The 135,688-nt window shown below is 44.5% G+C and overlaps 2 protein-coding genes across 2 annotated transcripts; both read left to right on the top strand.

The window, feature by feature from the left end:
• Positions 1-24,442: 24,442 nt before the first annotated feature.
• Positions 24,443-100,262, top strand: FLT3 (fms related receptor tyrosine kinase 3). The gene is made up of 24 exons (XM_079902862.1): positions 24,443-24,817; positions 49,457-49,578; positions 55,851-56,053; positions 58,692-58,807; positions 62,582-62,711; positions 64,800-64,927; positions 65,255-65,394; positions 65,491-65,644; positions 66,647-66,815; positions 76,601-76,704; positions 77,383-77,491; positions 77,799-77,977; positions 78,975-79,081; positions 79,168-79,300; positions 79,390-79,494; positions 83,015-83,125; positions 84,134-84,287; positions 86,088-86,170; positions 87,873-88,000; positions 91,238-91,360; positions 93,200-93,311; positions 93,629-93,728; positions 94,197-94,302; positions 99,903-100,262. Exons 1-24 carry the CDS (start codon positions 24,775-24,777, stop codon positions 100,023-100,025), a joined length of 2,982 nt encoding a protein of 993 aa, XP_079758988.1. The 5' UTR covers positions 24,443-24,774; the 3' UTR covers positions 100,026-100,262.
• A 23,535-nt stretch (positions 100,263-123,797) lies between these two features.
• CDX2 (caudal type homeobox 2) lies at positions 123,798-129,637 on the top strand. The gene is made up of 3 exons (XM_079903149.1): positions 123,798-124,485; positions 127,966-128,111; positions 129,030-129,637. Exons 1-3 carry the CDS (start codon positions 123,951-123,953, stop codon positions 129,258-129,260), a joined length of 912 nt encoding a protein of 303 aa, XP_079759275.1. The 5' UTR covers positions 123,798-123,950; the 3' UTR covers positions 129,261-129,637.
• The last annotated feature ends 6,051 nt before the right edge of the window (positions 129,638-135,688 follow it).

Below are 135,688 nucleotides of genomic sequence, written 5' to 3'. Positions count from 1 at the left end.
GAATGACACAATGAGAACCTCATGGTGAAAATAATCTCTCTGCCACTGAGTAAACAAAATTTTTATTTGCAAAGTAATTTTAACCACCTTTCTGCATAGAAGGGATTCTACTTCTGACAACTTTTATTACTTTTAATATTCCTTCTTTAGCACTCTCTCATGCATCCCTTTACTTACATGATGATGATATTGGCAAGTACTATAATGATGCCTCAAATTCCACAGTGTTTCACAGCCTACAAAAGCAACCAGGCATGTTTTTCACTTCTCCCAAAAATCCTGTGAAACAGTTAAAATGAGGATGTTATGTTAATACTGGGATTCTGAGAATTTGAAAAGATCTATAAAGTTCTATGACTTGCCCCAAAATAAGTCAGCTTAGGCTCTTTGAGCTCCTCTGTTCTATGATGTTTCTCCCGAACTGCTACCATCTCATTCGAGTTTGTATCCTCTCATTCTGGATGTTCTTACTGTTATCTATATCCCACCTCAGGATTAAATATATTTCCTCCTCATCCTTCACTGAAATGCATCAAATCCATATTTCATTTCCTTAGATTCTCTGTTCAAGTATCCCTCAAGCAAGTCCAGGATTTTGAAACCCATAATTGCATACTAATAGGGAGGGAGGGAGAGTAACCTCCAAGATTCTGTGTGCTCTAGCACTAATGTTCACAAATTCAGCAATTTTCCTGGTTTTAGATGGAAGAAGTGGGAAGTACGATGAAACAATGAGATTTTTTTTTTCTCTTTCACCTGATAATCTAAATGAGTATTACTTTCCAGGTAGTCATCTTGGCAAAAACTAGGCTTACTCTACATTATAATGTGTTTTTGAGATTTACTTAAGCACTCTAATCGAATTTCTAAAAATATCCTCGTAGTAGCAATTCTTCATTTTTAAGGGAAGATTTGATTTTTGGAAATGACCCAAAGTTATCAGAGCCAGTAATGGGAAATAATAAAAATTACTGAGCCAAGCCATGTCATTTGTGATTAAAGATAATGATGTCAATATAAATAAAGCCAGTGTTCTTGTGTGGTTAAAAAGCTGATGCTGAAAATAATTTCATAAAAACAATGGCAGCGGGGCTTCCCTGGTGGTGCAGTGGTTGAGAGTCCGCCTGCCGATGCAGGGGACGCGGGTTCGTGCCCCAGTCCAGGAGGATCCCACATGCCGTGGGGGCGGCTGGGCCGGTGAGCCATGGCCACTGAGCCTGTGCGACCGGAGCCTGTGCTCCTCAACGGGAGAGGCCACAACAGTGAGAGGCCTCCTGCATACCACAAAATAAATAAATTAATAAATAACAATGGCAGCATTATTAGAATGTAAATGTATAATCTTCCCACATAACTATAATAAGTGTTCTAAAAGGAAAGTACTGATTTGATTATATGGTCATCTTTGCTTTTTAAAAATTGCCTAAGAGTCTTATTATTCACACATTTCATATCCCCTAAAAACACATTTTGTAGGCAACTGCCTACCCGTATTAAGGCTAAAGAACCCTTCATTCTTGAGCACCCTTTACTAATAGTAAATCTTCGGTCAATTCTAAGTCATTTTCATGCCGATAAAGATTACGTTCAACACTACAAATAATCCATCAATTATATTTGCTCTGGGATATACTGTGAGAATTATATTTTGTCCGGGTGGCCTCCAGCGACACTACCCCAGCAGCAGATTTGCTAGAAGCTAATTTTAATTTGTATTAAGTACCAATAATTGGGGGGGGTGGAATGTCGTATTTTGTGAGTAGTTAGTGATTCTATTAGTGATGGCCTCCAGCGACACTACCCCAGCAGCAGATTTGCTAGAAGCTAATTTTAGTTTGTATTAAGTACCAATAATTGGGGGGGGTGGAATGTCGTATTTTGTGAGTAGTTAGTGATTCTATTACTGATAGCAGCCCGAGTTTAAAAAAATTCTCCCTCAAGACAATCTAGAGTGGGAACTACACATGGATAAGTTAGAACTATTTCTGAATCCCAGAAATGAAATTTACTGCCTTTATAAATATCTGTAAAGTCGTATGTCATCTTATGCTCCAAGTTCTGCTCTATAATTCTATACAACGTTATTAGCAACTGCCTAGTGATAATCTTGTTTTGACAGATTTTTGGTGCACTAAAAACAAAAGCCTTGGGGACATCCCTGGTGGTCCAGTGGTTCCAATGCAGGGGGTGCGGATTCAATCCCTGGTTGGGGAGCTAAGATCCCGCATGCCTCGCGGCCAAAAAAACAAAACATAAAGCAGAAGCAATATTGTAACAAATACAGTAAAGGCTTTGAAAAAAAAAAGCCTTCCCATTTGTGCTAGCTACAGATAACTGGTACGTTGCAAGATTTTTTAGTGTGTCTGTGACACTCTACTAGAAGAGAGAGTCTTTCATCACTGTCTTATACATATATACTTGTATGCATCGTATAGACTTTCGGGTCTTTGTGGTAGTGAAAGCAATTTGCTACTTTTCTTTACAAGTTTTGAAGGGACTTAAAGACACGCATTCTTATTGCATTCCTGTGCAATACATTAAAATCAAATACAATTTTAATATTAATTGTACCTTGGAAATAACCCCAATAATCAAGTATACCATTGTTATCATCCCATACAGCTACCACCAGCCTTACAGAAGTTCCTTCAACTTAGCTAAGCCCACTGCCACCATTTCTGTTGGTTAAGCAAGCACCCCTACTCTGGAAAACCCCTTTTTTCTACGATGCATAATATGTCCATTATTATAATTTTAAAGCTGATAGTTCTATATTAATAATTGATTTTACCATATCAAAGATTAGATACCTGTTTCAGTGCACCTTTTTAGTTTATACTCTTCGATGAAAAGCTTTAAATTAGGAGATGTGCTGAAAAATATATGTATTAAACCAAGACTCTTAATGAGATATGCCATTAGTAAAATTAAAATGAGGCTCCTGGACGCAAGAAACTGTCTTTGGCACATACTGTTAACCCCCTCACATTACCTAGTACATAGCAAGGATCTGGGTACAACAGTTTATTTAGTTTTGATGTTTGCCTAAATGCAAGCAAAAAGAAAACGAGATTGAGACTATTAATATCAAGTATAGAAAAATTAAGGCCAAAGCATTAAGTGTGAAAAAGAGGAATATTATGTAAAGGTAAGAGGAGGTAAACTCCACATAATAATAATAATCTTAAACTTCTAGGCACCAAATAAATATTGAATACAAAAATCCAAAAGCACCTAACAATACAAGAACTCGGTTAAAATCACATACACGCACACAGACAATTATAATAGTAAAGTTTAATAAACCTCTTTCAGAATTTAACAGATAGGGCTTCCCTGGTGGTGCGGTGGTTAAGAATCCGCCTCCCAATGCAGGGGACATGGGTTTGAGCCCTGGTCCTGGAAGATCCCATGTGCCGCGGAGCAGCTAAGCCTGTGCACCACAACTGCTGAGACTGTGCTCTAGAGCCAATGAGCCACAACTACTGAGCCTGCGTGCCACAACTACTGAGCCTGCGTGCCACAACTACCGAAGCCCGCGTGCCTAGAGCCCATGCTCTGCAACAAGAGAAGCCACTGCGGTGAGAAGCCCGTGCACCACAACAAAGAGTAGCCCCCACTCGCCGCAACTAGAGAAAGCCCACACGCAGCAACAAAGACCCAACGCAGCCAAAAAATAAATAAAAATAAATAAATTAAGTAAAAAAATAATTTAACAGATAAGTGGACAAAAAAACAAGGATATTAATATATTAATAATATAATCAACTGGCTTGGTTTTTAGCCAAATATAGAACTTTGTACCCTATTACCAAAGTATGTGTTCTTTCATGTTACTTTCATGTAACCGTGGAAGATTTCAAAAATCAATCATATACTTGGCCATAATCAGGAATCAAAAAAATTGAAAGTAATAAAAGGATGGTAAAATGTATATAACACAAACACAATCAAGAAAAACTTCTAGAGATAAAGAAGAATATTTCATATTGATAAGTTAAAGTCACCAATAAGATATAACAACTCCAGGGAATTCCCTGGTGGTTGGTCCAGTGGTTAGGACTCTGCGTTTTCACTGATGAGGGCCCAGGTTCAATCCCTGGTTGGGGAACTAAGATTCCCGCAAGCCATGTGGCGTGGCAAAAAAAAAAAAAAATTAACAACTTAATCTTTAAAGTGAAAAGGGTGGGACTTCCCTGGTGGCGCAGTGGTTAGGGATCCACCTGCCAATGCAGGGGACATGGGTTCGACCCCTGGTCTAGGAAGATCCCGCATGCCGTGGAGCATCTAAACCTGTGCACCACAACTACTGAGCCTGAGCTCTAGAGCCCATGAGGCACAACTACTGAGCCCATGTGCCACAACTACTGAAGCCTGCTCACCTAGAGCCCATGCTCTGCAACAAGAGAAGCCACCGCAATGAGAAGCCCACTCACTGCAACGAAGAGTAGCCCCCATTCGCCGCAACTGGAGAAAGCGCACGGGCAGCAATGAAGACCCAATGCAGCCAAAAATAAATAAATAAATTTATTAAAAAAACAAAAGAACAAAAATGTTTCTCAGTATGCATATGCTAGAAAGAGAAGAGAAGGGAAACGAAAAGAAAAGAAAACTGGACACCAAGGTCTTCAGAGCAGCAACTCAAACCATCACCTTGAGATTTCCCGAAGACTAACTCACAGGAGGGACATAAATGTTCCACCCACAAGGAGAGGATAAAGAGGTACCTACTGTGAGCAGTTAACACCTCTGTAGTTGAAGATTTCAGGCTCTGACCAGAGGTAGTTTTACTATGAAACTAATGAAGGGGGCTTGCACAGGGCCCTGCTAAGGCCTTGGGAGGGACCCAGTCATGTGTTCTCATGGTCACAGGTATGTGTACAATTACATGGTTTAATCACAACTGGTTAGAACTATTGTCTCTTTCCACTCAGGCTTCCCCTTGTGTTGAGTCATGTTGGGGATGTTGATTTGGGGAGATATTTATGCGGTTTGGGTTTAGTGGAATATACTTATGGGATTCATAGTCACTTCCATGTATAGTTAAGTTGTCCATAGTCATCCAGGTTATAGGAATGGCTTCTAAGAGGACTCCTACCTCCCCATGACCACTTACCGTGAACCATGACACAAGGATGCAGGACCAGAGGTCGGACTGCAGTACAAAGCATGCAGTATCTGGGGAGTGGAGGAGAAACAAGACTGAAAATGTGTAAAGCTACAGCCTAGTCTGTAGAAAATTCTTCCAGCCATCAAACATGTGAAATTGTAAGCTGGGGGCTTTGCTTCTCATCAACACCTAGTCGAAATGGAAGTCCTCTCCTGTCAGGAATGTGTTCAGTAATGCAACAGGTACAAGCACAAGCAAACCATTTTTTAAAAAGTGGGAGTGGCACAAAATAGAATTTGTCAGAATTCCTGTGTTTGTAGGACAAAGCCTAGAGCAGTATTACAAACAGCAACATGTCTTGTGTGAAGTTATATGCTCTCTGCTTCTATATCTAACACGTCTTTTCCTGACGAAGTCTGAGGGCTCTAAACAAGATGGCATGCAACACTGGCGCCAAAGCAGTGAAATAGCGCTGAAATCTTACTGCTCGTATGTGAAAGAAATTTCCTGAGATTTTCCCAGATTTGACAACGGTTCTAAAAATTCATGTGGCACAGTCAATCACGAGTTGTGATGCAGAAATTTTAAACTATTAATAATAAAAAAAGTTGATAGACCATGTTTTATAAGACTCAATATCTTTCTCTTCTCTCTATAGAATATGATTTTCTAAAAGTAAAGAGGCAGTCAAAAATTATGTAGCCAGAAAAGGTAGGAAGAAGTAATATATGCATGTGTCAGGCAGTTAATTATTAATTAATTAAAATAATTTTAAAGTAGAAATAAGATTGTCTTGATTTTGTGACATCTCTGGTATTTGTCAACTTTTTTAAATCTGCAATTTGTTGTGATATCGTTTCCAGTTCTAAATAAATATTTACTTTTGTGCCTAATTGTATGTTTATAAACTTGTACTTTTTAAAAGAATGTTCCCCAAATTATATATGGGGAACAGATTCCCCCCCCCTCAAACCCGGATCCTCCCTTTGGCTCTGTCGGCAAGGGAAAAAAATACCCCAGGACCTTTAGTTCAGGATTCACTTAGGAAGTTCTTGATATACATACCAGAAAAAACAAATGGATAAAGTAATGAGCCAATGGAAAAGGAAATGGAAAGGGAAACCTTCTCACTGCTGTACAGTTTCTTGCAGAGTCATGAACGCATTGGGACAGCATATGTTCTGGACTCTCTTTGCTCCCCGCTCTGTACTGTCTTCCTAGGTGATCTCACCCAGCAGTCTCATGGCTTAAATACCATCCATAGACTAGTGACTCCCAAATTTCTCTCTCCCATCCAGACTTCTCTTCTGACCTCCAGACTTGTACGTCAAGATGCTTACCTGACATTATCACTTGAATTTTCATTAACCTTTCAACCATACGATGTCTAAAACTGCACTCTCACTATTTCCCCAAACTTCTGCCAGCTTTTCTCATCTTAGTAAAGGGCATCTCCAACGCCAGTTTCTTAAGGCAGAAACCTGAGGGTCATCCTGAGCACCCTTTTCCCTAACTCCCTTCACCCTACCTTCAAAATACATCCCATCTTTCCTCTTCCCCCTCCCTGCCACACTACTTGTTCATATCACCATCATATCTCTCCTAGAAGATTGTGTTAGCTTCCTACTTTATCTTGTGCAATCCATTCTCCAAAGAGCAGCCAGTCAACGTTTAAAAAATATAAACTGCCAAAGGGTACAAACTTCTAGTTATAAGATCAGTATGTTCTGGGGATCCAAGAGTCAATGTGGTGACTATAGCTTACAACACTGCATACTTGCAAATTGCTAAGAAAGTAGATCTCAAATTTTCTCACTACACAAAGAAAAAAGTTGTAATTATATGTGAGGTGATGGATGTGTTAACTAACCTTATTGTGGTGATCATTTTGCAATATATGCATGTATCAAATCATTGTGTTGGGTGCCTTAAACTACCTATAGAAATATACAACAACTTCATTCATTTATTTTATTTTATTTTATTTTGCGGTACGCGGGCCTCTCTTGTGGCCTCTCCCATTGCAGAGCACAGGCTCCGGACGCGCAGGCTCAGTGGCCATGGCTCACGGGCCTAGCCGCTCCTCGGCACGTGGGATCTTCCCAGACCGGGGCACGAACCCGTGTCCCCTGCATCGGCAGGTGGACTCTCAACCACTGCGCCACCGGGGAAGCCCCATTCCTATATTTTAGAACATCTCTATATTCTATATTCAAAAATTATTTTGTGAATTGGATTATTACATTCCATCAAATATACGGTAAGATACACTGTTATTTGACATAATACTAATGAAAACTGTCTTCTTATCAATTAGAATTTTTATTTTATATTCATAGAAAGAGCTCTTTTAGACTTATTTAGACCTAGGGGTTTATTATATGCACTCTTGGCATACATAAAAAGGTAAATATAAGCAAAATTATTTGGCTAATTTTTCCTAAAATTTCTTCACTTTTATAGCCCAGCTCTTCTGAACCACTTTCTGACTCAGAACTGTCAATGTCTGTGGTTTTTCCACATACCACTTCTTTAAAAACAACAAAAAACCCAAAAAACATTGGGAATTTAGATTTAGATTTTTAAAAGAAAAATATTCTGTCTGCCTATTTAATTTGAACCCCTAACCCATAAATCAACAAACATTTTTCTCGGAAAATAAATTACCTGCTGAAAGCTGAGAAATTTTATCTGTCTGGCTAAACATAATTAAAATGTCAAAGATGAAAAATGCACAAGTATCAGGTAAGTAACTAGCGGAGTGGATGGGATTTTCTATCATAGGGGGAAAATGTTTGGAGCTAGTAATGATACTATGACATATATATATGTCCTCAACTTTCATGGCCAGCTCAGCTCTAGATGGTTGGTTTTTAATTTCAGAAAGGAAAAAAAAATAGAAAAGAAAGAAAAGAAAATAGAAGAAGAAGAAAGGGGGAAAAAGAGGGGGGAGCGGAAAGAGCGAAGACCCACTACATTTTCTAAGCCTTAACCCTCTGCTTTTATTTGGAAACTCAGCCTAAGCTTGTTAAGGTTCTATTAATACTTGTGCAGAACCCTTTCCCTATTTACCAGAAGGACAGAAATAACTTTAGCTTTAGGAAAGAAATAGCTTTAGCTTTAGGAAAGTAACTTAACTGATAAGATGACCATTCAGTACTTCCTTGCTGTTAAATATCCAGAAATAGCATATGTGTACTATAAGTCTTTTGCAGTCTATCAGGTGTACACTGCACCCCAATCTAAAATGTAAACTTCTGACTTACGTCACTGGAACCACGAAAGATGGAATATATGGGGGAGGGGAGAGGGGGTGAGATCTGTGTGGTTTAGAAATATGCAAAATCAATGTAGTAATTTTTTGATAGGAAGGTAATATTCCTATCAAAGTGTTTTTTAAAGTTATTGCCATTTTAACTCTTAAAATGACTTCATAATTCATTAGTCGCTTTGGTTTTCATCCCCGGTGGAGAATTTTAAATCCCCAAATTATCACGAATCAAAAATACAAATAAATGAGTGTCATCAAAGAATTTAAACATTTCAGAGGGACTCTGATGACTCAGAGTTCAAATTCCACTGTGCAGAGAATGCTGTCAGTTTTCAGGTTATTAATATAAGTAAAACCACATGAAACTGAAAATACTCTGGTTGTTAACAAACTGATAACCATTGCTAACAATTCTTTTTTTCTGGAAGAAATTTCAGGCAGTGTTTTTGTTTAACTCATGACTAATTTTTTTTTTTTTTTTTTGGCTGCGCAGCATGTGGGATCTTAGTTCCCCGACCAGGGTTCAAACCCGCACCCCCTGCATTGGAAGCGTGGAGTCTTAACCACTGGACCACCAGGGAAATCCCCCTGCAACAATTTACTGAATGCCCACCCTGTACCAGAGCTGTGCTGTGTAGTTCGGGGACCACCAGCCACTTGTGTCTACTGAGCCCTTGAAAGATGGCCAGCGCAATTGGGGAATTAAACTTTTAAATGTCTGTATTTAATTTTAATTAACTTATTTTTAAGAACTGATGATACTCAATTCAGTTATTAGAAAACTTTGAAGTATGTTTGGAACAATCTGGGTGTGTAAATATACTATTTCAAGTCTACATTTTATGAAATGCAAATACAATTCGAGTATTTATAAATAAAAATTTAGCATCCAAATTGAGATACATTATAACTGTAAAATACACACTGGATTTTGAAAACTCTGTACAAAAAAAACTCACTAAAATATCAAGTTATTTTTATATTGATCACATACTGAAATGATAATATTTTTGATATTTGGGGTTAAATAAAAATTATTGAAATTAATTTCACCGGTTCCTTCTTCATTGAAAAATGTGGCTACTAGGGACTTCCCGGTGGTTCAGTGGTTAAGACTCCACACTCCCAGTGCAGGGGGCCTGGGTTCGATCCCTGGTCAGGGAACTAGATCCCCCACGAGGCATTGAGGATCCCCTGTGCTGCAACTAAGACCCAGCGCAGCGAGATAAATAAATATAAATAATATAATAGAAATATAAATAAATATTTTTTTTAAGTGTGGCTATTAGAAAATTTCAAATTACATATGTGGGTTGCATTCTATCTCTGTTGGACAGCTCTGTGCTGGAGACCTCTAGGGTAGAGTCAAAGATGATTGCCTCTATCCCTTGATCTCAAGAACGCCTATGGCTTCAATTTCAGTTAGCCTGAGCCATTTGTTCTTCCCATCTTCTTTAGCCATCAGTTACATCACATCGGAACCAGTACACAAATACAAGCTCCTGGGCCTAAAGATGGAAATGTGAATGAATCAACATGAATTCATTCATCCTACTAAAAAAGGTCAGCCCAGAGGAAATTGTATATTGATGCTAGAATAAAAAATATAATTTTGATATACGATTACTAATAAATTCTCATTGTTCTTTGCTTTCAACATACTCCAACTTTTTCTCCTTTAGGAGAGTTTAATGATCTCCTGCTTGACCAAAGTCCCCTACATTTCTCAATTCACTTATTCAGGTTTCAATATAGACTAAGACACGGCAGTGTATTAGTTCTCTATTGCTGCTTAACAGATTACACACACACACCCCCAAATTTAGCAGCTTCAAACAAGGAGTAACTGTTATCTCACAGCCTCAGGGTCAGGAATCTGGGCGTGGCTGAGGTGCGCTCCGCCCCCTCGGGCTCAGAGCCTCCCACGGACCCAGTCCTCCCAAGACCCAACTGGGGGCGGGTGGGGGTGGGTGGGGGTGGGGAGTGGCCCTCTGAACACATGTGTGAGGCTACTGTCAGGCCTCCCTTAAGTCCTCACTGGCTCTTGGCCAGAGACACTGGTTCCTTGTGGATGGACCTCTCCGTGGAGAAGCTGAGCGGATTCCCTCAGAGCCTGAACGAGACGAAGAGAAGGCAAGCAAGATGGAAGCCTCCATCATCTCCTAACCTAATCCCCGCACGTCGTCCTATCACTTGCCTTTTTCCGCGTGCTAGAAGGGAGTCATTAGGTCCAGCCTACACTCAGGGGAGGGAGGCGGTTATTACACCAGGAGCTGGAGATGATCCTTGGGACCATCTTAAAGGCTGCCGACCACGGGGAATAAGCTGGTTGTGAGCCATTTGAACTTTAAGCAAAATTGGTTAATGATCCCTTGAATAATTGAGAGTGATTCGGAGCAAAGTCCTTAAAGTGACTCTTTTTCCATCGTTAACCATAAATCTGGAGGTGTAATCAAATGTTTTTGATACCTGTGTGTATAGTATTGCAGTCGTAACTGACTGAAGACATTTGGTTACTGTTTGCTGGAACACTGGGGTTTTTTAGGATTATGTTTATGATTATTGAAAAAATAAACCTGAAGTATATGAAACATGATCCATCCCCTAAAATGTTAATAGCATCATTAAAATTCTCCAAAACTTTATTTTAAAACTCCATAGACAGAAGTGCCCAGGAATGGTTTTGTCCATAGGGGAGTAATCCTCAATCACTCTTTAGACTTTTCTATGTTACTGGCAAGGTTTCAGTATTTCTGCTGCTTTTCCATGGCGTGAAAACTTGTGCTGCTCTGAGAATAACACCCAATTCCCATTTTAAATTAAAGGGCTCATGTAAAATTTATCCCCCCCTCCTTTCATTTAACTAACTCATCTCTCACTGCACCCCGACAGGAGTTTTCCATTGTGACCTGACTTATCCGGTGATCTTTCCCTGCAGGGCCATCTCATAGCAATCGTCCTGATTGATAACAGATCCTTTATACTGCTTTCTATCAAACCATATTCTTCCCTCTCCTTCCTTTAAAAGGCTGCAGAAGCTCACCTTCCAGACTAACCCCAGCAGAATTTTTTTTTTTTTAAGTACAGCTTTCTGTCTTTGGGCTTTTTGGTTGGTTGGTTTGTTTTTTAATTAACTTTTATTGGAGTATAGTTGCTTTACAATGTTGTGTTAGTTGCTGCCGTGCAGCAAAGTGAATCAGTTATACATTTACATATATCCACTCCTTTTTAGATTCTTTTCCCATATAGGTCATTACAGAGTATTGAGTAGAGTTCCCTGTGCTATACAGTAGGTTCTTATTAATCTGTTTTATATATAGTAGTGTGTATGTGTCAAGCCTAATCTCCCCAGCAGATTTTTAATCACACAAATCTGATCAGACTTGAATTAAGGTGCAGACCAGGGAAGGATTGGGAGTTGCTATTAGATTGGTGTATTGAAATCTAAGATTTCAGAGGTAGAGGACCGTCAAGGTGTAACCTTGAAAATGGACTGGTACATTTTAATCACAGTGGTTGGCAGCAATGGTGTCCATGTTCTTTGAGGATAGATGGTTGGATGGGTGTACATCATCACGATCACAGTTGGATGGAGAGGTGCAAAGAAATGAAGAGAGTTACTAGATGGGGGTGCAACTTGACTCAGGAAATGAAAGGTTATGTATGAAGTTATAGTTAGGAAAGAGTGGCAGTGATCAAGAGGAATACATAATGTACTGGATTTTTCTTTTAAACCCCAAAACCAAAAACATGGTTTGAAGAAATGATTAGCCAAATAAAGACTGGCCAGTGTGAATTATTCTGGAAGGTGCACCCAGGTTCTCATCACCTGACACCTAATCAATAACTGTGAGCCTAAGTTTACCTGTCGCAGCCAGCCTGAGCTTCTCTTAGTCAGACAAGAAAACTTGCAACTCTGGGAAAGTATACAAATAAGTTTTTAGATGGTAAAAAAAAAAAAAAAAAGCCAAATTATAATGTTAATATTTTTTAATAGATGTTGTCATAAACTTTGTAATCATTGTTTGTTTTAGTTTCTATGTTTTGTTCATGATTTGAGGTATTTGATATGTTTAAGAGAATCTGACAGACTTATGTTTTTAAGTGAAATACTTAGAAATATTTAACTAATTAAATTTATAATTAATGTTTAAGCATTTAAGGGAATCTGGGGGTTTTTTGTTCTTTTTGGGGTGGGGGACCATGCTGCACGGCTTGCAGGATCTTAATTCCCCGACCAGGGATCGAACCCAGGGCCCCTGCAGTGGAAGCGCACAGTGCTAACCACTGGACCACCAGGGGATTCCCGGGAATCTGATTATTAAATCTACAAGTTTTGCCTTATTATGCATGTAAATACTCCTTAAATGCTGAGGAGGTCTGATTGATTGATTCGGTATTTGAGGTGCTAAAGAGGAAAAAATTTACTAAGTGTGTGACTTACGACTTGAAATGTCTAAGAGAATTTGACAAAACAAATACTTAAGGAGACTTAATAATAAATTATAATTAATAATTTAAATTTATAGATGATTATTAACCAAGAACAAGTAAAAATGAGTGTTTTAAAGTTCAAGACAAACTCTATTAGATTTATAAATAAAATAAGATTTGTAAGTAGAGCTCAAAAGCCTCAAAAAACTAAGTCCTAAAATTTGCAACCATAACTGAATAGTAATTAAAATAAAAATAGCTGTAAAATGCCCCAGAACATCGATTGGTTACATAAATTATGATTCATCCATATGATAGAATTTCTAACTATTAAAAATAATTTTGTAGAAAAATCAACATGGACAACATTTGATTTTTTTTAAAGCAAGCTATAAAATTGTATTATAAGATGGTCCTATTTTCTAAAAATATTAATTTTTTAAAAAGTCTATGTATACATACATGCATAGAGAAAAATTTGGATGGACTAACGTCAAATTGTTAGTAGTTACTAGTTGGTACTTACAGGTATTTGGGTATGGGTGTGTACTTCCTAAATTTTTTTTGTATTAAACATATATACTTTTGCTAGAAAAAGAATATTCTTTTTAACAGAGAGAGGCAAAAAAGGAGGTAATAGTGTGGAAGTAGCAACGAAGAACTAGGAGAATGTCCACAGTCCGGGCTCCACCATACCGTCATCCCTCCGTATCCACAGAGGATTGGTTTCAGGACCCCAATGCATATAAAATTCCGAGGATGTTCAAGTCCCTTATATAAAAGGGCCTGGTATTTGCATATAACCTATGTGCAACCTCCTGTACGCTTTAAGTCACCTCAAGATTACTTATAATACCTAATACTTGTAAATGGTATGTAAATAGTTGTAAATACAATGCAAATACTATAGGCTATCCGTAACTCACAGCTGGGATGAGGTGGGACTGATAGAGTGGGTGACCCAGGGTAAATCTAGAAGGAGAATAAGAGTTCAGCAGACTGGAAGTGGCAAGGGAAATGGTGAGAAAGGGAAATGGTTCATTCAGGACAGAAACAGCATCAAGTATCAGGACATGGAAACAAGGTAGAACATAATTATCTAGTTCACTATGACTCTAACTTTGGGTTTATACGGAAGAGTGGTGGAAATAAAAACAGGGTACAGACAAGGCTGTTGTTACCAAGAGACTCCAAGATACAGTGGATTAAATAGAATCAAAGGTTATTTCTCTCCTGCAGCAGTCTAGAGGTACATAGGTAGTAGGTAGCCCAGGCTTTCAGGGCTCTCATTCGAATCCTAAATACCTTCCATGTGTGGCTCCACATCCCTAGGATGCTGCCTTTATCTGCATCATCAAAATGGGATTACTGTCATGTCCATGTTGCAGGTCAGAGGAAAGAAAAAGCACATACGGAAGGCAAGAAATTTCCTTTAAAAAATAATTTATTTTGGGCTTCCCTGGTGGCGCGGTGGTTGAGAGTCCACCTGCCAGTGCAGGGGATGCAGGCTGGAGCCCTGGTCCGGGAGGATCCCACGTGCTGCAGAGCAACTAAGCCCATGCGCCACAACCACTAAGCCTGCGCTCTAGAGCCCGCGAGCCACAACTACTGAAGCCCGGGCACCTGGAGCCCGTGCTCTGCAACAAGAGAAGCCACTGCAATGAGAAGCCCACGCACCACAAAGAAGAGTAGCCCCCGCTCTCTGCAACTAGAGAAAGCCCGCGTGCAGCAGTGAAGACCCAACGCAGCCAAAAATAAATTTAAAATTTTTTTAAAAATTTATTTTGAAATGATCCCAAATTTACAGAAAATTTGTCTGAATAGTAAAAAAAATTCCCATATCTCCTTCACCTAGATTCTTCTGTTAACATTTTATTGCATTTATTCTCTTGTGTTCATGCTCTCTTTACAGACACATAGAGAGAGAGACTAGTCCCTAAACCCTCTGGTTTGTATTTCCCCCAAGCAAAGACACCTTCTTACATAACAAGGATACGAACCCTTCACAGATATCCTTCAGATTTTGCCTTCAACAATGTCTCTTTCCCTTTCTGGTCCAGGATCCTACTCAGGAATATGTGTTACATTCCACTGTTATATTTCTTCAGGCTGTTTAGTTGTTTGAATGCCTCAGTCTTTTGCATCCTGGACAGTTAACGGTACAGGTCTTACATTATGTGGAAGGACCCTCAGCTTTAGGCTAGCTCATGTTTCCTCATGACCAGACTCTGGTAATTCATTCTTGGAAAGAACACCACGGAAATGACACTGTGTTCTTCTCAGTACATCCCATCAAGAGACATGCCATGTTGACCTGTCCTATAGGTGATGTTAACCTTGATCACCTTGTCAAGTTGGTGTCTGCTAGGTTTCTCCTCTATAGAGTCATCAATTTCATCACTTTGTAATTGATTCGTATTTTGTAGGGAGGTATTCTGAGATTGTACCACTATTCTATTCCTACCACCTGCCTTAGCATCCACTGATGACTTCTGTCTGAATCCACCGGCTCTATGAAGGCTAGCAAATGTTAACGCTTCATAACATGAAATGTGGCATCATCATAGGCTTTACTGAAGCAAAGTTTTAGAGAGGCCATTGTGATCCCAGTGGGAAGGGGACAGAGATGGTGGTAGTGGGGTGATGGTAATAATCTGGGCAAGACAGTTGCGAAAATGATTGGCAACTGAGGGTAGAATGGAGGAGGGAACATAGTAAAAAGATATTTAGGACACAGCTCCTGATCTAGATCTGGTGACGAACTGAATGTGAAGATTTAAGAGACGTTACTACGAGGGTGACTGGTGAGACCAGGGCAGTGTGTCTCAGGAGGAGCACATTTTGGTTATTTCGAAAATGGGTATGTAGTTGGTGAGGCAGGTATAAACTGCAGGTGGAGAACCTGGAATCTTTGGCATCGAGATGGTACTGGAAGTAGATGAGATCACCAGGAGGGCAGAGAGGAGAGAAAAGATTTTAACTCAATGGAACACCAGTGCTGCGGGAGAGAAAGAGGAAGTGGAGCCAGCGAGGAGGGTTAAGAGGTATTATCTGAGTGGCAAGACAACTGAGACAGTGGCTGTAGTTAAATAAGACAGCAGACTAGCTGGCTACCACCTAAGAGAAGTCTGAAGGAATAGCAACTAAGACTACAAGTTTTGCATGGGCGTGGAGGAGAGTGGAGAAAGATAAAAACCAAAGAGCCCTGGGTAGGCAGGGGACAGCACAGAGACCCCAAGTGAACATGTTTGTGTAGGAAGAGTGGGAAACCCACAACTAATTAGCATTCCCTTTTCCTCCATCAACTTCTTGGCGCTGAGCTGGGGCCACTCCTTTTATTCCTCCACAGCCCAAAAGAGTGTTTCCTTTCTTCCATCATCTGCTCTCTCCACTCACCACCCAGACCCACAGAGGAAAACACCACGAGCTTTACTGTTACTATCTTGTTACCAAACACAAACTATGTTTATAGTTTTAAATATTTTACTTCAAGGGCTTCCCTGGTGGTGCAGTGGTTGAGAGTCCGCGTGCCGATGCAGGGGACACGGGTTCGTGCCCCGGTCCGGGAAGATCCCACATGCCGCAGAGCGGATGGGCCACTGAGCCTGCGTGTCCGGAGCCTGTGCTCCGCAACGGAAGAGGCCACAACAGTGAGAGGCCCGCGTACCGCACCAAAAAAAAAAAAAAATTTACTTCAAGAAACTACAAGAGAAATAAGAACAAAGCGAAAACTGCAAAAATAGCAGTAGAGCAGTTTGTTAGTTACTGTCTTCTCTGAGGACCTATGAGGTGCCTGGGGTAGTTTCCTTAGTTGGGTTGGGTCCTGAATCAAATGATTCCTTTTTTAAACCCAAGATTACTTCTGCTGCTGACTCTTGCACGCATACAATTCTCAGTTTCTTTCTTCCTTTTTTTTTTGGTTAAAAAAAAGTATTTACTGAGATTAAATTCCCATACCACCAAAGTCACTCACTTGAAACTTACCATTCAGTGGTTATAGTATATTCCCAGAGTTGTGCAATCATCACCATGACGTAAGTTAAGAAAATTTTATCACCACCCAGAAAGAAACCTCAGACCCCATTAGCAGTCAATCCGCATCTGCAGTACACACCGCCCGCCCCCCCGCCCTCCAGCCCTAGGAAACCACTAATCTACTTTTGGTCTCTATTGATTTGCCTATTGTGGACATTTCATATTAATGGAATCATATCATATGTGGTTTTTTGTGACTGGTTTCGTTCACTTAGCTTAATATTTTTAAGGTTCACCATGTGATAGCATCTATCTTTCGTTTTTTTGGTCAAATAATATTCCATGATATGGATACACCAACATTTTGTTTTCCCATTCATCATTTGATGGGCATTTGGGCTGTTTCCACTTTTTGGTTATGATGAATAAAATTGCCGAGAACATTCACGTACAAGTTTTGTATGGACATACGTTTTCATCTCGCTTGGGTATGTACCTAGCAGTGGAACTGCCAAGTCATACAGTGACTCTATGTTTAATCTTGTGAGAAACTGCCAGACTATTTCCCAAAGCAGATGCAACATTTTCAGTGTCCACCAGCAACGTATGAGGGTTCTGATTTCTCTGCATCCTCACCAACACTTGTTAACTGTCTTTTTGATTCTCAGTTTCTTCTGATCAGAACTTTCTGCTCTTCTGTCTGGATGGGATTCAGGCCCCAGCTAAACTGCCCTTCTATGCTTTAGCAGCCTGTGGTACTCCTGAGCCCTGTGGACAAGAAAAGCAAGTCCTTTTTGGGAATTCCTGGTGGTCCAGTGGTTAGGACTCAGTGCTTTCACTGCTGGGACCAGGGTTCAATCCCCAGCCAGGGAACTAAGATCCCCACAAGCTGCACGGCATGGCCAAAAAACCATAAAATTAAATTAATTAATTAATTTTAGAAAGAAAGAAAGAAAGAAAAGCAAGTCCTTTTTTTATCTCTGAAAATTCCACTGCTAGGCTTTGGGCCAACCTGCACTGACCTGGTCTCCCTGTCTTTGCCCTTCCTGAAGTCCTCATTCCCTGGTTCCTTAGGGGGCAGGGCGTTAGGAGGCTATCCTGCCCTCCCCCACCAATTAGTCCCCTTCTTCCCCTTGCCCCTTCAGTGTTGTGGCTCCCCCAGGTCCTTTCCTCTTTGCTGGATACTGGGCTAGGAGAGTCGCTTTCGGTCTTCCTTGATATGTAAATGGACCTAAGTTTGCTCTCTCATAACCCCCTTCCCACAGGCTCACTCTTTTCTATTCCATTTGTCTGACGTATGTTAATTAGCTGGGTGTTAAGACTTTCTTGATTTGCTAAAACTCTACCTCTTTCCTTCGATTTTGTTTTTATTTTCATTATTTTATGTATTGTTGGTTACTGAATTCATGATTTCCTCCTTGAGCCTAATATCACTTAGCAGAGTGTTCACAAGCTTCCCAGATTTGGGATTCGGATTTATATTATTAACTTTTTGGCTTTACTGTGGTGTGATGAGAGAGTATAATGTATTCTTCTGAGATTAATTTCTGTGACCTAGTATATGATCAATATTTTTAAAGTGACGGATGTTCAAAACGGAGATATTTTCTCTGCTTGTAAGATACCGATTCAAATAGGTATGTAAACTTCCTCTTTGTTAATTATGTTGTCCAAATCTTCTACATCCTTAGTTACTTTTTTTTTTTGGCTGCACGGCATGGCATGCGGGGATCTTAATTCCCCGACCAGGGATTGAACCAGCATCCCCTGCAGTGGAAGCTCAGAGTCTTAACCACTGGACCGCCAGGGAAGTCCCCTTAGTTACTTTTGACAATTTAAGTTGGGCCAAGTCGTCATGACAACAGATGCCACCATCTTCATAACTTGTCTTCTTTCCATGAAATCCTTCCTTTGACCTCTTGAATCATCCATCTCTCCCTGCTTCAGGATTTATGTTCTTATTAGACTTCTTTGGAATGGGAATAATGGTACCTAACTTATGGGATTGTGATGAGAATTAAGAGAGATAATAGTTGTAAAGTGATTAGTACAATGCTTGGCACATTATAGGCACTCCCATGGTAGCAGTTATTATACTGAGGCATAATGGTTTAAAGGAGAATGGATTCCAGCCAATCGGAATTCCAGTAGCCTCTCACTAGCTGAAAGACCTTGGGTGTGTCACCCAACAGCTCTGAGCCTTAGATTTCTTTCTTTCTTTTTTTTTTCAATTGGGGTATAGTTGTTTTACAATGTTGTAAAGTGAAGTGAAGTAGAGTTCCCTCTGCTATACAGCAGGTACTGAGCCTTAGATTTCTAACTGGAGGAACCATTCCATCTCATTCCTCATGACAAGCCAGAGATAACCAGTTTGCATTTTGGTGTACTGCCTTCCAGTCATTTAGGGGTATGTATATATATATATATATATATATATATATATATATATATTTGTTTATACTTTAACCTAACACAGGTTATACTATATAGTTTTGTATCCTTTTTACCCCAAACTCTTTGAAAGCATAATTTTTTAAAAATTGAAGTATAGTTGATTTACAACGTTGTGTTAATTTCTTCTGTATAGCAAAGTGATTCAGTTACATATATATATTATATATATATATACACACACATATATACATTCTTTTCTGTTACATGACCTTGTTGTTTATGAAAGCATAATTTTTAATTGTTCCCATTTTTTGTGTTAACTTCTAAGTCATCCATGTTATATTTCTTTGTAAAACAAAATATACACTTGAAATCTATTCAGTATAGCAGCCAGCAACTAATCTGTAGAAGAATCATATGAATTAATTTCTAGGCATTGATTTTGAAACCTATCTATTGTGTGTTAGATTGCATTCCCCCTCACCTATCCCCCAAATATTTTGGAGTCCTAACCCCCTGTACCTCAGAATGTGACCTTATATGGAAATAGGGTTTTTACAGAGGCAATCAAGTTACAGTGAAGTCATTAGGGTGGGTTCTAATCCAGTATGACTGGTGTCCTCATAAAAAGAGGAAATTTGAACACAGAGACACACGCACACAGGGAGAACATCATGTGACGATGAAGATAGAGATCAAGGTGATACAGGAGAAGCCAAAGAATGCCAAAGATTTTCAGTAAGGCTCCAGAAGCTAGGAGCACCGAGGCATGGGACAGATTCTCCCACAAGGCTCTCAGAAGGAAACTTACTCAAATCTCTAGCCTCCAGAACCGTGAGACAATACATTTCCATTGTTTAAGCCATTCAGTTTGTGGTACTTTGTTACAGCAGCCTTACCAAACTAATACATTTTCTGTTGCCAGGAATTGTAAGGAGATGATTATTTTAAAATCATCTTAGACATAAACAGTTATCACAAAATTCTGCCATCAGAGGTTTGCAGTTCACCTGTGTGCCACCAAGTTTGCATCTTGGAAACAGTTCCCAAGGTTATGCTACAGTTCATCTCATTTAGGTGGGTTAGTAAGATGACAGTAAAGAGTAGCTGATGATATCTAAGGAAGGATAGTTATCTTCTGCACGTTCAGGATGACTTCACTAATCCATCGTTTCAAAATCTTTTTTCCCCCAAATCTTTTTATTATAGAAAATTTCTAAGAGAAGTATAATGAGCTTATGTCACTGTCACTTAGGTTTGATATGACTCACACATGGTCAATTTTGATTCCTCCACTCAAATCCTCCACATCAAATAATTTTGAAGAAAATCTCAAATTTTCTATCATTTTAAACAGCTTTTTTGAGATCTAATTGCCAGGCCATATAGTTCGCTTATTCGGTGTACGATTCAATGGTTTTTAGTATATTGACAGAATTGCGCAACCATCACTATAATCTAATTTTCGAACATTTTCATCATCCCAAAGGAACCCTCTGCTCATTAGCTGTCATTTTCTATTCCTCCCTCAACCTCCCCATTTTATATTTTACCCGTAAATATTTCACAGGCACTGCTACAAAGATAGGAACTATTTTAAAAATACGTAACAATATCATTAGTGAACATAGAACATTTTGAATAATAATTATTTAACATCAAAGATAAAATCTGTGGTCACGTTTTCTTGATGATTCTATACACGATTTTCACTTTGCTTAAGTCAGAAGCCAAAAAAATCCTCACACTGCACACTGCAATTGCTTGATGTATCTGTTCGTTTTCTTTTAACCTAAAGGTCAACCGTCTAACTCTCTCTTTCTCTTTCTTCTTACAAATTTTTGTTGAAGAAACCAGGTTATTTGTTCTATAAACTTTACTAGGGCCTGGAATTTTCAGACTGTATCCTTGTGTCATTGTTTACCATGTTCCACGGTCCCATGTGTTTCCTATAAATTGGTAGTTGAATTTTAATGGGGTCTTAATCAGATTCAAATGTTTTTTGTTTGGATAAGACTTCTTCATAGGTGGAAGTGTGCTGTCAAACTGCCTTTTAAATATTCTTTTACTGTGAAATACATCATACTTACAGCAGTGTATAAAAATAATTATATATTTTAGAGAAGAATAATAAAATGAACAGGCACCCATCACAAAGGTTAAATAGCAATAGAGTACTGCTATGAATAGACTCTAGTTTATCCTTTTGATAGTGGACATTGTCCCCAGATTGTCCCCAGTCTTTTGATGTTACAGACGATAACGCTACGAACATTCTTGCTCATGGTTCCCGGTGCTCGTGTGCAGAGTTTCTCTAAAGTGTATGTGTGTCCAGGGCTGAAACTGCTGGTGTAAGGTGTGCAGATGTTCAACTCCAGTAAGTGATGGCAAATTATTGCCCAAAGTGTTTATACCAATTTAGACTCCCACTAGCAGTGGACGAGAGTTACCCATGGATTCGAATTCTTGCTAATGCTTGGTATTGTCAGATTTTGCCAATTGGTGGGTTCAAATTCTCTATTAATAAAAGATGTGTAAAATTGTACTATATATTTGATATTTCAACTGAATTCGCAGGAATCCTATTAAAATATTCCTTCTGCTTGTCCCTTATTTTCAGGAAAACAACGCTTTGTATTTTAAAAGTGACATTAAGGCATTTCACCTATAGATTGTCATTGGAAATATGTACCAATTTTTGAAGGGGGAGAGAGAGATTTGTGTAATTTAAGGGCTGGAGAGATATTCATGAGATGAAAGACTACTTACTCATAGCTATGCAGCAGCTAAGCATTATGGTGGTAAGAATCTATAGATAACATAGATCCTTTGTAGGGCCAATGCAAGACCCTCCATTCAACCCAGAAACAAACTTACTCTTCTTTCTTCCGTTTCTTCTTTCATCTCATTCCTCCTGGTTGCTTCTTGCCACGAGCTCTGGAACCAAAATTTTACACGAGGGTGTGCATAACTAGACAAACAATCTAGGGCTCCAGATAATGTAGGGCTACCTTCCTTAGAGTGTTGCTGTGACAAACAAATTAGGTATCATATTAGATATGGCTCTTGGCACACTTCCAGGAATGGTGGGCATCACCTCACCTTCTAAATGTTAGCCTAGGGGGAGGAGGGGTGGGGGAGGGATGGGTTGGGAGTTTGGGATTAGTAGATGCAAACTACTACATATAGAATGGAAAAACAACAAGGTCCTACTGTATAGCACAGGGAACTATATTCACTATCTTGTGATAAGCCATAATGGAAGAGAATATGAAAAAAGAATGTATATATATATGTATAACTGAGTCACTTTGCTGTACAGTAGAAATTAACACATTACAAATCAACTATACTTCAATAAAATAAATTTTAAAAAATAAAATAAATAAAATTTAAAACAATGTTAGCCTATACCTCATACTCCAAAATGTTTCAGTCCATAAAATTTTCTCTTTCTAGAATTATTTTTCTCCACCAATTTCCAGGGAAAATCAAGAGTACATAGAAACCATTCTTATTTCTCCCCTTTTACTACCTCTCCTCACAGCTTTCTGCCTTATGTCTAAGATTCTTTGAAAACGCAGCAATAAATTTTGAATTGATTTTGTGTCCTTGAACAGTGCTCCACCCAAGCTGATATGTTTCAAACTTGTAATCATTAGTTTCTTTGAAAGCAGTAATCAAGCTGTAAATAAAAGGTAATGCCTTAGATCTTGGCAATTGGAAGGCCTGCTAGCCCACTTTTCTTCCCATCACCAGACTGCCTCACTGCTTTTATGTGTTCATGTCTCACTGAACTCAACGTTTCTTTCTCTAGCTCTGTCTAACCTAAGGTAGGTGCTTAAAAAAAAATTTTTTTTTTTTACTTTTCATTGTGGTAAAAATGCACGTAACATAAAATGTACCATCTTAACCATTTTTAAGTGTACAGTTGTGTTAAATGCGTGCACATTGTTGTGCAGCCGATCTCCAGGACTCTCTTCATCTTGCAAAACTGAAACCCTGTCCCCACCAAACAACAACTCTCCATTCCCCCTCTCCCCGGACCCCAGTCCCAACCCAACAGCTCTTTCCGTCTCTACAAATTTGATTACTCTAGGTGACTTATGTGGGTAGAATCACAGCGTTTGTGTTTTTGTGGCTGGTTTATTGCACTTAACATGTCCTCAAGGTTCATCCATGTTGTAGCATGTGCAGAATTTCCTTCCTTTTTAAGGCTGAATAACAGTCCAATCGTATGTATATACCATATTTGTTTATCTAGTCACCTGATTTTGTTTATCCATTCATCTGTGGATGGACATCTGGGTTGCTTCCACCTTTTGGCTATTGTGAAAACTGTTGGTATGAATATGGGTGTACAGATATCGTTTCATTAACCTGCTTTCAATTCTTTTGGGTATATACCCAGAAGTGCAATTGCTGGATCATATGGTAATTCTATTTTTAATTTTTGGAGAAATTGTCACATTGTTTTCCATAGTGGCTACACCACTTTTAAAGTTTCTGTTATGCTCTAGGGGAGAAAATTATCCTACTCTAGACTACAGCTGAGGAAAAGGATTGTACGGCCGAGAACGTGCAGTCAATTACCTCGCTTGATTAGAACATGATTAAAATAATTAAAAGCATGGAATTCCTAGAACCTGGAGACACATTATAAACCATGTGGTCTACTGCGCTCACTTACAGGTGAGTAAACTGGGACTCTGAGAGAACAAGTGCTTGGGAAGGTCAAGGGCTGGTTAAGGGAAGAATCAGAGCCGGCATCCATGGCTTTCCAATCTTCAAATTATTGCCATGAAAATAATTTCAACTTGAAATATTATGTGATGAAGAACAAGAATTACGGGATGGTTAATTCAAAACATCCCCTGGGATGCACTGTGTGTTCTGCTTTTGTTTCTATGGCTGGTTTTTAGCCTCCGTGATTGCCTTGGTTGACATTGAAACCGAGCCTGTTTTTCTCGCTGCCGCTGTGGACAGCGTCCTGGGCATCCTAGGAGATGGAGGGGGAGACAAAGAAAATCGGTCCGCAGTTAGGATCCACCGGGCGTGGACCCCGACCCTCTGCTCGCCTGCGCGCCAGCCAGAGGCGTCCGCGTGTGGCGCGGATGTAGCTCCCATCCTGCGGCCTCAAAGGCCCCCGCGCGCGAGTGGCTGGCTCCCTGAAGAGTCCCCACGCTCCGGGACCCGAACCAGAGGGTTCCGGGACGCCCGGGGGTCAGGCAGCTCTGGCCGTGCCTCCTCCCCAGCCGGAGCCGCGGAGCTCCTGCGACTTCCCTGGCGGAACCGCGCCCAGTCTCCCCCGCCACAGTCGGGGGGCCCCGGGCGCCGCGGAGCTCGGGCTGCGGACCACGGTGGGCACGTGGGCTCGGCCGCAGCGCTGCGCCAGGCACCGGCGCCCCGGCACAGCCCCTGCCGGTGGGGAGAGGGATCCTCCCCCCCGTCTACTTTGCACCAGTCCGAGGGAATTTGCGGTCGGTGACGCGCATCCTTAAGCGAGCCACCTGCAGCGCGGGGCGCGCCGCTGAGGGCGGCATCGCAGGGCTGCGCCGGCGCGGCCTGGGGACCCCGGGCTCGGGAGGCCATGCCGGCGTTGGCGCGCCTCGGCGGCCGGCTGCCGCTGCTCGGTAAGGCCCCGCTCGCCCGCTCGAGCCCCCGCGGCCCCCGGCCCCCACCCCGCGCGGGGACCGGGCGCGCGCCTCCTCCGTCCCCGCCGCCGCGCGCCTCCCCGCCCCGCTCCTTCCCTCGCTCCCGCGCCCCTCCCCTCTTTCGCGCCCTCCAGGCTCGCCCAGAACCCGCCCGCGGCCCCGGCCTGGCCCACCCCGCGTCCTCCTCCCCCTCCTCTCGCGTCGCCGCTCCGACTCGGGCCGCGGTACCCACCGGCGGCCGCGACCCCGCAGGCGGCCTCGCCGAAACGCTGCCCGGGGCTGCGGCCGCCCCGCCCGCCTCTCTGGCTGCCCGCTCGGCCCGCGCGCCCGGGTAGTGGGCCGGCAGCCCGAGTCTGCGGCCCCGAGCTGGGCGCCGGGGTCCGGGACCTCGCCTGCACCGACCCCGGCTACCGTAGACTCCTGGGTGCCGTCTTTAACTCTTCTTTTGAGGTTTTGATTTAGGGAGTGAACTCTGATGGGAAGATGCGCCCGCGTTCTCCCCCAAAGCGAGTCATCTCGGGTAACGACCCCCTACCCGCCGAATGTCGGTTGGATCAATGAATAGTTACTTTGGAAATATTATGCAAACGGGGTTTACATCTTAAAATACTAGCTACCCCCTCCTCCTGTACTCGATTTTTATCCCGGCATTAAACCCCAAGGGGCTTTTCAAGGACTCAGCTGACTGTTCCCAAATATTCTGGGTAGCACAGTTGTTACTGGAAAAAAAAAACAAACCACCCTTTAGATCCAGTTCATCTATTTGGAAAAAACGAGAGGGTTGATTTGCGTTGAGGGTGAAGGAGACAGAGTCTTGGGAGCCAGGGAGGCTCTAGGTCCCGGTCCTAGTTCTGCAGCCTTGGGGGACCAGCCCTCACTGTCCCTGGCCCCGGCATTGTGCTCTGTCCAGTGAAGGAGTCTGGCTGGGACTCCTCCAGCCCCAAAATTCTCGCAGTCTTTCTTGAATCCTCTGTGGTTCATAAAATATTTGCAGTATGGACGTGCAGGAATTATTTCCAATAGATTTTGTTTCAAATAATTCAGAATTATAGATTTAAAAAATGTAACAGAAGGGGGAAAAGAGTGGAAAAACATCTTGCATTTCCTAAACATCTTTGTTAATTGGGAAATATGTACATTTCAAATGTATGGTACAATATGTTTTTCAGAGTCTGTTACAAAAAGTTAGCTTTCTGTTATGTATAACATTAGCAGTAAGTGGATTTTTCAGCAGCATACAAAGGCTTTCGGAAAGTATAAACATCAGTACATGAAACTATAGTTAAGCTGCATTGAATTCTTTTATATTTAGGGACAATCTCAGAAATTCCTACATCTCTCTCCAGATTATTCTAAATTAGGTATAATTCACATAGAGCAAATATGCACACATCTTAATAGCACAACTCCATTAGTGTTTGTGTAACCGCGTAATCATCCGATCAAGACACAGAGCACTTCTAACTCCGCCCCCTCTCAGATTATACCCCCCAAAGGTAGCCACTATTCTGACTTCTGATACCATGGTTTTGCCTGTTTTTTGAACTTCGTGTAAACCAAATCATTATGTTTTTTTTTAATGTCCAGCTTTTTTCACTCAACGTTGTGATTATGAGATCCAACCTTGTTCTTAGCAGTGTTGTTGTTTTTCCCATTGCTAGGTGCTATTCCTTAGTATGAATAGATTATACAATTTAATTATCCATTGTTGTTGAAGAACATTTTGATTGTCTCCAATTTTGTGTAATGAAACGCAACACAGCTGTGAATATTCTTTTACATGTTTTGGGGGGACAGAAACACCCATTTCTCTTTGATACCCTCAGGTCTAATTCCTAGATTATAAGGGAAGGCATATGTCCGTTTTGGTAGGTACTGTCAAACAGTTTTCCAAAGTGGTTTTACCAATTTACATTCCCACTAGCAGTGTATGGGAGCTCCGGTTCTTCACATCTTTGCCAATCCTTGCTATTACAGATTTTCTTGAATGAAGAAACACAAAGTGAGAAGCTTAAAAGTGAGGACTTTAAATGTTTAAAAGCTTTACATTCCTTGAATTTTTGGACGCCATCCCCATTTCCCTTATATTGTAAGCTCTACCTTTCATAAATAATGATGAGGTGTTCTAAGTAGTATTTAAAGAATGGACACATGCTCTCCATGGCCTTAGCTGCATTCTGTGCTGATCGTGGCTGGGAGGAGGATTTCAGTGTTTCAGTAACTGACAACTGTTTCTCTCATTAGTGTCAGAAAATTCCATTCAGAGCTTTGACCTACACATTTTAGTTGGCATCCTTTGCCCTTGCTGCTTGTCTTACTATTTGCCTTCTTGTGAGCTGGTAGCCTACAGGGGACCGATTCAGGAGGAGGGGGAGGGAAGGGATGCTATGCAAAGATTGGTTTGAATTGGATGGGACACCGGACTTGGTGACCTGGTGTTAAGGTCCCCTTCGATCCTAAAAGTCTTGGTTCTAATTGTTACCATCACACAAATTTAGATTTGGCCATTCATTTCTTCTTGGGTACTTCACGTGGATCTGTAGTAAATTATCCTCTTAGGTTTAATTATGAACTACTTGGCTCTACTTTTTATAACTAAAAAGACAGTTTCATTAATTCTCAGTTATCAGTAAAGATTTTGTTGGTGGTGTTATTGACGTCTCCTGTTGTTTGACTGAAAAAAGTCAGGTAATGACGAGATATTAATTGTGGGGGAGGAAGACTGACTTATATTCCAGGGAAGACTTAAGAAAGAAGAAGAGGAAGCCTGCATGAGAAAGAATTTTTTTATTTGACTAACTTTTATTGAATACCTATTTCAGTGCTAGGCGCGTGGGGGTACAAAGATGAAAGAGATGGGGAGGGGAGAACTTACATATAAATAGTTAAGTCCGTTCTATTTTAAACATGCGTGGTCATCGCCTTTCCCCAAGAACACATTTCAGCACAGAGCTTGCTTTCAGTGAGTTAAACCTTCCAACACGTTTATCGTGATCGCTAAATATCTGTGGATGGAAAACAGCATGCTTCAGCGAAGGAAGCTTTGACCAGGTCACAACAGGAATCCCAGGGCTGTCGTCCCCTAAAACTACTTAAACATGGATGTACTGTGTTCAACGGTTGTGGGAAAGCAACGGCTCTTCCATTTAAAATAAAACAAATGGGTTGTTCCAGGGTGCAACATGGCCCCCCCTTTTTTTTTTTAGGTCCTAGGAAGAAGTAATTTTCCAAATGGTTCTTGGAACAAATTTGTGGACTGCATTTTACTCCCCAGGGAGTATCCCTGCTCAGCTGAGAAGTCCACGGGAGAGCTCAGCTTCATGACTTTCTCCACAATTCTTTTTATTCCCCTCAGCTGGTCATTCTCTAATGAAACTCACAAAGCAATGTGACAAGAGCCCTTACCAGTCAGTGTTCAAGATTGCTATCTTGCTGGATCCCCAAGTAGCCGCCAGATATTGCCTTAATCTTTGGGTCAAGATTCTGATTTGGGCAAAAAAGCAAATAATCTCAAAAGTATGGTATCTTATCATTTTTCTTGATTTTGAAAGGGATATTGGAGAGGACAGGAATAAGAATTTGCAGAGGGGAAATTGAGGGGCTGAAAATTCGCTTGGCCTGCTTTGTAATTTGCTGAGCTTGGTCTCGCCACTATGCTCCCTCCTTTATTCACTCTGAAATAGCAAAGTCTTGTGAATCTCACAGGAGATGGTTTGCCTGAATAGAGCTTTTGGTTTTCATCAGATGACTTTGTGATCTTAGTATTTTTCCATCAAGATTGCTAAAAAAGCCTTAGCTACTTCTTAGTTAGGTAGCCATGGTTGTGTGGCCAAAGGTTTTTCTGTCTTTTGGGGGTCTGTGAGCTTTACACATAAGTGATTGAATTACCCCTGTGGCTGGAACTCTTTGTAGAACTCTGATGGTCGTTAGTTGGAATCACGCAATTCTGTTCGATGGGTCCCAACACATGGAGAGGAAAGTTAAAAATAATATAAAGTACACACACAGTGTTCTTTTGTGGCTAGAGGAATTGCATAAGATCCTAAAAGAGGAACTATTGTTATTTTTTAGGTTAAACAGTAAAAATATTTTTTCACTGCTGTCATTGTAAGTCAATTGGTAGCCAAGAAACGTCCATAAAATTATTTACAGTCTACTTTAAAACAGGCTATTGTCATCATTTCTTTAAACCATTGTGTTTTGATTTGAAGATATCCACGGAATTCAGTCTTCAACTGCTTTGCTATTTGAGTTACGATGTTCCCAATGTGAGGGATTCAGTTCTTGGAAGTGATGCAGATGAATGTGTCAGGACTAGCTACACAGTTAGGAAACATGAATTCTTTATTCTGACAGGGAATGCCTCTACACTTAAGTTCCTCATCTGAGAAAAGGAGATAAGCAGTGTCTGACTCCTTCATCAGATAATACCTGTAAAGTGCAGCTGCTTCCCTGGTTAGGCAGGTGCTTTGCAGAAGAAAGAGTCAGGATTTAGAGTCACGGGATTTTCCTCCTTGCCTTCTTAGACCCTTGGGAGCACCGTGTAGTCCAGTAGGTGCCAGACAGTCCTGGTTCCTGCTCGGTCTAATGTTAGGGGCGTTGGTGGGAAAGGGTAGGCATGTAAAAGGAAAAGGCATGTAAAAGGAAAATCGCAGAGTAATTTTAGAAATAAGCACCGAGGCTGAGCCTCTAATGCAGACTGAGAAAATAAGGCAAGACCTCCAACAGGAGGTGAGGCCAGACCCTTGATTAGAAAGGTAAGACTTGATAGGGAAAGGGGAGGATCAGGACATTCCAGGCAAATAGGACAGTGAGGAAAATGGTACAGAGGTGATTAACACAGGGTAGACGGAAACTGTAATTCCATCCTGGTTACTGAGGCACAATGTCTGAGGATAGGGGAACCCTCATTTAAAAAGTTGTGAGGGTCTTCCCTGGTGGCGCAGTGGTTGAGAATCTGCCTGCCAGTGCAGGGGACACGGGTTCAATCCCTGGTCCGGGAAGATCCCACATGCCGCGGAGCAACTAAGCCCGTGAGCCACAACTACTGAGCCCGCGCTCCTAGAGCCCGTGCTCCGCAACAAGGGAAGCCACCGCAATGAGAAGCCCACGCACCGCAACGAAGAGTAGCCCCCGCTCGCCACAACTAGAGAAAGCCCGTGCGCAGCAACGAAGACCCAATGCAGCCAAAGATAAATAAATAAATAAGTAAATATTAAAAAAAATAAGTTGTGACTTAGAAAATTGAAGCCTGTTCAATGGGTAGCTTTCTTAAAAAAAAATTCAGGGTTACCAGAGGCTCCGTGTGTGATGTGTAAGGAGTGTTTTAGTGATGTGATAAAGGACTTGGATATTATCATGTGGTCCAAGAGTCTCTGGATGGAATTCAGGGGGTCCGTTGCATCCTTCACGGGGTGTGTGTGTATGTGTGTGTGAAGGTTAATTGCTTTCATCAGATTTTTCAGTGGGATTCGTGATTCAAATGGTAAGGACCAGTGCTGTAGTTTGTCGACGGGTTTGAGGGAGATGCTCGATGTGTATTTTAGAACGACATTTTTGGGGTCTGTGTCAAGGATGCGTGTCAGGCAGACAGGAACATGGCAGGGAACATGGCAGCTAGGAAGCTGTTGGCAGTAGTCCAGGCCAGAGACAAACAAGGACTGGAATTAGGGCAATGGTAATAGAGATGCAGAGCTGCGGAGAGATTTGGGGATTATCAGGAGGTTAAAACGTCAAGGTTTGGCAGCTGCCTGGATGATGGGAAGTAGTGGGGAGGGAGGAGTCGAAAATGACTTCTGGGTTTCTGGACTTGGTGACAGTGGGTGTGCTGGCACTGTCGGGGTGGGGGTGGGGAGGGAGTAGGTTTAGGAAGGAAAACAGGGAGTTCAGTCTGAGAGTAAGGTTCCTGGGGGCCACCCAGACATACAGCCATACACACAGGAGGTATGAATGTGGAACTCCTGAGCAAATAGACTGTGGTTAAAATCATGGGAATTTACAGAGAAAGAGCATAGACTGACTGGCAAGGATGAGAGCTCCCCAGGTCTAAGGAAGAACACACAATCTCTGGATCTTTCTTGTGACCAGCCCCATCCTGAGGCTACAGAGGGGCCCCACCCTAAACTGCCTTGTTAGCATAAACTCTGGAGTGCCCAGAAGGGGTCCCTTATGATTAACAACAGACACTCCTATCCCTCAGGGAATTCCAAGGATTTTTAGGAGCTTTGTGGAATCAGGACTAAGACCAGATATATTCATTATACCATCCGGTCTGCTGCCCTCTTTTACCAAGTGAGGAAAGTGGGGCCCAAAGAGGTTAAACGACTTGCTGAAATCCAGGGTTATCACAGCAGGTAACTCAAAGCTGGACTTGGAACTCAGATCTTCAAGTCTTACCCGGTTCTCTGCCTCACAGCAGACTTGACTTGGAGGATTTGACAGTGAGGTGTCCTGACATTCTCTGATTTGTTTTATAATGTCTAAAACCATCACTTTTTCAGTGGAGTAGACTTTACTTTTACCTAAAATTTTATTTTAGATGGGTGCCAAATTTCTTTCTCCACTTATCCCCCTACCACCCCTCAGGAGCTCTCTTCCGATTCTAAAGTTGTCCTTGGACTTCCCTGGTGGGCCAGTGGTTAAGACTCCAGGCTTCCACTGCAGGGAGCACGGGTTCGATCCCTGGTCAGGGAAGTTCCGCATGCTGCGCGGTGTGACAAGAAAATAAAACAAACAAACAAATGAAGTTGTCCTCATTGCTCAGGATATGTTTGGAACGAGACTCTGGGAAGTGCTACCAGGGTTTTGGAACGGATTCTCAGAAAGAGCCTTCATATCAATGGGGGCAAATTCTTCCTCTGGCTTTTTAAAAAGTCAGATTTATTGAGGTATACTTTTCATGTAACAAACTTTACCCTTTTTACTGTATGGCTCTATGAGTTTAACCAACGCATACAGTCACATAACTACCACCACTATCAAGACAGAGAACATTTCCATTTCCCCCAGAACTGCCCTTATGCCCCTTTGTAGTCAACCCTGATGCCCATCCCCAACCCCGGCAACTAGTTATCTCTTTTTTTGTCCCTATCATTTTCCCCAAATTTTCCAGAATGTCATGTAAGTGGGATTTTACAGTATATATAGACTTTTGAGTCTGTTTCTTTCACATAGTGTAATTATTTGAGATTAATCCATGTTGTTATGTATATCGGATCCTTTTTCCTTTCTATTGCTGTGTAGTATTCCATGGTATGGATGTGCAAAGTTTGTTTATCCACTAACCAGCTGAAGTTCATGAGTTTGCTTCTAGTTTCTGGCCATTATGAAAAAAGCCGCTATAAATATTTGAACATAAGTCTTGGTGTGAGCATAGGTTTTCATTTCTCTTGGGTACATATCTTAGGAGTGGTGTTGCATCACTGGAATGTATGCTAAGTGAATATTCAGCTATACGAGAAGGTGCTAGCTTTTCAAAGTGCATGTACAGTTGCTCAAAATCATTGTCGTAACTTGGTATGGTCAGTTTTTTTGGTTTTGTTTTTGAACATCTCTAACAGGTGTAGCAACATGTCATTGTGGTTTAAATTTGCATTTCCCTAATGATGTTGATCACCTTTTTGTGTGCTTAATTGCCATGCTATGTTTTGTGTGATGAAGTGTCTCCTAAAGTCTTTTGCCTGTTTTTTATCAGGTTGTTTGTTTTGAAAATATTTTCTCCCATCCTGTGGCTTGTCTTTTCATTTTTTTAACTGTGTCCTTTGAAGAACAGAAGTTATTAGTTTTGATGAAGTCCACTAGTGGAGAAATATTAGCTCTATACTAAACACTGCTCTGGTCTCACCTAACCAAGCTTAAAAGCAAGACTTGAAGGGATCAAGTGTTTACAGTGAACTTAACTACATCTCAGAAAAAAGTTCAAGAATATTTAGCAGAACACAGAAATATCCGACAGCAGGTAAAATTCACAATGTCTGGCATCTTGTTACAAATTAACAGACAAACAAAAGATAAAAATTCAACCCATAATAAGGAGAAAACTCAAATATCCAAAGGAGACCCATAAATGGCATAGAATATAGAATTACTAGACAAGAACATTAAAATAGTTGTTATAACTATATTCCTTGTGTTCCTGAAGCTAGAGGAAAGCTTGTACGTGTTAAGTAGGGAAATAGCAAATACGAAAAAAATCACACAAATTAAACTTCCAGAGGTAAAAACTAAAATTATACTGGTTGGGGTTAATAGATTAGATACTGCAGAAGAAAAGATTGGTGAACTTGAAGACACAGCAATAGAAACTATCCAAAATGAACAGAGAAAATAGTCAAAGTAAAATGAACAGAGAATCAACGAGCTACATGAGGACTTCAGTTGGTCAAACATACATGTAAGTCTGCCGTATGAATGTATCTGTTTTCTCTGGATGCATTTAAGATTTTCCCAGACAATAGCAAAAAGGAGCATGAAGACTTTCTTTAATGAGTCCCAAATAGGGGCTTTGTTGAAAGTGGCTACTTGCTATGACAAAATACTATAGGTTCTCTAAAAGAGGTTGATTTTTTTAAAGTTGGTTGGCACATTCAATTTTGTCTTTAAAGTACTAGTGACCTCTCATTCTTGTCTGGATTCCTTCTCAGCCAAAAAATCCTTTTGTTGGCAAATATTCAACAAGCCTGATACCTTGTGTAATACGAAACATTACACGTATACAATGGGACAGTTATGTGTGTTGTGATGAAAAAGTGATTCAGGATATACATGATTAAGAACACGTGTCATTACTAGCAACGATAAAAAAAAAAGATTTTCTCTTTATCATTGGCTTTCAATAACTTGATTATAATGTACCTTTTGTAGTTTTCTTCCTGGTTCATGCACTTGGGTTTTGTTGGGCTTCTATCATTTGCATCAGATGTAGAAAGAATTTTCTCCATTATTTCATCAAATATTTTCTTCTGTCCTCCTTTCCCCCATTCTCTCCAAGAACTCTAATTACATGTATATTTGACCACCCAAAGGGAGTAAAATAGAAGACTTTAAAAAAATGTTTAAATTGTTAAGATAATTGATTACTTACAGCAAAAATAATATCAGTGATTTTGGGGGGGTTTAAAACTTATGTGGAAGTACGCTGTATGACAGCAATAGCACAAAGCCTAAAGAGGGATGAAATGGAAATGTACTATTGTAAGTATATACTGATACTATTGTATTCTGATACCATATATGAGGTGATATAAGAGCAGTTAGAAGTAGACTACGTTAAGATAAAGACATATACTCTAAACCTCAAAGCAGCTACTACAATAAAAAAAGCAAAGCATTATAGGTGATGATCCCAGAAAGGAGATGATGTGGAACCATAAAAAATACTCAATTCTTCCCAAAGGAGGCAGAAAAACAGGAAAAGGGGAAAAAAGAACAGATGGACAAATAGAAAACAAAGAATAATATGGTAGATTTAAACCTAAGCGTATCAATAATGTCATTAAGTAATCTACATATCACAATTAAAAGGCAGAGGTAGTCAGATTTTATTAAAAAGAAACAAAAAAAAAAAGCAAGACCCAACTATAATGTTCTTAAATGAAACCAGACTTGGATAGGAAGACACAAATAGGTTAAAAGTGGAAGGACAGGGGAAAAAATTGCATATGCTAACACTAATCAAAAGAAAACTGGAGAAGCTAAAATGCTAGACAGTATATTTCAGAGCAAAGAATATTACTAGGGACGGAAAGTCATTTCATAATGCTATAAGGCTTGATTTATCAAGAGGACATAAAAATCCTAAACATTTATGTATCTAATAACAGAGCTTGAAAATACATGGATCAAAATTTGATTGAATTGCAAGGAGAAATGAACAAATCCATAATTAAATTCAGAGAGTTCTACACTCCTTCAATAATCGATAGAAGAAAGAGAAATAAAGCATTAAGATGTAGAAGCCTTGAACAACAGTATCAACCAACTTGACCTAATTTTCTTTAAAGAATTTTCTTTAAAGAATACTTAACAGCTGAATATAGGTTCTTTTCAGTTGCATGCAATACACATCAATTTAGACCATAAAACAAGCTTCCATAAATTTTATTCCTTTATTTATTTATTTTTATTTTTAAAAATTAATTAATTTATTTATTTTTATTTTGGGCTGTATTGAGTCTTCGTTGCTGCACACAAGCTTTTTCTCTAGTTGCGGCAAGCGGGGGCTACTCTTTGTTGCGGTGCGGGGCTTCTCATTGCAGTGGAGCAAGGGCTCTAGGCACGCGGGCTTCAGTAGTTGTGGCACACGGGCTCAGTAGTTGTGGCTCACAGACTCTAGAGGTCAGGCTCAGTAGTTGTGGTGCATGAGCTTAGTTGCTCCGTGGCATGTGGGATCTTCCCGGACCAGGGCTCGAACCTGTGTCCCCTGCATTGGCAGGCAGATTCTTAACCACTGTGCCACCAGGGAAGTCCCCATAAATTTTAAAAGATTCAAGACATACAAATGGTATTAAATTAGAAATTAATAACAAAGATAAATGGAAAATCCTTAAATATTTGGAAACTAAATAACGCATTTCTAAATAATACATGAGTCAAAGAAGAGAACAAAAGATAAGTGAAAATGTATATTGAACTAAATGAAATGCAATTTATCAGAATTTGTGGGATGTCTCTAAAGGAGTACTTAAGAGGAAATGTATTGCATTAAATTATTAGTTATTAAATGATTAGCAGCATTAAATTATATTGCTATAAATTACTAGAAAAGAATAAAGATCTCAAATCAGTGATCTCAAATCTAAGCACAAGCAAGAGGGGAAAAAGAACAAGTTAAACCCCATGTAAGGGACTTCCCTGGCAGTCCAGTGGTTAAGAATCTGTGCTACCACTGCAGGGGGCATGGGTTCGATCCTTGGTTGGGGAACTAAGATTCCTCTTAGCGTGTGGTACAACCAAAAAAAAAAAAAATCATGTAAGAAACAAAGGAAGCACACATGATCAGAGTGAAAATCAATTAAATAGAGAAAAAGGGAGAAAATCAGTGCAGCCAAGAGCAATAAAATATCAATAAAATTGCTAAACCTCTCTAGCCAAATCGATCAGAGGGAAAAAGGACACAAATTTCTAATAGCAGGAGTAAGAGAGGCAACACCACTACAGAATCTATAGATATTCAAAGGATAATATGGAAATATTATTAACAACTTTATACTTCGACAACTTAACGTTTAATGGAAAAAATTCCTTGCAAGACACATACTACCAAAGCTATCCAGGAAAAATTGATAACCTAAATAATGCTATGTCTGTTAATAAATTGAATTTGTGGTTAAAATATTCCCACAATGAAAATTACTGGATTACTTCACTGGGGAATCTACCAAGTATTTAAAGAGGAAATAATACCAATACTGCACAGATTCTTCCAGAAAATTGAAGAGAAGATAATACTTCTCAACACATTCTATGAGGCCAGCTTTACTTTGATACCAAAACCAGAAAAAGACATTACAAGCAAAAAAACCTGCAGACCAATAATTGCCATGAAAATAAATGCGAAAATTCTTAGCAACACTTTAGCAAATTGAATTCAACAGTGTATACATGGGCTTCCCTGCTGGCGCAGCGGTTGAGAGTCTGCCTGCTGATGCAGGGGACACGGGTTTGTGCCCCGGTCCGGGAAGATCCCACATGCTGCAGGGCGGCTGGGCCCATGAGCCATGGCCGCTGAGCCTTTGCCCACAATGGTGAGAGGCCCGCGTACTGCAGAAAAAACCAAAAAAACAGTATATACAAAAGATAATATATCATGTCTAATCAGTGTTTATTCCAGGAAGTCAAGGTTGGTTAATATTTGCAAATGAATCAATGTAGTTCACCATATTCACAGAATAAAAAAAAAGCCATTAAAAAACAAAAACAAACCTGTATGATTATCTCAATAGATACAGAAGAAGCCTTTGACAAAATTTAACAAAATTTTGACAAAATTGACAAAATTTAACATCCCTTCCTGATAAAATTTCCCAGCAAACTAGGAATAGAAATGATTCTCCTCAAACTAAGTAAAGGTATCTATGAAAAACACTTAGCTAACATCATACTTAACATCAAATGACTAAGTATTTTATCCTAAGATTAGAAATAAGGCAAGAATATCGATTCTTACTACCTCTTTTCAACATTGTACTGGAGATTGTAGCCAGTGTAATAAGGCAAGGAAAAGGCATCCATATTGGAAAGGTAGACGTAAAACTGTCTATTTGCAGGTGACATTAATCATATACATATAAAATCCTATGGAACCTACAAAAAAGTAACGATAACTAATAAACAAATTCTGTAAGTTTGCGTGTTACAGGTTTAGTGTAGAAAAATAAATTGTGCTTCTGTAACAATCAGAAATTGAAGTGAAAAATATAAAACAGCACAAAAATATGAAATAGGGATAAAGATAGACAAGATCTGTACGCTGAAAACTCCAAAACGTTGCTAAGAGAAATTAAAGGAGCCCTAAATAAAGGATATATACAATGTTTATGTACGGTATGACTCAATATTGCTAAAATGGCAGTTTTGCCCAAATCAATCTAATGATTCGATACAATTCCTGTCAAAATCCCTGCAGAACTTTTTGCAGAAATTGACAAGCTTATTCTAAAATTCATATGGAAATGAAAGAGGCCTAGAATACCCAAAACAACTTTGAAAAAAAGAACAAAGTTTGAATATTAATAATACTTGATTTCAGGGTTTATTATAAAGCAATAATAAGACTGCGAAAAAAAAAAAAGAAAAAAAAAAAAAAGACAATGCGGAATTGGCCCCAAGATAGACAAATAGATCAGTGGAAAAGTATAGGAATTCCAGCAATAAATCAGAAATATGCGATCAATTTATTTTTGATGGAAGTTTAGAGGCAATTCAATGGAGAAATCATAATCTTTCACTATATGGTGCTGAAACAATTAGATACTCATTTGCAGATACAGTCATATGAACAACTTTGATTCATGTATCATACCATATAAAAAGTTTACTCAAAATGGATCACAGACCTAAATTTAAAACTAAAATGTAAATGTAAAAACCTACATGTAAAACCTAAAAGTGTAAAACTCCTAGGGGAAAATCTTTCTAACCTTATATTGGACCAGGATTTTTTTAGTTACAAAACCAAAAGCATAATCCATAAAAGAAAAACTGATACATTGGACATCTTCAAGATCGAGTTTCAGGTCTTCAAAAGACGTGTCACAGGTTCGTAGCAAATATTTGTCAATTACCTATCTGATGAAGGACTTGTATCCAGAATATACATTTTTTAAAAACTCGACGATGACTGTGAAGGAAGCTCCTGAACTCACCTCCTGCCATGGACACACCAAATCTACGGCTACACATGGAACAGTTCCTTCTGAAGGAAATCCGGAAACCAGCTAAGCAACTCTTACACATCAGGCAAATGAGAAAAAAAAAAAAAATTGAAATGGATAGAAAAGACTGAGACACAATCTTGCCATAAGTCCAGCCCCCAGCACAGCAACATGCAGTTGGTAAGGAACTCACAACTTTAATTTTCTCCCTGAGGAGCGAAGGGTTTGGACCCGGCATCTAGTGTTCCTACTATTAGGACTTCCATCTGAGGGACAGGCCCCCAAAACACCTGGCTCTGAAGCCAGTGGGGCTTATGTCCATGAGACCCACCAGAATCTAGCAAACAAAGAAACAGTTTGTAAAGGTTTGCAAGGACTCATTTTGACTATACCTGAGGCTCTGGGCCGAGGTAACAGACATAAACGTCCTTCTCCCAGTTTCTTCCTTAAAGAGGCCTGTTTTTTTAAAAAAAAATTTTATTGAAGTATATAGTTGGTTTACAATGTTGTATTAGTTTCTAGTGTACAGCAAAGTGATTCAGTTATACCTGTAAGTATATACATATTCTTTTTCAAATTTTTTTCCATTATAGGTTATTGCAAGGTAATGAATGCAGTTCCCTCTACTATACAGTAGGACCTTGTCATTTATCTGTTTTATATATAGTAGTATATATCTGTTAATCCCAAGCTCCTAATGTATCCGTGCCCCTCCTTCCCCTTTGGTAACCGTGAGTTTGTTTTCTATGTCTGTGAGTCTGTTTCTGTTTTGTAAATAAGTTCATTTGTATCATACTTTTAGATTCCACATATAAGTCATATCATATGATATTTGTCTTTCTCTGACTTACTTCACTTAGTATGATAATCTCTAGGTCCATCCATGTTGTTGCAAATGGCATTATTTCATTCTTCTTTATGGCTGAGAAATAGTCCATTGTATATACGTACCACGTCTTCTTTATCCACTCATCTGTCAGTGGACACTTAGGTTGCTTCCATGTCTTGGCTGTTGTGAATAGTGCTGCTATGAACATTGGGGTGCATGTATCTTTTTGAATTATAGTTTTGTCCAGATATGTGCCCAGGAGTGGGATAGCTGGATCGTATGGTAGCTGTATTTTTAAGTTGTTTTTTTTTTTAGCTGCTCCACTCAGTTTGCGGGATCTTAGCTCCTTGACCAGGGATAGAACCCAGGCCCCCCGGCAGTGGAAACATGGAGTCCTAACCACTGGACCACCAGGGAATTCCCTCTGTTTTTAGTTTTTTAAGGAACCTCCATACTGTTCTCCATAGTGGCTGTATCAATTTACATTCCCACCAACAGTGCAAGAGGGTTCCCTTTTCTCCTCACCCTCTCCAGCATTTATTATTTGTAGACTCTTTGATGATGGCCATTCTGACTAGTGTGAGGTAATACCTCATTGTGGTTTTGATTTGCATTTCTCTAATAATTAGCAATGTTGAGCATATTTTCATGTGCCTGTTGGCCATCTGTATGTCTTCTTTGGAGAAATGTCTATTTAAGTCTTCTCCCATTTTTTGATTGGGTTGTTTGTTTTTAAAGAGGCCTACTTTCAACCTGAGGGTCAGACTCCTAATTTAACATACATCTAGGAACTGACTGCAATTCTGCCTGAGACTGGGGAGGCTGGAAGCACCATCTACACGTCCCCCCTCTGATATCTCTCTGAAAGGAGCTTTTGCACATATCAGAACCCTGGCCTTTGTGACTGCCATGCAGAGGATACACCCCCTTGATCTGGTGGCCAGCAGGTCTTGCATTTGTGGGCCCCGCTGGACCGTAGCAAACAAAGAAACAGTTATTAACTGGCTATCCCTTATGGCTCAGTGCAGAGAGAGCAGACAGAAACACTAGCTCCCATTCTCTCCCTGAAAGAGGTCTGCTTGCCACTGCCTGAACATCCAGCTTCCCATCGCTGTGCATCTAGGTGCTGACTGAGATCCTCCCCTTTGGTACACTGACAAGTCATGGTACCCCCTCACTACTGGGAGACAATAAGCACAAAGAAGGCAATTTGAGAGACAACCAAGAGCTAAGCCTGGGCTGAAAGATAAGATTTATCTTCTACAAGAGACCACTCTGTGAATACTGGGAGGATATGCTGTTTTATCTAATTCACAGAAACCAACATGGAGAATTAGGGGAAATGAAGAAAGAAAGGAGTGTGTTCCAAACAGAAGAACAAGATAAAACTCCAGAAACAAACCCCAGTGAAATGGAGATAAGTGATTTACCTGTAAAGAGTTCAAAATAATGGTCATAAAGATGCTCACTGAGGTCAGGAAAACAATGCATGAATAAAGTAAGAATTTGCATGGAGAGAGAGAGAGTTTAAGAAAGTACTAAACAGGGCTTCCCTGGTGGCGCAGTGGTTGAGAGTCCGCCTGCCGGAAGCAGGGGACACGGGTTCGTGCCCCGGTCCGGGAGGATCCCACATACCGCGGAGCGGCTGGGCCCGTGAGCCATGGCCGCTGAGCCTGCGGGTCTGGAGCCTGTGCTCCGCGGCGGGAGACGCCACAACAGTGAGAGGCCCGCGTACCACAAAAAAAAAAAAAAAAATCAGTGATCACAGATCATCATAACAAATTAATAATAACAAAAAAGTTTGAAATATTGTGAGAATTACCAAAATGTGACACAAAGACATGAAGTGAGCAGACGCCGTTGGAAAAAATGGCTGTGATAGACTTGCTCAAGGCAGGGTTGCCACACCCTTATTAAAAATGCAACATCTGTGAAGCACAATAAAGCAAAGTGCAATAAAACAAGGTATGTCTCTACTATGAACAATTATATACCAACCAAATGGACAGCCTAGAATAAATGAATAAACTTCTAAGAACATACAACCTACCAAGACCAAATCATGAAGAAACAGAAAATTTGAACAGAATTACTAGTAAGGAGATTGAATCAGTAAAAAAAAAAAATAAAGCTCCCAGAGAAAATCCAGGAGCAGATGACTTCACTGATGAATTCTAACAAACATTTAAAGGAGAATTGTTTCAATCCTCTCAAACTCTTCTAAAAAATAGAAGAGCTGGGAACACTTCCAAACTCATCTTATGAGGTCAGCATTACCCTAACACCAAAACCAGAAAAGGACACGACAAGAAAAGAAAATTACAGGCCAATATCCCTGAACATAGATGCAAAAATCCTCAAGGAAATGTTAGCAATCTAAATTCAACAATACATGAAAAGGATCATATACCATCATCAAGTGGGTTTTATTCCACAAATGCAAGGATGGCTCACCATCTGCAAATCAGTCAATATGATACACCACATTAACAAAATGAAGGATAAAAATTACATGATCCTCTCAAGAGATGCAGAAAAAGCATTTGATAAAATTCAACATCCACTTATGACAAAAACTCTCAACAAAGCGGGTATAGAGGGAATGTACCTCAACATAATAAGGCCATATATTAAAAGTTCACAGCTAACATCATACTCAATGGTGAAAGCTGAATGCTTCTCCTCTAAGATCAGGAACAAGACAAGGATGCCCACTTTTGCTACCTTTATTCAACATAGTACTGGAAGTCCTAGCCAGAGCAATGAGGCAAGAAAAGTAAATAAAAGACATCCAAATCAGAAAGAAAGGAGTAAACCTGACTCTATTTGCATATAACATGATATTATAGATAGAAAACTGTAAAGACTCCACCAAAAACCTGTTAGAACTAATCAACAAATTCAGTAAAGTTGTAGGATACAAAATCAATATAAAAAAATCAGTTGTGGTTCTATTCTGTGGTTGTTAGAATCTATGTGGTTCTAACAACAAACTGTCAGAAAAAGAAAACAATCCCACTTACAATTGCATCATAAAGAATAAAATACCTAGGAATAAATAACCGAGGAGGAGAAAAATCTCTACACTGAAAAGTATAAGACATTGATGAAAGAAAATGACTAAGATACAAATAAATGGAAAGAATTTATGTCTTCATGGATTGGCAGAATTAATATTGTTAAAATGTCCATATCATTTAAAGCAATATATAGATTCAAGGCAATCTCTATCAAAATTCAAATGGCACTTTTCACAGAAATAGAAAAAAAAAAACCCTAAAATTTGTATGACACATAAAAGACACTAAATAGGACCACATCACACTGAAAGCTTTTGCACAGCCAAGGAAGCTATCAACAAAATGAAAAGGTGACCTATGGAATAGGAGGAAATATTCACAAATCATGTATCCAACATATATAAAGAACTCATACAACTCAATAGCAAAAAAAGACCCAGCTAGTCTGGTTAAAAAATGGGCAGAGGAAGTGGACAGACGTTTTTTTTAGAAGACCCTCAAATGACCAACAGGTAGATGAAAGGCGCTCAACATCACTAATCATTAGTGAAATGTAAATCAAACCCATAATGAGGGAATTTGCTGGCCATCCAGTGGTTAGGACGCCACACTTTCACTGCCAAGGGCGCAGGTTCAATCCCTGGTTGGGGAACTAGGATCCTGCATGCCGCATGGCCAAAAAAAAAAAAAAAAACCAACCACAATGAGGTATTACCTCACACCTGTTAGAATGACTGTCATTAAAAAGACAAAAGATAATGAGTGTTGGTGAGGATGTGGACAAAAGGGAATCCTTGTGCACTGTTGAAGGGAATATAAAACGGTATGGCTACTATGGAAATCAGTATAGAGGTTCCTCAAAAAATTAAAAATAACAGTACCATATAATCCAGGAATTCTACTTCTGGGTGTATATCTGAAGGAAACAAAATCAGTATCTCAAAGAGATGTCTTCAGCCCCATGTTTATTGCAGCATTATTTACAGTAACCAAGACATGGAAACAACTTAAGTGTCCATTGATGGATGACTGAATAAAGAAAATATGGTGTATACAGTTGACCTTTGAACAACGTGGAGGTTAGGGGCGCCGACTCCATGTGCGGTTGAAAATCCGAGTCTAACTTTTGTCTCCCCCAAAACTTAACTGCTAATAGCCTACTGTTAACCAGAAGCCTTACTGATAACATAAACAGTTCATTAAGACATCTTTTGTATGTTATATGTATTACACATGGTATTCTTAAAGTAAACTTAGCATAAAGAAAATGCTATTAAGAAAATTATAAGTAAAATAAAATACATTTACGGTACTATACTGTATTTAACAGTGCTGTAAGTTTCCATTGCCTGTTTACATGATGAATCATCTGTCAGCACCTACATCAATATTGTCTTACATGTTACAAAACACTGTAGGTGTTATATGTATTACTAACACTACACATCAAAAATGAAAAGATGGGAAAGTCCCTGGCAGTCCAGTGGTTAGGACTTGGTGCTGTCACTGCCGTGGGCCTGAGTTCAATCCCTGGTCAGGGAACTAAGATCCTGCAAACTGTGTGGTGAGCCAAAATAATAATGAAAAAGAAATTCGTATTTACTTATAACGATTCCTGCACTGATAATGAAGAAGCAACAATATGACTGCGTTATGATAGCTTAGTGTTAAGTGATATGATTGCTCTTCATGTTAGCCTAGTCTGTTTATATATATACTTTTATAATTTTTAAAAATATTTATTTGGCTGCACTGGGTCTTAGTTGCAGCAGGCGGGCTCCTTAGTTGCGTCTCACCGGCTCCTTAGTTGTGGCATGCAAACTCTTAGTTGTGGCATGCATGTGGGATCTAGTTCCCTGACCAGGTATCGAACCCAGACACCATGCATTGGGAGCATGGCGTCTTAACTACTGCTCCACCAGGGAACTCCCTAGCCTATATATTAATGAATGAATCGGTATAAAAATGTTATGGCATACAGCATTACAGTCATGTTCGTAATACAATATCGCAAAAATTGTTATTTTTTTACAAAACCACTTACCTGTGGTGACAGACTGATATGCAATTTCTCCAATTACAGTAGAGAGGCATACAGTATGGTAATGTAATGCTTTGAAAGCAAAATTATAAAACAGTAAGAAAACTAAACATTATTAATTTTATATTAAATATCACTCACCTTATGCCTACATAAGGATAGGCTATCCACTTCAATACAAGTCTTGCACACAATGGTCTACACCAGGGGTCCTCAACCCTGGGCTGCACAGAGGAAGTGAGTGGCGGGCAAGGGAGCGAAGCTTCATCTGTATTTACAGCCGCTCCCCATAGCTCGCATTACTGCCTGAGCTCCACCTCCTGTCAAATAGGCAGCAGCATTAGATTATCGTAGGAGCGGCAACCCAAACCCTACTGTGAACTGTGCCTGCGAGGAATCTAGGTTGCTCGCTCCTTCTGAGAATCTAATGCCTGATGATCTGAGGTGGAGCTGAGGCGGTGATGCTAGCGCTGGGGAGCTGCTGCAGATACAGATTCTCGTTAGCAGAGAGGTTTGACTGCACAGAGACCATAATAAACAATTGCTTGCAGACTCATATCGAAACCCTATCAGTGAATGGCAAGTGAAAACAAGCTCAGGGCTCCCACTCATTCTGCATTATGATGAGTTGTATAATTATTTCATTATATATTGCAATGTAATGTACAATAAATGTAATGTGCTCAAATTATCCCTCAACCATCCCTCCCCCTCCCTGCCCGTGGTCCATGTCTTCCACGAAATTGTCTTCCACGAAACTGGTCCCTAGTGCCAAAAAGGTTGGGGACCACTGGTCTACATGATGAATACGTAGGTGATGATGATGATGGTGACACAAAAACATCTCATACAGTTAGATTTTCACACGAAGATACACACATACACAGGAGATAAGTTTATTAACTGTAGGACACGATGATGATTTACTCTTTGTTAAGTAGAAGCAGATCATCATCAAGGTCTTCATCCTTGTCGTCTTCACGTTGAGTAGGCTGAGGAGGAGAGAGAGGAGGAGAGGTTGGTCTTGCTGTCTCAGGAGTAGCAGAGCCGGGAGAGGTAGGCACCCTTGGTGTAATTTTACAGAAATACATCGTAATTTATCTCTGACATTTTTGCTTCTTGTCTCTAAAAATGTTTCTATATGGTGCCAACCCTTCTTCCACCATTTGCTTTAGTTTCAGTGCTTGTATCATAGAAGGATCCATGTCATAAAAGAAGTCAAAAGCAGTGCTGAATAACTGGAACTCTCCTGCCAGATTGTTCCGTGTCAATTTGGTTTCTGTCACTGCTTCTTCTGTGTCTTCTACCTCATCGTGCGGCTCTGGTTGGAAGCGCTCGTCTCCATCAGATCCTCTTCTGGGAATTCCTCGGGCATGGTGCCTATTAGCTCTTGACTTTCTCCAAGATCCATATCTTAAAACCCTTCACCTCCCACCTCATTTGCCATGTCCACATCTCTTTCATGATTTCCTCGGTTGGCTCTGTTGTAAAGTCAGACACACAACATCTAGACACAGTTTTCTCTAGCAGGAATTTATTGTTTCAGGCTTGATGGCTTTCACGGCTTTTTCTCTAACAATGATGGCATTTTCAGTGGTGCAATCTTTCCAGACTTTCATGATGTTCTCTCTGTTGGTGTTCTCTTCCATAGCGTTGACGATCCTTTCCATAGAGTACTGTGTGTAATGAGCCTTAAGGGTCCTTATGACCCCCCAGTCTAGAGGCTGAATTAGATATTTGGGGGCAAGTAGACTACTTCAGCGCCTTCAGTGTTGAACTCATGGGGCTCTGGGTGGCTAGGGGTGTTGCCCAGTATCAAAAGAACCCAAGGCTGTCCCTTATGGGCAAGGTACTTTTTGTCTTCAGGGACAAAGCATCGATGAAACCAATCCAGAAAAAGTTACTCATTGTCCAGACCTCCTTGTACAACCAAAAGACAGCTTGTGTTTGTCTTTTCCCTTCAAGGCTAGTTAGCAGCTTTACGGGTACGGGCAGTCCCGATCATAGATCTGTTGCTGAACCCAAGTTGGTGTGCCCGATTCCCGATGAGCCCCCATATATTTTATGCATTCATGACATACCTAAGTTTTTCTTATTTTTCAGTATTTTTAGGCTATGCAGTCCGTCTGCGAGGTTTTTCAAATTGTCACAAATCTCCCAAAATTTTTCCAAATATTTATTGAACAAAATCCATGTGTAAGTGGACCTGTGTAGTTCAAACCCACGTTGTCCAAGGGTCAACTGTATATATACAATATTATTCAACCATAGAAAAGAAATAAATCCTGCCATTTGTGACAACATGAATGCCCTTTCAGGGCATTATGTTGAGTGAAATAAGTCAGGCAAATTCTGTATAATCTCACTTATATGTGGAATCTGAAAAAAAAAAAAAAAAAACCAAACTCAGAAACAGAGAAGAGACTGGTGTTTGCCAGAGGTGGGGGTAGGGAGTGGGAGAAATGAGTGAAGGTGGTCAGGAGGTACAGACTTCCAGTTATAACATAAATAAGTTCTGGGGATGTAATGTCCAAGATGGTGACTATAGTTACCAATACAGGTTCCCCCACTATCTGAAAATAGAGCATTCCTGTGAAACCTTTTGCGAGCTCAGATTGTGTAAAGTGAAGAAGCTATTAACTTAGGGACACATCTTGCAAACAGATACACAGAATAAATGGAGATAAAGCACAGATGCTCACAGACACAGTACAAAGCTATGATGGCTTGATGGTGAGATGCTGAGTGTAGTTTCTGGGGAAAGAGCTTGGCAGTTCCACTCTCCTTGCTTGGGGTTCAAGCCACCCCTATGAGAGCTCGCTACCGAACAAACTCTGATGCTATTTTTGCTTTTCACCTTTTTTCATAAAAGCAAAAATCCTCTTCAGATTTCTTTCAGTTAGTGAAAACAGGTGCTAATGCAGGTCTTTTGTAAAAGTGAAGTGGCGTAAAGTGAACTTTCAAAAAGTGGGGGCTACCTGGACTCTATTATATATTTGAAAGTTGCTAAGAGAGACCTTTATTTAATTATTTATTTGTTTATTTATTCTTTTATTGGAGTATAACTGCTTTACAATGTTGTGTTAGTTTCTGCTGTACAATGAAGTGAATCAGCTCTATGTATACATATATCCCCTCCCTCTTGGACCTCCCTCCCACCCTCCCCCCATCCCCCCCATCTAGGTCGTCACTGAGCACCGACCTAATCTTCCTGTGCTTTATAGCATGTTCCTGCTAGCTATCTATTTCACAAATGGTAGTGTATTTATATCACTCCTAATCTCCCAATTCATCCCACCCTCCCCTTGCCCACTGTGTCCACATGTCCATTCTCTACATCTACGTCTCTATTCCTGCCCCTCAAATAGGTTCATCTGTACCGTTTTTCTAGATTCCACATATATGCATTAATATATGATATTTGTTTTTCTCTTTCTGGCTTACTTCACTCTGTATGACAGACTCTAGGTCCATCCACATCTTGAGAGTAGATCTTCAAAGTTCTCATCACAGGAAAAAACTTTAGTAACTGTGTGAGCTGATGGATGTTAACTGAACTTATCGTGGTACTCGTATTACAATAAATACATATATCTAATTGTGATGTTGTACACCTGAAACTAATACAGTGTTATATATCAACAATATCTCAATAAAACTGGGGGGGGCGCCTCTCAAAACTCAATAATAAGAAGATAAACAACCCAATTTTAAAAGGCAAAAGATGCAACAGACATACTACCAAAGAATATATAGGATGTCATACAAGCATCTGAAAGGATGCAAATGCAAATTAAAACCATGATGAGACATAATATGCCTCTTGGAATGGCTAAAATTAAAAATTCTCATCCTACCAAGCATTGGTGAGGACATGGTACAGCTAATTCTCATACACTCCAATAGGAATATAAAGTGATACACCCTCTTTGGAGAACGGTTGGTACTTACTTAAAAAGTGACACAGACACCTCCCACAGGAGCGAGGTATGCCACTCCTTGGTATTTATTCAAGGAATCTGAACTCATACATCCAAACCACGACTTTTATACCAATGTTCATAGCAACTATATTTGTAAGATGCCCAAAGTAGAAACAATCCAAATTCTATCAACAGGTGGATGAATTGAAATGTTGCGTTGTATCTATATAATAGACTCTACTCCCCAGCAACTAAAGGGAATGAACTGCTGATAATAGGCGCACCTTGTTTTACTCATTTTGCTATATTGTGCTTCACAGATATTGCATTTTTTATAAACTGAAGTGTTGTGAAAACCCTGCCTCGAGTGAGTCCGTCGGCGCCATTTTTCCAAAAGTATTTGCTTACTTTGTGTCTCTGTGTCACATATTGGTAATTCTCACAATATTTCAATTATTCAATAATTATTTAAATTATTATTATATTTGATATGGTGGTCTGTGATCAGTGATCTTTGATGTGACTACTACAATTCACTGAAGGCTCAGATGATGGTTAGCATTTTTTAGCAAGAGTGTATTTTTTTTTAAGAGTGTATTTTTTTTTTAAGAGTGTATTTTTTGATTAAGGTACGTACATTGTTTTCTTAGGTATAATGCTATTGCACACTTAGCAGACTACAATATAGTGTAAACATAATGTTTATATGCACCAGGAAACCATAAAGAAGAAAAAAAATGGCTGGTATACAAATAATCAGTTCCTCAGCTGCACTAGCCTCACTTCAAATGCTTAATGCTAAATGCAGCTAAGGACCACCCTCTTGAACAGCGCTAAGGAATATTTCCATCATGCAGAAAGTTCCCTTGGAAAACACTGCTCTAAGGACCTCCACTCCTGATTGATAGTAAGACTTACCTTTTATGAAATTATATTTCCTACACACTTTCCTGTTGGCCACTTTCCCTTGATTACATTTTTCTTAAAAAAATATTTATTTTTATTTTTGGCTGCGTTGGGTCTTCATTGCTGCTGCGCGCGGGCTTTCTCTAGTTGTGGTGAGCGGGGGCTACTCTTTGTTGCGGTGCGCGGGCTTCTCATTGTGGTGGCTTCTCTTGGTGCGGACCACGGGCTCTAGGTGCGTGGGCTTCAGTAGTTGTGGCACGTGGACTCAATAGTTGGGGCTCACGGGCTCTAGAGCGCAGGCTCAGTAGTTGTGGCGCACGGGCTTAGCTGCTGCTCCGCGGCGTGTGGAATCTTCCCAGACCAGGGCTCGAACCCGTGTTCCCTGCCTTGGCAGGCGGATTCTTAACAACTGCGCCACCAGGGAAGTCCCTCCCTTGATTACATTTTGTTTTGTTGTAAGACAAACACGTATTTTCTTTTTAAGGTGTGCATGGATCAACATCATTGTCTTTATTTTGTTTTACAGTTGTTTTTTCCGCAATGATATTTGAGACTATCAGAAATCAAGATCTGCCTGTGATCAAGTGTGTTTTAATCAACCATAGAAACAATGATTCATCAGTGGGGACATCATCATCGAATCCCTTGGTAAAGTAATATTAAAATGACAACTTTAGCTATTTTCTCTAGAGACCATACTTTGTAAGCTATTGACACCTGCCATGGCTTATGGGCTTTTCTTTTTTGTGTATTTAAGTATACTATGTACTCATATCTGGTACAGATGAGCGTCTCTACTCATTGCTACCTGGCACTCCATTCCATCAAGAGCCTTGTTCTCTTTGGGTTTAGATTCAGGAAGGACAGTGATACTAGAATGAGTAAGAAACAGGAATTGCCCTTTCTCCTTAAAAAGAAGCCAGGTTTCTCTCTCAAGCCTGAATCCCTAATTTCCAACTGTCTCCTGGATTTAGGTAAGTAGATTTTTCCATTTGCTCATTGAGACACACCTGTATAATTTATTTCATTTCTATTTCCCCAAGCATCTTCTTGTTTTAATGGATTTCTGTTTATGGCCCTGTCTAGTTCCTAGGCTTGAAAGCTCAGCCTCGTTTTGGACTGCTTCCTCTCCCTTGCCCTCACATTCAGTCAGTTACCAAGTCTTGTCAATTTCCTTTCTTTCCTAGTTCTCCTGTAACCACCTCATATTCCCTAGTCCCCCTGCCACTTCCCTAATTCCAGCCCTCATAGTCACAACAATATCATAAGTGGCTTCTTCCTTCTACAGTTCAGCTCAGGTAGGGCTGCCACATGGGTCTTCCTGAAGCAGGGCTACATCCATTACAGCCCGGCTTGGTCTTCCCACGGCTTCAAGTGACATGCACGTCGCTCCATAATCTGGCTCTGACTCCAAGTTCCAACCTTGTTTGTCGTTACTCTTCTTCATGCTATTCATCTATCGCAGCCTAGCTATTTACTCAAATGAAGGAAGCTTAAATAACCGAGAAGTGAAAATATTAAAAGTCTATATACAATAAAAAGTGAACATAAATTAGCCACTTCTATGGCTTTTATCCAGTTAAGGATTCATACAGATATATAGTCACTCTGTTTTCTTTAACATAAGTATAATACATAGACACATGCCATGATGCCCTGGAACCCCCCACTTCCCTCCCAAAATCAGAGATATTAAAAATATTCTCAAATTTTAAGCAGTGTGAAATAGGCGTCAATAACAACCTTCTACATGCATGTAAAACTCCTGATTTTTTTTTTTTTTTTGGCCGTGCCACTTGGCTTGCGGGATCTTAGTTTCTGGACCAGGGATCAAACCCAAGCCCTTGGCAGTGAAAGGGCAGAGTTCAGTTCCCTGGACCGCCAGAGAATTACCCTAAAACTCCTGATTTAATACATGATTCTTTTTTATGCCAGAAACATGGTTGGTTTAACTTTTTAACACATATTGGTGTCATAACACATTGACTTATTAATAATTAAGGCATTTTGCATACATAGTATTTTTGTGCAGACAAGAAAAAATTTAATATTATTTGCTATGACAATTTAAAGTCTTAGTGTCTTTTATTTAGTATTTATTTATTTATTTGGCTGCATCGGGTCTTAGTTGCGACACGCAGTATCTTTCGGTGTGGCCCATGGGCTCTTAGTTGTGATGCATGGGCTTCTCTCTAGTTGTGGCATGGGGGCTCCAGAGCTCACAGGCTTAGTTGCCCCGTGGCATGTGGGATCTTAGTTCCCCGACCAGGGATCGAACCCGCGTCCCCTGCATTGGAAGGCGGATTCTTTTTTTTTTCTTTTTTTTCTTTTCTTTTTTTTTTTTTTTTTTGCGGTACGCAGGCCTCTCACTGTTGTGGCCTCTCCCGTTGCGGAGCACAGGCTCCGGACGCGCAGGCTCAGCGGCCATGGCTCACGGGCCCAGCCGCTCCGCGGCATGTGGGATCTTCCCGGACCGGGGCACGAACCCGTGTCCCCTGCATTGGCAGGCAGACTCTCAACCACTGCACCACCAGGGAAGCCCGGAAGGCGGATTCTTAACCACTGGACCACCAGGGAAGTCCCTTTAAGTGTTTTTTCAATGTGAGAAAATAGCTGCACACATTTAAGTGTTTTCTTATAAAACAAGCTTTTTTAAAAAAAAAATTAGTGATGATTGATCTCAGTTCCTAGTATTAAGTGCTGCATTGTGTTTTATATCGTATAAATTATATTCTTATGCAATATTCAGGGTTGTATTAAGACCTAGTAATTCTTAAACAACATCAGACAACAGTTTTTGTTATACAACACCAGAATACAGTATTTGTGTGCAGTTCTTTTTGTCTTTGACCTTATAGTGTCCAAAGCATTATTTTCCGAAGTTATTTATGTTCGTTCTTTTCTTTCCCACCACCTTCACTCTGGTTATGTTAGTTATTTGTGATACAATTAACTTCACTTGGTTTGTATTCCATTTTGAGTTCCCCCTATATCCTGGTTGGCTTTAATGATTTACTTTTTTGAGTATGTGCAACATGACTATGGTCCTGAAAGCTAAAGGTATGTACTAAAAGATATACTCAGGGCTTCCCTGGTGGCACAGTGGTTAAGAATCCGCCTGCCAATGCAGGGAACACGGGTTCGAGCCCTGGTCCGGGAAGATCCCACATGCCTGGAAGCAACTAAGCCCGTGCGCCACAATTACTGAGCCTGTGCTCTAGAGCCCACGAACTACAGCTACTGAAGCCCGCTCGCCGAGAGCCTGTGCTCTGCAACAAGAGAAGCCACCGCAATGAGAAGCCCGTGCACCACAAAAAAGAGTAGCCCCCACTCGCCGCAACTAGAGAAAGCCCACACGCAGCCAAAAGTAAATAATAAAATAAATTTAAAAAAAAAAGATATACTCAGAGAAGTATCATGCCTTCTTCATGCCTACTACCAAGTTTCCATCCTTTTTCCACCTACCTCCTGAACTTCACCAGTTCCTTTAGAATTTTTGTATTATTCCTGTGTTTCTTGTGCACAAATGAGCAGATACATGTGCATTTTCTTAATCTTCTTACACGAGGGGTAGCATACTTGAAAGTAGATACTTTTTGCCCTTAGCTTTCTTCACTTAACAGTCTATCCAGGAAATCCCTGCATATCAGTTCATGGAGTTTGTCCTCATCCTTCTTTATGTCCTCCATTGTGTGGATGGGCCGTAGTTTATTCAGTCAATCTCCTATGTATGAGCATTTTGGTGGTTTCTAGTATTTTACAACTGTAATGATGGTGCAATTAATTGCTGGAGATATAGCCCTCAAAATAGGATTGCTGGCTCAGAGGGTGAAGTGCACGGTAGTTCAGTTAGGTGTTGCCGAATTCCAGTTCCCCTGCAGAAGGGTTGCACCTGTTTGCATTCCCCCAGCAATGTGTGAGAGTAGCTGTTTCCTCACAGCCTCCCTGACAAAATGTGTTGTCATACTTTAAAATTTGTGCCAGCCTGATAGATAAGGGATATCTCAGTGTTGTTTTGAGTTTTTCTGATCATGAGTGAGCTTCAACATTTTCTCATAGGTTCAAGGGCCATTCTTTATAGCTTTTTTGTGAATTGTCTATTCATTTCTTTTTCCCATTTTTTCTTTTCCCCCTTATTGTTTATTTATTTCGGCACCAGGTCTTAGTTGCAGCATGGGGGATCTTCATTGCAGCATGCAGGATCTTTAGTTGTGGCATGCGGACTTCTTAGTTGTGGCATGTGGAGTCTAGTTTTCCGACCAGGGATCAAACCCCGGCCCCCTGCATTGGGAGCGTGGAGTCTTATCCACTGGACCATCAGGGAAGTCCCTCTTTCTCCTATTTTTCTACATTTTCTCCCATTTTTCCCACTTTCTGTCTTTTGGCTCCTGTGTCCCTCAATGTTAAAAAAAATTTTATTTTTTCCTTTTTTTGGCCCGCGTTGTGAGGATTGCAGGATCTTAGTTCCCTGAATAGGGATTGAACCTGGGTCCTGGGCAGTGAGAATGTGGAGTCCTAGCACTGGACTGCCAGGGAATTCCCTAAAAAATTATTTACATATTAGGGATATTAGCCCTTTATCTGTAATATGCATTGCAAATATTTTCTCCTAGCATGTCAGGGTTTTGTTTGTTTTTACTTTTTTTTTAATAACTCAATTTTTTTTTTTTTTTTTGCTGTACGCGGACGTCTCACTGTTGTGGCCTCTCCCGTTGTGGAGCACAGGCTCCGGATGCACAGGCTCAGCGGCCATGGCCACGGGCCCAGCCGCTCCGCGGCATGTGGGATCCTTCCGGCCCGGGGCACGAACCCGTGTCCCCTAGCATCGGCAGGCGGAGTCTCAACCACTGCACCACCAGGGAAGCCCTAATAACTCAATTTTCAAAAAACTATTTATTTGTGGCTGTATTAGGTCTTCGTTGCTGCGCTCGGGCTTTCTCTAGTTGCAGTAAGCAGGGGCTACTCTTCATTACGGTGCACAGGCTTCTCATTGCGGTGGCTTCTCTTGTTGTGGAGCACGGGCCCTAGAGTGCATGGGCTTCAGTACTTGCAGCACGCGGGCTCAGTAGTTGTGGCTCGAGGGCTCTAGAGCGCAGGCTCAGTAATTGTGGCGCACGGGCTTAGTTGCTCTGCGGCATGTGGGATCTTCCCGGACCAGGGCTCGAACCCGTGTCCCCTGCATTGGCAGGTGGATTCTTAACCACTGCGCCACCAGGGAAGTCCCTGTTTGATTTTACTTTATGTCCCTCTTTTAAGATCCAGCTCAATTGCTGTACTCCAGTGAAGCATTCCCACCCCCTCTATCCCAGCCTGGAAGTCACCTCTCTCTCCTCAGAAGGTCCAGAGCACTTAAATGCACCTTTCAGAGTAGTCGGTATCTGTTTATGGGGCACAGCATATGTCACTTTTAGTTATTTCTTCCTATTAGAGTCAAAACTCAAGGACAAGGTCAGTGTCTTTTTTCCCCTAGCCCCATTGCGCCCAGCAGGTGGTCTAGCACTTATCAGATATTGACTAAATAACTCACCAGATACTAACTGAAGAAATGAACAAATAAAATCAGAAATATGGCTTATGGTCAGTAGCAGAAGAGCTACCCTACCCTGCTCTTCACCTGCAGAAGCTTGTGTGTGTGTGTGTGTGTGTGTGCGTACACACATGTGAGGGCTACACTATGTGTCGGGGGGTAGGAGGTGAGGGGTCCAGCAGCAGAAGCTGCTAGCAAACCGTCCTCTCAATATATCTCAGTTATTTAAAGCAGGCAAGGGGTGTGATGGTGGCAATGAGCCTATGGGGGTGTCTGCCCAGAACATACTGGGTTGGCCACAAAGCGTGTTTGGGTTTTCTGTAACATCTTACGGAAAAACCTGAACGAACTTTTTGGCCAACCCAATATTTTAGTTTTTAAGTTCCCTCTAACACAGATACTAATTTACTATTACTATGTAGATGCTTATCTGCATACCAGTAATCACAAAAACATATACCTATGTATTCTTTTTTTGTTTTTGTTTTTCTTTGGCCGAGCCACGCGGCTTGTGGAATTTTAGTTCCCTGACCAGGGATCGAACCTGGGCCCCCAGCAGTGAAAACACGGAGTCCTAACCACTGGACACCATGGAGTGCCCTATACCTATGTGCTTTAATTTTATGATTATTATCTGTATATTAGTTTGTGATTGTGAGGGCTGCCATAACAAAGTCTCAGACTGGGTGAGTTAAACCACAGAAATTTATTGTTTCATAGTTCTGGAGGCTAAAAGCTAGATGTCGTCAGGCTTGGTTCCTTCTGAGGCTGTGAAGGAAGGATCTGTCCCAGGCCTCTCTCCTTGGATTGTATGGCCATCTTTATGTTCACAGGGCGTTCTCCCCGTGTGCTTGTCTTCTCCAAATTTCCTCTTCTTATAAGGACATCAGTCATAAGATTAGAACCCACCCTAATGGCCTCATTTTGACGGGATCACCTCTGTAAAGGCCCGGTTCTGAATAAGGTCACATTCTGGGGTACTGGGGGTTAGGACTTCAACATATGAATTTGGGGGACTTCCCTGGTGGTCCAGTGGTTAGGACTCCGAGCTTCCACTGCAGGGGGCACGGGTTCGATTCCTGGTCGGGGAACTAAGATCCCACATGCCACACGGCACAGCCAAAAAAAAAAAAGAATTTGGAGGGAACACAGTTCAACCCATAACAGTCTATAAAGCATTTTCAAAATGCAGCCTACAATTATCTGTCTTTTCTTTAGAGACTTGTAATTTATAGGCATTTTGGTCAGACGTATGATCCTCAGTGGGTTATGATGTGCTTGGCTGTGTGTGTCATATGTCAACATGTGTTTATTTGATAAAGGTTCCAGCTAAGAAGAAGATGCATTGAACCTGCACTTGTAGTAAGTTCACATCATTTTGTCTATGACATAGGCATCAGAATCCCGGGAAGACCTGGACTGTGCCTTGAGGCCCGAGAGCACGGAGGCAGTCTACGAAGCGGCCACCGTGGAGGTGGACGTGACCGCATCCATCACACTGCAAGTGCTGGTCACCACCCCGGGGAACATTTCCTGTCTCTGGGTCTTTAAACACAGCTCCCTGAATTGCCAGCCGCACTTTGATTTACAAAACAGGTAAGCAGGGGCGGGGCAATGTGCAACCGTCAGGATTTTTGGAGGAATAGTTTCTTGCCATACAGAGACCTTCTTTCTTCATTTAGAATTTCTATTCCAATCTCTGTACATGTTCACTGTAACTCTTATTTCCAGTGAAAGAAAATAAACTAAAAATAGCTAAGGCATGGATACATGACCTTTTGCAGCGGTCAAAACCCATGGGACAAACAACACAAAAGGTGAACCCCAGTGTAAACTGTGGACTTTAGTTAATACCAGTATTGGCTCATCAGTTGTAACAAATACACCACACCTATGCAAAATGTTACTAATAGAAAAGCTGTGTGTGAGGGGTGGGAGTGGGGCGAGGGTGTATGCAGGATCTCTCTGTACTTTCTGCTTAATTTTTTTTCCTCCTTAATTTTTCCATAAACCTAAAATTGCTCTAAAAAATAAAGTCTATTCATTTAAAAACTTATATACAGATGTATAGGTATATTTAGGGCCTAAGAAAGCAGTGATGACTGGCAAAATGTAAAACAAATAATGAAGAGTATTTGGGATTTTAAAGATGGGCTTGTTTTTTAAACTGGATTTTGTCTTAAAGGTAAAAACTTAGGAAGTTTTCATTCCGTTCTGGTTAAAGTAGCAAGGAGCTTTCTAGTTGAAGCAGTGAGAAGCTTCTTTCTGGGAAATCCTTGGGGAAGAACCCTTGGCTTTACATAGTTTGTTTCACAGTATGATGAGCAGAATTGCAATGATATGTGATATCCACAAAGCATTTTAGTAAGAAATTGATCTGTATGTGGGGAACATTGGTCTCACCATCCAGAAAGATATCGTGGCCAAGGTTTGTAGATTGACCACCAAGCCTGTATGTAACCCTGGGCTGACTGCTGCCCCCTGCTGTCCGAGACCAGGTGGGGCAGGAAGCAAGGGGCACAGGCCATTGAAATGCCCACTTACTAATTCTAAGGTGCTTTATTCTCTAATTCTTGGGGTGCTCAGGTGACCCAAAGCTATAGAAGAACCACTGTCTTTCTAGGAGCAATGCAGGAAATGGCCCCTCAATGACCCAAAGGGGGTTCCATGCCACCTGACTGAGACACGGGAGAACATCTGTGACTGACTTGTACCAAGTATTCACATTTGTGTCTTTAAGGTCAAACCAATGTTTAAGTAATTTTCAGGACAGTAGCTATAATTCTGAAGTTTGGTTCTAAATCTTAGAGCACATTCATTTTCCTTTCCCCTTTTGAGGCCCTGTTACTCACTTCTCTGTTTTGCTTACTTTTCTCTTGGGGTTAAACCAAAGGCAATCTTCTATTAAGAATTTTGGCTTAAAGAAACGTTCTGGTAATCTTATTAAAATCTGATGCCACACAGTTCTTGTTAGATTGAGGCCAAAAAACGCAAAGTAAAAAAGTAGGGTTCCTTTTACTCTGCTAAGAGGTTGCCTTTTTGTTCTAGGACAGGCAGCCCAAATCATAGGTCTTATGTGGATTAGTTAACTTAGTACCAAAACATTTTTAGCAACTTCTCCATAGTAAAGAGTTACTGAAATTAAATCTGGGCTTAGACTCATAGCCAGACAGATTGCACACCTAAGCTTTGATAACCGTCTTAGAGTTTTGTATGATATGCCCAAGAGTTCTCACGTGATACCAGGAGAGTGAAGGTTCAGAGAGAGAGAGCACATCCCCAGGGTACCTGCATAAGCAGAAAATACATATATTTCTTACTAATTTACTGCCTGTATGAACGCAAGCACCAGTACTCTGGAACCGCGCTGCTTGGAGCTCTAAATCAGGGCTGTTCCAATATCCTGTGCCCTTGGTTTGCCTGGGGTCTTGTTCAAACGCAGATTTCGATTCAGTAGGTGTGGACGGGGCCTGAGATTCTGCATAGACTCTCCCAGCTGGTGCCAGGTGTTGAGCAGTAACATCTAAAGGTCAGAAAGTGTCCATTTAAATCCAACACTACTCAACAGACTGCTAGAGAGTATTCTAAGCGCTAAGGAGGACAGATATCAAACACACATCAAAGTTGTTTCTTTGAAGAGAATGCCCCTAGCCAAATTTACCTTTACCAAGTATCTGAAAAGTTAGAAATACTCACATTGAGACATCTCTCCTTTGTGATATATCAGTGTAATTACTACCTCATAGGAAAATGCTTTGTGTCTGATTTTGCTTGAATTCTTTCCTCTAGAGGGGGTGGGAGGGGGGCACAAAACGGACTGTTCTTGATGTCACTGAGTCTTGCTTGTACCGTCATCTGGTTCTGCACGTGGGGCACGGAGGCTGGTGGCCGGGTGGCCGGCAGCTATGCCCGTGGAGGATGGTTTGTCATTGGCAGGAATGGTCCACTACTGCCAAGGAGGGCGTCCCACCAAGTCTATACGTTTTTGGTAGGAGTTTTCCCTCCGAGGGGCTTGGGCAGCATGAGGTGAAGGTGCTCACTCCCAAGGGAGGGACTGGATAAAGGTCAAGGTGAAGCTAACAAGGCCCAGGCTGAGCGCCGGCACAGGACGGGAGCTGCGTTCTCCACCGAGGTGGACCAGAGGCGCCCAGCCACCTTCTGACTCAGTGTGAAATGCGAGGGTTTTTGTTTCACACGTTTTCCAGATTAACCAGTTCTCTTTCTTGCGTTTCAGAGGAGTTGTGTCCATGGTCATTTTGAAAATGACAGAAACCCAGGCTGGAGAATACCTACTTTTTATTCAGAGTGAAGCCACCAATTACACAGTATTGTTTACAGTGAGTATAAGAAGTAAGTGCTGTTTGCTACTCGGTACCCTCAATATTCTAAAGGAGCAGTTAGGACCCAAGAGCTCTTACTGGCTTCCCCAGACACATGAGCCAGGTTTCCCTCGATACGTAGTTGAATTAATTGAACTCGCTTCCACCACCCCATCGCCTGTTGAGATCCTGACGTGACCCACGGATGGTGAGAGTGAATGCTCTTCAGAACCCAGGGCATCCTCTATTTTCCGGCTCCCCGTTTCTTTCAGCGACGGATGGATGACAGGGAAGAAGTGGAAAGCATCTTGACCATGGAGTCAGAAGACCTGAGTTCTTATTCTGGATCTGATACGACCGCCTTGGGCAGGTCACGTAGTCTCTCTGAGCCTCAGTGTTTTGATCTGTAAAATGGGGATACCCACACACACCTCAGGATGTCAAGAGCTTAGATCTGTCCAACAGAGCGGTCTGAGGCGATGAGAACGTCTGTCTGCTCTGTCCAGTAAGGTAGCCACTGGCCACATGTGGCTGGTGAACACTTGAAATGTGGCCAGCGTGACCGAAGTTTTCATTTTAATCAATTAAAAATTCCATTTAAATAAGCACATGGACCTGGCGGCTCCTGTGTTCGTACAAACACCAGATCGCTACGCAAACCATCAGGAACAACGTGGAAGTTCTCACCCAGGGGAGCAGCTGTGCCGTTGGCCGAGCCACCATCTGCGTGTCTCCTGGCTTCTCCTTCTTTCCACCCACTTACGCGCAGGCCTGCGGTTGTGTGGACTCAGCCCTGTACCCACTGGCTGCTTTACCCCACGTGACAAATGGGGACTAGCGGTGGAGGCATTCACATGGGTCCCGCTGCCTTTAGGGGCCAGGGTGGTGCTCCAGAAACTCTGGCTTTATCCATTTTAAAGCAAGCTCCCGGGCTACGCCTTGGTGTGTCTTGCCAGGCGGAGGCTGTGGTGCACGTGTGTCCGGCCCACAGAGGTGCGGGGCTCGGGGGAACCACGGCTCCCCTTGGCCGAGTCTGTTCTGCACCCACCATCGCAGGTGAACGGCTTGCTGAGAGGTATGGAAATGGGCACGACAGCCCGAGGCCGAGCGTGGCCAGGTCCACACTCTGGGCCACACCGCACTGGGTCTCGCACTCAGAGCTGCGAACAGAAGAGCACTCGTGGCCGTTTCGATTCCCCCAAGTGTCATCTGACCAGGGCTGGGGACAGGGTGTTAGGTTCCAAAGTCAGCCTGTCGGGCAAAACCCCAGCAAGGTCCAAATCGGTCAACATTTGTTTTGAAAAGCCTTTCAATTACTCTGATATTTATAGGACCAGAGCCCTAGAAGGTCAGAAGTCAAGAGGTACCTCTTGTTTCTCTTTGATTTTGGTCTTTTTCCCTGCCCCCTCCCCAGTCCCCGACCCCCGCTCTGTGGGACAGTAAATCCTCAGGTTGGAAGAGAATAAGAGATTTCTTGCTCTCTCTCTCTCTCTTTTTTTTTTTTGTCAAGTGTTTATACTTGAATTTGTATAAAATAAATGGGCATCTGCTCTCTTTATTTAGGGTAACTTCTTTTCACTTAAGATTTACAATGTAAAAATAGCACAACAATCATTCAAGTTAGTTGTAACTGTTTTTAACGTGCTGCTGGGTGGTGGGATTCAAAAAAAATCAGGTGGGGTAGACTTGGCAACAGTCAGCGTGAAAAAGAGGAAAGGGTTTAGTGAACCACAAGTTCACTATGAACCAACAGTATGGCATGGTTGCTAAAAAAGGAAATCTGAACCTTGGCAGCGTTCACGAAAATGTAATGTCTGGGTAAAGGAAATTAATGGAAAATTACTCTTTTCAGTTCTACAGTTTTTTCAGGTGAATATTGACAAAACAGAGCAACCAGAATAGTGAAGATCTTAGAATTCCTTGATTAGGAGCAGCTGAGGGAATTAAGAATGTTTAGCAGAGAGAAGGAAATATTTTTGAGGAGAGAAGAAGATTGATTGCAGTGTAACGTAGAGGAAACCCTTCTGGCATGAGTCAGGAAACCTGGGCTAACTAGTTAAAATGCCTTCGATGATAATGATATCCCTTGACCTCCGCATTTGATTTTAAATATTTGAAGGATTTTCATGGGGCAACAAACTTCACTTGAAAAACAAAATTGCTCTAGAGGGTAAAATTGGGACCAATGGTCAGCAATTACAGGGAGAGAAAGTAAAAACTACCAGAAAATGGGAAAAGATGTTTGGAAGTCACATAATCAACAAAGGATGAATAGCCATAATAGGTAAAGAACTTCTATAAATCAATAAGAAAAAAACCAGTAGAAAAATGAACAAAAGACATGAGTAGGCATTTCACTATTGTCAGTAAACATATTAAATTAATAACTGAGACATGCAAATTAGGGCCACAGTGAGATACCGTTTTATACCCAGGAGACTGTTGAAAACAAATTGTCATTATGTGTAAAGCAGAAGTGCTCACACTATATGGACCAGCAGTTGCACTCCTAGGTATATTGTAAAGAAACTTAACACACCTGCCTCACTAGGAATGCCCAAAATGTTCATAGCACCGTTGTTGGTGATACAAAATACAGGAAACAACCCAACTGTCCACTGCAAGAAAATGGACTAATAGATTGTGATATATCCACCCATGGAACACAATGTAGTGGTAGCAAAATCAATTAAGCATAGCTACATGCAAAACCATGGACGAATCTTAAAAACATAAACTGAAGTTGTGAACGACTGCATACTGAGTGATGCCGTATGTTGAAGCTCAAAAACAAACAAAACAAACCAGTATATTGTTTAGGGCCACACATCTATGTGGTGAAATATGTGTAAAAGTATGAGAACGATAAACAGAAAACTCGGGATAAAGTTAACCTAGGCTTGAGAGACAAGGAGAAGCAGGACAAAAGTAGATTCAAAGATATTTGTTATTATTCTGGTTATTGAGCGTGGGTCCACGGGTATTGTTTTTATTATTATGTTTCAAAATTAACTCGTCATATATTCTTTGCTATGTATATACATATCTATAAAGTATTAGATACTATTTTTAAACAGAATTTATTATAAGGAGGAAGATTGAAATTTAGCATGGGAAACTTTCTTTGGAAAAGAAAAAAAGGTTTGTTGAAAAATGGGAGGATCGACTCTGGGAGGTCATGAACTCCTGTTCCTAAGGGGTCCGAGCAGAAGCAGAGAGTTTATATGTGAAGGGAGGGGGAGGGGGAGAAGGGGCGAGGGGAGAGGTGTGAGGGTCCAATGTGAACAGGAGGCTGAACCAAGCCTCTCAACTCTGTTCCAATTCTACCTCCATCCTGCTATATTTCTGCCTAGTTCTAGATACAATTATGGGAAGAAAGTTGGGTCTTAAACTATATACGTATGTGTTATAAACTTTATGTTATTTCTACTTTTCTTTTTCCCATGCATATTGATATTTGTGTTTTTACGTGGCTTCACTCCACTAAACATTAGTTGTCTTTGGATTCATGAAATACCCAAAGACATTAGCATTAGCATTAGAATAAATAAAGACATTAGCATTAGAATAAATGCTAAAGTTAGCATTTCAGCCAGAGTTGAATTTAATGTATTGGTGAGGAGGGCTATGTTATTATATATATTTGGAGTGGAGCAGAAGACACCGCTATGGCACAAAAGCTTAACTTTTCTTCATGGTGCAGAATTCTTCTTTTGAGGAGGTTGCTAAGACAGTTATTTTTTTTTAATGTTTATAATATGAAACATGTTTAATATTAAAACGTTAATAATTTATGATGCTTTAGATACGCTGCTTTACACGTTAAGGAGACCTTACTTTAGAAAAATGGAAAATCAGGATGCCCTGGTCTGCATCTCGGAGAGCATTCCAGAACCAACCGTGGAATGGGTGTTCTGCGATTCACAGAGTGACAGGTATGACATGTGGGGAGAGAACTGCTTTTATGACTTTACTTTTTCGGTCTCTTTCTAATATAGGTGACATCATACTGTCTGTACAATTTATCACCCTGTTAACGGGAAACGTTGGCTTTTTTTTTTTTTTTTGCGGTACGCGGGCCTCTCACTGTTGTGGCCTCTCCCGTTGCGGAGCACAGGCTCCGGACCGGGGCACGAACCCGTGTCCCCTGCATCGGCAGGCGGACTCTCAACCACTGCGCCACCATGGAAGCCCAGGAAACGTTGGCTTTTTAAAGAATGATTGGTGTGGGCTTCCCAGGGAGGATGGTGGGGGACACCTTAGTGACGAGCCCTTTGGAGCGCCTCGTCTGTCACGTCACTGACCTGTAGGACCCTCCCTGGATGTCACATGACACGAATAAAAGCCCTTTTAAGTTACACGCTTGTGGACTCCCTGAGCATTTGGTTGGGGAAAAAGAAAGGTCCAGCTTTTAGTGTATAATTCCCTATAAGTAAGAAATTCCCTGTGAATAAATGTTTAATCTGTGATTATGATGTTTACTCTAAGAGCAGTTTAATACGATTGTTTAGGGGTGTAGAATGTGCCTGGGTTTGAACCCTGCTTTGCTTATACCTGTGTGGCCTTGGGCAAGTTACTTAACCCCTCCCCGCCTATCAGAAGAATGCGGGTGGGAGCAGTACTTACCTTAATACAATCGCTCTGATGAGTAAATGAACTGGTACATGTGAAGCACATAGAACAGTACCTGGCAGATAGTAAGTACCATATAAATGTTCACTTTTGTTTTTCATGCGTCATAGCTAAGTGCTCACAAAGTAACGGTTCATGCCATTTGAACCAGTTAAAATTTACCAAAGCACTTTTACTGAAAAAGGGAACTAAAGAGAAGGAGAAAAAGTGAAAAATCAGGTTACCAAATAATATGAGCGGATCCCAAATTTTAAACGAACAAGAAAAAGAGATTACCTATAGATGTATACGTCACACACGCACAGAAAAGAAAAGATTAGAAAGCTACACACAGCAAAATAGTAACCGTTGTTATCTCATGGTGGTAGGAATGCGGGCAATTTAATATTCTTTTCTTTGGGTTTTTCTGGATTTTCCAAAATAAACATAGTTATTGTTGTCTTATAATTAAAAAAAAAAAACCTCAAGGAGTAATGCATAAACAAAGACGAGAATACATTTGACTAAAGTGATAAAGAGAAGAAATGTGACTATACACAGAGTCCAATAGCCGTGTCTGCTTTGGGAAAGGTGATGGTTAAGGAGGCGGGAGAGGGGAGGTGGTCCCTCAAATCCCGAGGTGTGGCTGACACCCCTCAAGTGACACTGCCCTCTCCTCTGTGAGCTCCGGGGACTCTGGGGACATTTGCAACTGTGGCCTCTCTCCCTCTCACTGGCTGTCCTTTTCAGAGCTTCAAAGAAAGCATACCTACACCTTGTTAAGCTGTATTAAAACCTAATCATGCTTTTCCTTTTCTCCATTTTCTCTTTTTTCCCCCCTTTTCTGTCTTTTCTCAATTCTTCCATTCTTTCTCTCTCTTTAACAACCAAGAGGTCACCAAACACAAAGGCTTTTAAACTGTTTTATTATGTGATTCTCTCTAGTGTTATTCTAATTGGGTGAGATGAGGAATTACTAACTAGTTGTGAATTGGTTTGCCTTGTGACCTGCTCCTGTCTTTGCTTTCTTATCAGGCTCTTAAAATCTAGAACCTTTAATTTGGTTCTTCTCCTGAACATTCATTTGTAATTTTAAAAGATGTTTAATCAACTGATATTTATTTTTTTAATAGATCTTTACTGGAGTATAATTGCTTCACAATACCGTGTTAGTTTCTGTTGTACACCAAAGTGAATCAGCCATATGCATACACATGTCCCCATATCCCCTCCCTCCTGAACCTCCCTCCCACCCTCCCTATCCCACCCCTCTAGGTCATCGCAAAGCACCAAAGTCTGTCACACAGAATGAAGTAAGTCAGAAAGAGAAAAACAAATACCGTATACTAACCCATATATATGGAATCTTAAAAAAAAAAAAAATGGTACTGACATTTATTTTTTAATTGCAGCTGTAAAGGAGAAAGTCCAGCTGTCATTACAAAGGAGGCAAGTGTACTCCATGAGTTATTTGGAACAGACATAAGGTGCTGTGCAAGAAATGAGCTGGGCAGGGAATGTACGAAACTCTTCACTATTGGTAAGACCATAGCATCATGTTGTTCTGTTCTCAGGGAGTGTTCCTTAGAGATGAGCTGGGACTAATCATCACCCCTTAGGTCCTTACTCAATTTCAAACATTCTATAGCTCCTTCAGGCCATTTCCAGTGTAATATTTAGATTTCTGTGAGTGCTCATTTCTTCATAAGAGCCTTGTCGGTCTCTGAAAGACTCTTTTATTTTGAGATGGTTGGGAACATTTGAGATGCCATCAAAATCTTTGTTCTGCAGAATGTTCAGGATATATCTTGTGATGAGGAAAAAAAAAATCACTGTTTTTCTTACCTGGGGTGTTTTCATCTTCTAGATCTAAACCAAACTCCTCAGACCACACCGCCACAATTATTTCTTAAAGTAGGGGAACCCTTATGGATAAGGTGCAAAGCTGTTCATGTGAACCATGGATTCGGGCTCAGCTGGGAATTAGAGAATAAAGCACTGGAAGAGGTGAGAGGATGAGCTTCCATCCTGAAAATGCAGAAAAATGAACCAAGAGTCCAGGTGGAAATCACTCCATTCAAACTCTGTTTTATTAAAATCTAGGGCAGCTACTTTGAGATGAGTACCTATTCCACAAACAGAACTATGATACGGATTCTGTTTGCTTTTGTATCATCAGTGGGAAGAAACGACACTGGCTATTACACTTGCTCCTCTTCAGAGCATCCCAGTAAATCAGCTTTGGTCACCATCCTAGGTAATGCGGGCTGCGCACGTAACCTGTACTCACGTTTTTAGTTGTTTCAGTGTGGAATGTAGGGCAGGTACTGCAAATTCTGCTTTCAGTATAATGTTAGTATCAAAAAGCTGAGAAAGAAACTGAATTAGGGGAGTTTTGTAAGTACAAGCTGCCCCTTCCTTTCCTTTTCTGGTTAAACCAAGCCCGCTTGAATGCCACTGTCTTCGCAGGCAGCACGTTGTAATGTGACCCTCTGTTTGTGGATTTTTGTCTTCCAGTAGGCTGGAAGTTTCCTAAGGACAGGAATAATCCCTTCTATCCTATACTCCCAGACCTGGCAGAGAACCAGACACAAACTCGACCCTTATTAAGCACTTGTTCTAAGAACTACCTGAGAACTGCCTCTCAGGGGTAGAGAGCAATGGCTGAGAGGGTGGGACACGCACTTAGATGCATGGAAGTTTGGGTGGGCTCTGTAGGATCTGACAATAATCACGCTTTATGTAATCTCGGAGTAGGTGGCAGCCTTCGGCCATCATGAAAATGCTAAGAAGTGAAGGGATTCTCTTATTCAACTAATAAGGAAGTGTTCCATAGGGAAACCTTGTGAATATCTCTGGCTAGACTATTCTATTTGTGACCTGAGATTATTTTATGTGGGATGTGTCGCGAGGGGGCCGTTCTGGTTGAGGACAGGGATTGTCAGTGGGCCCCTCTGTGTCCATGGTTGGCCAGGCTGGGGGAAGCCCTTCAAGCCCTTGAACTTGTCAGCAAAATCTATAGGTTTACTTATACATTTCCTTGGGAAGAGTGTCAATTATTTGCATCTAATGCTGAGAGGAATCAGAAGGTGACATGCTCAGGCTTATCAATGGGGACAGGACTCCCGCGTTTCTTGTTAAACTATCAAATCTGAGTTTTCTTGCATAAAACTGCTGAATAAAAATTTATTTATCCTCTCAATATATTTCCTCCATATGAATCTCATTATCTAACTTAAAAATGCATTTTTTTTAACAGAAAAGGGATTTATAAACGCTTCCAAATCAAGTGAAGATTATGAAATTGACCAGTATGAAGAGTTTTGTTTTTCTGTCAGGTTTAAAGCATACCCACAAATCAGATGTACATGGACCTTCTCTCGAAAAGCATTTCCTTGTGAGCAAAGTGGCCTGGATGACGGGTACAGGTGAGCAAACTCAGCCCGGGACACATCATCACTCTCGGCACAACCCTTCTGGTTGCCCTCGAGAAGAGCGGTTTTGTATTATAAGTTTATGCGCTGTGACGTTGACATTGAAGGCGAGAAAGCAAACGGCAGATGTGAGGACACAGTAACAGCACTTTCATCAGTTCAGATAGTGTAACCCACCGCACGAAAAATGGAAAGGATCATATCAGTCTGAGTCTGGCATTTTCTGAGTCACCAGATTGCTACTTCCCATTTGAGAGTACATACTATTGGTACACGGAGCCTCTCTCAGCCGTTTGCAGATGACTGAGGAAGTAAAACCCCTTAAAAACAGGAAAACACTACCTATAGGTGTGTTGATTTAAGTTTTCAAAAATAAATGCAGAAATAGCCCAATGATGAGTGCTGAAGGAAAATCTTATTTTCCTGGGGATTTGTCCAACTGCAGTCAAGTTTCTCTTTGGAAAAAAAAAAAAAAAAAGAACTCTCTTTTTTTTTTTAATTGAAGTATAGTTAATTTACAATGTTGGGTTAGTTTCAAGTGTACAGCACAGTGATTCGTTTATACATACATACATATATATTCTTTTTCAGATTCTTTTCTATTATAGGTTATTACAAGATACTGAGTCCAGTTCCCTGTGCTATACAATAGGTCCTTGTTGTTTAACTATTTTACATATAGTAGTGTGTGTATGTTAATCCCAAACTCCTAATTTATCTCTCCCCCCCAAAAATCCAGCTCTTCCTTGTATTTCCTATGACTATGATACCCCTTATCTCTTAAAACTAATCCTAGGTAACAGGGTTTCAGGATAGACTGAGCTGAGAGGTACCTGTCATCTCTCCAGCGAGTCAGTGGTCGAGAGTCAATCACTGATGCTCAATAACGGGTCCATAAACCACTGTAAAGGAATCAGCTGAATCACTGAATCAGAGTCAGTGGATTCCTGACTCCCGTTTCAAACATGCTGAACTAAAATCGAGGCACAATCCCAGATTCTGCATTTTTATTTTTATTTTTTTGGCTGCACAACTTGGCATGCAGGATCTTAGTTCCCCGACCAGGGATTGAACCCACGCCCCCTGCAGTGGAAGCGCAGAGGCTTAACCACTGGACCATCAGGGAAGTGCCCCCAGGTTCCACATTGTTAATGAGAACCTCTGGTGATTCCCGTCACGGGTCTGGATCTGTGCTGTTCAGTACAGTAGCCGGCAGCCACATATGGCTATTGGGAGCTTGAAATGCAGCTGGTCCCAATGGAGATGTTGTGTGGCTGTAACATGCACAGCAGATTTTGAAGCCTTCGTATGACAAACAAAATGTAAAATACCTCGATAATTTTTGTCTTGATTTTATGTTAAAATGACAATATTTTAGATATATTGAGTTAAATAAAATCTATTATTACCATTTACTCCTTTTTACTTTTTAGATAGCTAATTGGAAACTTTAAAATTACATAAGTGGCTTGTTTGGTTTTTTTTAATAAATTTCATTTATTTATTTATTTATTTATATTTGGCTGCGTTGGGTCTTCGTTGCTGCGCGCGGGCTTTCTCTAGTTGCGGCGAGCGGGAGCCACTCTTCATTGTGGTGCACGGGCTTCTCATCGCGGTGGCTTCCCCTGTTGCGGAGCACGGGCTCTAGGTGCGCGGGCTTCAGTAGTTGTGGCTCACGGGCTCTAGAGCGCAGGCTCAGCAGTTGTGGCACACGGGCTTAGTTGCTCCGCGGCATGTGGGATCTTCCCGGGCCAGGGCTCGAACCCATGTCCCCTGCATGGGCAGGCGGATTCTTAACCACTGCGCCACCAGGGGAGCCCGAAGCGGCTTGTTTATATTCCTATTGGATAGCACGGGTCTAGGTGAAGAGTCAGAATAAGCTCTTTTCATCTGGATTCTTCCGTTCGTTTCCTGATGACTGCGCTGTTCTATACCCCAAAGTGATTTGTGACTGACCCTTGTTTGCTTTTTTAAGAAGAGCTGTAACGCAGGGTTTGCATGGCATCGTCTGCCCTCTCGCCCAAACCTCCTAATGTGCGAAGCATTCATTTTTCAAGTAATTAAGAAAGCAACCTTTGGACGGACACATAGTCCCCTGATTCAGGGATTCTCAACAGCAGGCTGTTGACATCCTGGGCCGGGTAATTCTTCATTCTGGGGGTCTCCTGTGCATGGCAGGATGTTTAGCAACGTCCCTGGTCTCCACCCATTGGATGTCAGTAGCACCCCTACCCCAAGTTGTGACAACCCAAAATACCTCCAGACATTGCCAAAGTCCCCTGGTGAGAAAAAAATTGCCTGGGGTTGAGAACCACTGCCGTGGAGGGGTCACCCCATTGTCATAAGCCCTTATGCTGAACCATCAAACTTTTGAAAGTAGAAGGCAGGGGGTCAGCCCCTCTCCTGTTAGTTGAGTTGACTACCTGTGTTCAGGATGTCAGTGCCGTCACTTTCCCCATCCTTCTTTGTATTGTGACCCCCTGTCAGAGAAGCTCTTAGTTCTACCGGATTCTCTTTTGAACCTGATTCAAAGAGATAGAGGATCCATTCAATTTAGTTCAACAAATATTCCTTTAATGTCTTCTTGATGATCTCAATGCCATAAGGGGCTACAAACGTGAATAAGGTGATGTCTCCCCCCAACCCCCTCAAGTTACACAGGCACATTTAAGTGCCAGGGGCCACCTGCGAGGTCATTGCTGCTTGTGCTGGTGACATCTGGCACAATTCTTAAGATTTGACAGACTCACTAATTAGAGGACTGTGTCTCTGATCTATGGGTCTTGGAGCAATCTAGTGGGCTAGTTAATCTTGTTTCATCCCATGATCATACTCTGCACCCCTGACCCCAAGTAGTTATCTTCTGGAGGTAGCTAAATGAATAAATCAGGGCAGATCCTGATTTCTATAGTGATGTGTACCTCTCATTCAAAGTTAACCTCTTTTTGTGTTGAATCCCAACAGTGAGTTCATAACCTCCGTTGGGATAGGTGCTGTCATTTTTCTGTCTTTGTACAATGCGTCGTGCAGTCAACAGCTGTTGAGTCAATGAATGAGTTCATCATCACCCCTAGAAAGCAACTCAAAGTGCATAGCCTGGGCCAAAGATAAGTCAGTGGCATACTCTTTGCACTGCAGGGACCATGACACTCACCACAACACCTAGCACATGGCACTCACCACAACACCTATCACTCAGTGTTTTTTATTTAAAAAGTTCCTGAAGAACTACAGTATTAATTGGTGATAACGATGCACTGGGTGTGATGGGCCACTTGCCAAGGTGAGATGGACCCTCCTTCATCATGAAAAAGATGCTCAAAATGTTGAATAAAAGATGAACTACAGGGGTGGGGGATGAATTGGGAGATTAGGATTGACATATATACAATACTATGTATGAAATAGATAACTACTGAGAACCTACTGAGAACCTCTGTGTGTATGGCACAGAGAACTCTACTCAATGCTCTGTGGTGACCTAAATGGGAAGGAAATCCAAAAAAGAGGAGATATATGTATATGTACAGCTGATTCACTTTGCTGTACAGCAGAAACTAACACAACCTTGTAAAGCAACTATACGCCAATAAAAATAAATTAAAGAAAAAAAAGGATGAACTACAAAAATATTGAACACAAGTGCTCTAAATGTCATCTGCTCTCCACGTGAGGCTCTGTGTTGTGATAGGGGATGCAGACTAAATTCGAACCTGAGTTCTTTTCCATTTTTTTATTATAAAAAGTTCCAAATTTACTAATAAACTAAAAGAATAGTACAGTGAGCATCCTTTACCCATCACTTAGGTTCAACAATTTAGTCAAACTGAATTTTGTTTATGAAGTACAGTATTTTCATCCTGGGGCAAGAGAGGACTTTATAAGCAAAGTGACACCAGTTTTTATTTGTAACCGAAAGGTCTGTGTAATAACAGTACTACTGAAAAAGCTTTGGTGTGGTCACAGCATGTGTGCCAGAAATCTTACAGCTTCCCCACCTTCACAGCTTCGTTTCTCCAATTTACTTCCTCAAATATGACACCAAAGTTTATTAGGGCTTCCCTTTATGTGTTTACATTTTATGAAATCCTGACAGCCTGGTCTTGGGAAAAGGTTCTAGAATATTTCATCTTTTCGTTTGCCTAATTTTCTATCTCTGTAGACTTACTTATAAACAAATCTGCCTTAGCTTTTCCTAGTTTCACAGTTACACACACACACACACACGCAAAACGACTTATTAGGATGTTATAATTATTTAAGTAAGTTCTTCTGAAAGAGTCTCCTGAGGCATGCCCAATCCTTGTATTTTCTTTTTTCCCTGAAATATTTAATTTCCCAACTCTACCAAGTCGAAGTTCTGCCCACAACAGTCATTAACTGAGCACTTATTGGTACCAGTGGTGTGGTGGAGTCTGGGTTCTGGGTGGTGAGACATATTTCTTCTTAGGACAAAGAGAAAAGCAAACTCTCAAGTCGATAAATGATATGTGATTACAGGAGTGTATCGAGCTTCTTTAGGAGGACTTTTTTAGTTCCCTGAAGGAGATGAACCCTGAATGTATACAGAAAGGAAGGAAAGACGTTTGGGGACCGTAAATAGCGGTTAATAGAGGTAAATAGCGGAACCTCCAACCAAACCCTGCCCCCTCAATTGTAAGATACTAACCACATCATGAAGCCTCACTGAGACCAAAAGAAACTTCTTTGAGCCCTACCATGTGCCGATGTGCAGAGTCCTTTATGCGGATTATCTCCTTTGATCCTCATCATCTCATTTTATTAAATATGGAAACAGGCTATGCTACTTGCCCCATACCTAGGGCAAAGTCATACCTTTCATTCACTCTTATTTTCTGAAATTGCCTTTAAAAAAAAAAAAAAGAAAGAAATAGGGCTTCCCTGGTGGCGCAGTGGTTGAGAGTCCGCCTGCCGATGCAGGGGACACGGGTTCGTGCCCCGGTCCGGGAAGATCCCACATGCCGCGGGGCAGCTGGGCCTGTGAGCCATGGCCGCTGAGCCTGCGCGTCCGGAAAAAAAAAAAAGAAAAAGAAATAACACCCATAATTCCACCACCAGGAATTATATTTCAGACTCTGTAACCACCATGATAGAAACATAAGTATAGGTTTTTGTACAAACAGGAAATTAATTGTGCCATTTGTCACCTGATTTTTCACTTTAAAAATATCATCTCTTGCTGTGTTAATAAGTACATTATTATTATTTATATTATCATTTTAATGGCTTACCTTATTTACATTACCACTTTTATGGTGACACAGTATTCCTCTTTTTAGAAAATTTTATTTTGACTAACTCCTGTTGATGGGCATTTACTTTAGTTTTTTTTTTTTCTTTGCATCTTTATTTTAATGTGATTTTCTCACTTAATGTATACCCCAGAGTAAAGGTTCTAAATGTCTTTTTTATTCCAAATGATTCCCGGACTTCATAAGCCTCATAGTAATGACAATCTAACACATGTATCGTGTTTACTGGGCACTGTTATAAGCAGTTTATACAAAACCGTTTTAATAAAAACTCAACAAAAACTTCTCCTCTAACAACCATAAAAGGTAGATACTATCTTCGTTTTACGGATGAGGAAACAAGCACAGAGAGACTCAGTGACTTGCCCACGGTCACACCACCGGGCAATGGCAGAGTTGCCTGCAAAGCCTGTGTTTTTTTTTTTTGTTTTTTTTTTTTTTTGCGGTACGCGGGCCTCTCACTGCTGTGGCCTCTCCCGTTGCGGAGCACAGGCTCCAGACGCGCAGGCTCAGCGCAGGCTCAGCGGCCATGGCTCACGGGCGCAGCCGCTCCGCGGCATGTGGGATCTTCCCAGACCGGGGCACGAACCCATGTCCCCTGCATCGGCAGGCGGACTCTCAACCACTGCGCCACCAGGGAAGCCCCGAGCCTGTGTTTTTAACCATCACTCTGGTACTGCCTTTTGACACCAGCTCATTTCAAAAGTGTGAGATTCTCATACCTAGTGTGTAAGAAAACAGAAAAGCAGGCATGTGCTTTGGTTATTTGAAAAGAAAAGTGTGCTGCCTTATGAGATGTGCTGTGCTTCGCTCTTGGGTTTTTAATGATTATGTAATACTTCCCCAGGCTTGTGGGCTCCCCTGAAATAAAATACAAATGAGCATGGTATTAAGTAGATTGATATAAAGTCATCAGCACCTCTCCTGCCCCCTGCCCGGCTTTCTTTGTTTAACTCTGGACAGAAATGTGTGCAGACTGGGTTCAACTTCAGCCAGGCTGTACCCCCTCCATGTCCTGCAGTCTGAGGGGGCAGGATCTGCTGATGGGGGTCTCCCAGTGCCGGGTAAAGTCACTCGCTCCTGCCAGCCCCTCACTCTCCAGGTTCAGAAGCTCCCAGCTTCCCCAGTCTGTGCTTTATTATTCCCTGTTTTCTGGTTTGACTTTTATCATCCCTTGCTCTTTGAATAAAGCATTTTTTATAGTGAAGTTACTCCCTGAGCTGCTGGAAAGACCTTCCCCTTTTCAACTCCCCAGCTCTGGGCGCTAAATGGAATAGAAAAATCACCTGCATTTTGCTTGTAACAGAGGAGAAATCCCTTCTCATAGTTGTAATGAGAATACATCTTCTTAGTCACCAAAGATATTTCAACTGTGAACTCCAGTTTCCTGACCTCCCATCTCATGGCCGCTGGGCATTTTCAGAAAAACCCCAGGGAAAAAGGAAGTTTGCAACTCCCTGGTACTAATCGGTTAGTCCCCTTGGAATTTCCAGGGGAGGGTCGGCGATGCAGTTGTTGCTTTTGCTGGGGTTAACTGCCATAAACAGGAAGACAGGCGGTTGAGAAGGATCTCGATTTTCCATTTTGTGTTCAGGCTATTTTTGTGACCGATTTCCTACCTGGAAGAATGAGAACGTTTCAGATGCTCTCTTGTCTATCCCATGGCCAGTCATGCTCCATTCAGACAGCACAAAAGACCTAGGAGGGAAAACGTTTACAAAACAGATTGGTCTGCGTGCTAATCAATAGTTGTATAGGTAATTTCTTTTTTTTAATGTTAATTTTTATTGGATTATAGTTGCTCTATAATGTTGTGTTAGTTTCTGCTCTACAGCAAAGTGAATCAGCTATACGTATACATATATCTCCTCTTTTTTTGGATCTCCTTCCCATTTAGGTCACCACAGAGCATTGAGTAGAGTTCCCTGTTCTCATTAGCTGGTAATTTCTTTATCAAATTGATCGGTGCTTTCGGCATGGTCCCTGGCTAGCACACTGGCTTCTTTTTTATCTCTTCTCTTCTTCCTTTTCAGGGTCTTTGGCTATTGTCTGGTGAGAATTACATTTTCCCTTTTAGAAGCTCACATCTGTCTCTTCTTGGACCACTTAAACCCTGCCTTCATAAAGTCTGGAAATCACATGTACCTATACTTACTTTTCTCCCTAAAGTTATAATTTGTCTTTCCCGCGATCTTTCTGTCATTTCCAGTTCACCAGCCGGTTCCTTCTGGCTGTCCAGAAGTAGGTCAGGATAAGAATCTCCCTTTTCTGGGCTTCCCTGGTGGCGCAGTGGTTGAGCGTCTGCCTGTCGATGCAGGGGACACGGGTTCGTGTCCCGGTCTGGGAAGATCCCACATGCCGCGGAGCGGCTGGGCCCGTGAGCCATGGCTGCTGAGCCTGCGCTGAGCCTGCGCGTCCGGAGCCTGTGCTCCGCAACGGGAGAGGCCACAACAGTGAGAGGCCCGCGTACCACAAAAAAAAAAAAAAGAAAGAAAAGAAAAAGAAACTCCGCATTCTGCTTTTTCAGTCTTCTTGTTAACAAGGCAAACAAAAAGCTTGTTCAGTGCTCACTTGATAGGAAATGAAATCTCCCATCACTATACACGGTCAGAATTACCTTTAAGCTTCCGAGTTAAGGATGCAGAACATTGGTGTCACATAAACCTGGGCTCAACATCTTCTCTATTGATTGCTAGGTGTGCGGTTTGACTCTTAGGAATCAGCTGGGACTCTGTTCTCTCCTTCCTCTTCACGTCCAATCCAGCACCTGCTGTTTCTTTTTGTCCTGGTGCCTCTTGGGTTGGCTGTTTCCTCTCCCTCCCCATTTTCCCTGCCTTGGACAACACTCATCTTTTCACAGTCTGAACTCTCAAATCTGAACTTTTACTTCTCCTCTCCTAAGATTTCCCACATTATACTGTAACTGCTCATGACTTGTCTGCCTTCGCCATCAAACTGTAAATTCTGTGAGAACAGAAACCTAGTTTTGTTAACTCACTGTTGTATTCCTGATTCCTCCCACAAATAACCTCTACCATTGACAGGAGAAAGGATGAGTGAATTCATGAATGAATGAATGACTTCCTAGGTTACCTCAACAGCTACCTCCAGACTTCCCCCCAATAAACTTTCCTGCTGCCATCACTCTAAACTAAAATACTGTTCATAACATTCCTCTCCTGCTCAGGAATCCACAGCATCTCCTCCCTGCTTTCTCCATCAGGTCGAAAGAATTAGGCTTGTTTTCCAAGGTCCCAGATCAGTTGGCGCCACCCTGCCCATTTAGCCCTCTGTTCCGCTCCATCCCACCCTGCACCTCTGCTCTAGCCAAGAAGCCTCCCCGTTTCTCTCCTTGTGGCCTTATGAGTTCCTGTCCCATGGCTTAAATCATTGCCGTTGCCCCCTGCTTGGATGTCTTTTCTTTACTCTCTCATGAAAACCAACTCACCTCTAAAGACCTAGCTCTATTCCTGCTTCTATGAAGCCCTCTGAACTTTTCTCATGACACTGGCCTCTGCCTTCTTTGATCTTCTACGGGCCTTCAGTTTAATGCTTTCACTCTTCCACATAGGCAGGTTTTGTCCACCCACCTGGATTATGATATCTCTGAGGACCGGAGCCGTATTCATAGGTCTTTTGCATCCTACATAGTTCCTCCTGTTCACATTTCCTGTGTATACATACTTTTTCTTTCCTTTTTTACTTCAAGTAGGCTATATAGAGGTGGCCTAATTCAGTATCTTCTGAGCAAGGCTTAGATTTTCTTATTCTAAGGGAAAGTTTTTTTCTATTTCTTCAATGCACGAAGGCACATTCACCAGCTCCTTGCTTCCCCACCTCTCCTATAATATCCACCATCCTGTATACCTGCTAGGATTGGTGGGTGATCCCCAATACCATATACCTGGTAGGCTTGGGGGATGCGCACTCCAAGTAGATACTAGAGCCTGCTGAGGCCACTCAAAGACGTCTGTACTCAGTGGATTTGAGCTGTCATCACTGTCAATCACTATGTAAGTCAAGGGTTGGTCATAGTCCTGCCTTGGACTAATGTCCTTTCAGGAAGCTGGGGGGTCCATGGGCTCTGCCACCTACCAAGGTTCTTCCATATTTCCAGGAAGTCAGACTAGTCTGGAATGTATGTAACAGTAGGGGCCGGAACCTTCTTGTCTCTCTTAGCAGCTCCAGCCTAGATCAGTGCTTCTCAACCTTTAATGTGCATGTGAATTCCACGGAGATCATCTTAAAATGCAGACGCTAAGCCAGTAGGTTTGGGGTGGGGCCTGAGATTTTGTATTTCTGGCAAGCTCCTAGATAATACCAAGGCTGATGCTGCCTGTTTGTGGACCACACTTTGAGTAGCAAGAGCATCTGGGAACCTCCCTGTCCACTGAACTTGAGAGAGCGAGTGTCTTCAGGAAGACTTACTCCCATGCACACCATTATTCATTTCAACATCTCCTCAAAGAATCTGGCTAAGTCTGTCTTTACTTCTTTTTCCAACAGCATATCTAAGTTTTGCAACCATAAACACCAGCCAGGACAATATATCTTCCATGCAGAAAATGATGACGCCCAGTTCACAAAAATGTTCACGCTGAATATAAGAAGTAAGTGAAGCTGTCGAGAAATTTTATTTTACGCTTGTAACTCCTTAATAATGTATTAACTCGGACCAGAAAGAGATAAGCCATGGCTTAGGGAAGGAATGCTACAAAAGTGTTTTGACATGCTGAAGTGTTTTGAAATTGTACTTTCATATCTACTGGCTTGTTGATATGCAGATCTCTTTCTGGGCTCATCCTTTGAAGCTAAGATGCTGATTCCATATCCTCTCTGAAGGTGCTTTACTGTGTGACTTTATTGATTTTAGTACTTTGAAGGGTCCTGTTAAGGAAAGACCAAAAGCCATACTACCTGCCATTTAGTTTTTTTAATAATCTTGGTTTCTCTGGTCCATAAAAAGATGAGAGTCCATTTTGCTGGACTTTTTACAGGTGCTTCTCCTGAAGCTAAGACTCATTTAGATGGAGGTCTACACCTGAGCTCTCTCCAGGAGGGGTCTGGCAGGGGAAAAGGGGGTGCTCCCCAGAGAAGTTTAGGGCTGCCTGCACAAAAGGTGACACAAGGGGAAAGAGGACCCCCTCTTTGAGTCACCCTGCATGAGACACGCTCCCAGGAGCACAAACTGCGTAGAGTATGTGAGCAGCCTATAGGAAGCTGACTTTGAAACCCTTTCTGGAAAGCACTGTACTTCATGAGCTTGATTTCCCTGTTGTTTTCTGCAGGGAAACCTCAAGTACTCGCCGAGGCGTCGGCAAGTCAGGCTTCTTGCTCCTCTGACGGGTACCCGTTACCGTCTTGGACCTGGAAGAAGTGTTCAGACAAGTCTCCCAAGTAATGAAGACACTGGCCCCTCTTGTGTTAGAAGAACATCAAACTCTCTCTGACGTGTTGACTGTGTCTCATGAATTCAGTTTAAGAAGAAACGATGAAGCATTTAAAATGCCTACCTTCTGAATCGACCGTAATTCTAAATGGTCATAGATTGTTTCTGATAACCTTTAATAGATGTCTCTTCAAAAATAAAAAAGATTAAAAAATAAATAAATAGATGTCTCTTGTAGACCCCACTAGAGAAACCCTCACTTCCAATCCGACGATAGCCCCGCCCATCTAAATTCTGTCTGCTGTTTCTTTTCAGCTGCACAGAAGAGATCACAGAAGGAATCTGGAATAAAAAGGCCAACAGAAAAGTATTTGGACAGTGGATATCAAGCAGCACCCTGAACATGAGCGAGGCCGTCAAAGGGTTCCTGGTGAAGTGCTGTGCATACAATTCCCTCGGCACGTCTTGTGAAACGATCCTTCTAAACTCACCAGGTAGACAGCCGTTGCTACTGTAACACACCACCTTCAGGAATTCGCTACTAGAAGTTCGTCCCTGTAGTTCGCTTTTATTTGGGGAGTTTTACAAGAGTGTATAGGTTCCGTGTGTGAGACGAGAAGGCTTTTTGAGTCAGGCAAGAATCCCCACTGAACATACATGTTTTGCAGTTCAAGGGCAGAGTGACTTCTCCTGACATCATTGTGACTCATGAATTCAAGGGATGTGGGTAGAGCAATAAGCTCCCAGCATAATGGACATCTACCAAGAAATCCAGCTCTAGGGAAACAGATTGAGTAGTTTGGAGCCTCTACCACTTTCCATTTTGGTTAATCTCCTTATTTGCCTTTAGCTTCCCGTTTTATCATTTTGGGTTTGATATTTAGATCCCTCCTAAATTAAGCAATTCTGAAACCTGACCGCCTACACTAATGGTTCAAAATCACCAGCGTCCCCAAACTAACTTCCCCACATTCGTATGACAGCTTCATAGTGGGAACACAAATTTCTTTTTTTTTTTTTAATTGAGGTAGAGTTGATTTACAATGTTGTGTTAGTTTCTGACGTACAGCTAAGTGATGCAGTTTTATATAAACATATATACATTCTTTTTCAGATTCTTTTCCATTAAAGTTTATTACAAAATATTGAATATAGTTCCCTGGGCTATACAGTAGGACTGTGTTGTTTATCTAGTTTATATATAGTAGACGAACATCTTTTTTATCTGACTTTCACATCCTGTGGGTTTAACTAGATGTAATTCTTAAAACCCCTAGTAAATGATGTTTTAAAATGGGTTCAGAATCATTTAAAATTTTCTGGGAAGGAATCGTTCTTTATATGAACATGGCCTGATTTTCTGTGGGGATAGCGTATTAGTAGAGGGCTTGTAGGCTCCTCAGACAGGATGTGAGACACTGTAACGAGCATTCTGCTACAGTACCCACCAGGAATTCTCATCCACTGCTCCTTGATGCTCTTCCCTTGCAGGCCCCTTCCCTTTCATCCAGGACAACATCTCATTCTATGCAACGGTTGGCCTCTGTCTTCCCTTTATTGCCGTTTTAACCATGCTAATTTGTCACAAGTACAAAAAGGTAAAAGCAAAGGTAAACCGTCATCATTGTGTCCCATTTCTGAAGAACTCTCTATGGCTAATCGACTCATTATTTCATCTCTGAAGCAATTTCGGTACGAAAGCCAGCTACAGATGGTGCAGGTGACCGGCTCTCTGGATAATGAGTACTTCTACATTGATTTCAGAGAATACGAATATGATCTCAAATGGGAGTTTCCAAGAGAAAATTTAGAATTTGGTAAGAATTAGGTGTTCCAAATGCTTCTGTCGAGTTCCCTTCTTGTTGGAAAATCTTCAACATGCACTCACTCACCATGTGTCTTGCAGGGAAGGTCCTGGGATCGGGTGCTTTTGGGAAAGTGATGAATGCAACCGCCTATGGAATCAGTAAGACAGGGGTCTCAATCCAGGTCGCAGTCAAAATGCTGAAAGGTATGGTTACATCGATCAATAGCCACAGAGACGCACAAAGAGGGGAGGTGACGCCTCCCACCTCCTCTTTTTCATCATTGCTGTGGTTACTGCTTGCCATCCTTCAAAGCTAAAAAGGGAGCGAGTTGGGGTGGGTGTCAACTAAGTCACGAATATAAAATACAAGTCGTGAACACAAAACGCCACCTCTTCGTCCTCTTCTCTCTTTGTTTAGGTTTTTTCAGCCTCAATATTTGGGGATACCATTGCTACAGGCAGCTGTGTGTCTTACATGTCGACACAGACTCTGGGTAGAAGAGGGAATTGGCGCCTTCTGTATCACTTCCCACTCATTTCTCATCCGCTGCCTCCTGGCTCTCCCTAACCTCCTCCCCTTAGTATCACTCACTTAGCAAGAGCGCCCCCGCTGGCTTTGGCTAAGCGATCAGTGACCATCACCTCCACCATCACCACGAACCAAGCCTAATGGGCATTACTTGAATTTTTAGCAGAAATTGGCACGATTGACCGTTCCCTCCATCTTTATTGTGTTTTCTTCCTTTGGTTTCCACGTCACCATATTCTTCTGGTTTCCTCCTACCCCTCTGACTGCTTCACAGTCCTTTGCTGGCCCCTCATCTTCTCACCCAGCTTCTCACCCAACGGAGTTCCTGAAGACTTGCTCCTGGGCCCCCTTCCCTTTTCACTCCGCATGCTCATGGGCTGTCTCAGCTTACCCGTGACCTCCTCCCATGTACCAATGGTTCTCACGATTGCACCTCCCTTCTGAGCTTCAGGTTATGTCCAAGTGCTTGGACGTCTCCAGAGTCCCTTGAATTCAGCTTATCCAAAGTGGACTCCTCCAACCCTGGCTCTCTGTCAGCCCTCCCTCTCTCACTGATTGGTTGCGAGTACCAATGACCGGCCATGAGCCACCCAGGCAGGCCAACCAGAAACCTAGGACTGACTCATCCTTGGAACCATCCTCATTCTAATTCCCTGTAGGCTATTCCTGTCAGGCTTCCTGACAGGTGCCTCTTGAGTTATCCTCTTTTCTCTTAACCTCTGTTACTACCACCCAGACCAAGTCTATCCCTTCCGAATGGATGCACTAGCCTTCCAAGCAACTACTCTATATGGACTCTTACCTCCTTTAGGATTCTGAAGCCCAAGTGATGGTTATGAAATGCAAAGCAGAGCACATAATTTTCCTGCTTAACCTTTGCAGTTGCTTTTAATTTCTCTTGAACGGTCCACACAGCCCAGCACGACACGGCTGCAGCTCGCCTCTCCCTTCTCACCCCAGCGCTACAGCACAGCCGGCTCTCAGTTCCTCTGGAGTACCGTGCTCCCTCCCGCCTCAGGGCCTTTGCACAGGTCGTCCTTCCGCTTCCGCTTCCCCTTTCACGTCTTTATCTCCTGCTCCTCCTGTAGATCTCAACTCAAATACCACTTGCTCAGGGAAGCCTTCTCTCACGCCACGGATGAGCTCAAGTTCCTTGCTAGATCCTATATCCCAGCTCTCTGTGGGCTTTTTTCCCCCGTAAAGTTGATCACAACTACAATTACATATTTGTTTAATTATTTAACTAATGTCTTAGCTGCCTCCGTAGTCTGTAAGCCTCATGAGGGTGGGTCTGTATGTTTTGCTATGCTGTCCTCTTTCTTGATCTTGGCCCATCCTGTTTTCAGGATGGCGTGTTCTTCTTCATCCTTCCCGCTGTGAATTCACCTGGTTAACTCCTAGTTTCCCTCAGGTCTCAGCGTAGACATTTGGTGTCCCCTTCCCCACCCTCCCTAAGGCTGGGTTAGGTGTCCCTCTTCTGTGGGACAACACCCCTACTTTCATTTGCCACGTGGCATTTATTTTTTATTTTTATTTATTGAAGTATAGTTGATATACAATGTCATATTAGTTTCTGCTATACAGCAAAGTGATTCAATTATACATATGTATACGTTCTTTTTTATATTTTTTTCCATTACAATTTATCACAGGATATTGATTATAGTTCCCTGTGCTATAGAGTAGGACCTTGTTGTGTTTCCATTCTATATCTGATAGTTTGCATCTGCTAATCCCAAACTCCCAGTCCTTCCCTCCCCCACCCCCCTCCCTTTTGGCAGCTATAAATCTGTTCTTTATGTCTGTGAGTCTGTTTCTGTTTCATAGATAGGTTTATTTGTGCCATGTGGCATTTAGGACACTATATTGTAATTGTTCATTTACCTGTCCCCCCTTTCAAGGAGGCTCTAAGCTCCAGGAAGACAGGGGCTGTGTCTTTCTATCATTTATTCCCCCAAGGCCTGGCACATTGCCTCATACACAGTAGGCATTCAATAAATTCTTGTTGAATGAATGAAAGTCGGTAGTGGTATATGAAAGTGCTTTGAAGGAGTTAAGCACACTGTAAAAATATATTCTTTTGGTCACGAGAAACAAGACATGGACGACTGAAAGCCACGAATCCCTATAAAACATGAGGCAGTGGGAAACCTGAGGTACAGTGGGTCCCAGTGCACACAGTGAAGGATGTCACTCCCAAGCCAAGAAGTTGGAAATTAGGATGCCCCTGAGAGCTCACACAAGTCAAAACAGATGACATCAAAGCTCTGGGAAAGCCACATAAAGGCTACATGTCTTCCAGGACAAAATAATGACACCTGGAAATAGCTAATCAAATGTCCATTGAATGTAAATAAAAGTTACTCTATCTGTAAGAAAGAATATGTTAACAGACTGGACTGGGGGGGCAGGGCGTGTGCCTGGAGAGGGAGGCCCAGAGACCTTGCCCTTGCCTCTAGGGCTCCAGCACCCTCCCGGGCAGGGGTGTCCTGACCACCTGGGCACATTGGCCTCAATGACAGGAGACCTTTCAGTTCACCAGTAAGTACCTCCATGCTACACTTCTAAGCAACATAGTGAATACAATTTGCCAAGCTCTCTGACTTACTCCGGGGAGAGTAAGTGGATACGTTCTAGCCTACCCAGCAGTTCTGTTCCTCATGGGCAATTAGGGACTCTCTTGAGAACCTAGTCAGTGGGAATTGGTCTTCTTTGACCTTCTCACCATTGGATCCACTGACAAATTTAAGATTCTAGACCTGAGGGTCACAGGCTGGAACCAACCACCCTTGCTGACATTCCCATCTTGTCACTCTATGACTTCAACAAATAAAGGTGTCAAAAAAAAAAAGTATGTTTCTCCCTTCAGCATAGTTATTAACTTCAACTGTGGAGGAAAATCATGTATTATTATGTTTTATTTTATTTTTTAAGGGTCAATTATAAAGATTTTTATTTTGTAGGTAGAGGAAAGTCCAGTAGAAAGGCACATTATTTGGTTCAACGTTCATGCAACAATCTTTGAAATTCTGCCTTAAAACATAGGGTATTATTATTCAAAATGTATGTATTATTGTACGTATTTTAAAACTTGTATGCAAATCTACTCTGAACTGAAGAAAATTTTAATTTATTGAATAACCTAAAATACCTAATTTATTTCATTTTACATTTGTGATGCCCTACCATGGACAGAAAAAGCAGACAGCTCGGAAAGAGAGGCTCTCATGTCTGAACTCAAAATGATGACCCACCTGGGCAGCCACGAGAATATTGTGAATCTGCTGGGGGCGTGCACCCTGTCAGGTAACCAGTTCCCACTAAGAACACCTAATCGAAAACGTTTTAGCCTGAAGACAAAAAGGGCGTTTGTTCTCGTGTTTCTCTCGTTCTCTCAGTCACAGGGTGGGCCCCCAAACCCAAGTGGGATTGGACACACCTCACTCTAGAGTCAGATGGGTCAGTGTAGACAGTGCCTGTCTTCATCGGGATGAGCCACATATTCTAACCTACTGAAAGGGACTTCGCTGGTGGTTCAGCGGTTGGGACTCTGGGCTTTCACTGCCTCGGCCCAGGTTCAATCCCTGGTCGGGGAACTAAGATCCTGCAAGCCGCGTGGCACAGCCAATAAAAAACCCACAATAATAATAACAACGCTGCAAGTACGTTTTGTGGTGTCTCTCTACCTGCTCAGAGCGTGCTTCTCCCTGGCTGTGGAGCTGACCCCGATGCAGTGCTGAGCTGCACAGCTTGGCCATGGCCCTAACTGAGCTGCTTCAAGTAAGGCGTAGCCAAGGAGGGGTTTCAAACTCTATTCTCCCAGAATCCGACAGAGCATGTGCTCTGATTCTCTCGCTTCTGCCTAGAAGTACCTGAACCCTGTGCCCAAGGGTCATTCCTTCTGGGACAGCCAGCCGGGCACTGGGACAGAGAAATAAAGAGAAAATGGATTTAAGAGGTGGCTAGGGATGTATTTCTCCCTCCTCGGGTAAACCGCAAACCAGCTTATACTTACCAAGTGCTCACAACGCAGTCAACCTATTATCCCCAGTTGCAAACTGGAGAATTTAGGTGGCCAGTGGTTCTTGGTGAGGCCACACGGGCCAAAGTGGAAGGTAACAGCTTTCCAAGGAGTTTGAGCAAAAGTCTGAAATTGAATTTAAAGTCCAAGACGAGATAGGTTCAGAGAGAGCTGTACTCTCCCCAAGTCAGGGGAGAAGGGAGTTCTCATAGAGTATGGTTTCTGCCACACAGATGTCTGAAAAAAATTATTTGGTGTCTGTATACCTAGGATTAAAACTGTCACTATTTCAGGACCAATTTACTTGATTTTTGAATATTGTTGCTATGGCGACCTTCTCAACTATCTAAGAAGTAAAAGAGAAAAATTTCATAGGACGTGGACGGAGATTTTCAAGGAACATAATTTCAGTTTTTATCCCACTTTCCAATCACCCCCTAATTCCAGGTAAGAGACTGGGTCACAGTTTTATAATAATACATTACAGAACAGACAAAGTATGGTGGTTAAACACACCCCACTGGCCAGTCTCTAAAGGCCATCCTCCAGCATTTTGTGTGGTCTGTGGGTTCTAAGACCTAGAAAGGTCTCTTATCTTTCGTTATAGTTTCCCTGTTGATTTGAACAATGAGGCTTTCCCTTTCCTACAGTACAGGTACTGTAGCTAAACCAATTCTGTCCACCGGCGCCTAATCACCTCCTAGACATATACTCAGTTTTAGGAAAGGTGCATTATTCAATATGTCAGGCCTCCTGGCTGACACATGGGTATCGGTAGAGAGAATGAACCCCTTTCCCAAAGCCCTTGATATATTCCTAGAAAGTAGTGCAGATCCTGGGAGTATTGCACAAAAGAGCTCTAAACTCATAAATCGGATTTTTAAAAATTAGGATGGATTGATTGACATAATGATGGGGACAAAATAAAGTAGTGGTGACATTTGTCTCTATGCTCTGCCTTGTATGTTCCGCCATCTGTGGGATCCTGAGTGAGTCTCAGTCCCAAGAGGGCTGTAGGTTTGGCGGGATGCTCGTCCTTATCCTTGGAAATTTCCTGCTAATTACCTGAACGTCATAGCTCGATGACATCCTTCTCTGAATGAATTCACAGGCACTCTGATAGAATGATTCCTCAAGCCACCAGTGCATCCCTAGTTCCCTCCTACATGAAACCTCTCCCTTTTTCTAAATGCGGATTTGTCAGAGACTGTTAGCTTTACTGGGGGACTTTTGGAGGGTCCGTTTGAGTTTCCTTGTTTTCTTAGCATGTAAGTTTCAGCTCACATCTCTGGCCTTCTAAAGGCTGAGACAGAGACCAGCATCTTAACACCAGGGACCCCATGGAAACCCCATGCATGTCTTTGTGCAGCTGCCCTTAATCATTTCACACCAAACTTCCCTTTTACACTCGTTTCTCAGTTCATATTCCCAAACTGAGGGGATTCTATAATGTCATCCGAATTCTAGAACAGAGAATCCGTGTGTGGCCAGGACTCCATGGTTAGTGACAACATGCTGGTCCCTCAGTGCCTTTGATTCCTTCCAGTCACTGGGTATGAAACACACTGAAGCAATTACTTTTGGAATATTTGTGGTCTGAAAGCATTAAGCTATTTTCTAAAGATGTGGACATTGTAATTGGGGTAAGCTGTTATGCTGGAATAAACGGAATCATTGTCTGTATATCATGTATACAAAATTCCTCAGTGAAGAGTTCTATATTATACACAGTAAGAGAGACTTTCCTTATTACTGTTTATTAATTTCACAGGAAAAGGGAATGAGCTTTACAAAGGCCAACTTGGAAAAAAAAAAAAGGATGCTGAAACACTAAAAGGTCTCCATAGAAGATCTATAATACATGGACTTTTATAGGGAAAGTCACACTCTTTATTAGCTTCGTGATTTCAGCAAATCATATTTATCTCACCCAGCCTAGTTTTTCTTTTATAAAATGTGACTTTGACACCCAGCTTGGAGGGTTGTGGGAAGGATTGAGTGAGGTCCTCTTTGAACCATAAGATTCCATACAGATAACAGGGGTCACTCTTATCCTTGTTCGACAGACAGGCTCAATTACACAGACGTGTTTAATGTCCACACACTAAAAGGACTAGTTGATGCCATGCTTTCAATTTAAAAGCCCATTTATAATTGGAATTCATTTATTTGATGAATTGTATTTTTTCTAATAAAATATCTACTCAGAAGAAGAACATAAATAATGAAATAACTTTTTTTTAATAGTATGCCTGGTTCAAGAGAAGTCCAAATACACCCGGACTCAGATCCTGTCTCAGGGTTCAATGGGAATTCATTTCAATCCGAAGGTAATATTTTATTCTAAATAGTAGCACTTCCAAATAGAAATGGATACAAGAGTTCTGTGTTAGCTATTTTTTAAAAAGTGTGTAAATGCACAAGCATGTCTATCTTTGCTAATGTCATCTATAGGCTTTATTAATGCATATTTGCTTTATAGCATTTTTTAAAAATAAATTTATTTATGGCTGCATTGGGTCTTCGTTGCTACGACTGGACTTTCTCTAGTTGCGGAGAGCAGGGGCTACTCTTCGTTGCGGTGCGCGGGCTTCTCACTGTGGTGGCTTCTCTTGTTGCGGAGCACGGGCTCTAGGCACGTGGGCTTCACTAGTTGTGGCTCGTGGGCTCTAGAGCACAGGCTCAGTAGTTGTGGCGCACGGGCTTAGTTGCTCCGCGGCATGTGGGATCTTCCCAGACCAGTGATCGAACGGTGTCCCCTGCATTGGCAGGTGGATTCTTAACCACTGCACCACCAGGGAAGTCCCAATGCATATTTACTTTAAAGGTAGTGAAAAGCCACCAGTTTAGTAGTGTGAATTTTATGTCAATGTTTCTACTAATAAACACTGAGAGCTATTTTATTTGATCAGGTTATTCTTTTTAAAAGTCGTAAATTGGGACTTTACTGGCAGTTCAGTGGTTAAGACTCTGCGCTTCCACTGCAGGGGGCATGGGTTCGATTCCTGATTGGGGACCTAAGATCCCACAAGCCACACAGTGCGGCAAAAAAAAGAGAAAGGATTAACTAGAAGAACATTAAGGACTTCCCTGGTGGCACAGTGGTTAAGAATCCACCTGCCAATGCAGGGGACACTGTTCGATCCCTGGTCTGGGAAGATCCCACATGCCGCGGAGCAACTAAGCCCGTGCACCACAACTACTGATGCTGAGCTCTAGAGCCCGCGAGCCACAACTGCTGAGCCTGCGTGCCACAACTACTGAAGCGCCTAGAGCCCGTGCTCCGCAACAAGAGAAGCCACCGCAATGAGAAGCCCGCGCACCGCAACGAAGAGTAGTCCCCGCTCGCCACAACTAGAGAAAGCCCGCGCGCAGCAATGAAGACCCAATGCAGCCATAAATAAATAAATAAATTTATTATAAAAAAAAAAAACTTTAGTGGTGTCACACACACAATGAGGAGTTTCATTCCCCTTAAAAAAAAAAACAACATTAAGTGCACAAACAGTTCATAAAATGTAGTAGATAATTGGTAATTCTTTCCCCAGTGTGACAAAACTACCTAGTGCAAAAGAAACCCCTGACTTATCCCCAGAGAGCTGGAGAATTCACTCCTCTAACCAAAGAGAATCTTTAGGTGACCCTTCCTGGGCTGCACAGTTCTCTGCATAAATAGCTTAGCCCTGGTGCCGCCAGGAAGATGATGTAATCGTTCCATTTGTACATGAGGTGCTCACAGAGATTTATAAGACAACTTCTTTTCTTTTTTTTAATTGAAGTGTAGCCGACGTACAATATTATATAAGTTACAGGTGTACTATATGGTGATTCACAATTTTAAAGGTTCTACTCCATTTATAGTCATTACCGAATATCAGCTATATTCCCTGTGTTGTGCAATATATCCTTGTAGCTTATTTTATACATAATAGTTTGTACCTCGAAATCCCCTCCCCCTATCTTGCCCCTCCCCCTTCCATAAGGCAACTTCTTTGCATTTTGGCAAAAATGAGGACCAGTTGTATTTTACAGATGAAATTGAATACGAAAACCAAAAAAGGCTGGAGGAAGAAGAGGACTTGAATGTACTTACCTTTGAAGATCTTCTTTGCTTTGCATATCAAGTGGCCAAAGGAATGGAATTTCTGGAATTTAAGTCGGTAAGCTCCTTTTAAAAACGAAACTCACAGTACCAACAAGAAGAAGATAATTTTGAAGAAGAGATGTGGGGTTTTCTTTTTTTCTTGTTTATTTTAACTTGCACCTCCTAAGGTCTGTCTTTCTCTCCCGTTCACAGTTGGAATCACCTAGGATGTTACATGGGCTCTTGGCTAATTATAGTATAAGGGTCAGGGATCCCTTATTAAATGACGGTTATCACAGCCCTCCCAGACGGTCCAACGTCCCTGAAGCTTCCAGATAGGAAGTCCTCAGGAATCCCTCCTCAAAACCAGGTGTAGCCCTGTCGGACAGTCACTTCAGGTTGTTTAGACTGTGTCCTACATTTGACCCAGGGGGTGAGCGGAGGCTCAGATCCCGGGTGCTCTTCAGGCCAAGCCAGCCGCCCGAAGCACCGGTGTCTCTTTTGAGAGTTTGCTGTGGGCTGGCAGCAGCCTTGTGGGTCTGCTAATCCCAGGTCCATTGGGGCTGTGATGTGAAGGCCTCAGGGACCCCTCACACCGTGGACTCTACCCCAGTTTTGCACTCTTTCTATAATATTCTTTCAGTTCTGCTCTTCTCTGACATTTCAGGCGTCTGCTGCCTGTGAACCGATTTCAGCCATTCGTCTGGCTACTTTCTGTCCTCGTTTTCTTCCCTTCCACTACTTCTCTTTATTTCCCAAACTTTTTCCTCTCCTTTTCCCTTTGGTCTCCTAGTCTCTTCCTCTCTCTCCTCCACTGCCCTCTCTTGGCCTCCTCTCTTCTCTTTCTCCCTGAATTTGGACAGAATAATTTCAGATGTATTTTTTTTCTTTAAAAATGTACAGTCTCCAATATAATGTATTACATCAATTATATCCCAGTTTTAAGAAAAAGATTAATGTGAAATAAATCAATAGCTTTGAAGAACAAGAAAAAAACTCTATTCACGAGAGCAACCAAACTATGAAACAGGTTAAGATAAACAAGAAACACGTAAGATATATTTCTTTCATGAAGAATCCTGTGAAACTTGATTAAAGGGCAAAAAGGAAGACCTGAATAAATGAGTTCTGTTTTGTTCATATGGGAGAGATTCACCGTTTAAAAGAAAAGTCAGTTCTCACCACATTAATCTGTATATTTCTCACAATCCCAGTTAGAATCCCAAGGTTTTTTTACTCATGGATACTGAAAGTACATGTTGCTGTCTTTTCTTTCTCTCTCCCTTTCTTCCTTCCTTCCTTCCTTCCTCCCTCTCTTCTTTCTTCCTTTCTTTCTCTCTTTCTTTCTCTTTCTTTCTTTCTTTCCTCCTTCCTTCCTTTCTTTCTCTTTCTTTCTTTCTTTTCTTTCTTTCTCTTTCTTTCTCTCTTTCTCTCTTTCTTTCTTTCTTCCTTCCTTCCTTCCTTCCTTTCCCTCCCTCCCTCCCTCCCTTCCTTCCTTCCTTTGTTTCTTCCTTTTTACTGACAGATCCTGCCTCAGGTTTATTTGTTCCAATAGCACAGGAGGACACCAGCCCCACGCAGACAGCAGCCCAGGGGTCACACCAGTCCTTCTGTTCCCACATTGGCAGATAAAGGCCTCTACTCTGGAGCCTTTGTGAGGGCCTAGGTATCTTTGGGAGCCTGAGCCGGAGCCGGAGCTGGAGCCGCAGCTGCAGCTGCAGCCTTGGCCTTGGTTTGAGCCTTGGCCTGGGACTTTGGCCGGCAGAACCCGAGGCCCTTGGCGATGCGGGAACGTTTCCTGAGCTTGGGGTGCGCGATGTAGGCCAGCTGACTGAGCTTGCGGCTGCTCCCTCTGGGACCTTGGGTTTGGCCTCCCTGGGCTTTCCGAGAGCCTTGATATCCTCAGCAGTGCACGCGCGGGCCTGGCGTCGTTGGCCTGCACCTTCTACAGGCCCTTCTTGTTGTGCCTCTCGGCAAAGGGCATGTTCCTAGGGAACTCGGGGTCCGCCCCCTTAAGAGATAGTTGTGATCGGGGTTTCTTGATGCCGTTTCCGGGCCATTTTGGGGACTGGCTGTTTATGCTGTGGTTCTTGGACTTGGCCACGCCTGCACCGGGGCCACAGATACCGAAGCACCTGGGACCGAAGAGAAAGAGCTGCCGTCTTTACTTTTCTTTTCCACAGTTGGGCGTCCTCGTCCTTGCTCAACAGTGAAAAGAATCACTGTCTCAGAATCCTTCCCCACCCCAGTCCCCGGGCACTTTCCTCTCCTCGTGTTCCCTGCCGGCTATTGGAGTGTGTCTCCTCTCTCACCTCTGCGTCTACAGTAGCACTGACACCAGTTTCTTTACAGACATTGAAGGCATCTGCCTCGGCGGTCCAGCCCGGTTGCTGCCTGTTGTTAAGTAAATACTCAAACTACTCACGATTGGAGGTCAAGGGGCACTGCCTTTTCTCCCCCTGGGCTTGTGATAATAAGAATGTTTTGAAGTATATCTGGTTTCTTGGAACTCCCTCCCATTTTCCCTTTAGGCCATCCCCGTTCTCTAATTGCGTTAAGCGGGGGCTACTCTTCGTTGCGGTGTGCGGTGTGCGGGCTTCTCATTGCAGTGGCTTCTCATTGTGGAGCACGGGCTCTAGGGCGCACGGGCTTCAGTAGTTGTGGCCCACGGGCTCAGTAGCTGTGGCTCACAGGCTCTAGAGCACAGGCTCAGTAGTTGTGGCGCACAGGCTTAGTTGTTCCGCGGCATGTGGGATCTTCCCGGACCAGGGCTCGAACCCATGTCCCCTGCATTGGCAGGCAGATTCTTGACCACTGAGCCACCAGGGAAATCCCTGTTTCTTTTAAAATCTTCCTCCGTGGAGTTAATTTTCTTGCCAAACCACTCGAATTAAAGTCACGTCATCTCTCAATTCAGGAACTCTTTCTAATTCCACCTTAGTCAACCTTCCCAAACTTCTAGTACTTTCCCTCTTTTTTTTGATATTATGCCATTTTATTGCCAAAGGTATTTTCCCATCAGAAAAGACACTGTCTCCACCCCACAGAAGAGTGCTCTGAAAACCCCGTTAGAGGCCCTGCTGCTGTGTCTCTTATTTATAGCAAGATATGCAGCTTGCTAGGGTTGACCTGCTTTCTCAGAACCCGGCCCCTTTGGCCTCTGGGAATGTTCCCTAAGCAGCACCAACGGCTCGGCTCGAGGAACGAGGGTTCTGTCATCTGTAACTCCTACTGAACTTGAAATGAGAAGAAAGATTGTACTCTGTGATAATAGACATCACGGTAAATAACACTCCCAGTTTGTTCCTTCTAGTGTGTTCACAGAGACCTGGCAGCCAGGAATGTCCTTGTGACCCACGGGAAGGTGGTGAAGATCGGTGATTTTGGACTGGCTCGGGACATCATGAGCGATTCCAACTACGTGATCAGAGGCAATGTAAGGCTGCTTCTTCTCATGTAGTTTTATCCTGTTATTGTGTGTTTTTGTCATCACTAATCTAAACATCTGCACTCACTGTAGTGCATTTGTGATTTATGTTAACCTCAGAAAACTTCCTCCCAGCAGTTTGCTTTCTTGGGCTTCAAAGGTTTTTCTGCAGCTTCACGGAAATATTCCATCTGTAATAAAAGTTGAGCAAAATAGCATCACACCTAGCAATTAGGGGGCTTTGAGTGCAATCCACATCTTAAAAAAAAAATCTCATTACTTAAAACTCATTTCAGTTCCTTCATCTATAAAGTGACTATTGAGTTATGCTTTCATTATGGGAATAGGTAATTGTTACAAGACAGCATTTTAAAAATACAACATGTAAATTAAATATTAAATATACATTTTAAAAAGGCACAGTATTTAAATCAAATGTTAGTTAATGAATATTTGTCATCCTCTTACTGTTACACAGGGAGACCTAAAACATCACTGAATCTACTTGTTAAAAAAACCTAAGGACACATGTGTCACTTATAAGAGAACTACTAAAAATACTAGATGATAAGATTGTGTATAGTTGAAAGGGTATGGTTTTTGAGAATGACATTGCCTGGATTTAAGCCCCTGTTCTTTCTGGCTGTTCATTTTTGTGATTTCTCTCTGCTTTATTGCCCCTACTTGTGAAGTAATAATAATAACAAATGCTGGTATTGTGCTTACCACGTGCTAAGCGCTATTCTAAGTGCTTGACGTGTATTGACTCATTTGGTCCTCAAAGTACCCGTTTGTGGTTGAGGAAACTGAGGCACAGAAAAGTCACTTGCTCGTGATGACACAGCACATGGGTTAGAACATGAGTGGTCTGAGCCCCACGTCTGTGCACGAGCGTGATGATACAGCATTTCCCATGAGGAGTATTCACTTGCCGCAGAGCGTTTATGGGAATAAACCAACCAGATTCCGTTGTCCAATACATGTTGCAAATCAAACTAAACTGTGTTCCCGCTAGAATCAGACACACAGCTGATTTTGGATCTGCACTTCCCTCATTGTAGCTGCGGTCTTAAATAGGATGAACTAATAATGGCTATGAAGTTTCTACCCTACTAGCTGGTGGTTTCTTAAGCAGGAAAGGGAATTCCATTTGGAACCACAATTAATCCCTTTAATTCATCAAATTAACCAGACTAGCCTGCTTGATTCTCCCAGCTCATCCTTTTGAATAGGGTTTAAAACAGGGTATCTTTCTTGAGCTTTGATTTTACTTGGCAGATTAAATGTGCACCGTTAAGGGCTCTCAATCCCTGAAAAAGAAAATACTACAAAATGCTCAGCCCCAGGAACCTCTCCGTCCCCGTGTCTTGATTCTAACCTGAGGCTGTACTAATTCAAAACTCCCCTTTCACGCTACTGAGAATTACTAAAACCACAGAAACCCGCCTGGTGTCATTTCTGGAAGCGATGACATAATGCTCCTCCCATCACATTCTTGTGGATGGCATTTCCACTAAAATTCTTCCAAGAAATGCCTTAACAAAGTACTCCACTTACCTCTGGGGCAGTGCCTGGCTACGCAGCAGGAAGCGAGTGTCTACTGTGAAACTTACCAATGCCAAGTGCAAGCTTGAGTTTTAAAGAAATAAAGTTTGTTTGTTTAAGGCCACTGTGTTACAATATTAATTTGAAAGTGAAAAAAAGCCCACTTGAGGAATAGGATTTTCTCAAGGAAGCGTTAAGTGTGGCCTTAGGGAGAGAATAAAAGTCATCACCTAGCTAACGAGAAAAGAAGGAATGTTTGTACGTGGAAAATTCACCATTGATCTCCGCTTGGATTTGACACAGGCCCGTCTGCCTGTGAAGTGGATGGCTCCTGAAAGCTTGTTTGAGGGAATCTACACAATTAAGAGCGATGTCTGGTCATACGGAATATTACTCTGGGAAATATTCTCGCTTGGTAAGACTTGCAGTTCCCTGAGCCCCGGGCTTCTGCACTGTGCCCCCTCTGCACTCCTCCCCCGCTCCTAAGTCAAAGGGTGGAAGAAATGCCATGACCCAGAGCCCGCCTAGTCTTACTTCTGTTGCAGCCTGAGCCCCTTTCTTTTTACGTGCTGGTGTCCGTTGGTCTGTCCTGCCTGCCAGAACGTGGCTTCTCCTGCCCAGCACCCCACAGTGCTGGCCCAGGGAGCCACGATCCATCGTGTTTGCCAATTGAGTGACTAATAAACAACTGAAGGGTGAGTGGATGGTTACAGGCCCTCTTGTTTTTCTCAGGTGTCAATCCCTACCCCGGGATTCCAGCTGATGCTAACTTCTACAAACTCATCCAGAGTGGATTTAAAATGGATCAGCCATTCTATGCCACGGAAGAAATGTAAGTTTAAGTCAGACCGTAAAGCGGCTGACATCGGAAATTTACAGCCTGTCTAGCTCCAAACCAATGAGAAAAAAAGTAAAACTCTTTAGTATGAAGTTCCCATGATTCCTCTTAAGAAAAGGAAAGCAAAGCAAAGCAAAGAAAGGAAAAGAAAAGGAAAGGAAAGAAAACTCTTCCTTTTGGTTTCGGGGATTTCTGAACATAACTGAATGTTTTCTGGGTTTCAGTTCCTTTACTTGAGGGACCCTTCTCCTGAATTCCGGTCCACACTGTATTTGTCAAAATGCATCATCTAATTTGTCCTTTCTCATGTGAGTTCAAAATCTAAGCTAGCACTTGCCTCAGGACGAACATGCCATAAACAACTATCTCCACAGCAATAAATGGGGCTTCCTTAAGTGGAAAGTGACCCATTTTGCTTCATTCAGATTTCCTATCTTGCTTCTTCTCCTGTTGTCTTCACAGATACTTTATAATGCAATCCTGCTGGGCTTTTGACTCAAGGAAACGGCCGTCCTTTCCTAACCTGACTTCATTTTTGGGATGTCAGCTGGCAGATGCGGAAGAAGCGGTAGGTAGCAGCACAGCATCTTATAAAGCATCATTAGGAAGGAAAGAACTCTGTAACTCAGAACACTCATTGCTGATTTCCTAAGTGCCAAAGGTACCAAGTTGCCTTCCTCATCACAACTGGTCTAGGTTGCTCTTTAAAAGTTGTATGGGGTCAAACTCATAATCCTAAACTCAGAACAAAGGGCCACCCATCCTTCAATATAATTAGATTAAGAAAAGCATTCAGAAAAGTAAAGCTGCTCTTGTCCTGAAAAAAAAAAAAAGTTGTATGGGGTTAGATATACTTACGGATAAGTGTTTTTAGGGGGAAAGTAAAAAAGAAAAACGTTTCCTGAAGATTTTAGCCAACTGATTAAGAAATTAAATGCTTTTAAGTGACCAGTGCAGAGGACCAAACAAATAAATAAAATGTAATCCCTGACCTCCAGAAGCCACTGACTTTACCTAATTCAGCATGAAGGTTTTGTGTGGAATAATCATACAACTCAATCATGTAATAGAGTGGAAAGAGCATCGACCTGGAGTCCTGAGAGCTTAATACCAGCACTGGGCCTTAGTTTTCTTACCTGTAAAATGGGTTGCTAAGCTAGATGACCTTTGAGCTTTGGGAACTGGGAATTACTTTGCTGATTCTCACCCTTAACAGTACCGCCTGATGGAGTTAGAGGAACCATCCCCTAGTCCAAATGAACAAAGGAACCTGGAACCCCCAATACCTCGGTTCAAATCTTGGCTCCGTTGTTTGCTTCTGATATGAGTTAATTAAGTCACTTAATCTTTGGGGGAGGGGTGGTCTCAGTTTCCTTATCTGAAATATGGGATTAACAAATCTTTGTGGATTTGTAAGGAGTAAATAAGGTGATGTATGTGAAAAGACTTAGCACCTGGGGAACACTTAGCAGGTGATAAATGTTAGTTAAATATGAATCTGAGTCTTTAAATGGATCCTCCGTCCTCTTTTTCTACATTATGAGGAGTCCATTTTCAATTCTGTAGTCTTTCCAGAGACCTGTGAGGGTGGTACTGTCTTCTCCTCCTGTTATGATTTTGTTTTTAATCACATATGGAAATTCAGTATTGTCGGGGAATTAGGACAAAAAGGAGAGATGGAAAGCCCCCAGGGGACTCACAGGCTACAGAGCGGATGACTTGTAAACAGTTCAGGACACTGTAAAATAAACCGAAAGCAGAGTTTTAGAGAAAAACAAGTAATGAGTAATTTTTACTTGCTGGGCAGTTGGGTGTGGCTCCGCGGCCACGTTATTTGAGCTGAGCCGTGAAGACTGAGTAGCTTTTGGCTGCTCTCTGGGGGATGGGGGTGAGCAGGGTGCTCCAGGCCGGGTGAGTAATATAAATAAAGGTTCAGAGCTGAGAAAGTAGAATGGAAAATAATGGGTTGTAACTAAAGGATAGGGTGAGTGGGGGCAGGTGGAGGAAAACAAGACTGCAGAGCTGGTGTGACCAGCATGGAGGGTCCACGGCTGCTGACGTGCCCTTGGCTTTGTTCAGGACGACCTTGACCTGGCCAGAGTTCCCCTCTCACGTCCCCACACCCACAGGACGTCCCAACCCGCTTCCCTCTGTTCGAGGGGCCTCAGAGGTATCAGGGATGGCTGAATTGCAAGACCCCCGTGGATGAGGATTCAGCTGAGGGCATCTGTGCTCCAGGACCATCCTCCACGTTTTCCCCAGTCTCCTCCACTCCCTGGCCCTCGCGATGGAAGGTTCCTTTCCCTCCCCGTATCAAAGGCGCTGAGAGCAAGCTGAAACACCTTTAGCTAAGTTAGAGGATGGGACCCCTTGGGTGAGATGAGCACCCCAGGAGGAGCCCCTTGCTCCTGCAGGTGCTGTGGGCTCAGTCCAGAAGCCTGGCAAGCAGACACTGGGATTCAGTCCCCACTTGCCGCTTGGCTGGCCACCTTCGAGACAGGCACATCCTGCACCTCGATGCCAGGCAGCTCCGCCCACAGTGGGCAGGCCCATGCCCCTCCGTCTCTTCTCTTCACATCTAACACGTCATGTCCGGTCTCTTGGGTGGGAAAACAGGCCGGCATTCCTGGCGCAATCTTTCCTTGCACCCACGTGAATGGATTTTGTAGAATCTCTGTCTCGACTTCATCACAGACCAGGAAGGAAGATGGCTCTTGGAGAACAAGTGAGACGGGGAGGGAAACACATCTAGAAATTTCAGGTTATCACTTTAGATCTAACCCAACCCTGATGGTACGGAGTGAGAGCAGGGAGCTCACTGAATAACATGCTAAGGCATTATTCAGACACTGATGAACCAATGAGATTTTTTGAATGGACAGACGTGCTTCAATATCTGTCTTTGATAAAGACCCAGATCACTGTGGATGGTGACGGATGTTAACTAGATTCTTGGGGTGATTCTTTTGCAATCGATACAAATGCGAATCACTGTGATGTACGCTTGAAACTAATTTCAAGTGTAACAACATGTCGATTATACCTCGATCATTAAAAAAAGAGCCTGATCAAATAGTTTCCGCTCTCCAAATTCTCCCCTAACTTCCGATTTCAGGTTCCTTCTTCTGAATCCCCTAACACTTTGTCTATCCCTCTCCATGAAACTCAAGTCATGCTGTGTGAGAGTTTTGCTTTGTGGGTCTGTCTGCCTCCTCACTAGATGTGATCCATGAGGGCTAGGATGACGTGCTCTCGTCTTTACATCACCTGATGTCACCCCATTGTCCGGAGACAGTAACTGGCTATTAAATAAATGAGTGAATGTCAACGTGAGAGTAGGTTCGTGACCACATCTGTTTTGTTCGCCGTGGTATACGCAGCTGCGGCATCGTGCTGAGTTCTCTCAGCTGTAAAATGTGTTGCTGAGCTACATGATCTTAGGGGGTACTAAGCAAATAGTTCTGGATGGAGGGAAGGAAAGGATGCATAAAAGTACGTTCAGGAAAACAAAGGCAAAAGAGCGGAAGTAAGGACACCAGTTAGGGTAGTTCCCTGGCGGTCCAGGGGTCAGGAGTCAGCACTTTCACTACCAGGGCCTGGGTTTCATCGCTGGTTGGGGAACTGGGATCCTGTGTGCCTCGGACGGCAACAGCAACAGAAACAAAGAAGGACACCGGTTAGGAGGTGACTGCAGCCGGAGAGGTGAGCAGACGGGGTGAAGGGATGATGAAGTGGCAGTGGTATGAGGGAGGGACAGGCATGCCTTCTGCTTCCAGAAAGGCCCCTGAACTCACGCCATCTCTCTTCTCCTATCAGCCCCTATAAATTATGGGAAATATATACGTTTTAAAGATAGAACTGGGGCTTCCCTGGTGGTGCAGTGGTTAAGAATCCACCTGCCAATGCAGGGGACACGGGGTCAAGCCCTTGTCCCAGAAGATCCCACATGCCGCGGAGCAGCTAAACCTGTGCGCTACAACTACTGAGTCTGCGCTCTAGAGCCTGCGAGCCACAACTACTGAGCCCGCGAGCCACAACTACTGCGCCCACGAGCCACAACTACTGAAGCCCACACGCCCTAGAGTCCATGCTCTGCAACAAGAGAAGCCACCGCAATGAGAAGCCCACGCACTGCAGCAAAGAGTAGCCCCCGCTCTCTGCAATTAGAGAAAGCCTGTGTGCAGCAACAAAGACCCAATGCAGCCAAAAATAAATAAATTTATTTAAAAAAAAAAAGATAGAACTGAGGCCATAATGGCCTCTGAAAGCAAGAAGGAGATCTTTGTGGACCAGAAAATATGGAAAATCCCCGAGAAAATGAAAGCAGTTAAGACTGAAGAGGGAAAACCCAAAACAGAGGCTTCTTTGAAAGAACGAGGCAAAGTGCTTTCCTAAAAGGGTGGGAGAGGTATGGATTCTGCAGGAGCTCTGTGGTGGGAGCAGCCACACTGTTAAATAAATACAAGAGTAAAATGGGTGTTAAATATGTAAGTATAACCACTGGTGAAGGAAAAATATAATACATAATCTCAGATGCAGCAGAGAAGAAAAAAGGGACCCTAGAAAGCACGATCAACCTAACAAAATGGAAAAGAGAGAAACAAAAAGAATTCATGACAATAGAAAAGACAAAATGGCAAGGATTATCAAGCTCCTTTAAGAAAGAGAATTTCGGGCTTCCCTGGTGGCACAGTGGTTAAGAATCTGCCTGCCAATGCAGGGTACACGGGTTTGAGCTCTGGTCCGGGAAGATCCCACATGCCGCGGAGCCACTAAGCCCCTGTGCCACAACTACTGAGCCTGTGCTCTAGAGCCTGCGAGCCACAACTACTGAGCCCACATGTCACAACTACTGAAGCCCACGTGCCTAGAGCCCATGCTCCACAACAAGAGAAACCACTGTAATGAGAAGCCCGAGCACCGCAAGGAAGAGTAGCCCCCCCTCGCAGCAACTAGAGAAAGCCCGCGTGCAGCAACAAAGACCGAACGCAGCCAAAAATAAATAAATAAAATTAAAAAAAAAAAGAAAGAGAATTTCAAAAGTGGGTATGAACCGTCTTCCACATCTCGGGCCCTGGAGCCCTGGTAAGGCTCTGGAGAAGAGCGTTCCCGGACCCAGAAGATAGGAGTAGGAATAAGTAAACCCTTCTGCAGGGTAGGCTGCTGATGTGACTCACAATTCAAAAGTGCGTCCTCTCTGGTCCAGCAATTCCACTTCCCTCGTTTATTCCAAAGAGAGACAAGGTCATGTGTGCACTTTTCAGTTTATGTGATACAACCAACTCATCAAAAGTTTAACTATGGTACATCAGTACTATGGAACCCTAGGCTGCCGTTAAAAAATGGGACATGCCCGTGTGTAGTAAATAGTGAAAAGATGTAACACATGTAACATAGGAGCAACATATTTGTAATTCAAAACAAGGTTCTACAACAGAACCTACAGTCCAAGCCTCCCGACACAAAATTGTGTGTGAACAGCAAGCTAGCTATAATGGTGGCTTCAGTTTTTTTTATATATATATCTTTCTATATTGCTTATTTTATCTATATGAATGTGTATTAACTCTATAATGAAACAAAAAAGTAGAGCTGTTTTCATTTTGGACAAAAATTTTTCAAGTCACTAAACTCCCAAGTGAAAACCCAAGTGAAATCAATTCTCTGTATTTACTGCGTAAAGAACAGATCTTTTTTGTGGCCTTTCTCTGAGTTTCTTAAAATTTATTTTATCGAAGTATAGTTGATTTACAATGTTGGGTTCGTTTCTGCTGTATAGCAAAGTGATTCAGGTATACATATCTATACATTCTCCTCCATGATGGTTTATCACAGGATATGGAATACAGTCCCCTGTGCTGTACAGTAGGGCCTTGTTGTTTATGCATTCTCTATATAAATGGCCTTTCTCCTTTATGGTTTTTCTGCATGGCCTCAGGATTTCTAGATTGAGAGTTTACGTCTAAAAGAAGAAACAATAAGGAAATGAAATATTTGACTATGACTTGACTTCTCCATTAATAAAAGGATGAAATTTGCTTTGTCAATTCGTATGTAGACTATCCTCTAAGATCTATGCATAAGAAAAGTAACAATTGTCATGTAGGCATGTGACACGTAAGTCTTCATCAGATGGTAATGAGTGTCCTGTCTCTTTCCCACATGCAGATGTATCAGAACATGGATGGCCATGTTTCGGAACGTCCTTCTGTTTACCAAAACAGGCGACCTTACAGCAGAGAGGTGGACTCAGGGCTACCCTCTCCACGGGCTCACATTGACGATTCCTAGAGAAACAATTTAGTCTTTAAGGACATCATCCCCCCGCCTACCTTAAACAGGCTGTAGATTACCAAAACAAGATTAATTTCATCACTAAATGAAAATATATTCTCAACTGCTGCTTTGCTGGACTTTTCTCTAGAAGCTCTCTGTATTTACTCTTGTTTCCAAAGGGACTTTTGTAAAATCCAGTCATTCTTTGCACAAGGCAAGAAGAGCTGATAATTAACTTTATCGGAGCATCTACCTACATCCACAGGCCTTCCCAGTCTGGCTTGAGTGAAAATTGTGTACCTGAAGTATAGTATATTCTTGTAAATACAGAAGACAAAAGCATTTTGCTAAGGAGAAGCTAATATGATTTTTTAAATCTATGTTTTAAAATAATATGTAACTTTTTCAGCTATTTAGTGATATATTTTATGAATGGAAATAAAATTTCTACTATAGAGATGTTCGTTATGGAATTGTTCACATGGTAGATTTAGGGTGAGACTTAACTGGAGTCACGAACCTACTGAAACCATGTCAGATGTTTTGTTTGTGCCTGTGTGTTTTTCTCCTATGGTGACGGCTAATTCCTCTGTCATATTTTTGAAAGGCTCCATGACTCCTGCCCCCAGACTGTGTGAAGAACAGCCGATGTTCATGAGCTTTACAAAAAAAAGGTGTCATACACTGTGTAGACTTCCAGAGCCTACTTTCATTAAAAAAAAACAAAACAACCAACCAACATTATGCTAAGATTCACTCATGATATTACACGGAGCTGTGAATATACAGTTACTACTATTTATTCATTTTCACATGATATTTGAAGTTTTAGGGGTTGGATGGTGTAATGGGTCCACAGGCGTTCCTCACTGTATTATTATTTTAAAAAAATTAATTAATTAATTAATTTTTTGGCCGTGCCGTGAGGCATGTGGGATCTTAGTTCCCCGACCAGGGATCGAACCCGTGCCCCCTGTATCGGAAGCACGGAGTCTTAACCACTGGACCACCAGGGAAGTCCCCTCATGGTATTATACTTAATAACATAATTTTTGTACGTACCAAATATGATATTTAAAAGGCAATATTTTCTTAGGAGGGATGGCATTTATTTTATTTTTAAAATCTATTTTATTGAAGTATAGTTGATTTACAATGTTGTGTTAATTTCTGCTGTACAGCAAAGTGATTCAGTTATATGTACACATTCTTTTTTATATTCTTTTCCATTATGGTTTATCACAGGATATTGAATATAGTTCCCTGTGCTCTACAGTAGGACCTTGTTGTTTATCCATTCTCTACATAATGGTTTGCATCTGCTAATCCCAAAGTCCCAATCCAAGGAAGGATGGCATTTGAAAGCCTCTCAGGGGACCAGGTAGGGAGGGAAGGATTGGGTGTTTCAGATTAGCAGATGCAAACTATTAATAATGTAGAGAATGGATAAATAATAAGGTCCTACTGTATAGCACAGGGAACTATATTCAATATCCTGTGATAAACCATAATGGAAAAGAATATGAAAAAGTATATATATATATATATATATTATATATGTGTGTGTGTGTAACTGAGTCACTTTGCTGTACAGCAGAAACGCACAGCATTGTAAATCAACTACACTTCAATAAAATTTTTTTAAAAATAAATAAAAACCTCCTAAGGGAAAATGAAACTAGCCTCTTTTAAACCCAGCTCTTACCACAGGTTTAGTTCGGGTCAAGTTGTGTCCCTGCCATAACTACACATTTTTAAAAGGTGTCAGAACACAACCTACAAGCTCGGATCTTAGAGAAGCGTTGCTGCTACCGCCAGGACAGCCCCTGCCGCCGAGCCCTTGTAGGAATCTTGCCAGTAGGTGGCGCCCTGGGACCACTGTTTTCATGACCGAGCTAGACTCCAGGACTCCAGCCTGCCCCTGGACAGACAAATTGTAAGAAGCAGAATTAAAGAAAAGCCCAATCCGTTGATGAGAAGGAAAAATAACCCTCTATGCAGACAACATCAATTCATGTATTCACCAACCGTGGGAATGATAGTGCATTTTATGTGCATTATTTAACATTCCCGACCGTCATGGAGCAGCCTGGGGTCAGATTCTTTCCGAGGACCTGGTATTTACTCTATTCTACACCGTGCATTCATCTGCGCAGGGAATGCGCTTTGGAGCTTCTTCCTGGAGCACCTTCTCTGCTTAATGTTATCTGAGCCTGGACTGGCTTCCTATACTGAAAACAAAGACTGTTTCCTAGAGATTCCCAGAATTAAGAAAAACACCCTGAGGGGCTGGCCTGCAGCAGGGAGATACCTGGGTGACCTCTTATCACAGCTGCAGCCCTTCTTCTCCCACCACGGCCGCTTGTGTTCCTTCCTGATCGAGCTTCTCTCTCTTCAGCTCTTCATGAAGGACCTTCTCAGTAACAGATTTGTCTGAACTCGCCTGCCAGGCCCACTGTCGGTTTTGTCAAACATAAACGACGTATCGGAATTCACATTTGCCAGTGTCTGGGCCGCAATCACCATCAGCAACAGAAAAAAAAGGAGGAGCTCTTATCACCTAAAAAAACACATCTTTTTAGCTCCTGGAGACCCAACGTGTATTAAATTTCAAATTAAAGAGGCAGAAAAGTCTTTGATGATTTTTTTTGCACTAAAATATACATAATATAAAATTTATCACTTTAGCCACCTTATAAATTGATGTATAGTTGATTTACAATGTGTTAGTTTCAGGTGTACAGCAAAGTGATTCAGTTGCATATATATGTATATGTACGCTTTAAATAAATTTTTATATATTGGGATATAGTTGATTAACAATGTTGTGTTAGTTTCAGGTGTACAGCAAGGAGATTTGGTCAGTTATATATATGTATATATATTCTTTTCCAGACTCTTTACCATTATAGGTTATTACAAGATACTGACTATAGTTCCCTGTGCTGTGAGTAGGTCTTTGTTATCTATTTTACACATAGTAGTGTCTATATCTTAGCCATTTTTCAGTGTGCAATTCAGTGGCATTAAGCGCATTCACACTGTTGTGCACCTGTCACCACCATCCATCTCCAGAACTTTCTCATCTTCTCACACTGAAACTGTCCCCGTTAGATACTAACTCCCTATTCCCTCTCCCCCCTCCCCCAGCCCCTGGCAGCCCATCCTTTCTGCTTCTCTGAATTTGGCTACTCTCGGTACTTCATATAAGTGGGATCGTGCAGGATATGTCTTTTTGTAACATGATGTCCTCAAGGTTCGCTGGGATGAATTCTTTATATTGCACTGATTTGTTCATAACACACTGTATTCCAGAGCTGTGCTGAAGGCTCCACATGGATTTTCTCATTTAAAAAATTGTGAGGTGGGGGCTTGTTCTGTGGCAGTTTAACGGTGAAACGGAGACGTAAGCCTAAGAAGGATTAAGTCACCTACTTAGATCCGCGGAGACACGAAATGCAGGCCTGACCCGTCACCCACGCTGGCCACCTCCTCACCATCTTACCGTCCACTTCGGCCCTCTGGCCTCCTTCTGCCAGGACTTCATCTTGCTTTAGCTCAGTCCTCAGCCAATGAAATGAGTCTGGTAACAGCAAGATCACACGAGTTCCAGCTCCCAATTTGCTTCAAATTAAAAATGCATGTCTAGGGACTTCCCTGGTGGCGCAGTGGTTAAGAATCCGCCTGCCAATGCAGGGGACACAGGTTCGAGCCCTGGTCCGGGAAGATCCCACATGCCGCGGAGCAACTAAGCCCGTGCGCCACAACTACTGAGCCTGAGCTCTAGAGCCCACGAGCCACAGCAACTGAGCCCACGTGCCACAACTACTGAAGCCTGCAGCGCTTAGAGCCTGTGCTCTGCAACAAGAAGCCTGCACACTGCAACTAGAGGAAGTCCACGCACAGCAGCGAAGACACAACACAGCCAAAAATAGATAAATTCATGAATTAGTTTTAAAAATGCACGTGTAGGAAAGCAATTTGCCTTCCTGGTATCTTATTGAGAAAACTTCTGCATAAGCTCTGCTTGTGAAAAGTTAAGGGCTATAGTTGAAGGGAGCAGATACTTGAAATGTTTCAACTAAAAAGTAAATAAAAATTTGACTGTGCCTATTTAAGAATTTTCTCGATGTACTGCTAAAGGTCTCTTAAAAGAAAAATTATAATGAAGTCTGATATAATATATTCAGCAGCCAAAACGTAAGAATCATAGTTTGTATGGTTAAACACAAATTACGAGGCTACAACTCTATATCAATTAACGTAAGAAAACAATAGCTTTATCGATGCATGGTCCATATGCCATACAATTTGCCTGTTGATAGTGTACGATTCAGTAACTTAACTCTTTGCCTGGTTTGTTGGATGGAAATTGCCTGACCTCTGACCACCTTACATTTCTTTGATTTGACTGGCGAAGAGTCAAACAGGGTTAATTGAGCCCCAGACTGCTTCAGTGGCCTGGCTCGCCAGGTTCCGCATCAGGAATTTTTAGTTAGGTTCTTTTTTCTGGATGTTGCTTCTATATCCAGGACTATTTAATACCTTAACCTTCTGTGTCTTAAAGGTTCCTCTGTTAGTAGTGGGCTATTTGGAGTTCCTACTGTTATGCAATAGATAACACAGAATAAAAGTTTAGGCTCCTGGTCTCCTGTCGGTGGCAAGGCCCTTCCCACCGTGATATCAGCATTTCCATGAGCAGAGGAGTTTCCACTTGCAAATGCAGATGTCTATCTCTCCTGCAGCTCTCAGAGGAACTGAGAACCGCCAGGCTCCAGGCCCAGGCTGGAGCGCCTTGGGTGAGGGAGACCGTCCACATGCAGAATAAGAGGAGAAGGTAGGTAAGGGTCGCACAAAGAGGGAGGGGACGCAGAGCAGTGGAGCCGGGACCCCTTCTCCCTCGGTTTCTGCTCTGTCTTCCGTTCCCGCTCATCTACTCATCCGAGAGCCCGGGACCAGGGAGGGAATAAGGCTGAGGGGGAGGGGCTAGACAGACCTTGCCTTCTCTTCCCCACGGTTCTGTTCTGAACTGCGATGCTGCGTGGTCAGCGCTGGAATGAACCGAGGCTGAGGGAGCTGGTGGAGGGAGAAGGGGAAGAAGTGGATATTGGCTGTTCACTGGGTCTGCGGAAACCTGCAGGGATGGGAAAGGGCTGTGTTGACTCTGGTGGCAGAAGGGAGAACAGAAGAACACTCTGGTCCATTGCAGAGATTGTGCACAATATTGGCCAACACCTCTGCAGTGTTTTGTAACAGGAGCACTTTGGTACGTTAATTCACTTCATCTCTGCAAAAATCCCATGAGGTCAATACTCTTTTGAGCCCCGTTTTACAGACAAAGAAATTGAGGTGCAGAAAAGTTCGATAACTTGACAAATGCCAGTGGGTCGGTGGCAGAGCCTGGACCTGCGCTCTCCCGGGTCCATGTCCTCCACACTGGGTTCTTTGCCCGAAACTGCAAACACACTACAGGATCCAGCGTGTTTTCACATACCTATGTGAGGTATACGATGTGCAAGGGTTAATCTGATATCTATACCTTTTCTCATATTTGAAGACGTGGCCTGTAGTGGTGGTACTTCTGGCCCCAGATTCATCCCCTTTGAAAAGCAAATTTCATCAACTTCTTTTCTGTCAGTCCTTCAATCATGACCCTTTGGCCCAGGCTGTCAGGGTGAGACCTGGGATGGGAAACGTCACAGAGTTAGGACAAAATCTGTGGCTACTGGTAGATTGTCACCTGCCTCTCACAGACTGTGCGGCCAATGTGACTGATTCATTAATGCTAATATGGTTGCCCTCTCATTGAATTTTTTTTCTTTTTTTTTTAATTGGAGTATAATTGCTTCACAATGGTGTTAGTTTCTGCTTTATAACACAGTGAATCAGCTATACTTATACATACATCCCCATGTCCCCTCCCTCTTGCGTCTCCCTCCCACCCTCCCTATCCCACCCCTCTAGGTGGTCACAAAGCACTGAGCTGATCTCCCTGTGCTATGCGGCTGCTTCCCACTAGCTATCTGTTTTACATTTGGTTGTGTATATATGTCCATGCCACTCTCCCACTTTGTCCCAGCTTACCCTTCCCCCTCCCCGTGTCCTCAAGTCCATTCTCTACGTCTGCGTCTTTATTCCTGTCCTGCCCCTAGTTTCTTCAGAACCATTTTTTTAAAGATTCCATATATATGTGTTAGCATACAGTATTTGTTTTTCTCTTTCTGACTTACCTCACTCTGTATGAGAGTCTCTAGGTCCATCCACCTCACTACAAATAACTCAGTTTCGTTTCTTTTTATGGCTGAGTAATATTCCATTGTATATATGTACCACATCTTCTTTATCCATTCACCTGTCGATGGACACTTAGGTTGCTTCCATGTCCTGACTATTGTAAATCCGCTCATTGAATTTTGATTCAGATGAAAGCCAATGTGGAGTTAGCATGACTTTTGGAAATATGTTTGCATTTTCAGTTCTACAGGGAAATAGCAGCAGTTATCTTTATATTTTAAAATTCTGACCCCTCCTTTCCTTTGACTTTATCTTCCACAGTATTTTTTTAATTTTATTTTTTTAATTGAAGTGTAGTTAATTTACAATGTTGTGTTAGTTTCAGGTGTACAGCAAAGTTATTCAGTTATATGTATATATGTATATTCTTTTTCATATTCTTTTCCATGATGGTTTGTCACAGGATATTGAATATAGTTCCCTGTGCTCTACAGTAGGACCTTGTTGTTTATCCCATTCTATATATAATAGTTTACATCTTCTGACCCCAAACACCCAGTTTTTCCTTCCTCCACCCCCTGCCCCTTGGCAACCACAAATATCTATGTTCTCTATGTCTTCTTCCACAGGATTTTTGTTTTGAGTATACATAAAAGGTATCAGGGTGAGAAATTTAATCTATGTGGTCATCTGGTCAACTAATTCACCCCATGGTGTTTATTACATGCCTCCTGAGGTCTCGGTTCTTGGCACCCAGGACACAAGCAAACCAGACACACTGTCTCCAGGCTCATAGAATTCACTGTGGCTGAGAGGTGGTACGAAAATAAATAGAATAAGCAAGGGGATTTCAGATAAGGATAGATATATTCAGGAAGAAAATGACACATAACGGTGTCTGGGCGACAACTGAGAATGGGGCAGAATGATTCCTTAGACGCTGCTTCTTGTTGAGTGAGAGTTTATTAGATACTTATTGTGTGAAGCATTTGAAATGCAGAGAAAGAGTAAAACATACTACCTGCTCTCCACAGCAGTAGCAACAAGACGGGACATGGAATTTCAAGCAGGTCGACTTGTGAGCTGCCTGGGTTACCAGGGAAACCTTCCCTGGGACAACATTGACATGACAATGCTAATGGCACAAAAAGTCTATCGAGCTCGAGTGCTGAGTGAATAGGGCCCCTGCCGGCTTAGATGGTGGGAAGAGCTTGGTTGGATAGCCTTACCCCTTTGCAAGACCTCTGCTCCCTGGATTAGACCTTAAGCCTGTGTTTGTTGATTGCACAAGTACTCTGGATCGGCTTCTCCCAGAGGCATTTAAAACATGCCAAGCTGGTGTTGCATAAAAAACAAGCCTATGCATTCAGCAAATATAACTCGGCGAGCAGAGACGCGCCTCTCACTCACCCGGAGGGGAGCCCAGGTCCTGCTGCCGCCAGTGGAACACAGGCGATGGACATTGAGAAGGTCAACTCCATGGACTTTGGAGAATTTGTGGATGTGTTTGGGAGTGTCATCGAGAGATGTCCTCTGATTGCCCCCGCGGTGTTCGGTTCCAGCGCCCGTTCTCTGACTTGGAAGATTTAGAGCAGCACTTTTTTGCCTTTACTGAGGCTCTTCCACAGTCAGGTAAGGGTTTGGTGTTAGACACTGAGATTCTCAACAGAGGGATTTCAGATATGCTTATCAAAAAAAATTGGGGGGGCGGTCATGTGGCATTTTTTTAGTTTTTAATTTAAAAATTTTTAATAGTTTTTAAAGGTTACTTTCCATTTAATTATTACAGAATATTGGCTGTGTTCCCCGTGTTGTACACTATATCCTTGATCCTATCTTACCCCCAATAGTTTGTACCTCCCCCCTCCCCCTATATTCCCCCCCACAATGGTAACCACTAGTTTGTTCTCTGACCTGTGAGTCTGTTTCTTTTTTGTTATCAAAATAATTTTAGATATTTGAGCCCAGTTGCTTATCACTGGTATATATATTTAGCTCTCTTTGCTGTACGGGTCAGTAAGTTCCTTCAGACTCCGTGAATGAGAATCAAGATTTGCAGTGTTAAGCGGAAACTGGAGTGAAAGAACGTTCGTTGGCTCAGGGAACATGGCTGTTAAATACTAAAGCTACGGGGTTACCAGGAAAGAGGGACAGGCAGTGGTCTCCTCGGGCCTCCCAGCGGCTCAGGGGCCAAAGGTCAGGCTGGGGGCCCACCCTCTCGGCCGTGTGTTCGCTTTGGGAATGTCCTGTATGCAACAGAGAAGACAGCTCCGTATCAGACTATCTCAGCAGCCCAGGGGAAAGAGCAAACGGCTGACATTTTTACCAGAAAGGGCCGGTTTGGACCAGATGGTGGAGGAAAGTAAACTGCCCCAGATCAGCAACTCCCTGGGGGAGTGAGGGGGGAAAAGACAAAAATCTGAAGGACTCCCTCTGCAGAAAGGGAAAGACGTTGCTGATGTCCTTTAGGTAGAGAGAGAAAAGGAGGCACTTGTGGGTGTAGAGTGGGGAGATGAGGAAGTTTAGGGTCAGGCCAACCCCAGGTGACTCAGAAGGGCACACGGCCTCGTTCAGAGGCCGGATGTTAGGAGCCAGGGCTGCCTCCTGGGCTGTCTTCACAGTCCTTGGAGAAGCCTGGATGGGCTGAGGGGACCTCGAGGGGATGGGCTGCCTTCACAGAGGGGCTTCCACAGGGATCTGGGCTGAGAGAGAAGCAATGTCTCTTCTTTTCCAAACACTCCTCACCTGTGCGCCCAGGGCTTGGACACCCGGCATGGTTCCTAGGTGTCAGGGGATTCTCCCAAATAAGGAGCTCATTTTAATTCACTGTAGGCACATATAGGATGAGAGGAGGCTAGGGGGATAAAATCAAGCTGACAGGAATGTGGGCGCCCTGTTGATCCTCACCCGCTTCTCAGGGCCTCTCCGAAGCCGAACCCTCAGCTGCCCCATTGGCCTCAGACACTAGGGAACCTCTGAATCCTGACCAGTGTCAGAATCCCACACCACCCCGAGGAGAGGATGTTGGGACTTGATAAAGGTTTGCTGAGTGAATGAATGAAATTGTTCCTAAGAGGATTTTGAAAGATGATCCATCTTGGTATTACCCCTTCCCCACACATTTTAACTGGGGTGACTTTAGTGGCAGGTCAGTGGGACAAAATAACTGGAGGGAGTTTGGACCACCTGGGTGTGTGTTTGCGTCTACACCTGACACAGGTCTTTGGTGGGACCTCCCTGCTGGTCCAGCCGCTTCTCAGCCCTAGGCTGGCGTCCCCACTTGCCTCAGGCAGCTGGGAGCACAGTCTGTCTCTAATCACCTTGCCCCGTATCTAATCACCTTCATGGCATTAGACAGATGACACTAGCAGTAGAAATAATAATAACAACGACTAAAATGCATTTAACCCTTACTCTTGCTGTTTCAGTCACCTTTCCAAACACCTCGCATTTAACTCACTTAATCCTCATAATAATCCTATAAAACGAGGATTATCATTATTATCCCCCTTTTACAGATAAGAAAACTCAGGCACAGAGAGATTAAGTAACTTGATCAAGGACACAGCTAGAAAGTGGCAGAACTGGGATTCAAACCCTGACACTCAACCCAACAGCTTTTGAAGGATTTTCCAGAGAAACAAAAGCAAAATCTAGAAACAGTTTCTAGGGGTTGTATTTATTCATTCACTGATTTATTCAATTAACATTAATGCTTGATGTCCCAGACTTTTTTTTGCTTTTTACTTTTTATCCTTTTTTTTCCCCAGCCCCCGGCCACGCTGCGAGGCTTGTGGGATCCCAGTTCCCCAACCGGGGATTGAACCGCGGCCATGGCAGCGAAAGCGCCAAATGCTAACCACTAGAACACCAGGACTCTCTGGTGTTTTAAATAATCAAGCAAAATGGGATTCACTGCATAGTCTAGCTTTACTCCTGGAATAGTAAGCAACAAACTGGGTGTAATAGAGTCTTTGAATCCTAAAACTAAAAGGGACCTTAAAGAGATATTCAGGATATGATGATCTAACTGGTCAGGGACTTGTTTTAGATGATCCAAGAGAACCCTCTACCATTAAAAGAAAACTGGAAATCCTGTTTCTAGAGGAAGCTAAGGTCGACAGTCCATTTAGGAGACGCTATGATGATTATTGACCAGTAGGTGGCAGTCCAGGACTAATATTTAGCTCCAGCACTGCTTGGCAAAGTACCCTTTCAAGCCAATCAATTCCTGATTCCCAAGCCAGAGGAATGGCATAGTAAAGGGAAGAAAGTACACACACACACACACACACACGCGCGCGCGCGCGCGCGCGCGCGCGCACACACGGCTAATGACGAACCGATGCAATACTGATTTGTGTTAAAAATCAAAGAGCAAATAACACTCTCATAACAGAGTTAATCATGCACCTCTTGGTGGCATTTCAGAATTGCAGTAATGCCATCATTCGTTATTTAATACTTATTTCAGAACACAGGTGTTGGAAGAATCAAAGAGTCGGGTACTAATAATTGCCTTAAATGTAGACTATAAGGTATTTAGATGAGGCTATCAAAATGTGTTTGTTCGGTCAAAGAATACATAACGCTCCTTCCCCAGAGTGATGTGTCAGTCAGTAAACACTTACTGAACGCCTGCTACGCACGAGGAATTGTCGCAGGCACTGGGGATAGAGCCTTGAACAAGACAAGTCCCCGCCTTCAGTGAGTTTACATTCTAGTGAAGTGACACAGGATTAACATAAATTAACAAGATCATTTCAATTCTAGAAACTATTAGAAGAAAATTTGTAATAGGGTGGAAAATGTGTAATAAAAGAGGTCTTTCTTAGGAAGTGATATCTGAGTTTAAAACCAAAAGTTGAGAGGGAAGCTGTAGAAGATTTAGGACAAGGCCACCCTAACACAAGGAACTTGAGACTTTTGACATTTGGGGGGCACGGAAAGACCACGGTGGTTGGAGAATGGTGGAGAGTGGAGGGACAGGAGGAAAGAGGGGTCAGGCAGAGGGACCGCGGTAGCAGTAAAAGTGAGAGGTGATGGTCAGGTGAACTAGGGTTGGAGCAGGAGAGATGAGGAGATGTGGCTGGATTCTCAGGATAGATTTTAGTTAGAGCCAACAGGTGTTTTTGATGGATTTGTTGGAGGAAGGCAGGTCAGAAACAAAGAGAAATTAAGGATAAGTCCTCTGTTTTTAATCTGAGCAACTGAGTGGGTGGTGGTCTGTTTTCTACAATTAGAGGTTCGGAATTGAGAGGACAGGATGGAGGATGGGAGCTTGGTAGGTCTGAGATGCCTAGTCATCACCCAGATTAAAATATTGAGTGTCCAGTTGGCTCATAACAAAGGGACTCAGTGGAAAGCTGTGGACTAGACTAGATCTGGGTGTCGTGAGAGAACTGATGGCAGTTAAAGCTATGGGACTAGATGAGAACACCTGGGGCATCCGTGTGAATGCAGAAGGGAAGAGATGTGAGTACTGAGTCCTGGGGTACTTCGGTGTTAGTGGTCTGGCAGAGCAAGGACCAGTGACGAGAGTAGGTAAGCGATGGTCATCTTGCAAGGAGAGAGGGCCAACCATGTGACATGCTCCCAAGAGGCTGAGAGAGAAGAGGACAGAGCGCTGGTCACTGGCCTGAGCAAGCCGTCCATCATCTGTGACCTGATGAGTACAGATTGGTTGGTGGGTGGGGCTGGAAGCTTGATGGGGTGAAAGGAGGCGAGGAAGTGGAGATGCTGAGGAGACAGTTCCTTCAAGGAGTTTTGCTGTAAGAAAGAGCAGAGACGCAGGGAGGAACTAGAGGAACAACGGGGAATCAAGGGAGGGTTTTCCTTTTGTTTATGGAGTGAGTGGCTCTAGGGAGTGTTTGTGTGCTGATCGGGACAAGGCAGTGGTGGGACTGATGTTTGAAATTGTAACCTTTGAGATGGAAGGAGGGGCTGGCTCCAAGAGCACAAGTGGAGCGATTGGTCCAGACGGTCCACTGCACCAGGAGGGAGAACACACCAGTTGGTACAGTGTGGGGATCCTGGCGGACCGTGATAGGCTTCCAGGCCAACCACCTACGCTTCAGTGGCCGCCACTGTCTGCCCTGTTCTCTCCTGTTGAAGCGAGGAGTGTCCGCTTTGTGCCGGGAACTCTTCGAGGTGCAAAGATTCATGGTTTGTGGTCACAGCAAATAGCGCATGTCCGTCCACACCTGCATCTCCAGACGTGGCACGCCAATGGCAGAGACAGTGCCGTCTCAGACCTTAGGAGGGACCGAAGAAAAGGCAGCACTGAGAGGCCGTGAAGCACGGGCCACTGACCAAGCCCGGCTAGGCGTAGGCTTTCCAGGTGGAAGGGCCACAGGACTGAGGCAGCGAGGTGGCAAGTGCCCAGGTGAGGTCTCCAGCCTCCTGCTAGGGTTTAAGGCCACGGCTGGGAGTGCCTGGGGGATGCAGCGCCGGGAGGGAACCAGGGCTGTGCCGCAGGCCAGTGCCCTCCTGGGCAGGACTCAGGGGTCAGTGATTTGGGGCAATAAAGATGGAGTCTTTGGCTGAATGAGGTCAGGTTCTGTTTCTGCGGAGCTACCACTCCCTGCCTGACTCCCACCATCTCCTTTTGTCTGCAGCTGAGGGCTGTGTGTGTCTGTCTGTCTGTCTGTCAATCCTCTTTTCTAGTCTCTTTATTTCTCTTGGCTTTGTCTTCTCAGCCTCCTTTCTTTCCTCTCCCCCTCTTCTCCCTCAAACAGTGGAAAACACATGCTTAATCCTGGGCAAACATTAACCCCAGGTGACGTTTTCAAGAGGGGAGACAAGCCCAGCCGAGTGAGAAGCGGGGTGCCAGGGCCGGGGTGCTGGCGGCCCTGCCCCACGCTGGAAAGGAGGGTCTGGTAGGGGCGGCCAGGGGACAGACCCCACCCCTGCCGGGCCCTCCGGTGGATAACCGCATCCTCCACGCTGGAGCTGGGCCTCTGCAGAGTAAGAAACGAGGAAGGGAAGCCGAGAGAGGGAGGCCTGTGAGAAGGCGGGGTCTCGGGCCCCTCACCTCCTCACCTCGAGGCGTCTTTGAAAATCTGAATAAGTAAGGAGGAGGCGCGGGGCGGGCCTGCGGTTCCGGCCTAGGAGCCGCCCAGGACCCCGCCGCCGCCCATTTTCGCGGTCCCGGCTGGGTGGGTTCGGATCGGATTCGGGTGCCGCTTGGCCTCAGGCCTGGGAAGCCGCCCGGCACAGCCACCTCCCGGCCCAGGGCTGGGGGCCCCCCAGGCAGGGAATTTATCACCTACATTTTCGCACCCCCCCGGATCCGCTGGACGTGGGAAGTGGGAAGCAACCACTTCACCTTTGCAGTGCCCCAGGGACAGGGCCCAGGAGAGGGGTTCTCAAACGGTGGTGTTACAGAGATGGGATTATTGGTGACATGAGTTTCGTTTTCAACTCCCCTTAACCTCGAAGGGGCAGCCAGTGCCCCGAAGCCAGTGGTTTTGAGCCCAGGATCCTGGGCGGGCACCTCCTGGCTCAGTGACCTTGGAAAGGTCACCTACCCCTTTCTGAGTCTCCCTTGAATCCTCTCTTCAGTGTAGATGTTCCCCCCCAGTTCTCCCGCCTCTCAGGACATTGGCCCACGATTAGATGGTACAATCCCAATCATCCTTTACCTGTGCAGAAACTGTAAGATTTAAGCAGGGGAAGTTTATACCGTAATTAAAGGGAGGGTTAATGATCTCCTTTCCTAGTGGAGCCCCAAGCCTGTCCCTAGCCCCAGGGTCAGATGCTTCCAGCCACATCGCAGCCCAGTTACACTGAGTTTACTAGGCCACATAATATGGCTGTTTATTGAACATTTGCTAGCATTAGGTGCTGTTTGGGTAAATGAATTGTCTCTAATCCTCACCACTACTCAGCAAGTTAGGTGTCATCAGCTCCCCTGTACAGATCCGGCTCCCTGCTTACCACATCTGAAACCTTGCCCAGCCCCAAGAATTCTAATTCTCTCTTTAGAGAGCTAAGCAAAATGAATGACCGGGGCTCAGGAAAACCCCGCTGGATTAGGACTTGAAATCCCAGGTATCACACCAGGGGTTTCTAGTTTTAGGCCAATGTTAGGAGAAGCTCTCTTCCGAGGAAATGTTATTCTCTGAAAGCTCTTTGAGATTTACAGTGGGAGAAGGGAAATGAGCCTCAGAAATGGTGCGTGGTGAGTGGGTGCTATTTTCCTAAAAGGAGGAAAGCCCCTTTCATTCAAAGGGCCGTAGAATTCGGCTGGAAATGGGTTTCTTTGCAGTTAATCCTCTGCAAAGCTCTTTGGATGCCTGATTCCAGAATCCCAGAACTCACACTTAGGGTCACAATTCCTGGGCATTTATTCGCCAAGCCCCACGGACGTTACTCCCATGGACAGTCCCCGCCCTTCTCCTTTGGAACAGAGCGAAACCCATTCCGTGACTTTGGCAGGAAGTCTTCAGGCCCTTGTGTCCGGCCCTCTGCGACATCAAAGCCCCCCTGAGAGCAAAGGACTTTGAAAAGATACGAAACGCTCGGGCTCCCTTATCGCGTCCCTGCTCCCTCCCGAGCAAGTCGTAAATTCCGAGCCTCTGCGGCCTCTCCCCAACGCTCTTCTCGCTCCAAGGTCTCAAAGGACAAACTTGTCACTTACCGCCCCGCCCCTGGGTCCTGGCCGAGGCCGATTGAAGCGGGGATGGAGGGGCGCGAGGTTTGGGATGGGTTGGAGGGACGGGTGCGGGGGGCGCCCCGAGCCTCCTGACACCCCTAGTTGCCCCTCCTCACGTCCTGGGACCCTGCTTCCCTCGGAAACCCCTCGGGGCGCGGTACCGCGCTCCCGCCGCGTGTCTGTGCTTCTCCGCAGGCCAGGAGGGCGTCCTGCGCTGCCACCCGGACCTGGCGGGCCGCGAGCTGCAGCGGGGCGAGCTCAGCGCCGAGTCGCAGCGGGAGCAGAGCGCCGCGGGCCTCACGAGCCTGGGCGCGGCCGAGCGGCTCTGGCTGGCCGAGCTCAACGCGCAGTACCGCGCGCGCTCCGGCTTCCCCTTTGCGCTCGCCGCGCGCCTCAGCAACCGGGCGGCGGTGCCCCGCGAGCGGGCGCGCCGGCTGCACTGCCCACCCGCGCAGGAGCTGAACACCCCACTGGGCGAGGTGAAGAAGATGGGCCGCCGGCGTCTCGCCGACCTCCTCGGGAGCCAAGCCGCCGAGTCGTAGCGGCCGCGCCAGCCAGCGACCCGGGACGCACGTCGTGACGCGCGAGGGCCGCGGGCGCGCGCGCTGCGCTTGGAACAGCGTCCACACCCGCGCACAAAGGCCGGGGAGAACCGAGGCAGTCTTACCAATAATAAGCCCTTTGGTCCAGCTACCCGCATGCTCACGCTTTGCCGAAATAGATAGTTGCGTGCTTTTCGGCCCCCGCTCCCCGCGCCGCTCCCGATTTATCCAGCTCCCTGCTCCAATTCTTCACTCCCTTAGCGGCCCTCTGACACCAGCTTTTGCGGATTCCAGGGCGCTAATCGAGCTCTCTCTGGCTCCCCACCCTCTCCTGCAAACCCCAGGCGCAAAGCAAAACAGACGGAAAAGGAAGCTTTTATTCCTCAGCGGTTTGTCTGTTTCTTTTTTCTTCTCCCACCTTAGTTGCTGCACGCGACATTTACATGTGAGTGGAAGCGCCTCTCTGGCTCTGGGACACGAACGGGAGCCAGAGCTGGGACAGCAAAGCGCCGGGGAAGCAGCGTGCGGGGGGACGGCGGGCAGGAGAGAGCCCCGCAGGGGCCGGTATTGCGGAGGCGCCCCGTGGAGCAGAGAAGGCTGGGAGCGGGGGCTCTCTAGGATGGACGGGCCTGAAGTTCAGGGCCAGCTGCCTCCCGTCTCTCCCGGGGGATGGGCCCAGGAGAGCTGGTTTGTCAGAGTCCTTGGAAACCATAAGTCATTAAACATAATTTTTAAAATAATTGAATAACACTCATTGAGTAGTGCTGGATATCCGCACCCCCCCCCATGAAGATGGGACCCCATAGCACTGATAAAGCGGTTGATGAGGGAAGATCTGTGCCCATAGAAAGCTTTCTGGCCAAAGGAGGCCAGACTGGGCAGCTCTGCACTGGTGGCCAGAAAGTCCACTCACACAGGAGGAGCCCACCACGTTTCTCTCCCACCCCCCAGCCAGCCAGCCATTTGCACTGGAAGGTCTAACGAACCCCGACAAATACTCCGTAGGCTTCTGTTGGAAAAGGAGAAACAAGCCATACCGTCCTCCTCACCGCAGACGGGGTAAGACGTGGAGGCAGAGCTGGCCCTTTTGAAGACAAGAACCTCCATTAGTGACCAGCCCAGGTCTGAGGGACACAGCAGCAAGAAAACCTTTCCATAAAAAGTGGTGTGGCCGCACCCTTGGTTGGGGGCTGACTTCCACAGAGAGAAGCCACTGTGGTAGCACAGGGATTTTAATCACGGAAACCCACTCCCCTTTGCCATCTTACAGACGTTGCCCGCTAGTGGTGAGGGTGAAGGCCAGAGGCTGGTCAGCGTGGTAGGTAGGGGAGCCAGGAAGTGAGCTGTGACCCCACCGAACCTGTAGAACAACTCCAGGGCCTCCCCTGCCAAGGGCGGGCGTGTGCCAAAGCCTGCTCTGGACGTAGGAGCACCAGGTGCACATCACAAAGGACCTGGATGCAAAGTTGGGGCCCTTGGGCCTGGGGCTAGACGCTGACCTCCCTCCAGCCAGGGTGACTTGGGGGCTTTCCTGACACATGCGAGAAACCTGCCGCTTGGCGAAGAGGGTTTTCTGGTCCAGGATACAAGCGCCAAGGGCTGGGCCTGAGACTGAGAATAATACACTATATTGAAGGTACCTTGCCCAGCCCTGGGGTGAGTCCAGCTCTCAGACAGATGGAGCCCAAAATGCAGAGTCTGAGCTCTTTATGTGAATATGCTCAAGCTAAGATAGGCAGGGCTCCCCAAGGCAAGATTCTCAGCCGTATTTTTAGAACGAGAGGGGATGCGATCTGGCCCTCTCAAGGCACGACCTGTGTCTCCAGTTACACAGTTACCTTTCAAGGGCTCAAAGCTTGTCGGTGAAATTGTTTATTTCTGCAGGAGGGGATCCGGGTGGGGGAAGACGCTAGATCCGCCCCTTCAAAGGAGCTGGGGGAGAAGGGGGAGTGCCTCTTCCAAAGCCCCGAGCGCTCGCAGCCGCGCGGGCGGGAGGGCGCGGGACGCAGACGTGGGCGCCGGCGGGGAAGACCCCGGCAAAAGCCCCCGGGGGCTGCTGCTTTCTTCTCGGTAGGAGCAGAGAGGCCAGGCCGGCCCTCCTGCAGGCGGGTAACCTGAGGCTGCCGAGGTCTGGCAGGGCAGTTTGTTTCCTGCCACATCTTTGCTCAAACAGTGACTCGTCCTGGGCCTGTGCCGGCCTCGGAGACGTCTTCTGGTTTCCGCGCTCCGGTGCGCAGGACGCGGGAGACAAACCCCGACGAGCGGGGACCGCGACCGCGGACTCGGACCTCAGCGTGCGCGCCAGCCTGGGCGGCGGGGTGGCCCGGAGCGCGCCCAGAGATGTCGGGGGAGGGGGCGCAGAAGCGGTGGTGTGGATTCCAGGGTGAATAATTAATACTTTTACTTACTAATTCGTTATGAAAGCACGATGGCAATTCTAAGAAAAGTTGGAGAGCAAGGAGCTGATTTCAGCTCCTTTCAACCCCTCCACGCACGCTGCCTTCCGAGATGGGGGGCTGCTTAGCCGACTTTCACTCCCCCTTAAAATGTCCCAGGCCAGCCGGCGAGCAGGGGGCGCCCCCCCGGCGAGCGTCCCCGCTGGGAATTCCCGAGCTCAGTCCCACTCACCTATGTTACCGGGTAACTGAATGGGGGCCTCCTTTTCGTCACCCAGACAGGTACGCTTTAGGGTCTGGGTGTCCAAAGATGTGCACGGACACGGGTGCGGGAAGAAAGACAACCCAATTCTTGGCATAACCTTTCGTCATTTAAAATTTCGTCAATTTTAAATTTGACACATTGCCAGAGTTCAGCCACAGGATACGGGTTCCGATTCAAAAATAAAGACGAGCTCTTTTTCAGAAAGTATTTACTGTGGGACTGGAGTGGATGGATACCTTCGTTGGCAGTTGGAGAAAAATCTGGATGGAATCAATGGAAAACTCACCGTTCAATAAACTAATAAACCGCAGTTAGCAGGTGCCTGTGAAAGGGAGAAATAAATAGGACGCCGAAAGAAAGCAGTCAGAAGTGTCACAACAGCTGAACCTGGTTGTTCTGCGACTCTTTGGTGTGAGTGGCGGGGAGTTTGGGTTCCGGCAAGGAGGCCAGTTGGTTTGGGGTTTAGAAGGCAGTGTTTCTAGGGTGGCACCAGCAGCCCTGTGGTAATTTACATCTTTACAGAGTGCTCCGAGTTACAAAGAGTGCCCCTATAGTAGCTCACTTAAGGGTCGTGACTGGGACAGCTAGCTGTGTGGCCTTGGGAACGTCACCCAACCTCTCTGGGCCTCAGAGTTCTCCTTTGTAAAATGGAAGGGCTACAGACACTAAGTCCTCTGTCCCCCCTCTTGGGAGAGTAACTTCCCAATGGGCTCAGTGACTCAAGGAGAGCTGAACCTTTATCTGAGCCACTTCCTTTAGCCACATAAAACCTACTGTGTAGGGGCTCCTAGGAACATATTTTCATATGACAAACAAAGGTCACTCTAGGCACGAGACATTGGGGAGTGAACAAGCGGTAACTCCACGTCAAAGCCACGTGAGACCATTTAGGTGTTGCTGGCCTGGGGGCCTCTCCTCCCCAGCATCAGGGTTTCCCTCTGGGGTGAGATCCCAAGTGCTCTGTGCTCATGCGTCACACAGAAGTAGAGTGTGTTACACAGCATCCACACTGTGTCCAGAGACTGATTTTAGGGGGGGAAAGAAAAAAAAAAAAGGAAGAAAATGTGCAGCCGCCATGTATTCACATAACTTTCAGCCAGTGAGCAAAACCAGATTTCTGCACCCAAATATCGGCCCCTTTCCTGAAGCTTTTTATTTTCCAAACCTCCTGGCTTTGAGGGGAGAAAAAAAAATGTGTCCCTTGCCCTGCATGAGAAAGCTTGCTGTTTTCTCCTCTCTCCTGCACCCTGAGTGTTAAAACTCTAGTCCACCAATAACCTGCCACAATTTCAGGGACTTTTCCTCTGGTAGAGAGACTCAGTTTGCTTGGGGGAAAACATTCTTGACTCCACTGGGTGGAAACACATCTGCTCCTGTGCATGAAGCCCGGACAGCTGTGGGCAGCTGCGGCCCCTCCCTGCTGTTCAGGACGAACATGTTTGGCTCCTTTGTGACCTGATGGGGCTGAGCAGGCAGTGGACTCCGGGGAGGCCTACAGAAAGGACACTGTGGTGGATTTCCTTCCCAGAGATGTTAGCCGAGCGGGCTGTGGCATGGCAGGCCAGGGTGTGTTGGGGTCAAACCACCCATTATAGAGCCTTCCTTTGTGTGAGGGGGTTGCCCACTGAGTGCGATGGCCCAAGAACTCCCTGACTCCAAATTAAGTGGAGATTGAGTCGTTTTTCCACATCAGTGTAGACTGCCAAGGTGAACAATTTCATCAGACAGCACTCTCTTCCTTCTCACTCTTCCTTAACGATCCTGGGAATTCAGGTCAGTGCCGGGTGAAGGCTTCCTGTGTGGGGGAGGAGAGGCAGTCTGCAAGGGCTGCGTTATTTGGATAATTTCCTGGACCTAAAAGCGGCTTCAGAAAGTAGGCTTGCATGCTAAGGTGGATACAGACAGCCTGCCCCATCAGGGTTACAAGGGTCACGGGTGCCCCAGTTCCAGAAGCCACAAATATGGGGAAAAGCAGGGTCCCCCAAGCTGGAGCAAACACTGGGGACCTTTGAGCAGGGAGAGAGCCCTGTCAATGATCTGTGGATTCAAGGAGTGTCTCATCTGCCCGGAGGAGCAGCCCGCCCCTTCCGGTGCCTCCTGCCCCCGCCCCCCTCGGTGCCCCTGCCCTTGCCAGCGGCCGGGCTCCTGGAAGCGCCGACCCTCTCCGAGGAATGTGGAGGGGCCGCTACGCTGTCAGTAACAAAGGGGCGGCCTCTTGATAACCCGGGGGGTGGCTGCCCCTGGAGTCTTCCGGACCCTTTATTTACCTGGGTCTCTTTCCCCCCACCCTCTCCTGCCCTAAATATCCTGCTCCGGCTCTGGTTCCGTGGGGTCACAGCTTCAGCCCCAGCTCAACCCCACCCCCGAGCGTCCCAAATAAGTTTGCCTCTCTCCAGAGCAATTCACTGCAGCTGCTCTGGAGACGGAGGTACGGGCTGGAACAGAGCCCTGAGCAGTGGAGTTGGGGACGACCGTCCAAGGTGGCTCTCAGCTCGAGCCAAAAGGCTCTGAGAAAGCTACCACGCTCCTTGGGTCTCCGCTGGGGGCCCTGCTGCCGGTGGCACCTGCATCCTTCCAGGCCCCCACCCCTGCACCCCGAGGCTGGAGGAGCTGCCTCCCCTCCCCCATCTAGAGCAGGTTTCCAGAGGATAGGCACGTCACAAAGAGCTGTCAGAGGCTAAGCCGTGGGGATGAAAAGACACGCTGGCTCCTTTCCCATCAGCCACCTTCCACCCCTCTCTGACTGCTCCCACCACCCTGCCCCTGCAGGGACCTAGATGGGTTCTCTCCTGGCTGAGAGGGCAACCCAGAGCTGAGGGGACATTTCCACTCCAAGGAGCTTGTCCAAGGACATTGTTGTTGCCTCCTTTTCCCTCACCCACAGCCCAGGGCCCAGGACCATGGGTGGGACCATGCTACTGCCATGGGGGCCCATTTTTCCATGAAGGAAACCAATCAGTGTCCTTTCTCCAGCCCTCACACCCCACACCCCCAAGTGAGTGGGCCTCACTGAGATCTGGCCAGCTCCAGGGCCTGGCGTGACCCCTGGGGACAGATCAACCCTGGCCGCTCCCAAAGCATTTGGGCAGGCAGGCCAGAGCCCTTTCTCCAGGGCAGAGCACAGAGACACAGCTGGAAAACCGGGACAATTAGCCAGCGGCCGGCGGCCGGGCCATAAAAACGCAGGAAGCGGCCACCGCAGGGCGGAGGGGATGGCTGTCCCCAATAAAGTGATTGTTCCAAAGAATGCCCACATTCCGAAGACACACAGGCTCAAGCCTGGGCCTTGGCTTCCAGAGCTGGAGGCTTGGGAGGGGGTTGTGAGGGGCGGAAAGAGGGATTGTGTCTCCCAGGAAGAGCAGGAAGATGTTTGCTAGATCAAAAGTCTGCAGTGCCCACCACTTAACCTCCCGTATCCCCGCCCCATCAGGACCGCAGACGCCCACCCCCCTTGCATCCCTCCTCCCCATTCAGTGATTTGGATTCTGTATTGGGGTTTGCAATTTGTTTCCTATTTTATTTCTCAAGAGGTCTGATGACACCCAGTTGCCCGGGCTAGGCCCCGGAGGCCCGCAGGGATGATCTGCTCCAGTCTCCATCATTTGAGTGGCCAGGTCGCTCCCCTCCGCCCCAATTTTAACCTTCTTCCTTAGGAAACACAGAGGACGGGGGACACCAGCAAGTAGGAGATCCCAGGGCCTGATCCTGCTTGGGCCTGGCTTCTCTGCACTGTGCGGCAGGGTGGGTGTCATCTGTAAAATGGAGAGGATGACTACGCCCGCTTTATTCCCGATCCAGGGAGGTGAGAGGATCTAGGGACATAAAGGACACTGGAAGGAGCTCCAGAAATGACAAGAGGAAGTGACAAATGCCGGAGAACGCTCGGCGGTGAGAAGCGACAAGGGCAGATCTGCAGGAGAGGGGCTGCGCCCCGCTGGTTCCCAGAGCGCTCAAAGCCACCCAGCCAGCCTGCCCAGCCCGCCGCCCTGGCCGCTGCGACTCTCAAATCCGAGTCTGGAAGCACCGTCTGGGCTCGGAGAGAAGGCAGACAGCGACCGCCGGCCCACTCCCCGAGGTCGCCAAACCGAGATGGGCGCCTGAGGGAGCAAGTCTGGTTGCCCTGCGCTCCTATCCGCCGTGGGAGGCCCCGAGCCAGGCCGCGCAGTACAGGTCCCCAGAGCCACCACTTCCAGCCCCTGCCCCTGGGACACAGCGCTTCAAAAACCAAGCAGGATCCTTTCTCAAACCTTCCCCACTCGGGGCTTTTCAGGAGCAATCGTTAGTGATGCCCCGGGGTTCCCTTCCCATCCCCTGAAGATGAAAAACAATTTTCTCCGGAGAAATGTTTTACTTTGCAAATGAGAGAGTGTTTTTAAGCCATAGGTATGATGTATGACATAAATACCTAGGTACATATTAACAGAAATTCTAGACTCCCCGTTCCTTGATTTTTAACCACGTATTTATATAAACATATAACTGTAACTTGCTTAATTTTCACAAACCACAAACACACCAGCACCCTGCTCAAGAAACAGAACGTTACCAGATCTCTAGCAAAAACCCTCCTGCTCCCCTCCACTACCGCCCTCCACTAGCCTGACTTCTGCCACCCCTTTCTTGGTTTGCAGTTAAGACTTTTGAATCTTGAGTGTAAATGCTTTTAACATTTTCTAATTGCTTTAAGAACTTCCCTGGCGGTCCAGTGGTTGAGAATTCCCCTTCCAGTGGGGGTGGGTGGGTTCGATCCCTGGTCGGGGAGCTGAGAATCCCACCTGCCTCGCGGCCAAGAGACCAGGACACGGGACAGAAGCGGTATTGTAGCAAGTTCAATAAAGACTTTAAAGATGGTCCACATCAACAACAAAAATCTAAAAAAAAATTTAATTGCTTTAACTTGAATCCCAAATGTGAGACAAACTCGGAGATGCAACCTGCAGCTAGGGTCTTAATTTATCTCGTGTGGAGGGCCAGCGGTTTCCTCGGGGAAGAAAATAAATGATCAGAGGTGACAGTTGTTTGGGGCGCGCAGTCGTTCTGGCCAGGGGCGCAGAGCGGAAAGGAACCGGCCCATTTCTCCGGGCTCGCCTCGTCACCTCCCGAGTTGGCCAGAAACGTTGTCATCAAAGCAATGGCTTCCCTTTTCTTTTCTCTTTGGGATGGAAGGAGCTTCTTGACCACCCCCCCTTCTCTGCAAATGCAGAAACATGACTCCTTAGTCTCTAAACTCAGATACCCACCAAGATAGCTCTTTCCCCCCTCTTTTGCAAGTCTCTTGATTTCATTCTTTGAACCTGTGATTGGAGGTTAAAGTGCACCAGGTTGGAAGGAGGAAGCTCTTAACAATAAAGGTTTGAATATTTAGCTGTGATGGGTCGCTGCCCTCTCGCGAGCCCCCCCCTTATCTTTTAAAATGCAAATCGTGTTTCGGGGGGTTGTGCGCCGGGTGCACGCTGCGCCTCGACGTCTCCAGCCATTGGTGTCTGTGTCATTACTAATAGAGTCTTGTAAACACTCGTTAATCACGTAAGGCCGCCGGCCGGGGCTCCGCACACCAGCCTGTGGCGGGTCTTCCCCTCCTCTGCAGCCTAGTGGGAAGGAGGTGGGAGGAAAGAAGGAAGAAAGAGAGAGAGGGAGGGAGGGAGGAAGGGAGGGAGGAGACAGGCCAGAGGGAGGGACCGCCTCAGAGGCAGAAGCGCCGCGAGGAGCCGGCGGAGCACCGCAGGCCGGGGCGCAGCCGCCCGCCGCTCCTACGCCCCCTCGCCCCTTCCCCAGCGCGGACCCCGGCAGCCTCCCGCGTCCGTCCCCGGGCAGCATGGTGAGGTTTGCCGTCGGGCCCTCGCCACCATGTACGTGAGCTACCTCCTGGACAAGGACGTGAGCATGTATCCCAGCTCCGTGCGCCACTCCGGCGGCCTCAACCTGGCCCCGCAGAACTTCGTCAGCCCCCCGCAGTACCCGGACTACGGCAGCTACCATGTGGCGGCCGCCGCCGCCGCGAACTTGGACAGCGCGCAGTCCCCGGGACCGTCCTGGCCGCCCGCGTACGGCGCCCCGCTCCGCGAGGACTGGAACGGCTACGCGCCGGGGGGCGCGGCGGCCGCCGCCAACGCCGTGGCCCACGGCCTCAACGGGGGCTCCCCGGCCGCCGCCATGGGCTACAGCAGCCCCGCCGACTACCACCCGCACCACCACCCGCACCACCACCCGCACCACCCGGCCGCCGCGCCCTCCTGCGCCTCGGGCTTGCTGCAGACGCTCAACCCCGGCCCCCCCGGGCCCGCCGTCACCGCCGCCGCCGAGCAGCTGTCCCCCGGCGGCCAGCGGCGGAACCTGTGCGAGTGGATGCGGAAGCCCGCGCAGCCGTCGCTCGGCAGCCAAGGTAAGCGCGGCGGCGCCCTGCCGGCGGGCGCCGGGGGAAGGCGCGGCCTCGGCCTCTGGCTGCGGGGCGGCGAGTGCCCTGTGCGGACCGGCGTCCGGGGCGGTCTGGGGACTCCGCGCCAGGGGGGCGGGGCGGGGCGACAACGTCTGGGGGCTCCGGCCCCCCCGGTCCCCGGCCCTTGCGTCTGGGCTGGCTGGGGTCGGGAGTGACTATTGTGGTCTCGCGAGCAGTGTTCAGTGTAGGACAGAGAGGACGCTTCCTCTTTCCTCCCGTCCCTCATTCATAACGTCCTTAGACTCTTGGGAGAGTCCCGCGAAGGGCGGCGGAGCGCGGCTGCACGGGAGCGGGATCGCCCTCCTCACTTGCTGCCGCTCGCACTCGCTCGGTTCGCGGCTTCCCTGGAACGCCCCCGGGCCGGGCTCTAGACCGTCTGTGCACGCCGTCCTTGCCCGTCCGGGCCACCCGGGATGAGTGGTGGTCTGGGGACCAGGAGGGCGGCGAGGCTGCGCGTGGGACCAGATTTGCCCATTCGGGGCAACTCTGGGCATCGGAGCTCCAGCGCGTAGGGAGACCCGGCAAAGCTGCTGAAGCTGGAAAGAAGGTGTTGGCCCCAGGAGCTAAGTAGGGAAGGCGGGGGCGCCCGGGTCTTTGAACCTTTGATCTGCAAAGGGGTTATTTCAATCAAAAGCCGGAGGGCTGGGACAAGACACCCCGGGACTCCCCTCCTTTCTGCAGAGGGAGAAGGAGAGGAAGTCGTGGTGCAGATTCAGCCGCTGCTCCAGACACGGATCATGTCTCTGGAACCCTCCTTTGCAGGGTCTCCTCTCGTGTGTGTGTGTGTGTGTGTGTGTGTGTGTGTGTGTGTGTGTGTGTGTGTGTGTGTGTGTGTGTGTGTGTCTCGTAGGTTCCGGGTCTGCCCCTTCTGGTGTCGGAATGTGTGTCAGGGTGGGAAGGAAGTTCAGTAGGTGTGGTGAGAGAGTCCTGTTGGGTCCCTTTTACTCCACGAAGTCTTTCCCAGCCTTCTGCACTTCCGCTTTTTTCTCTTCCCTCCTTTCTGGCCCAGCCCGGCCCGCACGCAGGTTATGGACACTTTGCAGAAGTTTATAGCCAATTACAGCCGTATAAATCAGAGCAGCCGTTGGAGGCTGTCTCTGGGCCTCGGTTTTTACGTCACTGGGCACATGCCAGGACCGACCAGGTGGGAAATGCGGCGGCCCGGGGAGAAGGCCTCAGGGCAGACCTGGAACCTCGGCTGAGTCCCTTCCCCAAGAGGAGGCGCCCTCGTCTGCACAGAGCGCGCTCCAAGGAAGGCTCTTTGCCACAGAACCTGCCTGGGGCGCAGCCGGCGGGGCTGGGGCGGCCTAAGGGAGACCCTTGGCCAGTCCCGGGAGAGTGACCGCGGAGCAGGGGCGGGCGGGGGTGAGGAGAGGGAGGGGAGCCGCAGGAGCCCAGGCCGCGGGGTCAGCAGATGAGAGGCCGCTGTGAAGTCCCGCGCCGAGGTGGCAAGACCGCAGTCGGCGCCGGGCGCCCTTGTGATGCTAATGTGGGGAGACCGCGGCCCGCGGGCCGGAGCCCGACTCCTCTGCGGAGTGTCATCTGTCAAGGGGCGAGGGGGGGTGGTACTCCGCCCGGCCCGCTTTGATATACACCTTCCCAGCCCTGCCATTGTCTCTTTTAGGGCCCGGAAAGAGGGTGGTGACTTTCGCAGTCAATAATGAATTCTGACAAGTCCCTCTCATCTCTCCCCTCTTCTAGTCCCCGCCTTGGTTCCCAGAGGGTGCGGGGCGCCTCCAAGGCCCTTGGGGCGCTGGCCGCGGGGCGCACAGGGGTCCTGGTCACCGCGTCCCCCGGTCCCTCTGGGATACGGAAAAGGCAGCCCCCGAGCCAGAGCCGCTCCCAAGTACCTCAAGGCCACTATCGCTGCTGGAGAGTTCGGCTGGGAGAACTTTGCGCCCGGCTCTCCAGCCCTGGAGGTTGTCCTTTGTGGCTCCAACCTGGCTCCGGTGCCAGCCCCGCCTTATACTATCTGCGTGACCTAGTCTGATTCTCAGTTTGCTCCTCTGTACGAAGGGGCCACTACCGCTGGCAGCTCGAGTGGGTTGGAGGCGGCAGCGCAGGCTCCCGGGACGTGTCAGTTCCCTTTAATTTCTTCGCGGGCGCAGGGTCGGGGCTGCAGCGCGCATTCAAATGCTTCTGCTGGCCGTGTTGATGTTAATGCGCCTGGCGGGGAGGGGGATGAAAGCCCCGCCGCCATTTGCTCAGTAGTGGTAATTCAAACAGAATGCGGTTGTTATTAAGGCATTGAAAGGGCTTTTCTTTGATAAGATCGCCTTGTCCTGCATTGTTTGGGGCTGTGTTCTCCTTTCAGCGGCTTGGGGGAGCTCCCTCTGATCCGGCCTGTATCTTCCCAGGGCGCTTTTGTTGTGGTTTGCAAAGGGTTTTACCTGAACAAAGTCGGCCTGCGGGGCATTAAACACCTCCGAGCAACTCCCAGACCCTTTAGATCTAACTGTAGCACCGGGCACAGGGCGATTGAACCTGTTCTGCTGGGAGAAGACCCCGACCTGAGGCCAAGTGGGAGAGAACAGCTCCTGAGCGGGGCTGTGCCGAGGGCTGACCTGGGACAGACCTGGTGGAGACACCAGGCTCCGGCCTGCTCCGACTTGGTCGCGCTGTTTGTCAAGGCCCTTCAGTAAAACAATCAATCCAAGGTTTAATATGTTGACTCAATCCAATGAGCATAGATCACTGGTCAGGATAGCCCTGGCAGGGTTTGCAGCAGAAATAAATGGAGGATTAAAAAAGAAAGAGTGCCAAATGCCAAGCCACGCTCGGCCAGGTATAGAGCGTCCCCAGAGAGAAGGATCATCTGCCTACCAGACCCCGGCTCAGAATTCCTTCCACCCGATAGATGGGGCGTGCGTGTGTGAGTGTGAGTGTGTGTGTTTCTGGTGACTTGAGGGAACACGTCAGCTACTGCACCCCTTTCCCACTTCTAATAAAACAAACAGAAAGTAACACCCCCCCCCCACCACCACGAACAACACATATTCACAATGCCGGCTGTTTTTAGGGTAGGTTTCTATCCCTGGTAGGCCTGAAAATCTGAATATTCCCAGGACTCTGGTGCCTCTGCCCGGCCCTCTTTTCCTCTGGGCCGCACCAGCCTCAGGTACTGTATTTGGTTTACAAAACCGGTGGTGGGGTTCTGCTATCTTCTGCGTATATGAGTTTAAAATTTTTCTTAATTTTCAAAAACTGCTTAACCCCAAGACCAGTTTAGTTGTCCCGAATAGCCCCATACCCTCCCCCCAGGACCCTCTGGGGGGGTCTTGTCAGACTCAGCAGGAACCAGCCAAACCGTGGCCCCCCAGGGCGGTGGAGGAAGAGAAATGGCTCTTGGGTTAGGGAGGTTTGTCATTACCCATGACTGATGGGCTGCCTTGCAGTTCTCAGTGCTAACTTCGCCTTCCTCCACAGTGAAAACCAGGACGAAAGACAAATACCGAGTCGTGTACACGGACCACCAGCGTTTGGAGCTGGAGAAGGAGTTTCACTACAGTCGCTACATCACCATCCGGCGGAAAGCCGAGCTGGCCGCCACGCTGGGGCTCTCCGAGAGGCAGGTGGGAACCCTCCAGGGCCTGGTCACTACCTGGGGGAGTCCAGTGAAGAGGGTTAGAAGCCAGGCCCCAGGATCCACCTAGTTCTGTGGGCAGATTAAAGCAAGAAGATGGAGAGCATTTTCCTTCCAGATGCTTTTTATTAAGACTTTTCCCCCCTCTAGTTGTCTTCTTTTTTTAAAATATATATTGTTGAACTTTTTTTTTTCTATTTTGGGGGACCTGGGAGGTACAAGAAAAAACTGAGTATAGTCTAATCCAGAATTCTATTTGGGTCAATAAAGACTTAAAGGCTTACTCTCTCTGTACCCAGCACGGTACCTGGGCAAAAAAATTAATATAAGACCCCAATCCCTGCCCATGAAAACTAGAGGGTTGAGGCTTGCCTCCGGAACGCTCTGTGTGGTCTGGGAGAAAAAAAAAAAAAAAGTCAAATTCACAGTCAGGAAACCCCACATTAAAACTCATTCTCAGCCCCAAGGTGAGGAATATTACATTTCAGTTTAGCTTTGAGAGGCCAAAGGTGGTTATTTTGAAGTACATCCAGCCCTGGCCTCCTCTTGCTTGGTGTGAAAAGGGCCTGGTGGTTTCTGTTTTCCTTGCTTCTGAGACTCTGAACTTTTCCAGTAAAGTTGTAGATAAAGGTTGCTTTGGAAAGAAACCTGGGGAAAGAGAAGGGAGGGGGAAGCTCTTCTCTTTCGAGTCTGAATTGGGCTTGGGAAGGGCTCCAACAAGCACCCCAGCGCGGGGCCATTACGGGATCGTCCATGGAAAGCTGTGTGAAGGGCTGGGATCCTTCAGGTCCAGAGGGCACTTGTTTGGCCGGAGAAGGGGACACTGGTGTTTGTGCCGAACACTGTCCCTTTTTTCCTTCGCAGCCGCTTCACCACCTTCTGTTTCTCTCCGCCTTTCCATTTCCAGGTTAAAATTTGGTTTCAGAACCGCAGAGCAAAGGAAAGGAAGATCAACAAGAAAAAGCTGCAGCAGCCGCCGTCGTCCCAGCCACAGGCTCCCCAACCGCAGCCAGGTCCCCTGAGAAGTGTCCCGGAGCCCCTGAGTCCCGTGTCTTCCCTGCAGGGCTCGGTGCCTGGCCCTGTCCCTGGGGTTCTGGGGCCGACTGGGGGGGTGTTAAACCCCACTGTCACCCAGTGACCCACAGTGGCCTGCGGTAGCAGAGCAATTCCAGGCTGAGCCATGAGGAGCATGGACTCTGCTAGAATCCTCAGGAAAGACCCCTCCCCTCCCACCCACGACCGTTCACCAACCGACCTAGCCCTCCAAGGAAACATGGGGGCCTGGGGGAAAGACAAGTGCGGTTGGAGGCCTCAAGGAAGACGTTCTCCCAGATTTTGACTTTTTCTGGTCTGACTCTTTCTGCCACTGAGGAGATGGGAAATGACCACTGGGGCTTCCTTTAGTACTGGCAGAAACGCTGCCTGGACTGGCTAAACAGACCAGCCTTTCAGCCCCTTCCTCAGCTCTTTGCCTTCAAAATCTGCAGGTTGCCTCTCTGGTTGGAGCTGACGGGGGAGAGGGACTTGGGGGACCGCCAGGGATGGAGTCAAGATGGCTGCTGTCCACTCACTGCCCTCCAAGGACCCGCTGGGCCCTCTTGCCTCAAGGGCAGGCAAGGTTCAGACCACAGAAGCTAGAGGCGGCTGAGATGGAAACCCGGACCCACTGAAGAGTGCAGAACCCCCAGGTCTTTGTCTTTCTTCTCTTCCCTTCCCAGGCCAGGAAAGGCTTGACTGGTGCATGTGCAGTGTGTGGTGTGAGGGGGAGGTTACTGGACTCCAGGGCTGACGAGGCGGCCCGAGACAGGGCCTTGTTTAGAAAGCCTGTCACCAGAGCTGCTCTGGGCTGAATGTATGTCAGTCCTATAAATGCCAGAGCCAGCCTGGACTTCCTGTGATTTTCACAATCTTGGGGCTGATGAAAAGGGGGAGTTTTTGTTGTTGTTGCTGCTGTTTGGGTTATTGGTCTGTGTAACATCCAAGCCAGCATTTTTAAAGCCTTCTGGATCCATGCAGAGAGAAGTGATACGGTGAAGGGAAGTGGGGGGGGGGGCGGTATTTGAACACAGTTGAATTTTTTTTTCTAAAAAGAAAAAAAGAGATAAAGGAGCTTTCCAGATTTCAGATTCTGTCCTTATCACCTTCAGATTTTGTCTGCAATTATTATTAGTAGTAGTATTTTAAGTAATGAAATATCCTCTCTACTTGCCAGCTAGAATTAGGAAAATCAAGGAGGGGAGTGGAGAAGGTTATCTGGACAACCTCATTTTACCCCAGAGCGGCAGAAGCCTGAGGGAGCAGGTTCTGAGACCTACCCTGCCCCCAAGCCCGAGCCCAGCCTCGGATTGTGGAATGTGTGGTTCTCCTGGGGGTGCCTGTGGGCAAAATGCACAGCTGAGCGCTCAGCTGCTTCTCAGCTGGGGGAATGATGGGGAGTGAGGGTGAGAGAGCCCGCTCACAGCGTCGCATCGAGTCCACACTGAGGCAATCGCGCACACTCCCTTCATCGGTGACTTCCTTCTCCCCAGGATGCCCCCCCATCCAGCTAAACACAAGCATTCAAGTAAAAAATTTCGATTTTCTGTTTCCCCAAGGCAACGTTTCCACGAATGTAGACTCCAGTATATCGGTTTCCGTGAGCCCTTTCTGACTCCACCCCTTGCCTTGTCCTGCGCAGTTTCCCTTCCCCGCTCCTCCCTCCACCTCCCCCCGCAGACAAGAATTCGAGACCCAGCAAAAGAAGATCTTTTTAGTGATGGTTGCTCGTTATCTGTCTGATCCGCTGGGGACGGGGCTGCTGCCCTTGAGGTTTCTGGCCCTGGAAGCCGCCGACCTGGGCGCTCTCGGTGGGGCCTGCGGAGAAGGGCTTTGTCCTCCGTTGCGGTCTTTCCCACAGGCAGCCTGGAGCCCTAATCAGCGCCTCCACCGAGGGAAGGGGTGCCCCGAGGGCTGGGCAGGATGAGCGGAGCTGCGAGGCAGAAATAGCCCCTGGAGCATCTCCCCGATTCCGCGGCCCTTCCAGGTGGCGCCTTTCACTCCGGGATTGGGAAAGGGCTCCGGGGCTGGGCCCGCGGCTCCCGAAGTCAGAGGGAGCGGGCCTGGCCCGCCTCTTGGGCAGGAGGCGGCCCGGCCGAGGCGGGAGACGCACCTGGGTCCGCGGAGCACCGGGAGGTCCCCCGGCGCCCGGCGCGGGGAGGGCGGCGCGGACCCCGCTCCCGGCCGCGCCCGCGTGCCCGACCCCGGGCCGCCGCCGAGGTTGCTATGCGTTGCTGTGAAACGCCTGTCAATAAACCCTGTTTGGACAGTGGAGCGAGAGCACAAGGGTTGTTTGCTTAGTGGTTAGAGGTTCAAAAGTCGGCATTGTCCCGCTGCAAGCGATTACAAGTTCTTCCCCTTCCCGGGGCTCGGCCCGAGAGCGCTGACGCCCGCGCGCGGCGCGCATCCGGGCGCGGAGGGGCGCTTGGCTGCTCTCGGACCTGCCAGGACCCTGCTCTGGGCGGCGAGCGGGCCGCCGGCCACCAGGCCGCGGAAAAGGCCAGGAATGAGGGCCCCCGCCGGCAAGTGAGGCCACCGCGCCTCCGACGCCAAGGCACCACCCCTGGAGCAAGCCCGGGGGAACGCGGGGACAGGGCGCGAGCGGGCGGCGCAGCCTGGAGAGGCTTAGGGAGGTCGGCGCCGGGACACCCGGGTTTATTTTTGACGACAAGACCTAGCGGCTCCGAGCGCCGCCCGCACCGTGCCGGGGGTCAAGGGGCCCCAACCCCTCGGGCTTCCAGGTGCCCTGTCCCGGGTTCGGGCCGCCAGGGGGCGCGCGCGGGTGCGCGCGCTGCTCGCTGCCTCTGGAGGAAAGGGACACAGTTGTGACCCAGCTGAGAGGTGCAAACTCCAGGGCGTCTCCGACTCCGCTGCTCCCAGACCCACGCGGCGAGCCTTCCCCGCCACGGTCCCGGGCCTGTTGAAACTAAGTACAAACTAGGTCAGGTGCAGAAGATTCTTGGATCTGGTGAATGTTTAAGAAAAACAAATTTGGGGGAGGGGAGCTATCCACTAAGTCTTTTGGGGAACTTCCCTGGTCGTCCAATGGTTAAGACCCCGCGCTTCCACTGCAGGGAGCGCGGGTTCGATCCTTGGTCTGGGAACGAAGATCCCGCACGCCGCAGGGCGCCCCCGAAAAAAAGGGGGGTCTTTTTGCACAAGACGTTTCTTTAAGAAAATTACAGAAATATGGGTACGATATTAATATAAGGAAAGAGTGTACCAGTATTGTGGAACTCATGTCAAGAAAGGGGATATATGGAGAGAAAACAGGCCTGGTCTTTTTTTTTTTCCTGTAAACAATTCATAACTTTATCATATCCATCTAATAAAGTTAACAAGATGGACTGCTAGTGAAAGCAATGACAGTTTCAATGAGTTTCACTTCTTTCTGATACTATCTAGTAGGAGGCCTCCGACTAGAAGGCCTCCTACTAGATAGTCAAGTATCTAGTCAAGAACACTAATCTTAAATAGAAATCTAAATATATAAACAGCAGTATTCTGGCTGTTGTCATTCACAACCACCCAGGAAAAGATAAGAGAAGGCAACAAGCAGAAATAAAGAAATCTCAGCTACAGGATCTTAAGAAGAGCTTATATGTTTTTAAGAGCACTATTTGCACCTTGTTTTAGAAATAGGCTGCTGTTTGTTAGTTTAAGGGCCTTGGGGAGATCACAACCTCGCAGCCACAACTTCCTCATTTGTAATATGACGATCAAATGAGGTAACGTAAGCAAATGCAAGTTACAGTGTACACTTATGATGAGACCCCAATAATGACATGAACTCCTCCTCCTTTTAACGATGAATCATCGTCTCTGAAGGGCTCAAGCGTGCTTAAAGTGAATTTTTGAACGAGGATAATTTCTCAAATCATTAGAGAATAACTCCTTCCAGAAGTTTTTCTAATGTATTCAGCTCTGCTTACTTTGTCAAAATAGCCTCAAGTCTGTTGTCTTCTGATTTCCAGTGCCTAGGTGTCTGCACAGAATCTCAAGTGGCAAAGCACTAACATTCCAGAGGAGAAGATGAGTTACTGCTCTGCATAGCTTACCTGCCCTTTTATCTCCCAGGAGAGATACTGTATCCCCAAACACTTCCAGTTGTATTAGGAGACTCAGATTAGTTGAGGTTGTAGTTGGGAACCTCATTATCAGTCAGGATCCTTTAACCCAAAGGAGGCAGAGAGGCAGATACTCTACCTAGATGGTATGATGAGTTTCTTTATTTTGAAACAATTTCCATTTCAACACCTCAATTCCGTACTCTTCCGGGGGCCGCCCCAAAAAGCTGCTGCGGATTGAATTCTTCAAGCCTGACTCTTCCCTCGAAGTCATTTTAACGCAAGCATTTTCTTCTAGCCCCCATAATTCTTCCCTTACATTAAAACTATAGCAGCAGATCTTGTGTTAAATTAGTTTTGCTTTGGAGGATAAAGAGAACATACCTAAATAACGTAGGTTACCTGGAAATTTTAAATTAACTTTTAAAGTATATTCTTAAATCCCATTTAGACTATACGATCTTCCAACCCCCATAATTCTCACATTTAGTCTTTTTTTTCTTTCTCTTTTTGCCTCGTCCTCTTCTTCAAGAGATGACTAGGATTTTAGGAAACCAAGCAGGTTTTATTGATACCTGGGACAAGCCCAGGGATACTGGGCCAGAACAATCGCTAAATATTTTCTTTACTTAGCTACAAACCAGAGGGAATATATACTTCTTATATCATTCATTTCTTGAAGGTTATGAAAATAGATCTAGGAAAACCCCCTCAAATTCCAAATAAGGAAAGTAGAATCTGTCAGTTCCAGAGATTATAGCAACATTTACCTTGACATTCTTCTTGGAGGTATCAGTTTAGAGAAGCTGGGGGCAAGTGTGTAGGTGACCTTTTGGGTCTGTGTCTCTAGTACCCAAACACTTGTTTTAACAACAGCTTTTTCAAATTGCAATTTGTCACTAACCTCAGTTTATATGGATAATATCAACTAAGTTGCCAGAGGCCCAGAGTTAATGACCAGTTCGTTCTTTCTCCGGGATCTTGGTGATTCTCTGCTAGAGATCTAATCCGTAAACCATAACACAACCAGTTTTGATCTATGAAGAAGAGTTCCCTGGGATTCAGTGATGACCAAACTGTCCCTTTACACACACACACACACACACACACGTGCTTAAAAAAATAATATATTCAGGTCATGTATTGGGTCTATGCCTCAAATAATTTTATTGGTAAGTAGGAACCTAGGCATTTCATGGCCCCCCACCCTTTTTTTCACAATCAGTATCAGCACATCTTTTTTTTTTTTTCATTTCATGTCTTTTAATATTTGTGTTTTAATTTCTAGGAAAGAAATTATTTTCTAATTGTTCATTTGTTATCTCAGAACTTTCAGGACAGTCTGCTCTCATAACACTTTGTATCTGCAGTATGACAATAACAGGTTTTATACAAGTGGTAGTTGATAAATTCCTCTCCAACCTCAGGAAAGCAAATAATGAAAAACAAAGTAGGAGCTAAAGTCACTGCAGTATAAGCATACAATGGCTTGTTGGTGGCACTTAAATAATTTTAACTCACTGACATTTAGTAGAATCAGTGACAAAGATTAAGTACCTAAACCACAGATTAGGAGCTGTTAAAAATGGTGTCGCCAGGCTCTGTCTTTTATTCATGAAAGCCACAGTATATGTTCTTTCACTTTGTGTATCTAATATATTAAAAACAACCACAACAAAACTCAATGGATCTAGATTCTATTTTCAGCCCTCCCTCCGTTTTCTAGGCACACCTATGTTAGGGTGTATGTGCATTGCCAGAAGCAAACAGAAGAAAGACATACTTGAGCGAGAACCAGGGACCATTGTCCAATAAATAGCAATATAGAAGCATGCAGGAAGGACAAAAAGAGAGACTGCTCGTAAGGAATCCACACATATAAAAAAAAATAATGTTCCCCCTCAAATCACTTTATTGAAATAATGCAAATTTCAGAAATCCAAATTCCTCTAGTTATTTTCATGTGTTCCTGTTGTAATTTTCGTCGTGTCTATGAATTTCATATAACCATCTTTATACTTTTAGACATCTGTTAGTGATATATTGTTAAACACAACAGACCCTGATTCAGAGTGACAGGTCTTGGTCATGCTCTTCAGCCCACAGAAAACCAACAAGCAACATTTCTTCCTCATTTCTAGGGTTAGAGTCTTGAAATGCACCTACAGTGTTATGATAGCTGCTCTTGGGTGGACACGTGGCCAGGACGGAGAACCACAAGGCCAAATGACCACACAATCGGGCCGTCGCAAGCTGTTCAGGGAGCAGATTTTTAGATGGGCTTGGATTGCTGCACAAAGCTGGGCGCTACGTTCGCAAGTGTAAAGCCAGACAAAACAGACAGGCAGCAAACTGCTCCCTTGGCGGGAACTTTTAGTTTGCCGCCACCTCACACCTCTATCTCGGAGAAACTACTGCCTGGATTCGAGTCTTTGAATGTTTTAGACAGAAAAAATGAAAGCAT

The sequence above is a fragment of the Stenella coeruleoalba genome (genome assembly GCF_951394435.1).
Source record: "Stenella coeruleoalba genome assembly, chromosome: 18".
In the NCBI taxonomy this organism is placed as follows: Eukaryota; Metazoa; Chordata; class Mammalia; order Artiodactyla; family Delphinidae; genus Stenella; species Stenella coeruleoalba.
The sequence above is the reverse complement of the archived record's forward strand: the minus strand, read 5'-3'. Positions and strand labels throughout refer to the sequence as shown.

What these genes read in the sequence shown, in the direction of transcription:
- FLT3 (XM_079902862.1), top strand. Translation starts at nt 24,775, where the DNA reads ATGCCGGCGTTGGCGCGCCTCGGCGGCCGGCTGCCGCTGCTCG. An exon ending in TTTGTCACAAGTACAAAAAG is followed by an intron (nt 79,082 to 79,167) that starts GTAAAAGCAAAG and finishes TCATCTCTGAAG; the next exon opens with CAATTTCGGTACGAAAGCCA. An exon ending in CTGGGAAATATTCTCGCTTG is followed by an intron (nt 93,312 to 93,628) that starts GTAAGACTTGCA and finishes TGTTTTTCTCAG; the next exon opens with GTGTCAATCCCTACCCCGGG.
- CDX2 (XM_079903149.1), top strand. Translation starts at nt 123,951, where the DNA reads ATGTACGTGAGCTACCTCCTGGACAAGGACGTGAGCATGTATCCCAGC. An exon ending in GCCGTCGCTCGGCAGCCAAG is followed by an intron (nt 124,486 to 127,965) that starts GTAAGCGCGGCG and finishes CTTCCTCCACAG; the next exon opens with TGAAAACCAGGACGAAAGAC. An exon ending in TGGGGCTCTCCGAGAGGCAG is followed by an intron (nt 128,112 to 129,029) that starts GTGGGAACCCTC and finishes TTCCATTTCCAG; the next exon opens with GTTAAAATTTGGTTTCAGAA.